Below are 138,710 nucleotides of genomic sequence, written 5' to 3' on the forward strand. Positions count from 1 at the left end.
ATCATGGTGTAGGTGCCAGACAGCCCTTTTCCGTGGGTCTTTCACGGTTCAGCAGGAAGATTTGTGGTCCGGAAAGTTCAACTGTTTTCATTTAGATTGGGTTGTGTCCTCGGGACCACCCGTAATATGTGATTGGGACCACACCCTGTCAGTAGACGTCGAATTACGAAGTATAAGTGTAGCGAACAGAGACTTTAAGGTTGATTTGGAAAAACTCAAGGCGGACAACAAATAATGGGATATGTTTTGCGTCATCTGAAATGTGCCTTTTTCACGAGAGATTTGAGAAAAAATATAAAAAGTTAACGAAGTGAACAATGAGGAGGACTGGGGCGAGAATAGTACGGATTGGAGAGCGGAAGAGCCAATCCTCGAATTGACAACTGATGATGAGCAATTATCACTGATTTAATCTTGTTGGAGCATCACACTTTGGTACCTCTTGAGCGATTTTTTTTCTTTTTTCATCTGCCTCCATTCCTTGAGAATGGAGAGAATAAGTTGGGCAGAGTAGAAAAAACGCTGAAGTTTTAAGCGTGGTGGGCGAAGAAAGGAAGTCGTAAAATCCGAATAAGCCAGAAAAAGTTGGGTGGAAAACCCAGCCAGGAAAGTTGGGTTCGAGATAGTGCGGCGTCTAATGCACCGACTTCCGACCCCGGGGGTCCGAATATCAGAAATGAGCTCCGGGTCCGAATCTTGGCGGTGGTAAACTTAATCAATGGTATCCCGATGCCTACTTGGGGTGCAACGAGGAGAGATAATTTCAAGAGGAGTACGCCGTCCGTCAGATTGGCCGTCAGATTAAGTGACCCCTTGGCGCCTACCTTTTAGAGTAAGCTATTGACGACGTCGGGTCTCTCTTTTCACTCATCCTTCCCCATTCCCTGATCATCTCACCTTCTCCAAAATTACACACCTATCACTAATGACGCAAATGAACTAAGCAAGCGGTCGCCTCCCCTAACACCTACAAAACTACTGCCTACTGTAAAAGAGGGGAAGATATATTGAAAGGTAGAGGGCGTATCACGGCCTTAAATAGGTGCTTATGCCCCATATTTAAGGGCCGAGATAGAAGGGAGGACGTTGGATAAGCGGGGCAGAGGAAGGATGAGAGAGGGATTTTTATACAGCATGAAGGCAGGCAGAAGTTACGAAGAAATGAAAAAGGAAATGATGTAGGGTCAACGAGAGTAAGTTCTATCAACACAGTACGATATATTTCTAGGAACAGTCCAAAAAGTACCCTTAAATAGGTGGAGTACACTGGACGGACATACAATGCCAAAGTATCCCTTGATTTAGGCAGTCTAACTTGAGCACCCTAATTGTAAGGGACTACTGGATGTGACCACCTCTCGGATTCAGGTAATCCTGGAGAAATTTGCGATGCACTTACGTATGTGAGAGGCGATTGCAGACTAGGGCCGCGAAAAGGTTTGTTTCAACTTGTTTAAAGTTTGCTAGAAAGAAAACATGAATTATGTATTTTATATATCTCAAGTTCGAATAAACCTCCATGATTACTTCTATGGATTACATATTGTAATTTTGAGTGAATTTCTTCCACTTTAAATATCAAAAAGTGTTAAAATAATGTCGAAGTGTAGCAATCAGAAAGCAAAATAATATTTTGTATACGTAATATATACAAGTGGTATATTTCGGATGCTGATTGGCATTTTATAATACTAATGTGGCCATCTGCGCAGAACTAACAGCTGAGAGAAAAAATAATGACGTCATTTATTGGGTGATATTGAACCTAAAAGAGTCCCATCTTCAACCTGAACCCTAATAAACACACGTTATATTCCCCGATTATAAATACATTGAATCGAAAGTAGCATGTAATGCATATTGACCCGGTGAACATAAATGGATGTTTATATCATGTGTTATATGACCATGAATTCATTTTTGTGGCTGTTTTTTTCCTATATCTCACGTGTTGTTAGCGCGTTCAATTCTCCAAAAAGTATAAAATACACACAAGCCCATTAAAATATTTGGTAGTCGGGAGAAGATTATGTGAGCAGATTGGAAGCTTTTGATATGTTAGGAGGATAGAAAAAGTAAAATGGACGGAAAGGCTTGAAAAAGAAGTACTAGACATTGTATGGGAGTAAGGAAGATTATTGAGAGTGTTCCAAAGGAGGCAGGAGAGTTGGGCGCAGAGCATATTAATAGGGGATGGAATGTTAAAGACAAAAATGTTGACTAATTATTTCTTTTAAAGAACCACTGCCAAAAAAGGGGTCTATCTCATGCATCCATCCGTCTATGTCATCAGCCGTGGGAAAAGAGAATTTCTCATCCTTTGTGGTAAGATTCGTCAAGCATCCAAGAATGCAGCAAGATCAATTTAATTCCTAATAACGCTATAAATCTTATGGTAAAATTCGGTATGAAATACAAGTACGTTGGACTTTTGATGAAGTTTATGCTCAAAATAAGTCGAAAACCGAAAAATCTCTGAAAAACTAGAAGAATTTTTTCTCTTTGCAGTTTCAAAATTGGGAAATTTTGTTACATAGCTGTGACACAAGCGATCATAGTGTGAATCATATCTACTGGTAAGATCGAATTTCGATGAAATAACTATCACGTTCTGGGCGCAGAGCTTAAATTATTTCAAATACAAACAATTAAAATTTTTTTTTATTTTTACCTTTTGAAATTCACGTTAAAAATTCTACTTCATGAAGAGGGGAAGAACATTCAACACAAATTCATTAGATAATTTAGGAAAATTTAATAATGCATATTTACGTGTTGAAGGGCTTGTACATTTTGATTACCTCCAGAGCCGTACTGGCGGGAACAATAATAATAGCTTCCAGTGGGGCTACCCATGCCAGATAGGTCGAGAGTTCGGAGCCAGACGAAAGGGGGTCCGCGCAGCGTCCGTTCCTCTGCGAGGCGGCTGCAAAGGCATCTGATCCCAGCGGGGCGGCCATTGAGTGATGGTGTCACATTACGAATACTATTGAGGAAGGTAAGGGGGAACCACCTCAATTATTTATCCAAATAAATATGATGGACACAATTTAGTACCATCCAAAATCTACCTTGAATGGTAGACAACCAATAATAATAATCATGCATACTCTATATATTGCTGAGAAGTTAAAACTTCGTTCATTTCTAAGATACATTCAATTCCTAGTCACATTGATAGGAAAATTTTCTATCATATATTAATGTTTCTGTGGAGTATAAATTGAGAGATTGCCTTAAATTGTAAATGTTTCATTAGTATAGAGTAGATGCAGTAGTTAAAGTCTACTTTCTAATACTAAACGTCTATTGTCATTCAGGGGTGTTGACTTGGGGTTCCAAGAGGCTAAGTGCTTTGGAGCGTTCAACGGTTTTGGCTGTGTTATTTACATATCGCATCATATTATTTGAACAATGTTTCTTTACGATTATAATGACTTTTTATTTCCCGTCTTCATCTTCCCTAATAGAGTAGAGCATTATTTGGAACAGTAGATTTTGGAGAGAGAATGGAGAATGAACGTCCAGATGGGAGCCGACCATTTTATTGGACGTGATTTAAGCCTTGGATGTGAGAAAATTACTGCGTGGCCTGTTTGCCGAGGGCGCAGTGGAATCTGTGCGTGGGAGGTGGCGGAATGAAAGAGATTTCGTCGAATAACCCCCCCGCCCCCAAGGAACGGACACAGCGCTGTACCATAACAAATAGATAACTTAGATTTTCACTTTTCTGCTATACTTATGATGGTTCATATTATTTGATTATTATTCGACTCGATTGATTATGATAGTGAAAACCTAAGTTGTTTATTTTAAGTGAATTCCCACAGATTAGAAGTCTTGATTCATTCGAGTAATAACAAGATCGGAGACACGTTTTCGTGCTATGAGGAGGGGGTCACTCTCAAACACTGTGGACTTACGTGTTTAGCTATGGGCTCATACAAGCTTGATTGCTCATGAGCTTATGCATACGTAATTCGACTATTCGCATTTAGTTCATCGAGGACTCGGCTGGAATTTAAAATTTTGTTTGTGCGTTTTTTTCCAAATGGGGATTATTTTAGTCGACCGTTTAAGGCAAGTTATGGATGGGCACACCGGCTAATTATTGTCATATTTCTATATTTCGTTTCCCAAGACAGCCTGAAACCTCAAATTGCAATCAACCGTTACTCAAACCACATATATTTATTCCCTTCAACATGCCTGTTCTCTTTCCCTCACCCTATCTCGCCTGCCTAAAGTTCTTTCCTCCATCTTACTCTCCAATATTCCATCGCCAATCAAAATACTCTGGATCCAACTTTCTTTCATTCTTTGGATTTCTCCCCTCACCCCTCTATTGCGCCTAAAGCTACTTCTTTTATTTTTCTTACCACCCATTTAATTTTCTCTCTCCTCCCCTACACCCACATCTCACAAACCTCCAATATAAGTCTACTATATTGTGCCAACGACCAAGTTTCTCTGCCAAGCGAAAAAAAGTTGCCGAAGGAGGTGAAAAAAATTGGTAGGAAAGAATCTGTCGCTTTTAGGTAAAACGGATACTGGGGGTTGATGATATTTGCACAAAAAGAGTAATGGGAACCGACTCTTCTCCTACTCAAGTAAAGCAACCTTAACAAATCCATATTCAGATTTAACTAATCCCATTCCTTCGTAATTCTAAACAAACCTAAGGACATATTCTTATTGTACCTTAAATGTACGTCTCGATAGCTTCACTTCACTGGCTAGAGCACTCGACCGGACATTGAGGGATCAGGGTCCGAATCCCAGTCAAGGCAAATGATTTTTATACTCTGAATTTGATGCTTTGAAATGATACTAATTTGCTAGCGAGGAAGTCCGACGTTTCAAGGTTTTCAGGATAAGAATGAAAGAAGACATTTTGCTTTACCACATATAATTTTTTTATTACGACCTAGGTTTCGTTCAGGTCTTCAGGTCCTATCGAGAAAATGCAAAGTGTATTCTTTCATCATGAAGGATTTCCACCATGTTACGTCTGATACTGCGTCATTTTTCGTTTTCAACATTCTTAGGTATTAATAAGAAATATTTCGCGTAGTTCCATCTTCTGGATAAAATCAGAGCTCTCAAGTTTCATCTTGGTGACTACTTAATAATTTATTCGACAATTGGGATTTAATAAGTAAAGGCCGCCATTCCAAATCCTTAACATTTTTCACAAAAGTTTACCACCTTTATCTGCCCTTGGGAAATCTTATATTAACATTAAATAAATGCCCAATGGACTAGATTACGAATATCCTTCCCAACCTGAAAGTATGCATCCATTAAAATATATAAGTTTATTTCCACAGTTTAAATGCCGGATCCATAACTCTATTGCCACTAATTAACTACAGATAATCGTTTAATATTCACTTGTTAACCACGAATAATTATTTCTGCTTCAAGTTAGACACCAAAATGATAATATATTTTATACTTTTTGCATGAATTAATTTTAGGCAAACAAATTTAGTACCAGTTTCTAGAGTTAAGGCGATCGAAAGGGATATGGGCTACACTTTCATAACCAATTACATCAACCACTGAAGTTTCGAAAGTACTAGTTGTCAAGATTTGCTATCATTTCTATGGTAATATCTATTTAAACGAATGAAATATATTATATTTTTAAACTAGCCTTCCCAAATGTGAGATAAGGATTTTGTGAGACTATCCCCATGGGAACAAAATACACCCGTGGTACAGTTGATTATTAAAAATTGGTTATTCAATGCATTATTTACATCGGTGCAATGTACATGTGATGTAAGACTTCTTATAATAAAATGCTGAAATTGAAAACTACTTTTTATGATTTTGATCATTCTTCTAGGCATCTTTGGAAAAAACTATATGTGGATGTGCAATGTGATTCGTTGTTAATCAGTACACATACAGTAAGTTATAAAAAAACAGGTTTCTATGCCACAATTTCAGTCTGTAAAAATCATTCGCTCTGCCCAATCCCGGACAGAGGGATTCATTTTTACACTTTGAAATTATTGCATTGTAATGCACATTTAATGAATGATTCTATTAAAAAGTTACTATCGCGGTATCTCCCGCAGTTTCTTGGCACTTCTTGAAAAACACGTTCCGTTTTATTTAAATGGGTGAATCCATCTACATTTGGGTGCTGAAAATTAATTACATAAATCTTTAACCGATTATTAATGACTGATTATACAGCTGACACGGACGACTCGCACACTCCGTGGTTTCAGGCTTCCCTTCGTGGAAGTTGCATATTTCTTAAAAATCGGCGGAAAGAGGAATTTCTTTGGAAAAGTAAAATTTTACTGTTATGGAAAATACCGTTTCCTTCCCTTCGTTACGCGATGAGTCCATGAATATGATAAAAGTAAGTTTAAAAATTCTAATTATATTGCGCAGGCTAATGGCTGTGGTTATTTTTAAGAGAATATGACGTTTATGATGGACGTGAGTCTTTCTAAAATAATATCCGAGTTCATTTTGGGATTTATTCGAACTCATGTTATTCCTATACTTATACGATACATCCTGATGCACAGGCGTAATTTGTCACTTGTATTTCTGACTTATCATTCACGAAGAGAGCAAGTAAAATAAACGAGATAGAAAAGAAATTTTATCGTTCCCAGCCAAGCCAAATATAGGTCTCCGTGAATCGTATTTGGTACCGATTTTCAGCGAAGCTAATAAACGTTTGTAGGATTTTGATATTTCAGAGGACAGGGTTACAGTATCAGTCGTTACCCTTAGAGTTTATATATCTAACCGTTCATTGACATCGGTCGACCTACGTTATCAGCTTGCATGATCCGTGCGACATCGAAAGTTATCGGATGCATTTAACAGAACACAGCTTAGCACTCGAGACTCAACGAGCTGAGGCGACGGAGTAAGGGAGGCAGGTTTTCTAAACGCGAGCCGTCCACTTAGTCAGGAACCCATTGCGACCCACGCAAACCAGACTTAATTTTCGTAACAACATTTACAGTATCTTTAATACAATTAATTCAGAGTAACAGTTCAATCTGACATGCCATCGCTGGAATTTATTTTCTTAAAAACGATAATTATTTTTAAAGCCTTGCTTGATAAAAAGTAAAATTCACCGCGAAGAAACACCGGAATGAACCTGGGCGCCCTCGCAGCAGTTGTTTAGTTCGGCCATACTTGCCATCGCAGAGTTTAAAATAGGAACTTAAAAAAATTATTCCCCAGGTTTAAACGCTCCTGACATTACAATAACAAGGAAATAAGTTTCAAATGCACACGAATATTTTGAAATTTGGGGTTTTGACCGGTTGAAACGATTATTTCGTACCACTCCCGCGTCGTGCCCTTTCGAGAGCTTGAGAATCTTCTCAAGTCAAGCGATCGGGGAGCATAAATACAGGGCTTTCCGATTGTATGGATTTACGACCGCCGTCTGGATATACATGACACACTCACATTGCTCATAATCGGCCGCTTCCTCCACTCCACCCGGCTCGAAGGAGGCGGAGTTTTTAAATTGGCAGTCAGTTCAGCCGAAAGAAATAGCGGCTTAAGCGAGTCGGGACGGCGGTCGGGGGTTGCTGGGTGGAGGGAGGGGGAGGGAGGGTGTGGGCTGGGGGTGTGGAGGGAGTCCCTCGAAAACACCGGACTTGCTCCCAACTCATTTGAGGGCACGGTGGTGCCTCTGCATATCTGCGGGGGAGGGCGAAGAGGGGAGTCGGAGCTGGTTCACACTTGACTTCACGTAGACAACACTTGCCCGTGTGTGTGTTGGTGTGCGTGCTCCGGTCGGACATGCCACAAGGTCACCCTCGGAATGCGAGAGCCGACGTGAAATTGGAAGAGAATGAAAAGAAAAAACACATACACACAATCGCCCGACCTTGCCCGAGAAGCAACTGACGCGCTTCGATTCCCATTTCCGCCGGTATAACTGGAACGGCCTGCACCGATTTTCCGGCGGGAGAACGCCGTGATTCAGAACCTCTTTTGCGCTCTTTCGGACTGAGATTGGTTCCCCCGGCGAAAAATCCCGAAGTTGCTTTTGCACGCGTGGTGTTATAGTAGGTGATGGATAAGTCGAATGTACCAACCAGTGAGTTCTTTCCGCCGATTTCGTTCGGGGTTACCTCCACTGTTCTCTAAACTGTTTTAATTCTTCCGTACATCAATTCTCAGGCTTACTGAGGCTCCGGTAAACGTCGGAATTGCAGTAATGACCGGTTGGATTGTATATCCATCATTAATTAATTACCTCAAAGGGGTAAATTTATTATGTATCAAGAGCAACTACTGCAATCTTTCGTGGTTATCATAGACATTTAGCAATCCTTGAGCAGCGTAAATCATTTCACTGGATATCTACGTTAAGTTATTTCAATGAATCATTATTAATACAAACAAATAAGACCGTGGTGGTAGACAAAATTCCTGCGGAACTACAGAAAGGTTAAGGGAAATGTGGGAGGAAGAGTCTATATGGACTGATTTGTAGTTTCTATGAGGAAGGAATCTGGCTGGAAGACTGTGAGATCAGTGTTAGTTCCTATTCTGAAAAAGGTAAAGACTACATCATGTGAGGACTACAAAACAATAAGTTTTATATCCCACGCAGCTAAAGTTGTTCTCAGGATCATCAACAAAAGGATACAGAGTAAGGCAAATGATTACATAGGTGATGATCAGTGTGGGTTTAGAAAGGGAAGAGGGACGAAAAGTGAAGAGTCAGGCGTGATGTTGTGGAATCGAGACATAATAAAAACTTCGTTGCAATTTTCCACAGTTAAAACTTTATTGCCGACCATGGTTTCGATACACTGTATCATCGTCAGCTGATGATGATACAGTCATCACCTGATGATGATACAGTGTATCGAAACCATGGTCGGCAATAAAGTTTTAACTGTGGAAAATTGCAACGAAGTTTTTATTATTAGGGAAGAGGGAATTGGGATTGGTGCGGTGGCTATCGTACTGGCTTCCCACCCAGGTCCGGGTTCAAATCCCGGCAGTGTTGAATATTTTTCAGAGGTATCTCGATCCCTACTTGAGGTGCTTTGTTGAGGGCACTTTGAGCGAGTACGCCGTCCGTCGGATGGGACAAGCTGCGGACCCCTTGGTGCTTTTCGTAAAAAGTAGGCTAATGACGACGCCCGGTTTCTCTCCACCCTTCATCCTTTCCTATCCATCCCCTATGGCGCAAATTACCTCAGCAGTCGGTCGCCTCCCCTAAATACTACTACTATTACTAGGAAGGGAAAAGTTACGCGTGATGCCATTGCAGTTATGAGATCACTAATCGAGAGGAATGTAGAATACAATCAGGACGTATTTGCCTGTTTCGTAGATTTCGAAAAAGCATTTGATAGAGTTAATTGGGAAAAACTAATGAGTACATGGAAGCAGATTGGAGGGACAGGAGGCTAATTCGCCACCTGTACATGTCTCAGACTGCTCAATTGCGGGTGGGGAACGGGGAGCCTGGATGGGCAGTTTTAGGAAGAGGTGTAAGGTATGGCTGTCCATTGTCACCGGTTCTGTTCAACGCATATGTGGAGGAAATAATTAAGAAAGCATAGGATGAACTGGAGGTAGAGATGAAAGTTATAGGGGAATTCGTAAAATTAATTAGGTTTGATGATGACCAAGCTCTAGTCAAGTCAGCCAAGGGGTTGCAAGCATTGACGAGTGAATTGGACGTTCAGCGCGTCAGGTACGGGATGAAAATTAATATTAATAAAATAAAGGTTATGCGATTTTCCGGAAACAAAAAGGCTAAGCTAAACATTAAAATAGGAGGGCAAAAACTAGAGCAGGTAGAACAGTTTACCTATCTCGGTAGTGTTTTGGACCAACACGGTCGAAGTTGTAGGGACGTAAGGAGAAGAAGTGCGCTAGGCAAAGAGGCTTTCACAAGTAGGAGGGAGTTGATGACAGGGACGTTGAGTAAGGATATTAAGAAAAGACTCGTAAAAACTTTGATATGGAGCGTAGCTATGTACGGTGCGGAAACGTGGTCATTGAAGCAGGAGGATAGACGTAGACTGGAGGCTTTTGAAATGTGGGTGTGGAGAAGAATGGAGAAGGTGAAATGGACAGAGAAGAAAACAAATGAGGAAGTACTTGGTATGGTGGGCGAAGAGAGGGGTTTGTTGGGAGAAATTCTATGGAGGTAGGAAAAATGGATGAAGGGCGTATTGATCGGTAGTGGGATGTTGAAGACTATAATAGAGGGGAGAATGTTAGGCAAACGAGGAAAGGGCAGGAACAGGATAGGGATGTTGGACGGGATGAATGGAGGGAGGAAGTACTCAGAGATGAAGAGGGACCTGATGTAAAGTAAGTTTCTTGATTGTGTTTTGTATTGCTAGGATCCACAAAATATTTATTTGGTAGTTGTATCCATTCATAAACCTACCTTAACAGGAAGATTGCCTAATAATAATATTAATAATTATATATAATAGACTTACGTAAGAGGTCTTACTTGAAGAAGGCCTCTGAGAAGGCCGAAAGCTCGAACAATTTACCGTGTGAGTGTCCTTTTAAATGTTGCTATTCCATTTGTGTCCTATTGTGCCGTCCCATTATTGTACTTGTGTAAGTGTTTCCGTATAACCGCTATATATATATATATATATATATATATATATATATATATATTATATATATATATAATGTATATATATATATATATATATATATATATATATATATATATATATATTATATATATATAATGTATATATATATATATATATATATATATATATATATATATATATATATATATATATATATATATATATATATATATATGTATATATAATGCACACTAGCATTTAATTATAGTAAAAAATTAACAGATTAACAAACACTGGGTCACTAGAGTGATTCATTTCGATATTTCGGTGGTCGGAGCCACCTTCATCAGGGTACAAGGAGTCACTATATATAAAAATGAATGGAATTTTTCCGACGATATTTTTGGCCAAAGTCAATAGGAGAATACTTGCGTTACCAAGAGAAGCATTTACAAGAAGAGAATTGAATACATGTACATTGAGTACAGAGGTGAAGAAAAGATCAGTTATAACTTTAAGTATGGTGTTTGGATCTGAAGCCTGGTGTTTGATGAAAGAGGATTAGCTTAAAAATGGGTTAGACTGGTTTGGAGATGTGAGTTTGGCGAGGAGAGGAGAAATTAAGTTGGGCAGAGAGGAGTACAAACGCTGAGGTTTTGAATTTGGTGGGCGAAGAGAGGAAGTTACTGGGGGAAATCCAAAAACGATAGAGAAAGTAATGGATTGAGGAAATATCGAAAAGCAATGGTATGTTGAAGGTCGTGATAGAAAGAAGAACGTTGGGCAATCTGGGTAGGGGAAGAAAGAGTAAGTTTTCCAGACAACAGAAAGACAGGCAGAAGTTTCTAAAATATGAATAAGGGAATAATAAACGACATACAAAAGGAATTCTCGTGATTAGAATAAGATAATAGTCCTTGGGGACCGTCCAGAAAACTACCTTTAGTATGTCAAATACCTTTATTGATTGATATGTATATATTGGTCACACCCTGAGATGGAATTGATTTTCTTGCGACACACTAAAAAATTAAAATAGAATGGAAGCCCCAGGGACAACTGAGTGAACCAAATAAAAAGTGATTTGGGTTAGATGAGACAGTTTGACGTCAGGGAACTATATTTGGAATGAGCAGAGTGGAGAATGTAGTGATTACAAAGGTGAAATCTGTGTTTAACGAGACATCAACCTAAAGGTTGGTTTGATAAGTGAGGGTAGAGTTCGTCTCGAACTAAGTTCAACGCCTGGTGGATTTTGCACATCTCCCCCGATATCTCTCCTCCAGGCATATTGACCGCAAGGGCTAAACGCCACCCTCCTGACGCCCCCAACGAAACCTTCCCCTTTCCTGAATTTATTTTTGGTTGTGAGATCTTTGGATCTGAATTTTACCTTGATAATGACACCATTGCTGGAAAATTAGGTGTGAAAATTGATTTGTTTTATCATTTAGCTTCTATAAATCGAAGAGAGCTCTTGACACGGACTTAGGTTAAGGATGCAAATAAAATATTATTTAAAAAACTATGCGTAGTTTTGTTCAGCTCGGCAACTTGTTCCCTGAGGAAAGAGGATAAGGGCAGGTTGGAGGGCATTGAGATGTGGGAGCAAAGAAGAATAAATCAGGGTATTTAACCAGGAAGTCGGTGTGAAAAGTTAGCATTGAGCTTGCCCAAGACGTGTACGAAGCGCAACGGTATGCGAAAATTACACACCAGGGTAGAGGGACCTCTTTCATTCTCTTTGCAACCAATGGTTTTTCAGGAAGTTCAGGTACCCGAGAAATCGTGCGGCATGGGTGAAACTGAGGGTGCCCAGAGGCGTCACCCAGGGTGGAACCCGAGCCCTCTAGTTAGCAGCGATCTTACCAGTTGACTACCACGTCGCCTTCGGAGAAGAGTAGAAAAGGTAAAATGGACGGTAGGCAAAACAAAAGCAGTAGTTTTAATTCATTTTTGTGGAGGAGAGAGGGTTGTTGGAAGAAATTCGAAGGAAGCAGTGCTGGTGGGTGTAGGATGTTTGGCGTGGGGATGGAGTGCCGAAGACTGTGTAAGAAAAGGCAGGGGAGGAAGAGAGAGGAAGTGAATAGGCATATTGGAGAAGAAGGAATGCGGATTTGAATAAGGGTTAATTTAAGTGTGGGGTGTCGCGTCGTGTCGTGCTAGGTGAGGCCTACTAGAAATGTAACGGTAATTAGTATGTGTGTTCATCCAAAACTCACCTCAAGTAGTAGACTATCCTTGATAATTTTCATTTTATTACAATTGGACATAGAAAAGTTACTTAAACCAGTATCGGCTCAGTAATCCGAGTGCCCGAGGTCGGTCACCCTACTCCATCCCTCTCGTCACAATTAATCACCAATTGGTAGAAAAAAACTGATTATTATATCTGAAGGGTATTACACCAAGCAAGATTATGAGTACTCCACCAGGTAGAACGTTAAACAGAGCAGTTTAGTTTAAATCTTTCATTAATAATTGGCTAAGAAAGGATTTTCTTCTCCATCCTTATATCCTATCCTATTCCTGTCCTTTCTCGTTTGCCTGACATTCTTCCCTCTATCTCTGTCTTCAACATCCCACTGACAATTAATATGCTTTGCATCTACTTTTTCTGTCTCCTTGTTATTATCTCAACAATCCCCTCTCCTCCCCCACCATACTAGCACTACCTCATACCTTGTTTTCCTTTCTGTCTAATTCACCTTCTCTATGCATCGCCACATCCACTTTTCAAAAGCCTCCTATCTACGCCTATCAGCCAGCTTCAATGACCATGTTTCCGTGCCATACATAACTGCGCTGCATATCAAAGTTTTAATGAGCCTTTTTCTCAATATCCTTACTCAACCTCAATCCCTCACCTCATCATCGTCTCTTCCTTCGCCTACCGTCGTATTCCAACTCCCCATCACCATCAAATGTTTCCCTGCAGGTGGATAACCTATTATTACGTATATATAAATACAGTGATCAACCCGAAGGTCGGTTTGGTAGGTGCTGATGGAGTTCACCCAATACTAAGCCCAATGGCATGTAAAATTTACTCATCAGAGTACGGTGCCAAATCATTTCCCTATGCCGCCTATGGTTTCCCAGGAAGAACTGGTACCCAAAAAATCAACCATCTCGGGTGAAGCTGAGGGTGCCCGGAGAGGCTTGCTCGAAAATCGAATCCGAGCCCTCCGTTCAGTAGTCCAACGTTCTATGCCTCGACTACTGTGACGGAACCACGCGAATGACTGGGGAGAACTGCAGAGCTGCCACAAATCAATTCTCAGCCATGAAAACCAATGATGAATAAATTGTTCATAAATTTAAAAAAAAATGTTATCGGTATGAAACGGTGATTTTAATAATGTTCAAAAACATTTCTGTTGTAAAGTACTTTCACGGTGCACACTTTTGGAATTGCTTCCGTGCCCACCCAACGCCTCTTGTGTAACCTTTCTTCCAGATCTGAGAAACTTACGTGCATTAGTATCGAACCGATTTGATTTATATCGCCTAATCCAGAAAGACAAAAAAGACTAACTAGAGCTTCGGAGAAAGGGATAGTATGCGGGATGGTCAATGAAGGGTGAAGGTCCTCACCGCTCATATGCCCAATTCGTCTAGTCATCGCCGAGTTGCGCAGTGGTCCTGCTAAAGAGCCGTGGAGGAACTCCCTTTTCGAAGTTTTAAACATAAGGCTTAGCAGAGGAATACGGATATAATTTTGCAGGGTCGGCTCCACCAACACTTTTATGACATTCGGGTACTTAATCGGCAATCATTCCTCGCCATTAATTAATTATATAATGAAAAATTATAGTTTTTTTAATTCGACAATATTTTATTTAGACACGACCCGGGTGAAGAAGTTCAACGTTACCATAAGGTAGAAATTAAGTTATAGTTTTTCATTTTAATATAAATTTATTCCATGCGTTATGCCTCAAACAATCAATTAATTAATTAGTACCTGGGAGGACGAACTTTTCTCGTTAGGTACCGTTTTATGTACTCGCTATTTTTAATACTGCTTAAAAGGTCCTATTAATTCAAGATCCGCTAGATTAAAGACGTTTCGGACATAAATTGATAATCAAGGTCTAAAAAAAAAAAAATAATCACTTTTCCTTTCCTTACTTCAGAGTCAGAGCATCGGAACCAAATTTAATCATAATTATTTTATCATCAAAATTCTTAGGGACCAAAAGTAATGATCGGAATCATTCCGCTTTAGTCGTTTTTATTTTCACTTTCGTCATACTTCTTAGCGCAGTATTGCGATAATGCCTTTCCTCCATTCATTTATTAAAAATACGTAAAGATTCTCGCAGTGATTTTATAAAATCCATAGAATTAGAAAAACTCCATGCTAATATCATTCTTTGATTATTGTTCTCCAAAAGTAGAAATCTAGCTTTAATCGTTCTTTCGTGCCAGCAAACGGTGAACTTATTCTTCATAGTGAATTTATTCTTCATCAAACTATTAGCAATTTTTTAGAAAGTTCTACGGAAACGATTCTAAAATTTAATATCACAGTAACTCATAAATTGTTCACTGCAATTTTTTAAAACGAAAAGACAACAAAACTCGAAAAGGGAGATTTCTCGAGAAGCATGCGCATAACGCGTAGGATCCGATTTCGTATGCATGTTTGAAATTTTCAGCTATTTTGGTGAATGATTACGATGGAATTTATAATAGATGAAACCTGACACGATGAATTTTTCACCCCCCCAAAAACGATCAAATTTCACGCAAACAAGTAGAGCGGTTTTTGAGAAAAGATTTATATTAGCATATATGTAAAATTATTGTCTGTGTCATATACATGAGAATATAACCAATATTAGTTATCAAGGGCATCTACATAAATCTATTGAGTTTATGCAAATCAGGTCAGGTCGAAAAAGTGGAATTTCGCTGGAAAAGATTCGATGTTTTCACTCCAACCAATGAACATGTTGCTTTCCGTAAACATGACGATTTGATCACGGATTTTCGCTGAATATAATGGTGTAACTCAGGCTACGGTTAATATTTAAGATCAATGATCGTTTATGTTGGTGATACTGACCCCAGTACCATCAGATAACTAAAGATCGTGATTCGCACATACGTTGCGGAATTTGCAGAATGAAGCAGAATTCACTTGAGTAGTAAGTGTTATCGGACCTCTTTTATTTTTCCTTTATGTTAACGACAGTAAATTCGTGGTTCATCGTAGAATACGTTACGACGAATTATTTTCCAGTAACACAAAGACAAATCAACTTAAATTTGTCAGTTTCATCTTAATTTCTATGCATAAATACATCGGTGAACACATTTTTAAGCGATCAAAGTCACAAACTATCTGACCAATGTAAAAATTTCTCAACCAAGAAAATTTGCACAATCTACCCATCAGTAATCAACACGAAAGTTTGTTCATGGCAGGCGAAAGTAGAGCTCACTGCAAGCGAAGAACAAAACGCGGGTGGAATCCACACATTTCCATTGTTCCAAGAGGGACGGTTCAGTAGCCGAATGCTCTTCCCACTACGCTACCACATCGATCATTGCAATGCAAGAATTAATTCGACACATCAACCGCTTCTCAATTCCGCGGCGTTCTCTTCATGCTAACGGAAGGGACTCGATGCAAGAGGGAGGAAATTGAGAGGGGGAGTGAGGCGATGGTGGGAGGGAGAGCAGAGGAGACCACTTGTTAAACGCTTGTAAGGGGGGGGGGTGAGTCAGTTGGGGGATGGAATGCAGTCCATCGTTCGCCGCGTGTGATATGAAACGTAATTCGATCCCTCATCGCTCAATGGACCGTACAGTGAACATCCGTGTGAAATGTCAATCGACAATTCGTGTCGAATGTCTCCCAAGGGGCGGGGATGACTTGAGCGTGAATGACCTCGGTGGAGGTCCGTCGAGTCCCCTGACCCCGGAGAATTGAGGACGCGCGGCTTGAGAAAGTGCCGACTCGAGTGAACTAACAACACCTTAATGGTTGCCGCAGCCCACTTCACGATTGAACCATAGTCTCATTTCTCTCATGAGCCCTCATGAATATAGATACACCTAATGCATTAAATAAGATGCACTTCGCCAGTATGTTTTATACGAGCTCTGGACAAAACCGATTAGCCTTTAATCGAAGGAATCATGCAATGTAAACACTGAACTAAAACGAAGTGATTCTAACCCCTCCCTAGAATGTCAGAATTTGCTATTAGGTTACGTCCGTGGGGTATGTTTTGTTTATTGACAGGGTTATTAAATAATCCACAAAGATCAAAATATTGGTTGAAAATTAAGAGTCATTGGCATCGTTGTACGCATGAATTCAAATACATACTTCATTATTATAATTCTTACAGACTTTGCCACTTTGTTTCGAAACACCCACTGGGAAAAAATATCGGTGCACCAATTGATCTTAAGTAATGAAACAAAATGAAATATCAATATATTACGGAAAGACTCGGACCTTTCCATAATATGACACAATGGGATATCAAAGTAAGACATTTGCTTATTGACTGAGTCATTAAATATTTCATCAAAATGAAAATATGTTTGAAATTTGAGAGTCAATGGTATGTGTGTTTTCCTAAATTCATTCTGTCATAATATAAATGTATTTTTACACTTCTAGGTAATGTAACCGGTGGTATTTTAAAACCGTACATAACCTCTTTTTATATTTGCTTAAAATTTCAGTTTAAAATATGTACGCATATTTTCAGGGACATTTATGTCTGACAAAAACAAATATTTATATCAGTTTATACTTTATATTATTATTAAAAATAGCGTGACGGCCTAGGTGTTTGATGAACTTGGGGACTCAGAACTGCCAAATTCTAAAATTTGTCTGATACGACACGAAATACCATGACACCACATATTAAAATGAACTATTTTTTTTAACTCTGGATAGTTTTTACTGCCCTTCATTCCGGCCAGCATGCCTAATCTTTTCCGGCCTCTAACCTGCTTACTCAACACTCTCTCCTCTATTGCAGTCTATAACATTCCATTCCTAATCAATATGTCCTGGATCCACTTTTCTTGCCTTCGAATTTCTCCCAACAACCATCTCACTTCCCATACGATGACTGAAACTCCTTCGTTTGTTTTTATTTCGGTCCAGTCTAGGTGGGCAACTCTGAACGTAATTTTGCAATATGCCTCAATATGGAACTTACATTTGCTTAGAAATGCCCAGTGTTGAGCTTGTATAATCAATAATAGCAAGTCTTATTAATGTTAATTATAGGATATTTCCCATGCTAGAAAATATTAGTGAGGCATTTGATATGCAGTGTGGTTTTGTACGGCTTGGAAACATGGTCATTGAAGCAAGATGATAGGCGTAGATTTAGAGGCTTTTGAAATGCGGGTGTGGAAAGATGGTAGTCGTAGTAATATTTTTATTTTTGGGGTTAGTCGACGGCAATGTAATTTTGCGCCACTGTCAAAAGGCTTATGACCTCAATACCCTATTAAAAAATTGATTCATAAATAAGTACAAAAATATTTAAAACCAAAAGCTTAAAAAAGGATATCGCCACTATAGTTTTCCTATTAGGCCAGTTTACCTTAAAAAGATTAAAACTCTATTTAAGGACAGGGTCATTTCCTAAAATATTACTTATATCACCCCTTATTTTAAAAGTGCCTCTTTTCCTCTGGTGTTTGTCACGTTGTGTCAGGATATGGTTCATCGTAAGGGGCAGGTCACGCTCTTCGCTGCGAGGTTGTTGTTTTTCCTCCATGAAGAGGCACGAGTGTGGGAGGGCGCAATGGCCTATCCTCAGGCGTGCGATCGCTACCATTTCCCTCCGGTTTTCCCTAACGGAAGAGGACCACGCCGATGTCATTAACTTTATCCCCCGGACCGAGTTGCGAAGTGCCGCCTTGAGATCGTCCAGTGGCACCGACACAGAATCAGTCTCGTAGCATCCCTAAGGCTCCTTTCGCCGCTGCGTCGGCTTTTTCATTTCCTGCGTGAGTTCCAAGATCCAAGAGATCCAGGCGTTTCGTGCGTGGCCAGGAATCCATAGAAAGGAAACTTTGTTACCCCTCTCATGAAAGGATACGAGTCTAGAGTTTATCTCCTGGACTATAGGGTGGGTAGGGGTTTAGCAGTATGTGGATTTTAGTGTACTCGAAGAGTCGGAGCAGATTATGAATGAGTAGTCATTGTCTTTTATTTCTCGCTGGGCTATATTGATGGCAAAGAGATCCGCTGTGTAAACACCGCAGAGGCTATTGAAATTAAGAATACAAAGTAACTTTCCACTTTGTATTCTTAATTTCATTAACATGAATTTCCACAAGGTTGAGCCAGAAACAATTGAATACCGCAGAGGCTATTTGTCTTTTTCCTCAGGACTCCGTGGTGAGGTTTGAAAACTGCAAAATCACACGCCACGCTGAGTCTGACTTCGATCCATCCGTGAACACAGGGGGGAAGGATGGAAAATCTTCACTGTGCTGGTTTGATGAAGTAAAAACCACGCATTTATTGGGATAGTTTTTCCTTCGTGGCACGAAACTTGTTCAGCGCCCTCGGCTTTAGTAATGGACCTTGGCGCTAGTTATCACGGACTTGTAGGGGGGGATCTTTCGGTTTCCGCCTTGATACTCCAATGTTAGTCGCAGGCGCCTGTACTCGAGGCACGTATATTTACAACGTAGATATTTCTATCATGAAATGGCTGAATCGATAAAATAATAAAAAAGTAGAGAACGTGATACAGATGCGGTATAATAAGTGTTCCATTTACATGTGTCAACAGTAAGAAAATTTTAATAAAATCTTGCAAAAAACGACTATTAAACTAGAACCAGTTACCCAGTTTAACTGACCTTCCGGATCGAAGATGTAAAATTGAAGAAACTAATGTCACGACGAACGGATTTATACAATTTTTTCGCCGATACATGTCATATCACCTACTTAGAGTTCCAATGCTCTTAACCATGACCTAATCCCTTTCCCATTCCTCAAAGTCAACTGGTCAGTTGCTATATCCCATTGTGCACAGCTCAGTGATTTGTGGGACAAAAAATGTCAATGAAAATGCTTCTAAAAGTGCATACTCCGCATCAAGTTTTCTCGCACTGGTATTTACTTCCTCAAAACACTTGTTTTTATTTAAAAAACCTATTTTTGCCGTTAATTTGTCAATTTATGTCCTCCGCTCATTGGAAGGGAACATGTAAGCAAGGCGGAATGAGTGGGCATTGCAATATGTCTACCTCACATCCTTCCAACCACCAAGGTGGGCGCGTAGCGGGGGTTGTCAAGAGACCATCCTTCAGTATGTAAATTAACGTGAATTATGTAATGGCCGTGATAAGGATTACTGATTACAATCAGGTTTTTTGAGCAGTGCGTTTGGAGTTAATATCTCACAATACCTCTACATGTACTGCCATACTACTACATACCTCTCCATCCATCACCAACTAAATACTAAGGTGAATGCAAGTACCTTTGCCCTATTTTAAATAACTGAAGAATGTCCGAGTTAATTCAGGGAATTTCATATTCCTGAAAAATGGCGCTGTGACGTGGAGACCATTGGTGGGAAATATTAAATTAGAATGGGCAACTTCCAAAGTTTTTTCAATTAGATAAAAAGTAACGCATTTCACAGAGCAACCACCGAAGTTATAGAATGAAGAGTATTTGAACCTGGTAAGGCCGTTCCGATAGTGGTGTCTCGATGTCAACTTCGGGTACCATATGTGGAGTATGTTGTCCGTCGGATGGGACGTTAAATTGTTTGACCCCTTGGCGTCATTGGTTAAGATTAGGCCAATGCCGACGCCTGGGTTTCTCTCTACCCTTCCTCCATTCCCTGAAAATTCTAACCCAACCGAATAATCCACCCACTCCTTATGGAGCAAATGAACTCAGCTTTCGGTCGCCTATACTTACCACCACTGCTTTACCGGCGTTTATTACGCATGCTCCGATCGAGTGACCTCGCGATGATCTGTAGGGACCTGATAATTCCATCGGGGTAAAAAGTAAACTCAACAGTTCGGCAACTTTCTAAAAGATCCTTGGTCTTGCCTGCCTCTTCTTCCTCTTTGATGGACTCCCATCACTGATTTTCAAGTAGCCCTGCCAAACATACAGGTACTCCTACGAGTACTATTACTGTATACTATTTTTTTGGTACAGATGGTTGTTGAATCCATCTGATTTTCTTCGGAATTACTCTATACCCTTTTCTATATCCTTGACCAAAATATTCTTTGACTGAACTCTAATACACGCCGAATATTACAAATTTCACCTTGCCAATACAAAATGAAACCTCACAAGTATTTTCTCTAAACGATTTTCCCACAAACCGTCCAATGAAACTAAGTTGCTTTAAAGCGGATCCAAGTTCTCTTCCAATGTGTACGTGAATATGATAATCTGGATCCAGAGCACAATTCGTATTCTAAACTGTATACATATATCTATCGAAAATAATTTCCAGCAGCTAAAAATATACAAGTATCTAGATTGCTTCTGATTTTAAGATCCAATAGCCAATATTCCTTGGAGTAGCTCCCCCTGTCAAAATATGCAGAATGGTCTTCGGTGAGCAATTACAGAGCAATTTTAAATGACTTTTCAGCCAAAGCAGCGAATGAAAAAGACGATGAAGGTTATGGTGTTGAATTTGGTGGTGTTTTAACCGAGTATTACTTAGCATTAGAAGGTTTTGTTTTTTCCAAACTCCTGCGTTTTCTCTCTATGGTCATTTCTTGTTCCCTCAGCATCTCGCTCTCACCTCTCATCCAATGCCCACGCGAGGGTCTCAATTAGCGCTGTGTGACAACGGCTTTTTGATGTCACGACGAGACATCTAGGAGCAGTCAAAAATGCACTGCTTTCGATGTCGACAACATCAGAGATCATATCAATGTCAGCGCGGCAAATGTTGAGGTCGAGATCAATGCCGATATCCATATCGCGTCGACATCCAATGTCGACTCGACAAAGTTAGACATCTCTGTCTGTCGCTACGTCTGTAAATTCTGCCTTTTGAATCCAGCACAGAAAAAAATTTTACCTTCGAAAGATTTCGCATAGCGCATGTGCCGGGACTCATCCCGAATGAACTCCTAGAGGGACGGTTAAGAGTATCCTTAAAAATCTATTTCGTATATTTTTGTAAGACTTCCTTTATCATAGTTGGAAAATATAAGGATTCATTACTGACGAACGAGGAACCCCTCGATCCTTAAACACCATGCATAATTATGTGGGTAATATGCATCCAAAACATTCGGAACGGTTTGTTTCTTTTTAGCATTTATGAATTGCTTCGTAACATAAGTCTGTGTTCACGTGAATGACCATATCAATTTATACTTCAACATCAACGTCGCCCTCGACATTAATATCGAAGTCGACCTCACTGTCGAAGCCGACATCAATATCGTCGTCGACATCAATATCGCCCCCTATATTTCGACAGCACCTTAAGTTGGTTTCGAAAGGTCGACATCAAAGTTAATATCGACACACACTTGATATAACTGATTGTCGGAAGCCAAAGACACAATCCCCGTCTTCGCTATTGGCTATTTTCTTCCAAGTGGCTTCCCAATTAATCCATTAGGTTAATCACGAGTCCATTTCTTTTTTTCGGTCGGACCCCTGGATTACAGCGGAATTTGCTGGGTTGGAGCCGGGGCATGCCTTACAGCGGGTTTCCCCGATTCCCTTGAAAATCCCCTCTGAAGAGAAGGGGGAGGGGTTAGGACTTTGAGGACCGGTTGGCTTATCCGTGAAATCTCTCTAAGAAAAAGAATGATCCAGTTCTGTGATGGCTCGGAAAGAAACCAGTCGTTCTTCATTCATCAACCCTTCTCTCGCGACCAGCCCTACACTTATAATAACATTCTATCACCCACCTGCTCCATATTTATTCTCGTTCCTAACTTCTTATTCAAACCTGTCGTTCCGCAACAATGAGTCTCCATTCTTCCGCTACCAATGACTCAGTGAATACTAATTCAATCGTCCGCAACCCTTTCCATTTCACTGGACAGGGATCTATAATTCCTTCCACTAATAGCTTACGTTTGATGATTTATGGCTTCTCTGTCCTCATGAGCATCCAGAAATTCAATGTCTCCATTCGAACGTTTTGTTATCGACTTGTGTTTCTTCTTTCCTCTGGCTGCTGAGGAGGCTGTGCAAGGATTTCGTTTTTAAGACGTTCGTTGAGGGGCTGCACTTTCAGGGTGGTCAGGTCGCTGATGCGAGCTTGCACCTCAATTGTTTTGAGGCGAGTTCCGAGTCGTACATCAAGACCTTTGAAGCGGTTCACAGATCAGTTCGTTCCGAATCGCGTCAACGCTTAGACATGCTTGATCCGTGCGCACGAATCAGAACGACTTGATACGATACTGACGCCATATTTTTCATATTCGAGAGACCGTTTTATTTATTTGATTAATGTCCACTTGGGTCGCGGCAGTCCAGGGGTATATCGTTGGACTACTGACCGGAGGGTCCCGGGTTCGATTCCCGAGCAATCCTCTCAGGGGACCTACAGCTCCACCCAGACTTAAGTGATTTTTGGGTACCAGGTCTTCCTGGGAAACCATAACCGCCACAGGGAAGGAACTGGCCCCCTTATCTTGATGCGTGAATTTCACACGCCGCCGGGCTAAGTACTGGGTCGACTCTAACATCACCCACCAAACCGACCTTCGTGTTGATTACTGTGTTAATGGTTAATGTCCAATTGAGTCATCGTCTCTCGAAATAGGTAACGGAATTATGACTGTTGGATCAAAGGTGGAAAGCAATTAACTCTCTGCCTCCAAAATAAGGAAGTAATAAAAAGTAACATAAACTGCAAAAATTCAATATCGTACAATCGCCGATATTTCACCAAACATAATTCTTTTAGTTAAAAAATAGATGAAACACGAAATTCTAGATAAAATTTTCATCATTTATTTGGGCTGGGGAATACTCTAGAGAGAGGAAAGTCCGCTTTTAACTCATTCGCGGTTGCCTAGGATAAGTATCCTCATATTTATGTCAGTACGAATTGAATCTTCAATTTTGTGCATGCAACCCAGCCATCACCTTCTCATTTCATATTTCATGTTATTCCTATATTTCTTCTAATATTTATTTCGTAGTGTTTTAAGTTGTTTTTAGAAGAACAGAATTTTTTGGCATTTGAAACTTTTTTATGTGAGGCGAAGAATTTCGCGCAAATATTTCAACCTTGAACATTTTTATTGCTCTGGTGCACATGTCCCATCACATAAAATGTGACGAGGAGTGTGTTTTCCATAGTGATATATCTGCTGGCGCAATGTAATTGTTTATTGAAGATGTACAGCTGATTAAATGCACTTAGATGCCAATTTGGGCTATAAATTATGGAAGAAGTTCGACTTAAATCAAGCGAAGAATACCTCAAAGCCTAGAAGAAGTAAATACTGTAATAAAAGAACCTAAGGCTGATAAAAATGAAGAAATTCGTCGAAACGTTCTTATGCAGTAGGATACTCTACTGATTAGAGACATGGGTCAATGGGACATGGGATATGGCACCAGCGAAGAATAGAAGCCTTTAAAACATGGTGCTGGAAGAGAATGTTGAAGATAAGACGGACAGATAAAATGAGGAACGAGAAGGTATTGATTGTCTTCTCTCTCTGTAAACATTAAAAGCTATCTTCTGGTTGTAATACAGGGTAGAAAATTTCCTTTAAGTTTGCTGTAGCATTGCATATACCTCGGCTGACTATTTTATCAGGCGGAAGAAAAATTTCAGTGCAGCGGATTGCTCGTCTCATTTTATCTCCATCGTTACCATTGGCGAACTGAACATGTTTCAAATTTCATCGACTGCCATTGACGCAAAATTGGGGTTAATAAATGAAACTTGAACCCCATATATATTATACATTAAACCAAAAGTACAGGATAAAATTAAATGTTTGCGCCATATTTATAGGAATAAAACAAAAATGATCAACTCTTAGTGAATATAGCTCGTAAAAATTCTAAAATTAAAATTCGAAATAAGACTACATGACTTGAAAGAAATACTTATGGCACAGCTGTAAATCACTCAGAGTGGCTGATCGAATTACTGATATCTCGAGAAATGTAGAACAGGGAACAGCAACCAAGCAGTCTAATTTGAATTAGTAAAAAAAAGATAGTGAAGAGTACAATGAGGTGATTAATGAAGCCATAAAGCTGTTTTAGACGATATTTACTTCAATGAAATCAGAGTTATAATCAGGATACTTATTATCGCATTGCTTAAAATGGGAAATGGCATCCGATGATTGAATTGATTTAGATTTCCCTTTACTGAAAACAGAATTAAATACGATACTTAATTTCCATTCGATTCTCACATACAAACTATTAATCACTATTTAGCAGGACCGTTCCTATAGACTGCCGATTATTACGATGGAATCGACTTTATTCGAGCAGAATTCCATTTTTTATTTATTTCAGCATAAAAGCCCATTTCTTTGAGCAAATTCCTGCTCTTCGTATCTTCGGAATTGAATTCATTTGGCAATTAACATTGCTCCTGATACGATAGCTGTTTCCTTGTTCGAACTATGGATGGAATCTGACATGACAACTAAAAGCTTGTCACAATTCAAACGTGAAAACCGCCGTTGACGAAATCAAAAGAATGCGTTCACGCATGCGCAAAAATCGGAATTCAAAAGAGCTGATGCGTGTGAAAGGATTCATTCGATACTTAGCACCGAGTTTGCATTCAATATTGAACATCCTGATTTCAGTCATCGTGCAAAACGGCCTTCCATTAATTATTTACTATGGTATTCGAATCAATAATCATTATAAATGTCCTGTGTGTCTAGTTAACATGGTTAGCACCTTGTATACGAGGGTAGTGTAAAATCGTCGTTTGAATGAGGCATGAGAAATCGATTTTTTTTAAGTCTGCCGGAAGAACATTCCACAGTTGCTAGGGCGTCACGGCAAATGGTTTCCGAAAGCTTGACATGCTATGCGCAGGATATTAGAGATTATCCGCGGGGGTCCTTGTATCCATTGTCAAATGGGTAACCATTGACGGAAGACATTCTAACAGGCATGAGAGCACTTTTGATGCAAAATGGAGTGAAAAAAACGTGCTAAGAATATATTGTCACCTCTTATAGTTCATCCGATATAATTCACGATACCACAATAAATGCTATGGGTCTTTAATTTATGCTAGTTAAATGCAATGGCCCAATGAACAAGGAAATAAATAGCATAACATAATAAAACATGGAATTATATTAATCAAAACGTGGGAAAATACAGTCCGTTTCGCATAGTTTCAAAAATTGGTGCCTCGGAACTAGTCTAATAGGAGCAAAAACCTCTCAGAGTGGTTGAAAACTGCATACATGTATTCACATCATATCTAAAAATTGAGTAGCTTCAAGCGTGTTGTGGTGGAAGTCGAAGATAATGAACAACTAATCGTAGCACTTTTCCACTTCATAAAATTTATTTTTACGACCGAGTTTCGATGTATCACCTGATGATGATGTAATACATTGAAATCCGGTTGTGAAAATAAATGTTATCGAGCTACGATCAGTTATTCATCACATCATATCTGTTTATGAAATACGCGGGAATGGGTGTTATATTGATTTAATAACTCTTCATTAATACATGAACTATGGTGACATTGACTCGCGCAGTCATGATCAAATCTCATTAAGATGGCATCAATCAGTATCGTCTCTCTTATCTGATTCTTCTCACCAAATCCTCGTTCCTTACCCTGTCCGACCACGTGGTCTTTAATATCTTTCTCCAAGTTCACATTTCGATAGTACCTAATCTTTTCCCATATTCCACAATATCTATTCCTCCAATTGGTATAGCATTACGCTCTACATATAACATACACCCCAACCTCTCCCTAAATTCCTAATCCTCCCTGTTACTTAATGATATGCTTTTCTTCACGCATGCCATTTTGGACACCACTACCCATAATTTTATTTCCATTTTACTTTTTCAGTCTTCTGTTACTTCTTTTCGTAAGCATATCATATTGTATCACATTTATCAGTCCGCTTCTTTAATATACAGCATTCAAGTTTTTCGGCTCCCCCAATTCCATCATCTTGATTCTCATTTCATTTGGTCACATACCGAAATTCCAGATGCTTCAAGCATTTCATCCTACTTTATTTCGCTTTCCAGCATCAGAATCAAGTCATCTATAAAACCTCGAGCATGCTATTCTCCAGTCTCCTATGTTTATACCCTTCGCCTTTTGCAAGCGTTCCATCAGCATATAACGTATTCTTCGCAAATATTGGACTGTTTTTGGGACAGACAAGAAAGCAACCCTGCATCACACTCTACCTACTTAGACTAAACCAGTTATTTCTATAACTATCCACTCATTCTCGATGATGCCGCATGCTGCATATACGTACATGACTTTCATTAGGAGTCTGTCCTTCTGTCATCATGAAACCCACACGAATATTCAGTCGAAGTTCAGCCACCTCATCTAGGCAAGGATTTTCCATAAAATTATTAATAGGCGGGACCGATATGGCAGAATCGTAGTGGCATTTTTAGAAGGGGCTGTTCTGGAGAGGCGAGAGGGAGAGAATTTGGATGAGAGGCTATAAGCAGACCAACGAAGTAATGTGAAAGGCGTCCGAATAAATGTTAGATACTACCAGTGTACACTTATTTCCATGATATCTTCGAACTTCTTCAAACATGGTGCACTATTTTCATGATATCGTTTAACTCCTTCAAATATGGGTGTTACGAGCATCCGGGGGAGACTTTTATTCCATGAAACGAAAGGAAGCGATATTGGCTCGGGTGGTAGGTAGAAGGAAAGTATTTAAACATTATTTGATCATGTGAAAGTGGCTCTTTACGATGAGCTGGATGGAAATCCTCGAGGAAGAAAAACACTATGCACACACAATTTAATTGATAGTTCCTGATATCGGCGTTTATTTCTAAGCAATGGAATGAATTTTCCAGCGTAAAACCTCCAAGAGGTAAAATGTTTATCAATCAAAATTTACTTGCCCTACATTTTATTAAGATTTGAAATTTGGCATGTGAAATTAGGCCTAGTCTGCCTTCTGTATCTATTAAAAGCTTTTGAGTAAGCTGGCGACGGTTGAAGCCTAGGCTGTAGGTGGGGAAGAAAATTTCCATTAAGGGAAATTTATTACTCACAGAGCGAAGGTTCAATTACTCTTTAAATGTTTAGCATTCATGGGAAGCATGTCTCTGTAGCAATGATCTTGAAAATGTATTAATAGCCCCATCGTGCTACGGAAGGCGAGATCGTGCCAATAAAATGAAAGAGATTAAATGTAGAACAGGTAATGCCATTTTTTCCACGGACGATACGATATCGGGATAACGTTGTCCGAACGCGCTAGGAGGGAAAAGTATTTTGGGTCAAAAGTAGTCTGGTGTGTAACCATCCCCAGCCACACACTCTAGCGGTGCCTTGCAGGGAAATGTAAATAAAAATAAATGAATAGATTCATTTATGAATATTTCCGTCATTGCAAATCCATGCATATCAGAATTTCTTTCCTGATGCTAATAAAATTAGAGAGATTAAGTGTGGAACAGATAGATTTAAGATGTCATTTCTTCTATCAGAATAACATTGTCCGATCGCGGTACGGTCATATTCGTGTTAAAATTAGTCTTATCTGTATTCATCCCCTGCCACACACCCCAGCGGTGGCTTGCAGGGCACTAAAAAAATATTTTACCGTAAATGCGATGATTATAATTTCTAAGACAAACTCAACTGTTTTCAGCCGGTTTCACCCACAACCATCGATTCTAAATTGTCCATCATTTTCTGAGCTGATTATTTGGCATTCACAAACGCGTATTGAGAATAGTAGTAGGGAAATCGTTATTTAACGATTATAAACATCCAGCAAGTCAAAAATTAATGGTTATTGATTGATATTGCTGATTTTAATGAATAATTATAAAATAAAATGGCGTAACAAAGGGTTGCTACTCAAATGATTGAGAATCAACACAAGGTAGGTGAATCTGGGTCTACTGACTAAAGGGCGTCCCTCAGGTTGACGATGACAATCGCTGCATTCCAAAACCTACCATCAGCCATTGTGAATTCCCCCACCCAACTCATAGGCTCTTGGTATTGCTTACGTAAACAGTCGGGACACGGTGCCGATCAAGTAGCAACGGAAGTTTTTCAAGGGCATTTTTTTTTGTTGGCGACGACAAATTTTGTGTCGAATCATGCTTACTTCCTTTGGGGTTTCTTGAAGTTGGCGTCCACGAAGAGGGTTTCTACAGAAAGAGTCGTTGTCCGTTTGGGTCACAGAATGATTTCGGTGCTATTGTGCAACTCGTGTGAACATAAGCCGCAAGGGAACACGAACAAAATGGCGAAGGAGATTAATGCTCTTATTCCCACCCATTTCAAGGGATTTACCAATTCACACTCTGGAAACTTCAGCGAAAAATGTAAGAAGAATGGCACGGAATTATTGTCATAACCCAGAACGGGAATTTTTTACAAGGGCACCAGAGAAATTCAGACTGGGAAGAGAATTTATTCAATCCCACATATCAGAGAGAGATATTTGCAAATAAGAAAAATTCAAATTTTAATTCAAGGGGTTTTTTTAAAAATGAAAACCAAACACTGACTCAAATTAACTAGATCTGATCAACTAAATCTAATTTAATCTGCATCCACCCAAGACACGGTGGCACTGATATCAGTGAAATTAAAAACCCTTAAACATTCATGTCCTCACGAATTAAATAAAACACCAAAAAGGAAAGAATCTCCAATTAGTTGATCAAACAAAACAATTTAATCGTTGTTGTTTTTGGAAGAGAAAAAGGAAAGTCACTCTTCGTAATAAAATCTTGGTTAATAAAAATGTTTATTGATTCAAGTTAAAATAACTATTTGGGAAAGTAACTTTTAACGGAGTCACACGCTAATATTTATTAAAATGCAGAATTTTCAAAGGGTTAAAAAGCATTCATCTTGACCGGGATTCGAATCTGGATCACTAAATGCCCGGCCGAGTGCTTTCGTCATAACTTCGGTACGCTATTTCGTTGTAACATCTTGTTCCTCTTTAAAGCCCCCAACATTTAAAAATTTGACAGGTCGCCTTGGTAGCTTAACTAGCCAAAGTACTTTACCTGACATTGGGGGATAAGGGTTCGAATCCCGGTCAAGGCGAATGATTTTTTTTACGCTTTGAAAATTGTGCATGGAAAATAATTCGTAAATGAAACAAAACACGGCAAGTAAAGTTCTTCTCTTGAAAAATTTCTATGAAAGGAAAAAACGCGTCACAAGACTGTGAAGACGATTCGAAGTATTTTGGTTTTAAGACCATTCCTGCGTGGTCGATGGTAAATTACATTGGAAGATTGTACATGAAGCAGCTATGGCGAGTGAATTGAAGAGTCAACTGATACAGTTAATCTTTTTTCCCAATTCTGAATTCGCATTCAAAGACACAACTTATGTATCTAAATTAGTCCCAATTAATCTGTTACAATTAGCCGTAAATATTGCATGCCATGGAATCGAAGGCAGGTCTTAGATGCGTCCGAAAGTCCTCATTACAATACGAATGATTTATTAATACCGTTCATATTTAATAAATGCTAACTCCTGCAATACATTTGATCTTATTCAGTTAGTTACGAGAAAATATATTCTTTTAGATTTTTCAATTGAAATGAATTCTTTGGGTTATAATATTTCTGTCACGACGTGCCCAAAACGTTAAAATTAAAACCGCGCCTTCTGATCGATTTTTACGCGTATTTATTTAATCTGGTTTACTACAAGGAAGTGTGATTTGACCTGTATCTGTGGAACTGCACCCCATGATTTAGCAATAATGCATAAATCAGCTACCAGGACTTACATTGAAACCGTTACAAAAAAACTCAGAAAAAATACTAGGATTCTATAAAAATCTCACGTTTTAATATAAAGAGTTCAATTTTTTCTGAGATTATGTTTGTGTGCATCATACGTAGCTACCAAATTCCATAAGAAATTCTATCCCCTACTATGACAAATTAAAGCGTTTATCTATAACAGTTTAAGGGATCGGAATAGCGTTCTGAAATATGGCTTTCCCATTCGTGATATTTAATTGTTGAAAAGGACGCGCTGTAGCGAAAATATTCTTTTGATCCGTTAGTAAATAAATATGAAAGGATTGCGATTCGTACGACAGTGCAAGGAGAGATAGAGAGAGTTTTACAAGCTGTTAAAAGGTGGTTGTGTTGTTTGAAAGTTTTTAGGCCCGTCATGATGCACGCCAGACCTAACGCCGCAGAGACGCCACCGAGAAGCTCTTTGGCCCAATTGCATTCGAGTTTTTGCGCCACGCCACTCATAATCATGCGATTTAAACCAATTGAAGGAGTGATTAGTGAACTGGGAACAAAGAATGCCCGCCCGACTCAATCCCGCTTGTTTCCCAGAGCAGCAGTCGTTTCATGGGGGAACAGAAAGGAGCCGCGGCTCACAATGAGAGGAGGGGCTGGACCCTTGGCCATGAAGGGCCAGATGCAACTGCCATTCGGAGGAAGCGTCTGGTGGAACGTGCGAGGTCTCCGGTACCTTTCGTTTCATTTTAAAGAAACCCAGAGCGTTTTTGGCCCAACGTCGACTACTTTAATTCGTGAATTAAACAAGAAAAAGGTAAGGAGGTCAAGCTATATTCATAAAAATATATCGAGAAATAAAGATGTGAATGAATCAATATGCCGCAAGGAAAGACATTCAATTGCCAAAAAAATCGTGATTATAATAAATTAATCCATTTCTGAGTAAAACCAAACATGGAAAGCTGCTCTATTCGTAAAATATTCGTAAAAAAACTAACTGATTTGTGAATTGGGCCTTTATAGCTCTTTAACATCGGATTTGCAACATTTCAGCAAAAACACATCTAAACACTACGTGGAGAAAACAACCATGAGGGCAGGATTTGAACCCACGACATCACACATCATACCCACACATACAGGTGCAGAAGAGAATGTTACCACCCCGTCATCAAAGTTAAAATTTTACTAATTTAATCGTAAATTTCTATCATTGATTGGTACTACTTTACCTTCTGCCATCTGCTGGACTTGGAGGAATATGTGTGCATGTTGGTCATGTGTAAAATTTGAAAATGTTTGAAGAAAGGAGAAATATTTTTGGTAATTTACCATTTAAAGTAATATTTGGATGAAAGGCATCCTAGCAACGACACATTTATTTGCCTCTCCTCACAAAACACAACCTGACACTAAAATAAACCCGTCTTCAATTCCGTTTCCTTCATTCCATCCAACTTGGCTATTCTCTTTCTTTCACCTCCTCGCTTTCTTAACGTTATCCCAACATTATCACAGTTTTCACTATTCCATCGCCGGTCAATATACTCTCAATCCATCTTTCCTATATCTCCCAACAATTACCTCTCCTACCCCACCATACTCTAGGACTTACTCATTTGTTTTCCATTCTCTCCACTTCACCTTTCCATCCTTCTCCTCACCAAAATTTCAAAAGCCTTCCGTCTACGACTATCATCCTGCTATTGTTGACCATACTTCCGAACCGTAAAATACCTCGCTCCATACCAGTTTTCACGATCCTCTTCTTAGCATCTCTACTCAACGTCCCCGTCATCAATTCCTTCCTGCTCGTTAAAGGTTTTTAGCCTAACCCAATCCTAGTTCTTACCTCCATACTACATAGACCATTTTGGTCCAAGAAATTTTCGAGATAGATAAACTATTCCACCTGCTCAAGCTTATGAACTTATATTTTAATATTTAAATTAGATTCTCTCTTTCTCGAAAACCTTATAAATATTGTTTTGTTTACAGATGCTCATCCTTTATCGCATTGATATTTTATGCGCCCAGCAATGACTTTAACGCCAATGTTGGCAGGTTGACTAAACCTTGATGATCCGCAAACCTGCTGATTTTTTTAATTCCTCGCTGACTTTCATTCCTCTCTCTTTTAACCCTTCTCATGTCTCTTTCAGTTTTTCCCATGCTGAAATTATAGGGTTTTCAATTTAAAAATATTTAGGAAGATTTACATTGCATATAGATGAAACATACCCTTCAGATTTAGAAGTAGTTGTATTCACGTCATCAACAACAATTTTAACAGTATTTCATATAAAAAAGGTGTGTGAAAGAACGGCATTTTCTCTGATGACCAAAAAAGAAAATTATTTTTATTCTATCCAATTTTTTTCTCAACAATGCAATGTTTTCTTTTATTTGGATGGTTTTGCAGCTTATTCTCAAATGATAAATCTTTATTGATCTAAATCGATTACAGTTTCTCCCGGTTGTGTCCACGGCAACAGCAGAAACTGTTATATTATTCAGGATAAACGATATGGCGTGTTTCAGGATAGTCATTTTCAATACGGATGCACGAAGTGTCATGGTATCAGTGAAGGTTTCGAGTACAGCCATCCCTGATTTGCAATAATATCAAGTGCGAATGCTCCCGGCGTAGGCGGTGTTTACATTTCTTCATAGGTTTCACAGCAAACGGAAAGCTTTTCCGCCCTAGAACTTGTAGAGTGTGCCCTGACTGTCCCATTATAAACATCTCTGTCGTCGCTAAGTGTAGAGGTACTCGTATTTATGAGGGAAGGCGACCAATTGCGGAGATAATTGGCGCCATTAGGGATAGGTGGGTAATTTAGTAGCGGTAGGATGCTTAGGAAATGGGGGAAGGATATAGAGGAACCCAGCGTCGGCATTAGCCCACTCTTCTACATCTACATAATACCCCGAAAGCAACTGTAAGGGCGTGTAGCGGGGGTTGTTAGATGACCACTCGTAAAAAAAAGGATAACCGATGCAAAACCAACAAATTCATGAAAACCCACACCCACAGAGGCGTACATAATCATGCGAAAACCTTCTAAACCCACACGCATTCGCATTATGTATACCAACATACACAAGCACGTACAAATTTAGGGTGGTGCGGTGGCTATCGTACTGGCTTCCCACCCAGAGGGTCCGGGCTCAAATCCCGGCGGTGTTGAATATTTTTCAGTGGTATCTCGATCCCTACTTGAGGTGCTTTGTGGAGGGCACTTTGAGTGAGTACGCCGTCCGTCGGATGGGACGTTAAGCTGCGGACCCCTTGGCGCCTTTCGTTAAGAGTAGGCTAATGCCGACGCCGGGTTTCTCTCCACCCTTCATCCTTTCCTGTCCATCCCCTAAGGCGCAAATGACCTCAGCTGTCGGTCGCCTCCCCTAAATACCACTACTACGAACAAAGTTAGTAAAACTCTATCCCATAACGTGTAAATTAGAATTGAAAAGCAAGAAGGGGAAAGTTTACTATCACATAGACATACAACTTATAGCCTCCGCCCCCAAAGACACGAGTAGGGGGTGTGACCAAGGCAAGCAGCGGAGGATTGCTCCCCACAGAGAGAGACGAAACTCTAAACGAAAGGCGTCGAATGGGTCCATAGTTGGACGTCCCCTCCGTCGCGACGGAGGATTCAAAGTGATTAAGCTCCTCCTTCAAACTGTGCTCGAGCATTTCGAGTACTCCGTCCGACGCTTCGGACGGAGTACTCAAAGTGTTCTCCACACTTATCCCACAAGTGGGGATTGGGATACTACTAAAAAACCCTGCCCCCTCCGGTATTCAAACTCGGGACATGGGAGCGGGAAGCCAGTACATTAGCCAACCCACCATTCAGATCCCATCCAATGCTCAATGTCTCTAATTCGTGGAGTGCCATGCTCCGTATGAACGTTTTGACGGAACAGTTTCATTGCTTGCAACTGTGGGTCCTTTGAACATAGTAGTTGTCATCTTCATAAACGCCTTCTAAGATTGAGATATTTTCTCTTGATTTCGGTGAACTTCTTCAATCCCAGGTTATATTTCTGCCCAGGTAAATGAAGGATTCCACTTGACCCAGTTTTACTCCTCGAATCGCGATATCTGCCTTCAGATTCTCTCTTCCACGCACATGGATTTTTAGTTCCCTTCTTGTTGATGCTCATATTATATCCATGAAGTAATTGGTCCATAGAATTAAGAGATGTTTGCAGGTCCTCTCGCGTTTCTTCTTCTACTTTTATTCTTTGATTGACTCTTCTAGGCATACTTTTAATAATTCTGGCGAGAGATTGTACCCTTCTCTAACCTCTTAGATTATTTTTTTGCCTAATTTTAGATTGCTTTTCATTTGCATGGTTGTTACCTGATTCTCGTCGAAGTTATGAATTATTTTCCTGCCGTTGTGTTCCATTTCAAGCGCTTCTAATGATACGGATAAATTATTTATTAACACTAATTAAATTGAGATATATCCTTATTAAAAACATAAAAACAGTAATGAACCCGAAGGTCGGTTTGGTAGGTGATTGTAGAGTTCACCCAGTACTAATCCCAACGGGTAGGGGGGCCTGTTCCTTTCCCTGTGCCGGTAATGGTTTCCCAGGGAGATCTGGTACCAGAAAAATCATAGCTTGGGTGTAGCTGAGGATATTCAGAGAGGCTTGTCCAGGAATCGAACCCACGTCCTCCGTCCGGCTAGCAGTCCAACGCTCTGCCCCTGGACTACCGTGTACATCTTATATTACCTTGTATACAATTAAAAATATAATTAAAAGTCAAATATAAAATATTTTAAATAGATATTTACTACCTTGAAACTAAAATTAAGGAACTCAACCCATTGAAGTTTGTTACCGTCCACGTTTGAATGAGTTAGGAAGTTCGATGGCAAGGAATGCTTCAACCATGATGCATTTGAGTGCTCCGTTGATTTGGAGGAAGCGTTGAACGGCTAACTTGATGCAAGTACTGGGGAATATTGAAATAGGCTTAAGTGTAGAAAGACTTATCTTCATTTGAGCCGGAGGGGCGTGATAGAGCAGTGGGTAACTGGGTAGTTGGGCTACTGATCGGAGGGCCTGAGTTCGATTCCCGGTGACGCCCCTGGGTGGCCTTAGCTTCACCCAAAGTGTGTGATTTTTCGGGTACCGGATCTTCCTGGGAACTCACAGGTGGAACAGGGAAAGGAACTGCCCCCCCCCTTCTATTCTGAAGTGCGAATTTCACACGCCGTTGAGATTAGAACTAAGTGAACTCTACCGTTACCTATCGTATCAACCTTCGCGCTGATCACTGTGGTTTTATGTGAGTCAGACGACGCCATTAAGGGTAGCGGAGTGATAATCGGGATGGCCAAGGGAGTGAGACGGGCTTGTCCGTTATTACCACTGATGCAATGAGGGGTTGTGGCATGGGAAAGGCTTTAGCTCGGAATGAAAGTCGTTAAGCGATCAATTCGGTTATTATTTTACAGGTGATGAAGTCACATGCAAAACAACCAAGGGGTACAGATACTACTGCTGAGTGCTCTCTAGTTTCAATGCGAGAAATATTGAATAAATATTTAATTAATTAAGCCAAGCAACCAAAAAATGAGATTCTCAAGAAGTTGAAGGGGCCAATTTAACATTGCACAAACAATAAGGGAACAACCTAGAAGGAATGAACTGGTGAAGTCATTAGGATATAAAACTCTATTAAGTGACTATATAGCCTCATCAAATCAAAACTGGTCAATCAATAATAAAAGTTAAGGTAGTGCCTAAGCTTAAAACTCTACTGCTTAGCCGTACCACTAATAATGTTGAGAGATTATTTATATATGAGCAAATTGATGGTGTATTGTGAAAATAGACTTACCATTACTAAGGAAGTTTTTCAACTCACGGAAATGACATTACTTGCTTTTAAAAATAAATTTACAAAAAAATATGCTATTAATATATGTCCAAAGTTGGTCACAATACCTGTAACTTTTCCTTTTTTTAATAAAAAATGTACAGTAGCTTGTCACCTTATAATCACTTTTTTATTAACTAAGAAACTAACCAACAACTGGCAAACGCAGTTAAGTCGAGGGATCACTTTCTCATTCAAGAGGATCCGAAAGAATTAGAATTTTCAGCTAATATCTCCGTAATTACCTTCCTGTCGTGGACGCATGTAGATTTTTCCACAAAACAAAAATATTACATTAACTCTGTAACTATCCATTTCTCTGACTGGCTTATTCCATCAAATTTAATGCTTTTTATGTTGAAGATACATGTCAGCATCATCTAAAAGAGTCCATATAAAGGATTTTTTTCAAGGAAGATTTATGGGAAAACTAATGCGGAAAGGGTGGTTATTTTAGTGTTACATTAAAGGCCTCATTTGAGAAAATTTCCCCTTTTACTTTGAGGAAATTCTAAAGAGTATCTGGAGTTATTCGATTTTAGAGAATGTTCACATTTAGACCTTTATATACGTTAAATGTGCTAGGCATACTCTTGTTTACGATTAGCACATGGCGAAAGAACACCTTCCGACCTGCTTATTCGAGCAACAGCGTCATTAATCTTCATCACACAGACTAAGCGAAACGATAAATGTAAGATTTATTCGTGTTGTATTTTTTTAAGTACCCTTACTCCGAATCTCAATAATTTCCTTGGTTTCGAAAGAAGAGACACCTCCGTAAGAGTATTTTGGTAAATCAACATAGTACTGAAATATAACGAAATTTTAAACTTAATCAACACAAGACATATATGACAGCATTAATATCGAATTTTTTTAAGAGTCATAAATGCAGAAATGGCAGAGAAATTTAAAATAATCTAAAAAAAACATTTAAAAATTGACCTAATTATTCTCGGTTAAGTTATTTTTCACTCCACATACCCAGGAAAATGTAGATGTACTAACTCAAAACTCAATATTTTAGGGTATAGTAGTATAGAGCTTACCTTTCCTTTCAAATGTTAAATTTCATCAAATTAAAGTCACAAATCGGATTCTCAATTCAAATTTAGAGAAAATAGATATCTTCGATTAATTGCTCCATCGAATTTGGATTTTAATTCGATAAAAATGAAAATAAATCTGTTCTTCATTACTCTTCTCAGGCCAATAAACGAGCATATTTTGATTGGACAGTCTTTTAAAATGGAATTCAATCGCGTTTTTTCCGTTCCCAATTTCTAATACTTCAACTCATTATTTTCAATGCTTTACTACCTTACCCATTTCATTATTACTTATGATTTGTATTGAACACTCAAGGATGAGAAAACTCCAGCATTAACCGCAAAAATGATCATTTTCGATCGATAGTGTCACCAAAACAGCATGACCATTTCACTTTCAACGAAAACTGTCAAGTGCGGGGCAATTGGCTTGGTTATAACCGTATCTCTGGAGTAGTCGCGCAATTAAATTCTATACAGTCGAACTCCGATTGTTCTCCGGGATTCTTAGCGATGCGAATCAGCATGGCAGTCACTAAGGGAGGCCGATGGACTATCTACACCAGTCAGACATATAGTTGCCATCACCATGAGAAGGTCTGGAAATCTTCAGAGTTATTAATCCCCAAGATACTACAATTATATACATTTAAATTGCAAATGAACTATGAAAATGCAAGCAAAAGGTGCTGTAAAAGGGGAAATAAATGGACTAATTTATCATGATCAGAATTTCTTAAACGCTGACAAAACTCAAAATATTATTGGTACCATAAATGTATTGTACGATTTACCCCTTGATATGAATGGGCATGAAAAATCGTTAGGCTTTGGACTATACGTCTTAAGCAATATAAATAATAATGAGGAGGATTAAGTCGCTGATAACAAATACATATTGGGTCGTAGTAGTCCAGAGATAGATCTTTGGACTACTAACCGGAATGCCCGAGTTCGATTCCTGGGCATACCTATCTGGTCACCCCCAGGTTCAGTAGAGGTATTTTTTCGAGTGCCAACTACTTTATTTATCTTCTTCTTAATCCTAAGGGGTACAGGGGGAGGATCTGGCTCCCTTACCATGGCGTGTGAATTTCACACGCCGTTGGGCTGTGTACAGAGTGAACTCTAGCCTCGCTTCAAACTGACCTTTGGGTTAATAACCATGTTCATGTTTGTACCAAACATTTTTCATGTTGCTTCCATTTTCATGTTCATACCTGTTGTGGGGTCTTGAATTATGGAAAAATTCAAATAATATTAAAAGAATGTTTGTGCTATAAAAATAAAACAAATGCTGCATCCAGAATTGTAAATCACATTTTGTTATAAGTGGCATCATGATAATATTCAGCAAATACCGGTCTCGTGCTGATCCATGAGAAAAAGAAAAATGCTTTACTAATTGGACCAAATGTGCCACGCTATGGTTCTTGCAATAGAGTAAAAAATGATATAAGCTTTCATATATTCTCAAAGTATTTCTCGTACTAGGAATAAAAGCTCTAAAAATGTTATTTGGGACGGCTAGAAATTTGGTCATGCTAATATTTAAAAATATTATGCGTAATCAGCCTACTGATCAAGTAGTTTATTACACACAGAAATACTTTGATTCAAAAGAAGAAAATATTTTTATCCTAACACAACAACTGTTTAATGCGTCTTTTTCTTCTTTTCCCTTTAATTAATATTTCTGCTCAACCTTAATATTTATTGCGGATGACTTCATATTATTATTTCACCGCTCGGAATTGCAAAACATTTTGATATCTGCAGAATCACCGCGTAATTTTAACCGTAGCAATTCGAGGCATTTGTTGATAAAGATATGGGAATTCGTAATTATGCTCAATTATTTTTTCTTTCGAGCAGCTCATGATAAGGAGCAAAAAATAGCATTCTCCACCCGATGGTATTGAACAATAATGGAAATCAAGCAACCCAAAGACCTGTGAACGCTTCTTGCTAATTGATTTTAGCCTTCTTTGAGATGTGATTAACCTAGACAGAATAAATTGTAAAATGAGGATTTAATGAAGTTACTAAAAGTGACAGTAATGCCATATAAATGTGATAAAAACGATAAAATCACGTTAGGATACAAAGTGTGCACCAGGAACATAATATGATGGGGAAAGACAGGGAATGTAATCCCTTTCCCAGGATTCTAATAAGGCCTTTTCGATGTATTATGTTTTGCGGAGTGGCATCCATTTTGTCATAGTGAACGGATTATGGTTCCAGATGTTGATAATTGTTCAGGCACCATTGCAACACGATTTCACTGGACAGCTATAGAATAAAATGGGCTATAACAAACGTCTCCATAGTATTCCTTCAGGGAAATCCTTGAGGGTTGGCAACCCTAGTCGCAGAATGGATCGGGCTTTCGGTTTTTGATGGTAGGAATCCGTCAGCACCGGGCGGGACACGGCTGGTTGGTCTCGAAGGACTTTGCGCGACCGCCCCCGGACGACGCCGACTGAGTGTCCAGGGGGAAAGAGTTGAGCAACGACTTCCGTCGTCGGGGAGGAATTCCCCTTGGCGGGACAGCCACCGGGGGACACGCGGGAGAGGCAGGAGAGCTCGCGGGGTCAAAGTCGCCCGTGCCAAACACCGCCAGCGGCGAGGGGGAAGGGTGTCGATGCGGTTTCGACACACTCGATTGAACGACGGACACCCTTTATCCCTTCCAACCCTCCCTCCAAACCCCGCCAACCTTCCTCTTACCTCTGGCTCCACCCTCCAGGCCTTCACACACAACCTCCCCCACCTCCCCAATCCGACCGCGAACGTCTTTTGTCACCTCGGAGGGAGGGCTGCGGTTTTTCCAGCATTATTCAGAACATCAGAAAGAACACCATCCCACTCCTCCCTCCCCTTACCAACCAAGGAGCAAAAGTTTTCGTCTTGCCGTAATGATATAAAAGGAGCCCTCGCCAACCGTTTCAATCACACTCTTCCAACTATCGGCGATTGATAGAAAGACGCGAAAGAAACATGGCCACTACAATGGCGACGACGCTTGTCGCACTCCTCGTGGCGACCACGTGCTCGGCCCTGCCTTCTCCCGCCGTCCCCCAGAGGGAGGCCCGCTCGACCGAGGAGGATGTAGCCGATCAGAGTCCTGCGGCCAGCGGGATATATTACGGAGGCGCTGGCGCCCCTGTGGCCGCCGTGGAGTACGTCGGCGAGCCTGGCTTCGTCGATGGTGAAGGCTACATCCTTCCCGGCAAGATCGCATACAGCCCAGTGGGGGCCGCGTATCCTGGAAAGGTGTTCTACGGCGCGCCCCTGGTGGGTGGCGGGGGTGCCTACGAGGTGGTCCACGGGGGACACGATGGCTATCTTGGTGACGGAGGTGGACACAAGAACTACTACGGCGGCGCCAAGGAAGGCGGATTCTACGGTGGCGACGAGATCTACTCGGCCAAGGGTGCGACCGGCAAGGCAGGGTACTACGGCGGCGGGGGCGGTGGAAAAGGCCAGTCGGGATACCAGCACTACGGGGGATATGGGGACGGACAACAAGCACAGCACAAGGACAAGGCGGACGTCGGGTACTACGGGGGAAACAGCGGGCTGAAAAAGGGGTAAGAGCGCTCTACCCTCTCCCATGGGTCCTTTCCTCATCATGCGGGAGGCTACCTTCAGCCTGTCCATTTGTTTTCCGAGTGACTCATTATGATATAATTTATTTACAATAAATTCGTGAAACAATTGATTATTGGTGTAATCGAGCCTACAACCAATGTCAATTCTTGATCACCAGTCTAATCTTAATTGAACAGTTCCTTATTTGACCATTGCTTTCCAGTGTTTATTTAATTGGATAAATAGTAATCAGAAATGAACATTGTCGGTAAACGGCTGTAAAAATATCCATAAAGCCAACAATCAATAAAAATATTTTGAAACAATATCTAATTAGTGAAGTAAGCAATGGCGAGGAACGAGTGCCGAATGGGGAGGGTTGGTGAAACCAGACCTAATATTTTATTCATTATATTTATCATAATATATTATGAATAATACTGCATAATGAAAGTTCCTTCAGACTGCTAAGCTATTTGATAATTCTTTTGTAACTGGGGATTTTTAAATTCTAAAACTAATAAGAATAAATACTATTTCCTATGAAGACTATTCTGTCATCTTGGGTCTAACACAACTTGACGATCTGTGCTCTTAGAGGGAAAAGGCGGCCATTATCGTTGAATTTCTTAAGTAGTGACATTCAGTTTTTTATATATACCCTGCAAGCCACCGTTAGGGTGTGTGGCAGGGGGTGAATACACACCATAATTATTTTACCCGAACATGACCCTACCGCAATTTAAAAGAAATTTGATCCCTTTCAAGAAGAACTTTCGTAATACACACCTAGGTTATCATCATAAGGAAGACCTAAGAAGACCTCTATTCATACGTAGTGTGCTCTCCTCTCTTTCCGAGGTATATTATTAGTTGAACGCAAATGTCGCCTGAACCGTATTTGACGAAATTCTAGACTGATGAAATTAATAATTCCTTACGCTCAGTGCAATTGAATATTTTCGATCGTAATAATCTCACAATGCAATGAATTATGTCCTCCCGTTCGTTTTCAGCAAATTGTAAAATTTCATTTTTCGGTCTACTGGTCTTGGCTTTTATCTTTTGGTGAGACAGAAACCCTGATGAGGCCGGTTTAACGTGACACGACATATTTTTAAATGTGTATACATTCGATCAAATTTAGCAAAAATATTCCCAAAGGTTGTCCATTCGTCTACCTTCATGGGAAAAAAATAAAAGTATATGGCCGTATAATTTTTTAAAGCAACTCTAGACTTACTTACTGCACCAATGTTTTACTCACACCGCATTTTTTCTATTTCTAAAAAAAATTCATGGCTCTTTTTAACTCCTGTGGTTCCACGCGTGAGTTCATCCCTCCCCATTCCAATTCCACACTCATGCCCTTCGCTCGCCTCCCGCAGTCTTCAATGTCGTCATCGCTGAAAGACTAGAACGATTTGGATGATGTGACCTTTTTCTCAATTTCAGCATTCCTTCGCTGTCAAACATTTCAGCACCCTACATCCGCGATCTCGCTCCACTACGTGAGTCGGTTACCCGTGAATATAGTACTATCATATTCGATTCATAACGATGCAGTTTTATATAAATGTTCCTTCGTTCCACTGCGAGTAACAGATATTTAACTGCATTTCCTTCCATCGATTTCGATATTAACTTTCAAAACCGCTCAGGAAGTGTCGATACACTATTAAGTTCATTCGGGTCAAGTAGTTACTATTATTAACAAAAAACCACTGATTTCAAAGACTACTTCTAACTTTGAAATTCAAACGCCAGTTATATAAAATGGATTATTCCAAAAACTGATTATGAAGAATGAATTTTAATTATCCTTGGGGACAAAAAAAGACATTCTGCAAATGCTCATTAATTATATTTGTTTCAGAATTATTTGAGCACATACCAACCCATTAAAACAGTTCCGAAATGATTTGTTTCCCTTCACCGCAGGTAACAATTTGCCTTTGTCAAGGAAGTTGACCCTTCCTGTGCAAACATCTGCTGATCAGTAATTGAAGCGAAAAACGCTTTTGCCCAACCTAAATGGGCTTTTTTCTCTTTTTGGAGAATATGTTTCTGCTTGATATTCTAATGATATTGATGATTTTCTTAAGGGGGGGGGGGGTTAATATTTCACGAATCATTAAAGAAGGTGAAGAAGGACCAAAAAAGACGAAAATTACCTTCCGTATTTAAAGATAACCTCCTTACCAAACCCATGACCACAGGTTATGTGAAATCACTGCTCTGGTAAAACCTCCGATATTCATCATCCAACCACGAACATCGATACAAAAAACTTAAAGTGGCGATAATCAATAGCTATATCTGGCAATAACGTTTGCATCGAATATTATTAACCACTTGCAGGGTCGATACTATGTGGGAGATTATGCTCGTATATGGAAAAATATCGATCAAGACTGTTTAAATATTTGTGAATGTCTTTATTCAATCTTTATGACACTTCACAAAACTGAGCCCGAAATAGCAGAATACATCAGCGACGATCTTAGACCATCTATGACTCGATTCCTTAAATGATTCAATGGCGACCTTGTCCATATTTATGTATAGATCGTCATTAACCGTTCAATCGAGGTGTCCTGGACTCAGTCGCCGGCTGGGCGTTATGAAGCGTCATTTCGAGGAAAATCGGGACGCTGCGACGTTCCTTCTCGTGTGGACGTCCCAGGGCGACAGGAATCTTTGAACCGGGAGGAGGGCGCGTGTGCGGGGACCCCGGGTCTTCCCCTCGGGAGTGAGGGCGGGCTATTTCCGGGGTATACTCGGGAGGGCTTAATTTCCATATCGACGCTCCGCAGGCCGCGTTACCAACAGACCGTAGGATGCTCAAATTTAGACTCTGGGCGGCGGCTCCTCCCGCCTTTTGCCAGCGCTCCTCCTCCCCCCACCTCCTAACCTTTTGTCTCCGGGAGGGTCCTCTCCATCCCCCTTACGGTTCGGTGGGGAGTGTGAGAGAGATGCTCGCGAAGGAACTCCCCCTTTCCATCGCGAGGGTAGCTCCAGAGGGAAAGGAGAAGTTTGGGGGAAAATGCTTTCAAGCTTCTCCCCCTTCGACGTGAATGTTTGCTTAAAGCCGATCTGATCCACTTCGCCTGAAAAAAGGACGACGAAAGATTCGTTGTTTATCTCCCGAATGCTAGTCCTACAAACTTTACACGTGTGCACCCACGCATGTGTTTTTATTTGAAAAAGTCTGTAGGCAATGTACGGCTAGAATTTGGGAAATTTGAAAAGGTTTGTTCTATTGAAATCCATTTACCGACAGGGACTACCATCTCTCGGAGCGATGCTTAGTAATCGTTTACCAGACTTTGAATGCCAAAGTAACAAAGCCTTTCAACTTTCCCCATCTCTCGGCGCGCCGGTGACTCTGCAGACTTGTGATAATGACAATTAATACCCTTCACTCCGTTCCGTTTCGAAATAGGATCAAAAAAAGACAGATATGTACTCGTATGTTATGAGAGGTCTAGATTTGTAAGTTATGGCTTTAGTTTTCATTTACTCATAAATACCCTTTACGTTGTTCCCTTTCGGGGTATGTACTGTGAAGGTAAATCTGGATTTGGCGAGAGCCACTTGTTTTACTTGATAGAAATCCTTCATGGTAAAGTTAAAAAAAACATACTGAAATTCTGCAAAATGCGTTTCAATATCGTGTGTTTTTGGGGTGTGACAATAAATTATTTTGTGGAATTGCAGTGTTTTTTCCCCCCCTTGACTTAGTTAGTTAAAAAAGGATAGCTACTCCTCCTAACTAATGTCATCCTCATTTACCCATTTTTCGGTAATTATGTTTGTCCCTTCTGTTCCTGAAAATTTCACTCCTTTAATTTTCCGTCTTGAGAGTCGAAGAGATGATTTTCTCGGTCGGCGACTTCTGCGATGTCATCTGCAAACCGATGCATGTAAATTTCTTCACCTCTCATCTTTACTCCTTTGATACCCTATTCTTGCACTTATTTTTCCCCTCTTTTAGAAAGACGTTGAATATTGCTGACGAGTAGTTGGATCCTTGTCTAACTGAAAGTAGAGCCATAAGGGTTACACACAACAATCAACCTCACAATCATGCTTTCCAAAATTTTAGAGAACGGATCAGACCTTTTATCTGATATACTCGGCTCTTTGCTGGATTCTCAAACCTCCAAATAGCTTTCAAGTCTTCATATTATTTTTTTTCAACGTCACAACGTAAACGGTTTCCTTTCGATGATCTAATCTCATGTTCGCTGGGTTGCTCATTTCCGCTTCTGTAGAAAGCATAGCAGTGGCTTGCGCTATTTCAAGTTCCTATGAAATTGATTAAGAAAATCTTATATGGAATTGATAATCTAGTCAATCTGCCTTGGATAATGTACTCAAGCTATTTGATACCTTAAACTAAAAAATTCGCGGTTAAAGTATAAAGAAGCCTACTAAATAAACTAGAGAGATATAAAAATGTTTGCTACTTACAGTATAAGAATTTACAGTTTCTAATTAAAGATGTCACCTCCGAAGATTTAGATGGTCTCTAAGGTTATTTCCGAGTAGAGAATGCCTTACTTTTTGATAAATCCACACCTTATAAATAAAAAATCCATCTGGCATGTCATGCCAATTAGAAAAAAAGTATTTTCAAAAATCAATACACATGACAATCAGGAATTTTAAATAATCATGCACGGGTTGAGCCTAGCAATCAATGGCATGAAGCATGCGCTAATATACAATAATTTTCACCGCCAATTCAAGTTTGGAGTTTTTGCTATTTCGTGAAACAATTTCTTTTTGGTAATTTTTCACTAATTTTGGAAAAGACACCCCATTTAACCTTCAACCTTAGCCAGTATAGACTAAGTACTGCAAGGACTAAAGCAATGTCTCATGTTGTTTTTAAAACCAATAGATTTTTTTAGTTCTTCACTGTTATTATATTGAGTAACAACCTACAAAACACTAAAAAATGATACTCGGCCAAAATATCTCAGGGTAAGAGAAAATGATATTACAGCACACACAAAAATGGGAAGAAAATATTTTTACAAATTTAAGTGAAGTTGTACATTTTTCTACAAACATTCAATTTTCAACGGGTGGAAAACTAATGTACCAAGCGACAATAGATTAACAAGTTACTTTTATTCCAAAGAGAAAACAGCTTCGCCCACTCAAATCTAGATTAAATATTTGCCATAATAAACCGAAATCAGTCGATTGACAAGTAAAATAAAACTCAGTCATAAAACATCATTATCCCCACATGAACTTATGGTTCATTTGAACCCGTTTTGCTACTCGCTATTACATCTATTACCTGACCTCTTTACGTCTCCTGACGTTGATAACTATTTCTCTCAAGTACCCAGTCAAGGATTTTCCTCTATAATTTTCCCTTTCACTTTTTCCTGGGCTATAATCCCAATCAGGTTATCGTCTCACTATGTGTCTATCCCTTACTCTTTTCATAGCTATCGTTAGCTTATTCTACATCCAATACTGGCATTAATTACAGCTAACTCAACTCTTACCGTCTCCGGGGAGAGCTTCAATGGATGCCGACGGCTGAAAATTAATCTCCCCATCTTGTCAGACGCAATCGGGGCATTTATCTTCCACAAGAAACGATCTGATCTCTTTAGGTATTTGATAGTAGGGAGCGTCGATGGTTCACAGTGAAATGAGGCGTACGCCTCCCGAAGTAAAGTTTAATTGAGCAGTTTAGATTGATACATTAGTAATTTCAAGCTTCAGAAAAGATTTTAATTTACATGCGCTCTGATTTCGGGACGTTCTCCGGTCTCGAGGAACACTGCATTTCATTCACATCTCTGCATGCTAAGCTTCGCATGGATAGTTCCGGAATGGACCGTACTAGAACGCTACATCTAGAGGAATCGGCAGTCCTGAATGGTGGGGATTAACGTTAAAGAAGCTGACTTCATCGCAGCGGCGATCGCATGCCGTTGTTTCATGCGCTCTTCAGCGAGTGGACAAGTTAGTTTTTTGATTTTTTTTTAAATTACTTGTCAGCCTCCACCGTATACTTTAAATGGCCCGTCAAGTTGAATTTCCAATGCAAAGACATTTCAAACGAAGGCCCATCTAAATTGATGGCGATCCACATTGCTCGAAACCTCACACAAACAGCGGGGTTAGTCTGTTTCGACAACGTGCAGAGGAACTACGTAGGAGCATATCAATAAGCAAGCTATCATATTCTTCAATGCTGGCGCTGCTTTACGTTGCAATGTACGAGTAAATAACCTAAATATGGGTTCGTTGTTGTGGAAATTAAATCACCAAGGAAGAGTATTGTTGAAAGAGTAGCCACCTTTCTTGGTGGAAATAAACAGTATTAGATTATTTGCACCCGATATTACCAGTGTTTTCCATTCTCGACCAATCAGTGCGCCAATAAAGTAACTTAATTTGGGCATGTTGATGTTTCCGTGCGCAAAAATTGATTTCAATAAATTTTTTCTCGTGTACTTGTCGTCGGCAATAGATACGACAACGAGGGCTCTTTCCACGGTGGTCAGCAGTTCGGCACGAACGGAGTGGCCTTGCAATCGGCCGGCAGCAAGGGTGGCCACAAGAAGGGCCATCACGTGTCCGGCTTCCACAACACATACCACAAGGACGAGTCGGGCAAGAACTCACGCTATTACGATGACTCCGACGACCAGGGACAGCACGTGGACTACAACGCCGAGGATAAAGGCTTCGGATACAACGGCGGCGAACAGTATAAGGTACGTATGGGTGGATGACACAGGGAAGACATCCACACGTGTCGCCGATTGATATCACATTCGCTGGGATGGTGTTACTATGACCTTAATTAAAATTTTCAAAGCTAGAACGGAGATCTCGGTATCTATCGGAGGAAATATCTTTTAAAACCAACTAATATGGAGTCAGTTATTATACCTTGGTGACGCAAATTGGTCTTTACTGCGGTATAATTATCAATACACCTATTCGTGATAATAGTGTGGTGTTTTTCGGCTCGACATTTTTTCAGGGCATAGAATTATCCTTGCCCGATTCATAGATAGGAAGCACTTTTGTTTGGGGTGCGGCAACAGCTGGGGTCATTTTATGTTTCAGCTTAAGTTTACTTAATATATTTGATAAATGGAATGTAATTTTTATTAAATTGCCTCTGTATTGTTGATCGTAGGATTGGTTTTTTGTAGAGAACATCTTTGTGGTTATACAGAATCGGTTTCACTTTGACGTACATGAACTAAGCAAGGTCACCTAATAGTCTTTAAGCATTATTACGAACTTTGACAAGGGCTTAAAGCGGAGGCCACTGATAATAACGTGAACATTACACGACATGTGAATCGTTACAATATCTATCGTGTAATACGAGTCTCGTATGTTTATACATCCATTATCTTAGTATTGAGGTAGACTTATTCAATTGTTGGAATCCATGTCACCCAAGGGTCATCAGGTCATATTGTTTTTAGTGCCTACACACTCATCATATAATTTGCGCCCATCTTAAAGGATTATATATTTTATATGGTTTTAAAGCAAACCATTATACACAATAACACTCCAATGATACCAACATTAAGTTAGTCAAATTATTAAGCTATCTTACCTGCGGGTATAAATAAATATCTGAACTTCCCCCCCGAGTTTTGGCGTGTCCGTAGGATGGCGCCATAAATTTCATATGGTTAAAAGCTGTCGAAAGCAGATTAAAAATTATTTTTTGTTCGAATACCAATTTTTATTATTACTATGTATTCGGGTTGTTCTTTTTTGCTATCTTAATGATTGTAAGTGCTATAGGAAAATCACTAAATGAAGAATAGCTCAAGATTTTGTTTGAGCCTAGCTACTGCACGGCTCTAAAAATCGTTCAGGGTTATGATTTGCCAATCCAACCAAGAGTCGACTGAATATAGAGAAGATCCGTGCAAAAATTTCAAGGTGCGTCTGTAGCTTTTCTCACTTTGCATTCTCATATGCGATACCAATATTGAGCAATCGCTAGTAGATTTAAACGTCTGAAATTACATAATTATCATAATACAATGATGTCCTCAGTAGTAATAGTACAACGGTATTAATTTGGATGCACCGGCCATATAGCACGTCTCACAAATCAGTACTTTGGTAAGAGTGATTCGAAAGTAGAAGCGAGACTTTTTTTTTCAATGAGGATAGTACCAGAGGTCTGCACGAATCGACCAAAAGAGGAATCGGAAAGCGTGAAACACGGTAAGAGCCTGATGGTTAGACCGATAGATACGCGCGAATGAAAATAGAATCCACGACTTACTATATAAAACCAGAAATCCGTGGAAAAGCGAAATAAGCAAATTGGAACTTTCCTGTTTTTATGACAACCGACCACAACGAGATTCTGTCATTAAACTGAAGAGAACAAGAAACATTTCTCATAAACGAGAGAGAAACTTCAGGGGAAAGATTTACCTCAACTAATATTTATTGCTCTAAACGCTTATTTATCCACAACAAGCGCTTCTATCCAAATACACTTAATTTGCGATGCTGATTCGATTGCAAGCATTCGTATCAGCGTGGGGCATTCCCGATGATCCGCATGAATCTGGACATCTAAGGGGTCTCCTACGAGTCATTATTACCCTGCGTAACGTCTAAGCGGCTGGGAGTTCTTGATTACCCAATGTCGGCAATCACATGTTAGATTGTGATATGGTGGACTCCTTAGGGGTATTCATACTTTATACCAGACCGTGGTCACTAATCGAACACAGAGACTACTGAGCTCTTGGCATTTGAGACCCCGATTCCCAGCACGTACTCCCATTTCAGGGTGGCCACGTGAATTCGGCTTACGACGAAGGCGGCCGAGGGACGGCGGGCCGCACTGGTGGAGGCTTCGCCGTGGAGGAGAAGGGAGGCCACGGGGGCGGCTACGGTGGTCAGACGTTCCACGGACAAAAGGCGGGTTTCGGACAGAGCAGGGGCGGACGGGAGTACTACGATGTTGGCGACAAGTTCTCGAAGGGAGGCGAGCAGTTCTACAAGGGCGGCGGAGGAGGATACGGTGGAACCGCCGGGTTCTACGGAGGCGGCCACCGCACAGGCGTCGATAGCGGCGCTGGATACTACTACTAGTGAACGTTGGGAGAGGAGAAACTTGGTGTACCACTAAATTAATGTGACTGACTGACAATACTCCAGCGTGAGAGCACGTATCGTGCCGCTGCAATAAATAAACATTATTTGCGCAACTAATGAGTTTTTCTGTCTATTCATCTTAATCCCTGGGGCAATTCCGCCTTACACTCTTAAGCGAAATTTCAATGACGATCCCGGTAGATTATTCTTAACGATGGTACTATGCTTAAACCCAGTTTTGGATGAACTCACAACCGCTACCTTCCTAAGCCACGGAGTAGAAATTTAGTTTTTTAGGTGCCACACCAAATGACGTCATCTGCAAACGTACTCGCATGTAATAAGTAAAATCATATGTTTGCATTTTGATGAAAATCAGCAGATAACTCTCTTAGAGAAACTATCGCTGCATCTCCCGCAGCTCTTCGAATTTGTCCAAGGTTATTACATTTGTAATTAAACATTGGGTCAAACCAAGTGGACTGTGCCGAAACGTAAACAACTGCATGGTATTTTGTCAAATCATCTTGTTCCTTCAAAGCCCCTAGATTTTCCGAATGTAGCTTAATTGGCTATTTCACTCGACCGGATATCGAGGGATCCATCCGGTCATCGGTGATGATTGCTGAGCAACCAAAATAACCACTCTTAGACCACACAGTGAATCTAGTCTCCAGTTTTTGGATTTATTATCAGGATTTTCTCCCAGTCCCATAAGTCGCCTGTAACGACAATCATAGATGCTGTGGTGGTATTATATATCCCTCTACCAGCAGGGGTTATTTGCTAAACTAATGCTTGTTTTTTAAAATAAAATATACACACAGATTTTACAAGAAAAAGATGTAAACTTACATTAATAGTTAAAAGGCTATCCAGTTGTTTCATAGGATAGTTAAAAAAAACTAAGCAAAAAAGCCGAGAAGATAAAATGCTGCACAACTGTGGAGTTCAAAGAATAATGCAAATTATAATTTATTAATGAGATCATAATATTCTGATTAATACGTGCCTATGTTTTCCACAAATGGAGTGTGAACATTTTCTCGTCAACAAACTCTAACTACCTTATTTTTAACATCCCTGTTCCACTCCACATCTAACCTAATTTTGACAAAGATCTGAATCTTCTTCCTGTACACACACTATGCATGCTAGTGATAAGCAGAATGCTGGGAGGAAAGTAGAGGTGGAAAAGTGGATTAAGCCTGAATGGAATATGGGTGGGTAAGTGGAAAGCAGTGCAGCAAATAAATGAAAAAGCAGCTTAGAGAAATGGTGTTGACAGAGGTGGCAGCCAGGTTTCAAAATACTGGTAAACCCATGTTCATGGAATCCACATGCATACCTTAGAACTCATACTTCCAGGTTTTAACGGAAGTCGTGCTAATGTAATTGCAGGTATTTTACTGATTACGTAAGGTTTTGAATGGACAAAACCTAAAGGCAAACAAATTTTTAATCCTATCATAATTAAACACTACACTAACATACACATTACATTTCTGCATACTTTCTGACTCCCTTTATTCTGTCTAATATTCAAAACATTTTCTTTCCCTACCTTGCTTCTCTAACATTCTGCCGTCAATAATGGTCTCCAATATTCCACAGCCACTCAAAATGCAATCTATCTACTTTCTTACCCCTTCGGATTTCTCTCGGCAACCCCTCTCCGCCAGCAATAAACCTGGAACTTCTTTGTTTGTTTTCTTATCCATCCATTTTACTTGTTCAATTCCTTTTCTCACTCATATCTCCACAAGTCTCCAAAATGGCTGGTGAAACTAAAGCTTGATTATCCACAAATTTAAGGTAACTTGTGAATTCCCCACCAACTTTCATTCCTCCCTGCAAGTCCTTACATACTTCCTCTATCATTTCCTCCACATGTAAGTTCAAAAAAATGGCTAGATTTTTATACATGGCTAGGGAATACGAGAATACAAAGAGGGAACACATTAATGAAATTTCCAACAATTTAAAAAAATTGAGATAACCAATATAGACAAGCCAGTTTCTTTTAGAAAATAATACCACCATATAAAAATAACTGCATTCACAATTATTAACATTTTTAATTTTGCAAGGCATTTTAATTACACAAAATGGTAACTCCTTGGCATTCCTCCTTGCTCAGGCTATTTGAAGTTTGACACAATGTGGTTTCCACGTGGATTACAATTTAACTGAAAACTTCTCAAGTCAAATCTTTCAGATTAATTCGAGATGTTTACAGTCAAGGAGGAAGACAACAGACAACTTATTTTGCCAATGGTGGTAACATAATTGGGTTTAGAAAATTTCCTCATGATTCCATAATTTTTAAAATTAATTAGCATACAATTAAAGGCAACCAGATAGCTGAGAATCAGGACCTTTGAAAATTTGTGGGGAAATTGAACGATCAATGAAAAATTTTGCAAACTGAAACAAAGGCACTTAAATCTCAAGCCTATCATTGGAACAAACGTCATCAAAAAAAATTCAACAATGCTCAAATTAAGATTGCTACTGAAGAAACTTGCCAAAAAAATTTTGGAATCACACTTAAATATCAATATTTGCACTTCCGTTCCAAAGTAAAATTCATACCAATTTTTATAGGAATGAAAAACCCATGAATATGATAGCATCTCTTAAGAAAATCACACAGCAATAAATTAACCATTTGAAATTGCCTTCCAAACTATCGGTCCATTACATATGGTAACAACTTAAGTATTTTCCAGTATTCCACATTTCAACACACTATCCAGAGGAGGTGGGCTTAAATAAAATCAAAGCCTGTTAAATCAATTAATTTTTCATCAATAACCTCCACTTCCCTGTGTATTTTTAACACCTACCCTCATGATTGAATACCACGTGCTATCGTGCCCATCAATATTTTTGTGCAAATTTAATTCCGGTGCAAAAAGATCCATTAAAAAGTTAAATTTGACACCATACAACCGGTTTGGTTTAAAATAATCACCCTGAAAGTATTGCACTAAAAGAAATGTAGTCTTTTCACTGGGGCTTCTGAGTTCAGCATAAAATTACATGGTCATCAAATCATAGATGTTACCTGCTTATCCTCATGTACAGATCAAAGGACAAAGTTAATACTCATACATTTTCATTCTTTCATCATAGGTCACACATTCTTCACACTCACTGTAGCACGCCATTTATTTTCACAGCTGTCTGCTATTTTTAGCAAACTCCCCAATATATGCAATATTTACAAGTTATATAAATTAAAAGCGAGTGCAATCACCAATTATTCAAAGCACTCATTGAAATCACCATTCCACGCTTAAGCCGTGGACAATTGCTAGATCAAGAGAGCATATGAATCATCTAATTTCTCCTCTCCTTGAGGTCTAAAAAAAGCATTGAAGGATGTTGTCCAAGAGTCCCATGTGAGGATGTCTTATGAGCATTGCGGTAACCTTTTGCGAATTTCAGTTGCTACACTATCTCGCGGTATGTCCTCTTCCTTGCGTGATGTCACTTCCCGCACTTTGACAATACCCTTCTCCACCTCAGATTCGCCGATCACAAGTGCAAGAGGAATGCCACGCTCCTCACAGTACTGCAGCTGTGCCAGCAGTTTTGGGTTTTGCTTGTACGACATCTCGACCTTGAAGAGGCAGAAGAAATAATATATGAATCAACAAGGAATGAAAAAAGGTTAGGGATTACATGTGGTCCATTCGATAATTCCCTATAAAATCCAAGAGATGGCATTCGTAGGATTGAGAAAGGATTGCTTTAGGTAAACATTATGTCTCACTAGACTGCGGTTGTGGTTGACTTCATCTATATCCATCATGTGGTTTCATTTTCACAGTTGATTGAAGAAAAAACTTTAGCTTAAATGGAAAAATAACACTATGAAAACAGTTTTCTGAGCAAGAAATTCATTGAAATGACCAGTTTTGTGGAACAGCAACATCATTATGTAACTTTCATTATTTAGAAAAATGAAAAAAAAAGTTTTGTAAAGTGATTAAACAATTTAATAAGTTTAAGATCAAAAGAAATCAAAGCCGAAATGGATGAAGTTCATGGAACATCTGCTCCTGTGTTTGAGACCATTTTCAAATGGGAAATGAATTTAAAGTCGCCATACACCTACAAATGATGAACATCATTCTGGATGTCCAATGGAAGTGACTTCCTCTGAAATGATTGATAAAATCCTTGATATGTTTTTAAATGATCAACAATCAAAGTCCACAAAATAGTTGAGGCCACAGGAATATCATAAGGTACAGTCCTTCTAATCTTGCACCAAAAATTGGGCGTGAAAAAGATCTTGGCAAGATGAATGCCACGTTTGCTCTCAGTAGAGAATATATGCAATTGTGTGGTCAATTAGGAGGTGGATTTCGTGCCCTTCCGTCATAATCCTGATGAGTTTCTGCATCGATGCATTATTATGGATGACATATGGATACACTAATACACTCCAGAGACAAAGGACCAGTGGAATCATTGGGTTTCTTAAGTTGATGAAGCTCTTGAAGAAGACAAAGATGGTAAAATGGCGGACAAGGTGACATCCATAGATTTTTGGGATGCACACTGAATCATCTACATTAATTATTTTCAAAAAGGACAAATAATAAAAGCAGAGTATCATGCATCATTATTGTGCAAGTCGATGAAAGAAATCAAAAATAAACATCCTCAGTTGACAAGGAATTAAAATTCTTTCCTCAAGACAATGCACTTGATCACACTTATGTAGTTCACTGTATGAACTATTGAATTAAAGAACAAATTATGACAACATCCACTGTATTCACAAGATTTGGCCCCATATGACTCTTTTATTTCCTAACTTGATAAAAAAAATGGCTCAGTGGAAAACATTTCCTGTTGTATGCTGAGGCCATCACCAACACAGATGTCTGTTTTGAAGACCTTCTGAAATGCTGCCTCTTGGATGCCTTAAAAAAATTTGGAGAAATGCTTAGAAGAGTGTATTGAGCTAATTGGTAATTAGCTAATTAAAAGGATTTTGAACGAATGACATGCACTTGCCAGGGTAGGGCCGAACTGCTGCCTAAGATCACCCTTCATGGAGCCAAGGAATGTAAGAGATTTACGCATAAGGGACATTGGAGTCTTTAGAAAAGCCATACAACTCTGGGAGCAAAGACACTAAGGGAATAGCACAATGGACTGATAGGTTCAGTATCGTAGGGCTGCCTTGCAGGGGTCCTCTACGAACTTTATACCAATCTATCTAATGATTGCAGCACTTTTAATTTCTTGTATTACCATCATTCTGAATTGTTGGAGAGACTTAAGGCTGGTGTTAACATAATATTAATGGCCAAAAAATGATTGACATTTATTAAGATAAAAAATGACCAAGTGAAATTTTCATCAAAAAATAAAACAAATATTTGGGGATAATTCAAAGTGTACATGGATGGATACGAATAATGTGAATTCCTTCAGCACAATTAGGAATAAAATGCACAGGAAACTATTATGAACAATCCTGTGAAAGAACTTTCTATTTAAGGTCTGTAAAATTCTTCCTACACTCAACTGAAATTGGCCTATCACCACTGACCTACCAAAAGTATTTGAGCACTGCTACACGAGAGGGAGATACTCAAGTGAAATAAAATGCCAGAGAATGGTGTCTTCTTGAAGAGTTTACCATCTATTTGTGCCACTTGTTTTGGATCAGGGTATGCCGACTGCTGTTGATAGCAAGATATTCAAATTTCTTAATTTGTAACTCTCTACTTTGGCTTCCATTTTGCATACATTTGCTTCCACATAACAGCCCTGCTAATCTGGATTATAAAGAACCAGGGGGTGCCTGGATTTTCCTGGGTTTTTGCACATGTAAGCTTGTGGAACATTTCCCCTTCTCTAATCTTGCACATCATTGATTGCTGGCGACTTCTAACAACTAAATACAACACATAAGAGCCCCAGAGGGTAAGTATATCCTATTTAAATATGCACATTCCACCAGTGGATGACCTCATGCTATCTTTCAACATCTGATAAAATAATTTCCTGAACCTGCCTCTTGATCAAGAAACTCTTACTATCAATGCATTATATTAAGGAGACAGGTGGTTATCTTACCTTGATTCCAGCATCCCATAAGTCCCGACAGAGTTCCATCCGATGCGTGAGCATATTCTTTTGAGCTGATGCCACAAATGCCTCCACCTCAGTGGTGCGCAGTACCTCGCCTGAGGCGGCTTTCTGTCGAGCCACGTTCGCTTCTAGGATTGAGAAGATGCGCTCCACCCCTATGCTGATCCCTACGCAAGGCACTGCCCGTCCTTTGCTATCAAACATACCAACGAGATTGTCATAGCGACCACCACCGGCCACACTTCCCACGCCCACTTCCCGAGCAGAATTCTCCTTGCTTTTGTTGGCGACAGAATCCTCTGCTGTCTCTCCTGAAAGCACAAAGTGACCATTGGCAACAAAGTTTACACAAGTTCCCCAATAAAATTTTCCCTCACCTGTTGCACAGGAGAAAACTCATAAATCTTAGCCCTACTCATTTCAGGAGAAAATAAAATTGTCTTTACACTGGCTGACAAATTGATAACACAGGGTTTACTAATGAGCATTCTTAGGAAATCAGGTAGGTACTTATTAATGATTTTGAATTGAAATACGTTAAACTCAGCATTTATTATTGGCCTCCCTGGTTTCTCTCAAGTTAAATGAGTTAAGAATCACACCTTGAATTAGAGGCCTTTTGGGATTTTCCTTGCCTGGAATTCCGGCCTATGAAAATGATTTTTACTCTCTGAAATTTTTGCATTGTTATGCATATTAGCAGATGAATCAGTCAAAAGTTACCGCTGCAGCATCCCCTAGAGTTTCTTGGAATCAGCCTTTTGGGATTTTGGGGTTGTTATAACATTTCTATTGCATTATGCAATTAATAATTAGCCATAATTAGGCAAATTTATGCATGGATATCTTGAGCCAGATAAGCAAATTGAAGAATGAAATATTTAATCTGAGTGGGGAGTTCTGCGAATATATTTTCATGCATTTAATCCAATGGAATACATTATAAATATAAAAGCCTACATTAAAGATGGGTAATGATGGTAATTTAGACACAATTATAAAGCTGACATGCAAAAAGAGACAAGAAGCTGTTGTAGAAAGTAAATACCACAAGTTTCATAATACTATCAGACAAACAGTATTTAAATGAACATTGTATAAAAAATAATACTGCAACCAAAGGATATACTTGCTAGAGGTCATGCTGGCATCAAAGATAGAGGAGAGAGAGTGAGAGAAAAAAGACTTGCCATTAAACTGACCTAGCAAGACAGCCTCAAAGATTATTCCAGTGTAATAATCGAGTCCACGGGCCAAGCTCAGATCAAATGAGATTTCGCTAGATAATCCAAAGAGCTTACAGTACTTGAGGAATAACTTGATTCCCTGGAGACCTTCCTTAGCAGCAGCTGTCCCTCCAATCTACAAATTAGATTTAAGAGGAAGATGAATACAAAATGAAATTATACCAAGTAAAACATTAAACCAATGATATTCTTAAATATTGTATAGCCATGCACAACCATAAAAGACATGCAACCCATACTTCAGGACAAAAATACAGGTTTCCCTGGTCAACCATGGGTTTGTCTGTTGTGAACCCTGCCTACAGCAAACTGCAAGTATGTGGGAATTTTATACTTCAATTGCTAAAAAATATTACTTACGAAGCATCATTTAATTAATTAATGAAACTAATCTGTTTTTAACATTCATTGTGCTGGAACGAAGTAGGATGTTGTAAAATAAATAAAACTTTTGGGATGGTTTAATAAGAATATAGTAACGACATATTAAGAATAAAATTAGAATGATAAAATAAGAATCAATGTCTCTTATCGGTTGTTGTAGTACTGAAATGATGTTAGAAGCCTAAGCGAAGAAGAGGGTGGCTACTCATTTTATGGATTACCAATCCCAACAATTTATCGATTTTCTCAATGGACATATCATCCTTTTTCCTGTTTTATCTCAGGAGGGATTGGAATCTAATTAGGTATTTTTATGGAACATTCCAACCCCTAGCGAGCCACTGGCAAAATTCAAATCAGTGTGAATATTGTTTTTACTTTTGCCAATTTCCACATGGCCTGTGAAAAACATAATATGATCTAACAAATAAAAGGAATGCCATACACATCATTAAATCCCTATTCCCAATCATATTTCCAATGCAAACAACACATTCAAGACTTAATCAGCAAATTTTGCCCACTTATTTATTTTCCAAAAAGAAACCCAAAGAGCAATTTCAAAATTTTTCCTCATCTTCCCATTTTTGTAACTTAAGTGACTAGCCTGTGTAACATAATTTCCAACAATAATTAAAGAATCAGCTAAAGTATTACTCTCTAACATAAGGCTGAAACTGAATAAGTTATTCTGAAATAAGATAGTCATGAATTTAGTGCATTTCACATCTTTCAATCTCCTGCCTCATAAACCTACCTTGGGATCAGCCAGAAGGGTATCCGCCAGTTCCTCACCCCCATTCATCCTGACGTACTCCCCTAAACGGTCCACTGCATCAGGATCCAACTTTTTCTCGCCTACCATCTCAGCTCGAACCTCTTCCCATGGTGTCTTGTCCAGTTTGTCCACTGATGAGCATGCTGCACGAAAGGAGCTTGCTGGAATGCCGCAAGCCTCGAACAGGCCATCTAGAAGACGCCGATGGTTCACCTGGAAATGCAGCTTGTGCATGAGTCATGGAGGTTACCACAGCTTCAAGATTTTTCATTTACTTATATACCAGTATGACTTTCACTTTCTTGCAGACAAACAATTAAGCTTTAACAATAAACCACATATTTCCATGCTTTCAAATTACAAGGGTAGTTCATTAAAGAGGGAACTTGAAATTTAATTTTATGCCACATTGTTACCTTAGGGTTTAATGCATTTGAGGTGCAGGTTTCACTGATTCGATTTCAGTATTGCGTCATTACGAGCCACTGAAAACAGAGTTGCCTATGGCAGCAATGGAGGTAATACCTGATGCTGCATTGTAAATATTTATAGATGAGCGATAATCAAATTGTCATGATGCTCTTACAGAAACAAACATTGAACACCCCGGCTACTTTTTTAAGAAGAGGTGACATATCTTTAACAATGCCATTAGAAGTATTGGAAATCTTATTGGCTGCCACCCACATATTGATAATAGAAAAATTCCACATTGCTACGTGGAACCCAAGTGAAATCACAATTATATCTCATGAAAATCAATGCTAAGTGTGCTCCTCATACTCTATAACCCAGACCTTGCCCGATGTGATGTTTTTCTGTTACTCTAAGTAAAGGAAAATCTTCATGGAAAGTTTATTTCATCATCAGAAGAAGGCAGAATGGAGATTTTTCAACTTGAAACAGCTTCCACTGATGACAGAAGAAATTCAAACAGTTGAAAATAACAAATATTTTGCTAAATAATGATGCTAATCATTAGAGTGTGTCAATGGTTTCTAATAACAAATTGGAATGAAATGACACTGCCATCCTCATGCTTCCTGAAGTTTAAAATATCTTCTTTCCGGGGATTGAGATGGTGTGGGGGTTAACGTACTGGATTCCCACCCAGAGGACCCAGGTTCAAATCCCGGCAGTGTTGAATATTTTTCAGAGGTATCTCAATCCCTACTTGAGGTGCTTTGTGGAGGGCACTTTGAGTGAGTACGCTGTCTGTCACAGGTGAAGTTAAGCTGCGGACCCCTTGGTGCCTTTCGTAAAGAGTAGGCTAATGCCAACGCTGGGTTTCTCTCCACCCTTTATCCTTTCCTATCCATCCCCTATGGCGCAAATGACCTCAGCTGTCGGTCACCTCCCCTAAATACTACTACTACTCTTCTTTCAGTATTCGGACCTTGATAAATTATATTATCTATCTGTAGGGTCCACCAATGACCATATGTTAAACACAACTCAACCACTTGTTGCTCCTTAGCGAGGTTTTAGGGAACTCCAGGGAGGAACAACTAGTAACATATCCTGTGGCTGTACATGGGAAACTATTCCTCACTAGAATAAACCCAGGGTTTAAACGCACAAACATGAAATCTTTTTTGTGTCTTCAGGGGAGCCCATAAAGAAGCACACCATTCACAAGGAATTGAAAACGTTTGTTGAGGACTCAACAAACTGCATTAGGAATAAATTCATGTTCACACACACATGCACACACAATCATCCACGAAGTGTAACTTAGGAGGAAAACCCACTAATAATTGGAAATATATACTGATAAACTTAGGCGCAGTTACCAATGGTAATTTTTTCACACCACATACCTTAATTATGAAGTCACCAAGTTCCAGTGATGAGAGAATTTCTGTCGCCACCTTAACACACTCAGCATCTGGGATCATGGGATCATACTGCCCAGCTATATCAAAGTCCTGTGGATTTCAGAGAATTATTTTATTTATTTAGTCCAAAAAGAGCAGCATGCCAATTAAATTGGATAAACAACAAAGACAAATGAATGATATCAATACAAACTTAACAGATAGCAATTAATGGCCCTATATTAATAAAGAAGTTCAGTTGACTTAAATGAGTAAAGAGTAATATAGGAGAGATGGTCCGAAGAAAATTAAGGGGGAGAGAGAGCATAGTAGGAATGGCGAGTATGATCAGTTTTGTACAGGTCAGCAAGGTGTATCATCACTGCATTAGAAGTTGATGAAAGTTGAAAAATTAATGAGAGTTTTGTGATTGAGAGATAAGGGATGACACAATTAAAGAGGTTATTCAATCATAGTATGTAAATGTACCCAAAGAGAAAAGGAAAATTTAACTTCTAGTGATTTAGTTTAAGTTCAATTAGAAGGAAAATAATGTAAGATTAATACATCAAATGGAACTATAGTTGGAAATGACAATATGAACAAATTCGCAAGATCTGACAGTATATTTTACAAGAATAGCGACTAGAACGCATGCAGAATGATTCACGGAAATTATACAACAATGTGGATGGGTGCCACCAAAATTTAAGAAAAAGAACACCATTTTCAGTTACAAGCACATTATCTTAACTCTCAAAGTCTTAGCACATGTGCGTTTGGCAGAAAGATCGACATGTAATGAGACATACACATTGATAGAATTCCCGGTAGCGTCCTCTTGTCATAGCCGGGTTGTCTCGTCGGTATACTTTGGCAATCTGATATCTTTTAATGTTGCTGATTTTGTTCATGGCTAGAAACCTGGCGAAAGGCACAGTAAGATCATATCGCAGCGACAAAATTTCACCTCCTTGATCAGCTAGATCATAAATTAATTTTGAATCCTCTCCATACTTTCCTGTGAGCACCTCCTGTTAAGAAAATAACTGCAAAATTAAAAAGAACAGCTTTGAAACTATGCAAACATCGGTAAATAAAATGCAAACGGACCTTAAGTTCGAATATGGGTGTATCAATTGTTTCAGCACCGTGCCTCTTGAATACAGTGATAATTTTATCTAACACACGATTACGAATAACCATTTGCTGAGGAGAGTAGTCTCTAGTTCCTTTCGGGGTTTTCAATGTAAACTTCTGCGGTGGGCCATCGTCACCTAGTTGAGCTTTTAAATCCAAAAGCTTACTAACTTCTTCTGATATCTGCAAAAAAACAAAGTAAATTGCAGCTTTTAAACTGCTAGTGTAACAGAAAAAAATGCAAATTTTGTTAAGGATCAGACCTGAGAAACGACTGTAACGTTGCGCCGAAAGTTACTTGAATGCACAACTTTTCCTCGGCGAATGAGAAACAAAGTTCTTGTAAACAATAAAGGCATAACGAATATTCAAATGGAATGAATAATAGAGGAGACACGTGAGAAAGTGCTACCTCCGGTCATACAAGTACGTGAAAAACAAACAAATATCAGAAAGCAACCCAACACAGTGGACTACACGTGAACTTTGATTTACCATTCTCAACCACGATCATCCTCAACAGAGAATAAACTTTAAAAAAGAAAAAAAATTTAAGCGGCAATCCGAATTATGTTGCATTTACCTTATCTGCATCGGCCTTTTCAGCCTTTAATCTCCGAACGGTCTCTCCTTGAAGTTTGATTTTCTCCTGAATCTGAGCTTTATGGTCTGCCATATTTTCACCACATATAACTGATAAAACGGATCACGGATTTTTCTGTCACTGCTGGACCGCAACTACCGTATGGTATTTGTCTTAGAACTGCTCAATATTGCAAGGTTGGCAAGATCCAATAGAAGTACGGAACGGTACAGATATGAAATATCCGTCTAAATACAAATTGTTATTAGGAATGCCGAACAGTTAAACGTAAAAATTCTGGTCTGCCAACTGTACAATCTGTGACTCAATAGCACCCGAAAGACGTCAAACCTTCAAACCCTTTCACCCATGACATTGCAAGTGAAAGCTCAACATTTACCGCTGGTACCTATGGTTTGCAGTAGATGGCGTGCAATTCGTTGTCGTGGTTTCCCTAAAATTTTTGCTCTTGATTCCTTCTTCTCTTCTTCAAACTTCCACAAATTTTGGAATGGACGGAATAGGTTCCTTCACCGGAGGGAATTGAAACTGGTACTAACAACACGGACCGCTGGAATCACTGGAACGGTAGCCAAAGGAATTCAATGGAATCGACGAAAGTTGAAAGCGAAAGGAATTGTGTATTGCTCGTTAACTTGTATGGCTGAACACCTGTCGGCAGCCTGGTGTTTGCATATCTGAAGGTCTAGTGTATGGCTTTTGGCGAAATGTCGATCTCATTGAATAGACCTACTATGCTTGAACAGTTACTGGAAGAAATTAATTTCCAGAGAACTAAGGAAATGAGACAGTTAATGAAAGATGGTGTGTTTATTGTTTAAAACATACCTAAGCTTTATACTTATAGAATATTATTTCTTGTGAATTTGATACGCTTTCAGTTATATATGTGCATTTAATGTCATCTTATCCCGATATTTTCTCATCCTCTATCGAGAGCAATGAATAATCATAGAAACAATTTTTATATTTGGAAGTGTAGGAATTTCACACCGGTTGTATGCTAGTTTCGAAATTTCATTATTAATCCCCATTTTTATCTGTGAAGAGTAAAATGCCTAATACTATCTTTCATATTCTCCACAATCTAAACTTATTTTCCAAGTAATTCTCAATATATTTTTTCTGTGTATTTAGCGCTACTTTTATACCTGTTGCAGATTCAGGTTTTGTGGTGTTGCAGGGAACCACATACTGGACAGATTTGTTTGTGAGGCATTTCCTGTTCCAAGCTGAAAATTGCATCGACTGTGATGACCTTCTATTCTTCGTTAGAAAGAGGCATATCAAAGGGAGTTCGCGTTACCTGCCTAAGTATGAGGTATTCGAACGTGTTCTTTTTATCCACCAATAGTGGATTACAAGTATTGCTTGTCTGCGTAGTCAGCGGTATGGTCGCCAACTCTACAAGATCAAGGAAAAAATGTTTTAATGAACGGATTGCCCAAATGACTGCGGTGTTGTTATATACTTAGGGTTTTTCTTACACAACTTACGGTTTGGCGGCTTAAATTATTTTTTCAATATTGCAAGTATATCCCCACTTCTGGTCACCAATTCTTTGTTGCTTGATGTTAATTCCTACTTCAAATCTTACAATGTATGTTATATCTCCTGTTAGCCCATTTTTTATGGACTTTGAATCGAAAGTAGTAGTCATCTTGCAATTGATAGTAGTTGTGAAATTTATGAAATATACTTGCTTCTCGTGCATATACCACTCACCCATGGAGATTAAGATTTCTGGTCAAAATTATGAATTAAGGAGAGTATTGGATCCAGAACAGAATCATTGAGGAACGAGTAATTATTCTGCCGAGTTCACATATAGTTGTTAATTTGTACATTTTAGTATCTCTGTTAAATATATTAAAACCTAAGTGAAATGCATCTTTCAAATTTTTCCATCTGTACCAGTAGAGCATGAATGTTGATCTGCTTTTCTCAAATCTAACTCTGGCTCGCTGGTTTCATACTCAGGTGAAGTGAAGTCAAAATTTGAAATAGCATATATTAAAGCATTTTTAGCATTTGAATTTTATCCAAAACCATGCTGCCTCATTAAAGGTGAAGTAGCGTTTTATTAAATTGCAAGGATATTAGTTTTTCTAATATTTTGCAAATGGACGTCATGGAAATAGATCTTTACTTGATTAGATCTTTGCTATCTACTTCTAAACTCAGCAATCATTTTTGCCACTTTGCCCCAGGTAAGAATATTTCCACGAGTTACAAGTTCATAATGTCAGCATTGGTTAGTCTGATGGTACTCTCATTTTTTTTGGATGATTATTAGAAAGCACTGTTAAAAGAGAATGTTAAAGAATTAAAAGAAAATGTTAGTTACACTCTGCTTATAATTCAGTGGTTACACACATTTACATGTTCCTGAACGAGCAAATTTTGTTTGAAGCTTAATTGATCAGTAGGGCCCTTTCATGTTTGTTTTATAAATATAAGGAACATTTGGGATTGTAGATTTTCATGGCATTCAGATGAAAGACTCTCCATTCTCGGGATGTCACCGCGTAGGTTGTTTTTCTGGCAACAGTTTCGTCCGTGTTTCAACGAGCGTCTTCGACCTGAAGACGCTTGTTGAAACACGGGCGAAACTTGTCAGAAAAACAACCTACGCAGTGACATCCTGAGAATGGAGAGTGTTTCATAAGGAACATTTGTTAAAATTATTATTGCTCTCCACAAATCAAGATAATTTCTGGTTTTGCCTAATTGAGTTGATTAATTTGGTTGCTATTAATTATAGTCCATGTGAATTTTTGTTGAATTATAATGTTATATTCAGTTAGAATCAAAGAAGCTATTGTATTAGACCAATAGCAGTGATGAGTGTGTTCACCTTTACCTTACTACTTTGAGTGCACATTAGTCACTTAATACATACAAATGAAAATGAAGAAGACAAAATATAATTTCACATGGAGAAAGATACCTCATTCTTAATTTTTATGAATTTGAGTAAGAATTGGGGATTGGTATGGTGTAGTAGCTAATATACTAACTACCCACCCAGAGTAGTGGTAGTAGTAGTATTTAGGGGAGGCGACCGACAGCTGAGGTAATTTGTGCCATAGGGGATGGACAGGAAAGGATGAAGGGTGGAAAGAAACCCGGCGTCAGCATTAGCCTACTCTTTACGAAAGGCACCAAGGGGTCTGCAGCTTAACATCCCATCTTACGGATGGTGTACTCACTCAGTGCCCTCCACAAAGCACCTCAAGTAGGGATCAAGATACCTCTGAAAAATTTTCAACACCACCGGGATTTGAACCCGGGCCCTCAGGGTGGGAAGCCAGTACGTTAGCCCCCAAACCATCTCGATCCCCCTCCCACCCAGAAGGCCCAGGTTTGAATCCCAGAGTTGGCAGATATTTTCATTGGTATCCCAATCCCTACTTGAGGTGCTTTGTGGAGAGCACTTTGAGTATGCAGTCCGTCAGATGGGCCGTTAAGCTGCAGACCCCTTGGCACCTTTCATTGAGAGTAGGCTGATGCCTATGCCAGGTTTATCTCCACCCTTTCCTGTCTGACCCTAATGGCGCAAATGACCTCGGCTTTAAGTTGTCTCCCACAAAAACTACTACTACTTGAGTAAGAATTATTGAATTGTTGTTCCATTTTTAATTGTAATCCTAAACTTCTTAAACTGGTGGGACAGAATCGAAGTGAAATACCTACAGAGTGAGATTGATGCAGTTTTTATGAAAAGTGTCCTGATGATGTAATCAATTCCAATTGAGGTCACTAATAGAGAGGATTACCTGTATGATACAATCAGGATAATTTTGTTTGAATATTTAGAAAGTGTTTCGTAGAATTGAATTGGTTAAAATTAATGACTGTATTGCAGAAAATAGTAGATTGGAGGGCTAGGAGATTTAGCTACAACCTGCTCATGTCTCCGACTGCTCAGGTGCAAGTGGTGGATGGATAATTCACATGGGCAGTGTTAGGGAGATGAGTATTATCGGTGTCAGTTATCATCTGTGCTGTTCAACATATTTATGGAGGAAATTATAAAAGAGGCATGTGAGGATGAAAGTTGGCGGGGAATTTATAATAAACTTTAGCAGGTGGAACAGTGTACTCGTCTTGGAAATAATTTCGTCCAAAATGGTCAGTGTAAGAGGGATATAAGAAGAATAATTGCATTATTCAAAGAAGCTTTCACAAGGAAGAGGGAATTGATGGTAGGGATATTAAGGATTATAGAAAATGGATTGTCTAAACTTTAATATTGGGCGTGGTTTTCAATGGTGGGGGAAAATGCTCATTGAAGAAAGATGATAAGCATAATAAGAAAGACAAAGATTACTACAATTTTCCACAAAATATTTCTTGGAAAATTGTAGTAGTCTTTGTCTCTGTTATTATGGAACAGTTCCACCAAATCGCATCTGAATCTGTAATTTATATTATGATAGGCATAGATTGGAGGCTTTGAAATGTGGGTGTGCAGGAAAATGAACCGAAATGAAAGCAAACCAAGTACTAGTCTTGGTTTGGGAGAATAGATGTTGGTTGAGAGAAATCCAGAAGAGGCTGGAAAGTTAGATGCAGAGAATATAGATTGCCGGTGGAATGTTGAAGACTTTGATAAAGGGTAGTATGTTAGGCAAGGCAGGAAAAAGGGTTAACATACTGGATGGAATGAATGAATGTAGAAAATAATGCTGAATTGAAGAATAGTTTAATGTAGATTGTGGTGTCAGGTTTTGTCTTGTTAGATGAAGTAAAGTAATGTAGAGATGTTAGGTCTGTGCCATCCAAAAACTGCCTAAAATGGTTGGTCACCAATTAATAACTAATACCTTCTATATTTTGTCTGCAAAGTAGTGTAATTTTATCTGGAAGCTGATGTTTTCTTCATAGTGTGATTAAAAATTCTGTCCCAATCTTATGTTATTCATGCTTCTTTAAATTTGAAATAAATTTGGATTAAAATGAGGAATTTCTGTTTGGAATAAAAATTGGCATTAACTTGAAATTGCCAATTTTGAAAGATATATTTTAAATTGCTGAATTAAATGGCATATTTTAAGTGAATAAAAAATTAATATATTTTACTCAATTTGTACCCCATAAATGAATGTTGTAAGTTTTTCTCTCATTTTTAAATTGCTTATTCAACTGACATTCTGGTCCCACCAGAGTCTACTGTAGTGATTAATGTGCCAATTTAAGAGAATTTGAGTGATAAGTTTTTGCTTGGATAAGTTGCCTTCTCTTTAGAGAAACAGGGATGTTAGCTGAAAAAGGTCATGGGTTCAAATGGTCAGAATAAAGGGAGAAGGACTAATGAAAAATATTTCTTTTACAGACAGAGGTTGAAGTATTTCGCAAAGACAGTCGAAAATTACCCATAGGTGATCCAGACATTGACTGGGAAGAAACCGTGTACCTGAACCTCATTGTCCACCAATTTGATTACACTCTCACTTTGGCCATTTGCACTCGCACAAGTCCAAAAGAGCTGCAAGTCCTGAAGAGACATTCACAGGTAACTTGACTATCATTTGTAGATTTGAGCACTGTTGAAATCAGCATTAAAAACTCCGAAGGATCCAAGAAAGTTGATCCTCACCAAGGTAGGAGGTGCCATATATATGTTAGAACTCAGATCTGAGTAGTTAATTGTTTTGCATATAGTCTTCATGGCAAAAATGTCTAATGGGATGCAAGTCCTAAGAGAGAAACTTTTTTGTTTGCCTAAAATCACTATTAGGACCGCAGTGTTCAGTTTGCCAATTTTGCTCCAGGTCTCTTTTAAGAATGAAATTGCTAAACTTGTGCTTTATATACGTTTTGGGGTAAAATGTTCCAAGAAAACTTAATAGATGCATTGGACATGATTTGCTTTAAATGACTGATCCCCAGGAAACATTATCACTAGTTCCTTTTCCTAATTGTTAACCATAGTTTTCTCTCTTATGGGTGGTTTACAGCTGGAAGAAGTTAATGACCGCAAGTAGGCTGAGGGATGAGAGGTGTGCCATATGGAGATATGACAACTTTTTAAGCCTCATGTGGAGTGTTTAATTAATGGGAATAGTATTATTCCCATCCATTCCTTGTTGAAACTTTTGTGCATGTTTTTTAATTTAACTCATGTGCGAAGGCATGTTTTTTGGTACCTTTGACATTAATAGGAGGGTGTTCTTTTGAAGCTAAAATGAGTGGTAAATTATTAGGTGTATCATTATTCAAGCTTGACTATGCATTTCACATCCATCTTTTATTAAATTTAATCTTATAGAGTAACTTAAAGAGCATTCTCATTGCAAATAAAGTCAGTTGAAGTCATTTTTGGTGTATCTACCAGATTTCCTGGTAGCATAATATTTGTGTGTCTTCAAATTTAACTTCTCCCTTGTATGTTATAACCTGTCATGTCCGAAGTGGGGTCCTAACTATTCAGCGTACCAAACCAGCAATTGCCTTCCTAAATCTATTAAATGCGTTGTCTTTCTTACTAGATTAAAAATTAAATTTTGTAGAAGGTCACTTAGCATAATTTATTATAGTTAAATGAGTTCTTTATTGAAAAATTGTAATCTTTTGCTATCTTCTTTGTGTTTCTTGTGTATTCTGTGCTTTTTTTAACGTATCTCTTTTTTTGTATCAATGCATATGAGTAGTCCTACATTGATGCGTTCTGTTTAGCAATGCAATCCATCATTATTCGCAACCTATTTTACTACCACATTTCCTCTTGCAGAAAGTGTATGCTTCACCCAGTCGTCGGAGGATGGATACCAAAGGAGAGGTAGAGGAGATGACATACCCTCACATCTGCTTCATGGTGGACAACTTTGATGAGGTTAGGAGATGACTGTGTGTGAGACTGAGCAGAATTTCTGTTTTCTTGTCACTAGTCATTCACCAGGATTATTTTAGAAATATATATATCTTGGTCCTCCTTTCCTTCCTTGTGTACTGGATCACCACCGTTGCTGTTCTTGACTTATTTGTTATCTTACAATGGAAAAATTTGATCAATTTGATCTGTAGGTCTTCTGCTGTGCTTTTATGCAAAAATTCACTGCTGGAATTTGGGCTTTGATGAAGCTATTGTTTGCAGTAGTCAATTGATTTAAAGCCCTACTACTGTACTTCTATGTCATAACTAACATGGAACAAGAAATGACAGTAATATTTTATTGTTCACTGATCATACATAACATGAAGATACAGGAGTCGTTAAATACAAAGAAAAGTACAAAATACAGGTACATTTGGATACTATGAATCTATTCAAAAAAGAGCATATGCATTAAAGTATGTAATTAAGACCCAATGCATTATAACTGCTTGTCATTTAAATATACATTCAATGAATAATAAAACTTCATCGAAGGATTTTACGGAGTTTCAGTTTGAAATTGCATAATTTATCATTCATTTTCAATGAGATTTGTCATAAATTCTAGCCTCCATTGCCATTGGGCTTTTAAGTGAAATTGCTGATTTATGTTAACTTGTGTGGATGTTGTGATGATTTCTAATTGAATTGAGAGTGAATATTGCTATTTGCGTTGGAGAGATGGATATAATTTTTAATGAAGACAGACATGGCAAATATATTCTTAGATAAAATATTAAGAACATTTAATTTTTTGAATATATATTTTGAATCCTTAAATCCCATGCGACATACTGTGAGAACTCATTCTTTAGTTTTACACACTTCATACCTCCCTTTATTCCATTCAAAATGCATATCATATCCTTCCCTCTATTAAAGTTTTCAGCATTCTATTGCATATTTCTCTCCTGTGTTCACTTCTTTAAATTCCTCTGAACAACCATCTTTCTTCCCCTATTGTGCCTAGAAAGTTATTATTAGTTTTTTCCATCCATTTTTTTCCATTCAACTCTGTAACATCATGTTGAAAGCCTAAATTCAATTCACCTACATCCTATTGCCTCTTTAATTTTCCAAAATTTACAATACTGCACTTTATAAAAGGACGCTTGTATTAAAGGTTTCCATAGTATTTTATTTAACTGTTTACTAAAATTGAATTCCCTTAACTTCCGCTGCTTCGTAAAAGCCTCCTTATCTAAAGCCATTCTTCTTCAAATGTCCCTAATACTCTACCCACCCTAATGCTGAACACTTCCTGAATGACTGAATTGGAATAACTCTTTTGGTCGATGTCCCTCAACTTTAATGTTTTTATTAGTATTCCTACTTCTTTAGAATATGATTACTTTCATCATTTTCTTATGGCTAATTTTTATCCTATGCATATCACACTAATTATTCAATGTGCAAAGTAATAATTATTGACTCATGAAATGAGACCTTCAATACAGGGTTCGTCCGGAAAATAAGTGTACTGAGCTCAGGAAAAAAAATGTATTACACTTTTACATATCTTAAGCTAATATTCCTCAAAATAGGACCCTTGTGAGTCGATACACTTGTTCCAGCGGCGTTCCCATTCCTGGAACGCTCCCGCGAAGGCATCATCGGGAACCTCTCGAAGACTCGTCGTCGACCTCTTCTCTGCCCTCCACGAACACCTTGTGCCACCGAAAGATCATGTTTCTGGACATGGCTGACTCCCCGTAAGCCTGGTTAATCATACCGACAGTTTCGGTAGACGATTTCCCAAGCTTTACCGCAAATTTGATGGAATAACGCTGCTCCAAAAACTTCGGCATCGCGTTCCGTGACGTGGGTCGAGCGTGGAGGTTTGCGTTAACAGAGCTCCTCACTACACCACAGCTCAGAGCCGACTGCCTTTTTCAGCGTCGCTTGCCAACATACCCCCCTCCAATCGCAGCCCGTCAGAGCGGTGCTGGGCGCACCTGGAGCGGCGTGCCCAGCCCAGGAGTCAGTACACTTATTTTCCGGATGAACCCCTTTTTGTTTTCTCGAGAGACATGCCTCACATTATTTTGAAATCCAGACCTATCTTTGCCTTATTAAATTTAATTTAGTGGTTTTGTAGTTCTAACTAACAACCCACTTAAAAAGTAATTACAGTTCATTTTTCCATGTGTTACTCCTCAAGGTTGTTTGAAAAGTTTCTTAGATTAATTCCTACTTCAATGTAGGTGTTAGTTTTCTTATAGAAAAAGTTTTGTAAAATAAATTTATCATTTACATGGTGTTTGAGTGATAAATTTATGCCGGGTGGCTATCCTGATCCTAATTACAAGATTTTTTAAATTTGCCTAGAAAAATGTGTTATGAAACCTTAATCAAGCAAGTGGCAGTGTTTAGCCAGTTTTATAAAAAGGTGTACACTAGGCAAGATAAATCACCTTGGAAGTTTAAGCTAGCTGTCTTATTTCAGTATTTATTGATCAAGTAAGACTCAAAAGCTAAATATTAGTGAAAATTTTAAGAATTTGATAAGAGTGATTCAAATAGAGAGCTGTATGGATCATGAAAAAATAATGTCATATAAAGATTCTGTGCAGTTAGGATATTTACCATATTTTCCATGCGATAATACCCTTTTTTACTCTAAATCAATCTGCATCTAATGGGCCTGTAGTACACGGGTATAAATTTGGCCTCTATGCACAAGCCTATTCACCAGAAAAATAATTACTGTTATGTATTTTTTCCCATATCAGGCATAGAATACAGTTGCTGTAATTCCAAATGTCAATAATATCACTGTTTTGAGTCAGTAGTAAGCTATAGTTTTTAATTTAAAGTACTTCTTAAAAAAATTCCCTGATAAATCGTCAATGTATGTTCTTAAGCACGTTTAGCTATATCTCACATTTGATTCTGTTGTGAAACTTGTGTGCGTTGGGCTAATTCTGACGTTACCTCTGCTGGTGCATGCATGCATTGTATCTCTCCCCATAAAGTTGAAGTCTACTGGCAGTCAACCTTAAGTTGTAAAAAATGTTGTAAGGGCATAGAAAATGGTTGTTAATACAAATTTTGATAATATAAAAATAATGAAAGAAGTCAATTGTTGAATAAAAGTTAAAATGATTATAATGTCATGGCGTCTTAAGAAAGAAGGTTGTTGTACAGATTTACCTTTAGACTCTGATTTGTGAATTACGCTTCAGAACATGGAAACAAGGCAGCTGCTTTCTCATAATTATGAACTTCCACTGCATCTTGCCTGAATCTGTTGAATGTATAGCCGAAAGGAGTTTTGGTCCAGTGGTGATAAATTTCTGGGATTCTACAGTGAATAAATGTTGATATATGTGTAGCTGCTATTTTTCAGTGTAACAATTCAATTTTCCTCGTAATAAGTGTTAACATAAAAATACTTTCATCTTTTCTCTCTGATCCCAGTATTTTTCATAAATTATATCCTGAAAAATCAGGGTGTCCCTCATGGCCTGGGAAATACAGTAACTACTCCAAGGTTTGATTCTATCTGTGTAATATTTTGTCGCCACCCTCTGTGAAAACTATTTTGATTCTTTTCAGTTAAGTAGGTTTGCTTAAGAAGTTATATTTTGGCATTCAAGGATCTGGATGTGCAACGTAGACATTTTTTATCTTTACAGATATTCTGTGATATTTTGGTGCGGGATGGGGAGATGGTTTGTGTGGAGCTGGTTGCTTCAGACAGAGAGGGAGCAGTGCAGGGTGTGATCTTTCTGGGATCCATACGATATGATGCTCTCAAGAAAGTGTACGACGCGAGGGTGAGTCGTGTAGGTTTCCATTTCACTACATATTCCTCTTTTTTACTCTCATTTTTATTATTCCACTATCATGCATGAATGTGGACATAAATGACTATTTATAATTCATGTCCATATAGAAGAGGAATTTTGTAGTTGTAAGATAAAAAATGTGGGTAGTCTGCCTCAGTCCCATCATTCTCTTGTAAAAAAATCGAGAGCACACTAATATATGAATTCCTAGATATTACGAGGGGGAGTCAAATGGAAATCATTAAAACATAATAAGCATTCGACTTCTCATGCCATTGGTGTGTAAGTCAAAAGTACTGTTACCAATGCTTTAAAGAATGCCCAGCAGGTGATAGCATACTGCAGGCAAGCAAAGCGCTGCTACAATACCAGTTTACAATGGCTACTCCGCTTGCGACATGGGCCAACGAAGAACAACTTTCTGTCATGTTTCCTGAGCAATGAAGATACGAAAGTTATTGAAATCCATTGGTGAATGAAAGTCCAGTGTGGTGAGGCATGTTGATCACTACAGCAAGAGTACAAGTGGAGTTGGAAGTTCAGAAATAGTGTGACTTCCATGGTAGATGCTCCCCTCCTAGGTCAGGCATACAGCATTGTGAGCATCAGTCTATTGTAGCAAATGAAGCCATTGTGATGGATAATGGCTGTATGACTGTGGATGAAATAACTTCAAATGTGATCATTAGTCTTGGCTCAGCACATAACTTCATTCATGACATGCTCAAGTTTTACGAAGTGTCTGTAAGGTTGGTGATGTAGAAGGTAATGGCTACCCTACGAGAATCATTACAGGAGATAAAACCTGGTTCCTCTACCACCAGCCTGAAACCAAGAGAGAAAGCAAGTCATGGTGCCATTTCTCATAATCAAAACCTAAAAAGTCTAGGTGTAGCTAGGGAAGGTTATGCTGACTCTCTTTTGGGATAAATGAGACATTATCTTGGAGCACTATACACCTAGGGGAACCACCATCACCAGTGTGTCATATTCTGATATGTCGAAAAATCATTTTTGGCCTGCAATCAGATCAAAGCAACATGGATGTCTAACTGCAAGTGTCATTTTGCAACATGACAATGTTCGACCTCATACTTGGAGTGGAACAGTTGCAACTATCACTGATATTCACTTTGATACTTTGATGGCAGTGTAAGAGTGGCTGCACTTATGATCTCAAGAATTTTTGTCCAAAGGAATCCGTGAACTTCACATTTCGCTGGAGAAAGTGTGTTGAGTATCAAGGGAGACTGTTGAAAAATGACACCCTCGTGTTCCACTTTTGTTTAAATATCGCATGTAAAAAAATGTTTATTTTTTTCATTTGACTTGCCTACGTAATAATGTTTGTGGAAAAAAATAAAGACGTGTACAGTCAATATCTTTGTTCAGAAACTCCTGAAGATTTCATTTCAGGCCGCAAAAGGCAATATCTTAATTTAAAATGTGTAATGCATGTTGCTGTAATGCTCTGATTATTACTCAGTTGAAGTTGTTTCAAGAATACCAGTGTAACTAAACATTCTAAACTCCCTTTTGAAGTATATCCTTTTAATTGTGTTCTGTCATGCATCAGATCCATTCCCAGCATTTTTCTGCCAATGAACTGGAAAATAAAAGTTCTCTAATTTTATTTTTAAAAAGATTAAGTTTATCCTATTTAACTTTGTGGAAAAATTTTGATGTTTGAAAGAAAAAGCATAGCTTAGTTTTCCATGTAAAATTTATAAAGCACATGGCTTCTGGTTAAAGAATGTGCCCAGTGTTGTATAGTGTCAGAGGAAGTGGGGGAGGGAAGAGTCAAGGGTGGGTAGGGAACCCTTGCTTGGTGCTGGTAGGAACCTATTTGTTTTCAAATGTCAAGGGCTTTTTTAATGTGCAAGGTTTTTAAAAATACATATTTTTCTAAACATCAAGCTTGGTCCCCTTATTTTCTCTGTTTGTGTATATTTTAACCCAACCTTCACCAGCAATGAATTGGAAGGATATGCTTTAAAAGAACAAGTTCATTTAGTTTGAATGGCTGAATGTTAGAACTGCATGTGTTTTATTATTATAAATTCAATATAATTACTATTAGTTTCTCTGTCTATGTTATGCTTCTCTTATAAGATTACAAAGTTAACGTTGATTTTTGTTTTGATCACTTTCAGTTATTTCCATATCTCATTCTGATGCACTATTAATTCTAATGCATCTGAATATTTCCAGGGACATGTTTCAAAGCATTCAAATCTTCTATTTTGCTGCCAAAGAGAATGAAGAGTGTGTAAATTTGGAATAATTTGAATCAAATTGGATTTTTTTTTACTTTAAGCTGGCTTATATGGCTGCGTAGGTTTTCGCGGCGGTGGTTTGAAGAATTCTGCATTCTCGGGTTTCACTGGGTCGTCGTTTGATGCTGACAACAGTTTTGCCGAGTTTGCATTTGGCGTCTTCAGGTCGAAGATGAGGGACTCAGAATTTTGCCACCCTTATATAGGTGGTCCTGTCTAGTGGCTGCTCGCTGATTGGTCTGTTTCCAGAGAACTCTCTTCCACACGTTGTGGAGATGGCAGCCTTCATCTCTGTTAATGTTCTCCTGGTTTTTTGCGATCTCAATTGCTTCTCTAATTAATCGTGGGTAATATCTACTCTACTCCTGAAAGCATTACAGCAAAACGGCTAACGGAACGATATGGTCCTTAAAAGGACCGCCAGGGAAGAAAGGCGAAGACAGGATTGGGACAAGTCCATCAAGCAGATGGAACCGGACCCAAGCGCATACGCTACTATCCCCTATGTATCCGGAACATCCGAGAAGATAGCCAGAGTCCTGAAAAAACATGATGTGGTGACAAGATTTAACTGCACCAAGAAAATAGCAGACACACTCCCTGGACCGAAGGACAAAATTCCGAAAGACCTATACGAAGGGGTCTACCAAGTACCCTGTTCATGTGGGAAAGCCTACATCAGGGAAACATGCTGCTCAATGAAAGTTCGGATGAAGGAATACCTCCGGGCAACAACAAATAAGCAGTTTCACCCGTCGACCATTTCAGAACACACATGGAGTGAACCCGGTCACGAGATCATATTCCAAAAAGCAAACGTAATAGCAAAGGAGAGTAGATATTACCCACGATTAATTAGAGAAGCAATTGAGATCACAAAAAAACCCGGAGAACATTCACAGAGTTGAAGGCTACCATCTCCGCAATGCGTGGAAGAGAGTTCTCCAGAAACAGACCAGTCAGTGAGCAGCCACTAGACGGGACCACCTATATAAGGGTGGCAAAATTCCGAGTCCCTCTTCTTCGACCTGAAGATGCCAAATGCAACTTTGGCGAAACTGTTGTCAGCATCAAACAACGATGTGGTGGAACCCGAGAATGCAGAATTCTTTAAGCTGGCTTTTTTAATTAACTTCTAAAAGCTGTTTGACAATATTCAAGTATTGTAGTGAAATGAATAAATATTAAAACTTTTTTAAAATGAAGCAATCATCATTCAGGTTCTATGCCTGCGCAAGTTGCTAGATGTAACAATAGTAGAAAATATTGGATGATATTCTGTATTGATCTGCATATTTATGGACTAATTTCATCTTGGACTGTCAAGTTGAAAATAATATTGTGGATATGAAGTTTAATCATGAAAATGTTAATATATACATTCTAAAAAAAAAGTTTTGAATTCCTGCTTGAACATATGTTTTACACTTTGAACTGACTACCTCTAGGCCAGCCTATCCCTAGAAGAAATATCTATGTTTATGAGAAATATCTATCTAATGAAATGTGTCTTAGATGCCAGTAATATTAATGACCACCAGATTTTGAACCCAAAAGACTGAACTGCATTTGATGGGAATGGTTAGATTTTCTGTTGATTGACAACACCTTTTGCTGATTACAACTTCTTAGTCAATCTTGGTGGTGTAATCGGTTTTTTATTCCTTGATCCTTTTAATTATCACTGGGATTGAGAATTGAGACAATCGGAATTGGCTGATCCTGAAAATGATTTTGTGAGAATAGAATTTACTTTTCATGCCTCATTCTTTTTGCAGTCTAGCCTAGGTGGTAAGGTGGCCCAAAGGATGACTTTTGGTCTCTTCTCTGGCATTTCATCCAACAGGAGGGTGGAATTTGTGAAAATGAAAGGCCCAAGAGGCAAAGGCCATGCTGAAATGGCTGTCACCAAACCACAAGGTAGAGACCAGAGTGAATTTATTGCATGCCTAAATTTGTGGAATCAGTAATTAAACTTTTTTCATGAACAGTGTAAGAGTTTTCACGTATATGTATTGCCTTGGTTTAGGAAGAAATAATTCATGCCAAAATGACTTGAAGTGGTAGTGGTATGAATTACATATGGAAATGATGATGTGTGAAGAGTACATGTTTTAAAATCATTTGATAATAGTGTTTTTATAAAGTCTCTTTTAGTATAAACCTTAGCTCTTGAGACTATTTGCAGCATTATCTCATAGTTAGATGCAAAATGGTGTGTTAAATAGAGGCCTGAAGGGTTTGTCATCATTTTTTAAGGAAAGGAGAAACGGTAATAAATATGGAATGCATTGCCTAACCACAAGGCAATGAAAGGCCAATTCATGCTGTTATTTTGCACAAATACAAGTGGTAATTTGAAAAACAAACCCCTACTTGTTTACCGTTCAGAAACTCCTTGAACTTTCAAGCAGTATTAAATCCAAAACAGCAGGCTAAATGAGATGTGGAGGTCATGGGAAACTTTTGAATTGTACAATGCATCTCCTTTGCCCTAATGAGACGGTGGAGATACATGCCTTCAATTTATTTAATGATCATTCTGAGACACGTTTTCACCAAATTTTGAAGCATCAGCTAACAGGAATATCTCTAGACTGCTTCCTAGTAAAACGTAATGAGGTATGCATCATAAATAATTAACAATTTATTTCGAATCTTATTTGCTTTGAAAAATCGAGTTTGCATTCCCGGTTGCTTCATTCAGAAGAAAATGTGAACATGATCCATGATCATAAACAATGCATTCGTAATTTTCTTTGAATAAACCTTTTAAATAATTTTTGTTGGAAAGAAATGCATTTTCATATTTTACATTGATTTATTTGCCAAAAGTTGTTTCTCTAAGCAAGTGTTTTGCTTTGCCAGAAAGATTGTGGAGCAGAGTACGCTCGTATTATGAGGTTCCACTGTATACCAGTCCTATTCAGTGGAGTTGTATTTTCCTATTACTATAACTATAAAGTTTGTCTAATGCACATGATAACATCATGTTAAGTGAGACATAAAAATTAAGCTGTGGTTAATTATTTTTTTCCTTCCAAAACCTACCTTGACCCTTTTGCATCCATTAGCATACGGGTAGGTTTTGCTTAGGCTAACCATAAGCACTCCAAGTGTCCTGGCCGCCAGATTACAATCTATCACTGGCCAGTTGATTCTGTCATCTTCTATTATTGTTTTCCTTAATTATTTAGTCATAATGTGCTCTTGTTCAGAACATACCTTGTTTTCTACATTAGGAATGAAATATTTAAAAAGTAAGCTGTGTTTAGGGTTAATTGAAATGACCAGATGAAGGATGAAAATGGGGAAAATGGTAGACTGCCTTTACTGTCATAATTTTCAAAGTTTTCTAAAATATTTGCATTTGCATTTCTGAAGGTTGTGGAGCTGAGACACCAACATCAGAACCAGGTTTATGTGCAATTGATGCGTGGGACTCGGATTGGGAGGAAGACCCAGAAGATTTCTATCTTTATCGGCACCAGGTAACTTTCCTCCCTTTTATTTTGCATGTGGAAGTTTTTTTTTTCTAAGTGATTGCACATCATAAAATATGTTATTGTTTAAGCATCTCACTTATTCAAGTAATGGTACCATGCTTCATGTTTCTCTTCATAGGAGTCATACTAGTTTCACTACTCATCCATAATATTTCCACTGTTTTACCATACATTAATTTTAGGAAATAGGATTTACATAAATGTAGGATGTAAATAAAATCATATATCAATCAGTTTGTTAAAAAATTAGAGGTAAATGACTAAAGGTGTATTTGAAATACTAGTCCCTGAATACCTATTGCTTTTATTATGGCATGAAAACATCTCTGCTTTTTATGACCGATTGAGAGATATGAGGTCTCCAAATTTCCATTTTGGTAGCAAACTACCCATTCATCAAAGTATGATAGAACTTATCTCAAAATTTTGCTATCATTATCTCTACTATTAGGCCCTGGTGACTTATAGCATGACCTTTTTAGCCGCCATATTTTTTCTCAATTAACCTGAATATTCTCTGACTGTAAACGATAAAGTTATTGAAAGGAATTTACCACAGTGATCAGTGTTTTCACTAAATTATTTTTGAAAGATATTCTTCCATATGTTTGGTATATTGACATAACTTGGCATGATTTCTTTTTATTGGGAAATGTTGTCTGTAGACAACAGAAGAGTTCATTAAATTTTCACCCTTATGCATAGATTGTGGGGTGTGGTAGTCCAGTGAGTGGGGCGCTGGACTCCTAATTAAAGGACCTAGGATCAAGAAAATAATTGTATTAAATTCAAAAGCGTTGAACATTTAATTTTTATGATAATTGCCATAATTATTTTCATCTTTGACAGCACTATCTACGTAAATAATCTCATTCTGTGGTAAATACTCTCTTTCATAAACTTTAAATTCCCTCTCACGAATTATTTCCCATTTTCAATCATAGTGATCTTAGTGTTGATACACCTAACATAGTGAAATAATACTTGCTAACTATATAAATTTCTGAAACTGACTGTAACTGGCATTGATTGGATCAGAGCATTCATTACACTTTCTTTCCATTAAGTTAAAGACTTGACAAAAATTAGCCTCTGTAAGAGTTGTATCACTCAATCGCTTCGATTTAATCCCTAAAACAAATTTCCATGATATATATGCCTAGTGCTGTAGGTGAACTTGAGTTTTTTCACAGAAGTAACTGTGGTCAATAGTTACTATTATTAATAATTACTATTTTTTTCTTGTCCAAAATGATGGTTTGAACCTGTGGCTTGACTTTGTGAAATTAAATCTATGGGTGTTGCCCCTGTTTGAAGCACTCTTCATTTTTTAGTTTATCCTCAAGATTTATGCGTATGAGTTCCCAGAGACTTGAAAGTTTTGCAAACTCTGTTTGTCTTCCTTTTTTCACTCATTTTACTCCTTTTTTCCAATAATTTTTACTCAACCTTTCTGACCCCTGTTCTTCTGGGTCTTGGACCAAGAATGAAAATTGTAGTTGGAAATGCATTCTAGTTTATGGCCATCAAGCTCTTACTCTCCCTCTATAGAACCTCATTCTCTTAGTATGGTGCTGCTTTGCTTTTGTTCTTGACCCATTGTCTTTTTAGAAAATGTTTTTCTCACCGACCCTGTAGTTAATGTCAGACAAGGATATGATTATCATATTTTCACAATGTTTAATTGTTTATGCCCACCACCAGTACTGGTTGCAGAAATAGCAAGTGCTGAGGGTGCAATACTTTGTGCCAATTGCTAATTCAACCAAAGAGAGTGATAATGCATGTGACTAATGTTAAATATGAGTGAAGGATAGCTTCATTTTTTATTCATGGTGCATTTTGCTCCATTAAACTTAATTTGTTTGATTTCTGAATTGCACAAGAATTCTACCAGACTAATTTATAAATGGACAGGAATGTGACTATGATCTGTATTAGTCATTAATTTTTAATGCTACAATACTATTGATAATTTATGGCATCACTGAAAATTTCATGTAAGCTGTTTATGCCAAAATTGTGTAATTTCATAAAAGCTTGTTTTCTGTCAGTACTGAAGTATTTTTGAGTTTTTCTTTATTTTGATGCTCAAAAATAGTGTTTGTTTTTTATATAGGGTGTGTGGTATATGATTGTATAAAATATAAATATTGTATACAATGTGGTGTCAGTTATTTACCAATGGTAAAAAAATACTGAAGTCAGAGCAATGAATGTTTAATTGTAAATTGGACTGAAATGTGTAAAAGCCACAAATCATGGAGGATAATAAATTTAAAATGGGTCTACACAGTTGAAATATGAGTTTTCAATCCATAAGTTAAGGTTTTTTCCAAATTCATCATAAAGTCAACCCATTCTAAAGCAAGGATCTAATGCATTGGGCCAAGTTGAGGAAATTAAAAATAAGTTTTCTTAATCTTTGTAGGTATGTTTATGGATATAAATTAAATTCCAGGTGGTACACTTAGAACCATTTAAACCTCAGAAGTTGTGGTGTATATCATATTTCAGTACAGATTATGTACACTGAATGCATACTTTGATCTCATCACAAGTCCTGTTATTTTTGCGGATTGAAACTGAGGGGAAGTTACATAATGGACTATCAATTTGAGGATTGGTTTATACCAGCTTTCCAAACTATTCATTGTCGGCTATTCTTTTCATATCTTTATTTTCCAATGCACTTGCATCTTAAATTACCTGTTTCCTGCTTTCATCTCTATGCTCCCTCTGTAATTGTTGGTGTTTCCCTCAGTTGTGTTTTTTTTTGGAAATTGTACAAGTTGTGCTTCAGAATATTTTCATTTAGTGTTAAACTTCTTTTGGCATTCTCTTTCAGTTTCTTTCTTCTAAGTACTTCTTCATTTGTTGCTTCAATTTCATTTCATAACTCATCTTTAGTCCATGTTTCCAGTGCATTAAACATCTTTTCAAGTGTTTAATCCATTTCTAATAGCCATGGTAAAAAAAACTTTATTCCCTGACTGGTACTCTATGACATTATTTCTTTCAATCGAAAACCTTTGTGCTAGTTCTCTTCTTCAAATTGTTTCCCTCTTTCCTGTTTGGTTGTTGATGATCTTGTGGCCAAAGTGGCTCAACTCTTTCACTAAGTGGAGTAAACCTTTTCTTGATATTAATTAAAGATGTCATTTTCACTTAGACTGGTGACCTTGAGTTTTTATCATTTTTTTCATATGTGCTGTTTCATGTCACACCAGTAGAGACTGGTGCCCTTGCAGCTATACCATCTGCAATTGTCAGTATTAATATCCTTTCTCCATACATATATACACTATTATATTTTCCTTGATTTGATTTTGTTGATTACTTTCTCAACACACTCTGAATGGGATTAATCGCACCCAATCAAACAGGAGCTAAGGTGATTCATAATTTTATGAAATATTTGAAGCAATTAATACATTGATTTATACATTTTAAGAAAGTTAAGCTCTACTGCACTAGGCTCTATATCAGTGGTGAATCCAAGGGGGGGGAGCTCCCTTTGTGTGAGTTCTCCTCCCATATGGTGAATTTTTCTGACTTGATTCCAATTCTAATTTAGTTTTACTTATATGCCTGAGACTACTTTTGAAGAGCTGTTGTATTGCAGGCATAAAAGTATCTTCTACCGCTGCATGTGTTTTTGTCTGAAATGGTGCGATTATTTTCACATTTAATGTGAATTTAAATTTTTTTGTTGGAAAAAATTTATTAATGCTAACTGATATATTAAGATGCCCCATCCCCCGCACTTGGGGGTTTATAGATCAACTACTGTATGACGTATTATTTTCAGAAACAAAAACCGTAGATATCTTTCCAAAGGTTGGTTTGAATTTGAGGTTGAAGCTCAGCCCCTATGGCATGCCCTGGATACTAGTTACTTTTATGCAATACCACCTGAAGTTTATCAAAAATATTTGGTTTCCTTTTAAATATTAATCTCTCTCTGGGGAATCTCTTGGGTAAATTCCTTCTGCCAATCACTTAGCAGGATATGTGCAATTCACATGCGGTGGGATTTGTCCAGATGGGTACTACACTCACCAATGACATTGACCTTTGGTTAAACAAAAATAAAATAATGCCTAGCTCCAGGATATTTTATTATGATGAAATTAGTTGCAGAATATTGAATAAAGCTGTTGATGGGTGTGACACTACTTACTTTTATTGATGAACTCCATGTGTGATATTATTCCAGCATTATGAAATATTTGTTTGGGCATATATTTGGTGTATGATGCATTTAATTTTTAATGTATTCTATCCTTAAATTTTTTACATTTGGTTCTTGAGTGAAATTATTTTTGCTGCTCACAGTTTCATTAAAAGGGCTTTTTCCTTTCCTATTAATGTGTTATTAATATGCTAGTGGCTATTGATAAATCTTTTTCATCCTTGACATGAATTCCCTCAGAGACGTCTCAGTGATCCAAGCTCTAATCTGAACAACTTTGTGAGAGGAGGGTGGCGAACCAAGTCATATGCAGATTCCGGCCAGAAATCTCGCTCAGAAAATGAAGGGCTCGACTGTTTAGCTGGTGGATTGGCTGAGATCGAGGCTGGTGATGTCCGAGATGGTCAGTTGTTTTACTGGAGGGAGGGTAATCTCTTACCTCACATATCCTATCTAATATGTTTACTCTTTTTGATTGCTTCTTTACTCAGGAATATGAAGCACACTGAGTAGAATTCTGGCACTGGGGTGCCTTTTGAAAGAATAAATGAAATGCGACAGGTTTTGTTCTTGACTGTATTTTTGTGCTTTCAGAAAATCAATTGCACCAGCATATTAGAGGAGAAGTGAAGAAGATGAGAAATGTTTTTGTGGGGGACATTTCGAATTGACCGAAACTGAATTACATTTGATTTGATGGCTAGTCAGGAATAGTTACTTGAAGACCTTTAGTGGTTAATATTTTGGGTATACACTGCTCACTTTCAGATATAGTTGTAAATTCTTATACTGTTGAGTCGCATACATTGACCTAATGTGACATGACTGTAAAGAACAATAACCTGCTAATTTCTCCAGGTCTTGATCCCAGCTCCAGAAAAAATCATGGTTTTAAAATACTTTATCTCTTTTGTGTATTCAGGAAAAGTAAAAACTTAATTGTCTATGTGTTAATAAATAATTCATTGGCAAATTCTAAGATAGACTTATATGAAAAGATACTTTCTAGCGCAACAAGTTTTAAAGTCACTTCACGTATTATTTGATTAAATGAGAGAGTTGTAAAAAATTAAATTAGTATGTAGTTGCATATAATAAACATGAACATATGTCCTATTTTAGTTTTTTTTGTCTCTCCTCAACATGCATTTATAATAATGCTTGGAACATTTGATGGGTGTGTCATCAAAATAGCATGAGAGGAAGTATTTAATGATTAAATGAAACTCAAGGGCGGAAGTGTCAGTTGTGGAGAAAAATTGTTAAAAGTGAATTTTTACTGAAGAAGAGCATAAACTTGTCCAAGATATGGATGAAAATCCTTAGAATGATATTTTAAAAGTTTGTTAGATGTTATTTTTGAGGGCTGACTGAAAAGTCCTCAGCCTCACCTATAGATGGCATCACTACCTGCATAATATTTTTCTCTCATATTGGCACAACTGTGAGTAGATGCCGTGTGAAATTTCTAGCCATTCCATCATGCAGTTCACTGTAGGCAGTCTTTTGAATCAGTTGTGCGTGTTGTAAGAAATGGTAAAAAAATTGAGTATTGTGTAATGTTTAAATTCTTCGTGAAAGGGTTAATGTCAACCAAAATTCATTCAAGGATTGTGAATGTGTGTGGGGGCTATTCTTCTTCTCTTTCCACGATGAAGAAATCGGCGGCAGAGTGGCTGTGAATGCCTCCAAGGTGATTCATGTGTAGGATGTCTGAGAAATATAACCACCCTGGAAATCATTGAAAAAGTGCGCGATATGATTTTGGAAGATCGGTGCAACAAGATGCATGAAATTGCTAATTTTGTGGAATTCATCAATTACATTTTGCATGAGGAATTGCTTACGGCAAGCTTCACTCAAGATGAGTGCCACACATGCCCTCTGCGGTTCAAAAACCCATTTGGTTGACACTTTCCCAAACAGTGCTTGGTACACTTCACAAAAAACAAGAGTAATTTCCTGTGTTGATGAGTCACAATGGATGAAACATAGATTTGATATTGCATACATAAATGGAAACAACAATCCATGCGGTGGATAGAGGCCAGTTCTTCAGCTCCAAAGAAGGCAAACATGGTACCATCGGTGGGAAAGGTCATGGTGTCGTTTTAGGATGCGAAAGGAGTTCTGTTGATCCACTTTCCTTAAAAAATAAAACAATAACTGGGGAGTACTATTCCAACCTTCATATAAAATTGGATTCAAGAATTCGTGAAAGCATACCCTGCCACCTTGCTGAAGAAAAAACCATTTTCCATTAGGATAGTGCACCTGTCCACAAACATGTCTTGGCGATGGAAAAATTGAGGGATTTGCCCTATGAAGTGCTGGAAAATCCACCCTATTCACCAAATTGGCTCCCTTGAACTTTCATTGCTTCCAAAAACTCAAAAGTTTCCTTGCCGCTCAACGTTTTTCGATCATTCAAGAAACAATTGTGGCTATAGACAAGCACTTCTTAGCATTTCAGGTAGAACACTACAGAGCCAGGATTGACACTGGAACACCCCTGGATGAAATGTGTTGGAGGGGAAGTTCAGTTACTGCAAAGATGTTCCAGTCCAGGCCAAAAATGCACTGTAATTTACACTTCAGTGTATTTAATTGCATTCAGTGACGTTTTTTGTGCATCAATCAATGCTGCAATTGGTCCTTTATTATTATGAACAATAAGTAATGAAGAAGTATCTTTCTATTCAATAATTATTGTATGCTGCCGAGAAGTTTCATTTTCACATAGGTAGATAGTTTCACGTAAATATTCTTAGAATTTTTACAGGATTTCAAAGTAATGAGTTGGTAGTATGACATGCATATTGTAGACTCGTTTAGGGTTAATTGCTAGAGTAGTTAAATGTGTGAATTGAACCACTGTGTGAGAGATTAATTATAATGCAAAACTTAATAGAAAATGGCATTCATGTTAATATGGAACATACTGCAACATTATTATTATAAATGATGGAATGAAAAGTTATGCCATATATTAAGACAAGTAGCTACAGAAGGGAATGAAGAATGAAGCAGAAGGTGTCTGCTCAAATCTCTTCAAGATCTCCTATGACTGGAAGTGGCTGTTAAGAACTAATTGAGCAGCATTCTTTTGAATAGGGTGGGGCAGATATTTTCTCTTGTTTGATGAAACATAAGGAGGGATATATAATCCATGATGCTGCAACATTAAATGGCTGCCGTGAGAGCTCTTTGGAAGTAAGCATAAATAATGAGTCCTCTTGAATCCACAAAATGTGGGATACTACCAGGATTTTTAAGTGTCCCAACTGAGAAACTTTTATGGCTGTTATCAGAAAACATGTGCAGTGAAGACTGCCCATGTTTTCTGATATGTGGATGCGAAAATTTGTGCAGTTATGCCTAGGAGAGGAAATATTTCTAGCCATTTTCATATATTTAACTTATTTAATCTGAGAAATGAATAGAAAACAATTCTTAAGTACAGGGAAACTTTCCATCACAGCTTAAGGAACAGAGGAAGGTACTTAGTTGCATGCATGACAGCCAATTGGTAAATGCTGTTAATAAAATTAATGTGCTGTTTAATTTATTATTAAAAGATACTTTTCCACAATCACGTTTTTAACATAAAACAGGACTGGTTTTCACAGTTTTCTTCATCATACGCGCATCAACATTTTAGAATGAGAATGGAATGCCAAGTGTGTTGATAGTTGGATCGATCCAGGTAGTGAAAAGTGTATAGATTATTTACTTTAATGATTAAAATTATATTGCATATGGAAAATGTGATTCATTGTTGTAAAGTGAGCGGTTACTACAGTGATTAGTTGTATCAATCTCACCATTTCCCTCCCTAATCCCCCACGTTATGTTTTTTTATTAATTTTACTGTCTCGTATGTTTTCATGCTCTTTCTGTCTTATACTCAGTTTGGTTATTTACAGTCTAGATGTGCACATTTAATTGTACTTCCATTTGTTAATGCATGTGTTTCTCAGTGTGTGTAGTAGCCCATGGGATGTTATGGATTGCTCATTGTAGTGTGTAGTACCGATGCAGTTGGCAGTGAAGTGGTATTTCTTCTTCTCCCATGACAAAGCAGCATTTAGGAGGATAAAAGGATAACAATGGGGTGTTTGCACAATTTTCACTTCCAGGGGTTATTTACATTTTCAAAGGGTTCAGAAAAACAATAAAGAAATGTGTTGTTCATTTATAGCATTAAAAACATGTTTTAAAGTAATAATTTCATTTATCGAAAACTTGGCTTGCTTTGTTATGTGGAAATTGCTGTGATAAATAAATTATCTGGATGGTTAAGCCTGACATTGTGTCTAGCTAGATCTTTGATTAAATGTGTTTTTTTTTCATTTAAAAAATTTGAATGGGCCAGTTGACCAATACATGATGCTCGAACCAATGCATATTTATAATAATTATTCGTATGAAGAATATTATTTTGCGCAGTAATCTTTAATTCTAAGATTTGAATGTGTTTATTTCAGACTCTTTAGTTCATATAGTTGTTGATGCAGATTTTTTTAGCAACGTGATCTGTGTCTTTGTTTATCATATTATGTTCTTTTCATTTTCAATAATCAAGTCACAAGTTTTATTTTCTTGAGATATCTGTAAGGAGTCAATCTTTGGTTGACCAGTTAACCTAAGGGTTGCAATCATTGCTGAGTGCATAAGAATATCGTTGTGGGATGAGAATCTATGTAAACAAAACAAAAAATATGAAGTTTACAAGAATGACGAAGGCTTCAGTTAAATTAGAAAACTGGAGGGAATAAATGGGAGTAGGTGGAATAGTTAACGTACCTTGGCAATGGTTTAGACCGAGATGGCCAGAGAAGGTGTGGAAGCTTGGTCATTGAATCAAGGTAATATTTAGGTATTTATTTGAAGGCTTTTAAGATGTGGGTATGAGAAAGGATGGAAAAAATAAAATGGAGAGAAAGGAAAACGAAGGAAGTACTGGGCTAGGTAGAGAAGGAGAGGGAATTTTTGGGAGAAATCCAAATGAGGCAGGAAAGGTGGATGTAGAGCATTATGATTGGCAATGGGATGTTGAAGTCAGGTGGAGGGGAGAACGTTAGGCAAGTGAGGAAAGGATAGGAATAGATGGAGCATATTGGCTTGAATGGAGGCAGGGAGGAAGTGATTAGGCATTGAAGAGGTGCTTCTTATTGTGGTGGTGTTGGAAATCAGGTTGTGCCTTGCTTGGCGAGGCTGGAAAATGTAGCAGTGTTCAGTTTGCCCATCCAAAATCCACCTTAAATGGTAGACTATCAAATTAATAATTAATCCTTCAGGAATATTGAGTGAAATATGTTGTTGCATAGCAGTACAATTTGTAAAGCTCTTGTGCCATAAATTAGTGAAGGCTATAAAGGAGATTCCCCTCTCCTCACTTACAACTCCTCTCATGAGAGGAGTTAAGCGGGAGACATTGATGATGTGATAGTATCCTTGTTACTTACTGGGATCTGAACTTGTACATATTGATTTTCAAACATCTTGTTGTTAGAAATGGTGGTTATAGTGTACTTATCTCCCAGCATTATAGCCTACTGCACTCCCTGTAGTTATGAACCATTAAATTGTTTATTGTAAATATTTCACCTTGGAGTCTCCCGCTACCATTGGTTTGAGACCCAGGCGTTAGCACTGACCACAAACCGTGACACTGACCACCAACTGTGACACTGACCACGTCCACCATCACCAAATAACTAGTTATCCTGTCCTATGATCATGAACTTAGATGAGAAGCGGAGGTATCTTAGAGAGTATGAGCTGCTTGCCTGCAATGCGATAATTCAGTTTTACCCTGCAGGCTGCTATACTCTTGATGTTTTTTGTATGAGCAGGCTTTTATTTCCACTATGATGAATATGATCCTAATCATATGCATTTATTGTGAATATGATAAGCTTTGTAGGGGATCCCTGTCACTTTATCCACTCCCCCCCATCTAATAAAAAAATATAATTATTATTATTTTGATTTTGCTTTCATCAGATTTTTCTTTCTGGTTTATTTATTTTTGTTTTTATTTACCCCTTGTCCCAGCAGCCCAACCTTCTCGTCTCCAAACCATTGCACGTCACCACTCTGAACCCTGCCTTGCCCCCTGCTCCCAACACCCATCCTCCAGATGTCGGCACAAGGCCACCAAGGCCCATGTGCACATACGTGACACCACCTTCCCGCTCAAGACAATGAGTGATGGGTCACGTATTGTCTATGTTTGTGATGCGAAGGTGGTCAGGGGCATCCCAGATGTAGCCAAAGGAGTGGAGGCTGGGACTGACGGGGAGGACAGCAAGGGCACCAGTGGCAAAGGTGATGGTATGTCTTTGTCCATCAGTGTGTATGTCAATATGGCCTTTTTATTCTCTCCTAACAAGAAGGCAATTTGCCAAGAATGGAGTGCCCTTAGGAAGGATGAATCATGGAAGGGTTATATTTTTTAAAGCAATTTTTTTGCATCTACTAAATGGAAGGTAAACCATTCTGAAAGTGTTGAAATGATGATGTAAGGTGTTAACTGTTGAAAAAATCAGGATTGGATTATTTTTTCTTTGTATTGAACATCTAATGGCAATCACCTTTCCCGCATTCCCTTCCAAAACATTTGGTGACCTTGTGGTGACTAGTATGCTGGCTTCCTATCCCAAGGGCTTGGATTCAAGTCCTGATGCTAGTGGTATTATTTCTTCTGGTATTATCTATGCTGAAGTAGGGTAGTGCTTATTTTTGAAATTTGAAGGGCTTTGGAATTTGCATGCTATAAATGATCAATTGGGTGAGAAAACATGTTTCAGTCTGTTACAAAAAGTAAGGGCCATTTGGTATTAAAAAAATATATTCACAAGAAAAAGTTTTTATCGGCAGTTTAAGTTTCATGCAAACCTACTTCTCTTTTCCACATAATTGCCTTTCACTTCTAAGAGCTTTTCCTATGGCTGCAGCAACTTCTTTCATCCCTCAGCATAGAAGTTTACTGTCTTGGAATTGAACCAGTTGACAATGATAGTCTTGACTTCCTGGTCATCTTCAAACTGTTGTCCACCATTCCACCATTTCAAGTGCAAATAGAGGAAATAGTCACTAGATGCAAGATTGGGCTGGGATTAGTGGTCAAAAAACCCTAGTTCACTCAGCATTCTCTGCTCTTTGTGTTGGTTAATTAGCATTTTTGGTATCCACCTTGTGGAGTTTGTGTAGTCGGAGCTTTTCTGTAAAAGTCATGTAAACAGTCATGCTTCCAAGAAGAGGAAATTTATAAGCTAAAGCACTAGGCATTAATTGTCAGTCAGGTTGCAGTTCTTGGTGCACTAGTTAAATGACTTCATTTGTCTGGATACTGAGCCTGTCATTCTGCTCTTCATCCTTTGTTTATCCGTTTTTGAAGACTCAGCACCATTGTGTAACCTTTCATTCTATTGATTCTGTAGGTACATAAACTAGGCATAACACCCAATTAATCTTGGTAGCTGATGAGTATTTTGCACACAAAAATCCACAGCATGTCCTTTGCAACAGGTAGGAGCAATGTTTTGTGGACATTGTTATCTGCCTTTACGGGCTGGCAAACAGCTTCTGAATCAAAACAATAACTTCAGAGGCATTGGAAGCAATCAGTAGATGGTGCTGCTGGTCTATAACGTTGTCCTGACCCATCAATATAAGAAAGCAGCTCTTACTTTTTGAATAATGCTTCATAATTGGAAGATAAAAAGTCTTGGCCAGGAGAGAGGCACCTTTTTTGCCAAACATGGACTCATGGCTCCTATACTGTTGATAATGTTAATGTGAATATGAAGAGGAAGTTATTAAAAAACTGTGAAAGGGAGAAAGAAAAGTGTGATAAGGATAATGAAAGAAATGTTGAAAAAGGATATACTGGGTGGAATAGAAGAGCAGAAGTTTAGTTCTTGCTGTGTTTTTGGATATATTTTCTTGCTTCATTTTGCTTTGCCTCTCCTGACGACATGAGAGGGAAAGAGCTGGCTGTATTTAAATGACTAATATGCAAAGCTGATGGAAAATAGGAAGTTAACTCAACAGGAGGAATTGCTCCCAAGTCTCATAGTGACTATACATGGTGAAAGAAAATCTTTGCTAGATAACGAAATGGCACATTAGTTTCAAAGTATGGCATACAAAACCTTGAATTCATAGGAGTATGTTTGATATTAAGCTAGGCAGGCTATTCAGTTTTTAATTAATGGATCCTATAATAATCTAAATAAAGTAATTTCTCCAGAGATAGAGTAAAAAGCTGTACGTTTTCACTGTGTAATTCAAACTGGACCGACCTTGGTTGAAACAGATTGTGTTATTCTCAAGTAATTTGGTTGGACTTGTGAAAGTACTCTCTGCTTGCACTCCTCAATGAAATTACCCAGAGAATATCACAATTTGGCATTCTTAGTTGGTGTGAAACTTGATATTATGCATGGAGATTGTTACAGTCAATGGCTGTTCTTTCTTTGTGAGTAGGAAGTGAAATTTGTAATACCACCTGAGGATTTATTCACTTTCCCACTAAGTTTGCAGACTTCCTTCAATCCTGTGATTTTTTCAAAATACTTCCAAACTGGAGGTGTGGAACCTATACTGCAAGTGAAGTTATCATCCCCAAAGGAACCTCACATACATTAATGCAGAGCACAATATTAACACATCACTCAACAGTGAAATTGGAGTCTGGCAGAACATTTATACACAAGGTATCAGTTATCAAACTATATTGTACAAAATAGGGTAACATGAATAAATAGTGTAGACATTTTACTTAATTCTGCAATTGTGTGACAAATATTGTCACTGCATGAAAATTCTTTTCGCCCTAGTTCTAGGGTGAAATTTATTGACCCTTTCCTGTGGCTCCATACAGCAGTGTGGTGTTGAGAAAGTGAGAGAAAGTTGGTGGAAATCCATGAGTCAAATACCTTGCTAGAAATTGAAATAAACTCTTAGTTTTGCTAATACTCAATGATAAAATTATGTTTGACTTGAAAGAAATTAATTAAAAGATTTAGTTAATGAAGTGTTCTACTGATAATACTGGAGAATATATCTTCATATATGGTATATTGGAGGAGTTGAAAAGACCGATAGTTTTTCATGTATTGTAGAAAAAATTACCCATACATTTGTTTATTTTGGCTATCCATTATACATTACGATTTTCATGTATTTAAGGGCTTAGTGCCTAAGGTTGGTACTCTTTATCTGTTATAGTGGTTGTCAGGTTGAGCACTGTTTGTATAAACCCATGGGGACTGCAAAAAAATAATGCATATTAGCTGATAGGTTCCCACTGCAAAATAATAGACAGGCATAAATTTTAGTATATTGTAACTCCCAGCTTCATGACAATATTACTTCTTTATCATATTAATTTTATTGTAACCAGTCTATATGCTTCTCCATTGAGTAATAACATTTATTATAATATGGTGTGTATTTGTCTAGCAGACACAGTGTATTGATAATACATGACAGGTGTGTAGGACTTGTCAATGGGGTATAAATCACATGATATCCAAATGGAAATAAAATACAGTTATGACATGAAACTAATATACTAGTATAAGTTTTACATAGATGTTCATTTACTCCACAACAACACTCCTCTCCCAGATATGTGAATAGATTCTTCTTGAATAGTGAAATTAGTCTCATTTCTTAAATGGTTATGTTTATTGTTAAACAATTTTGTGCACATCAATGGTGGACTTGTAGCTGCCATAAACAGGTTTGATATTAATCATTATGTTATTTTTCTTCAGTTTCAATGTGACTTTATTTAGTGCAAAGCTATATTAAGCTCTTTTATATAATTTGGTACCCTTCTCAAATATGGTATTTGATGAATTGTAGATTTTCTTCTAAGAAACTCCCTTATCTAATGTAGTCTTATTTATTTTTACTTTTTCTTTGATTGCTCAGTTTTTTTCGGCCTTTAAGTTACATCAACCTATTCAAGGTATCTGCATGTATTTCATTAAAAAAGTAGTATTCCAATTTGTGGAATTATGGTAATGTAAACAATTTCTTGTGCTTCGTAGTATTTTTAGCCCTTTTAAAGTTCTTGGTTTTGTGTATTATTGTATTCACCCTCACAAATAGGATTAATGCACGTAGTGTTAAATTCATTTTTTCTCACTGTACATGGTATTATATAATTGTGTATACATTTTAGAATTTGAAGTTTGTGGAAAATAATATTATAGCTAGTATGACCATTCATTTCAGGATATGAAAGCAAGCCGCTGTTTCACTCACAATATAAATACCCAGGTTAAGTTTTAGTTACGCTGGATTAGTAGACTTGCTTAACCACAACTAAGGGTATGCATCAGACTAAATCAGCAGCAAAGGCATCAGGTTAATAAATAATTTTGATGCCAAATTTGAAGGCTACTGTGTTAGTGTATAGAGGCTTCATTATAAAAATGAAAAAGCAAGGAAATAACCGTGAGAAATTTATTAGTGAAAAGAAGTTTGATTTAACCTGGATTTGAGCAAATTAATATCCTTAATTTATGGCTCCTCTTCTTCCGAGAATTTATAATGGCTAACCCAATGGTCTGTAATCACATTAGTCAACAGAGCCAAATATCCAGAGTACAGTGATAGAAATTTCTTTTGAGAGCCAAATTTTTTAAGCTTAAAATATAGAGGTAGGTACATTGTAATCAACTTCATTAGGGCACTCCTTAAGATGGTCTTTGCTAATAAGTCCTCAATCTGATCAAGGTGGAAGTCGCCGAGGTCAACCCCTTCCAAATCTCTCATCCTTATTCGTCTTTTATACTATAGTCATGTATATCCTTTCGTTCATCCTCTCTATATGTCCGAACCATTCCAAGCCCTGTTGGTGGTGGGGTAACGCCCTCTCCTGCCAACCCAGAGGTTGTTGGTTTGATTCCTGCATAGGTGGATATTCTTCCACCTAGCCTTGGGTGTATAAATCTATCTTCAATGTAATGCCTAAGGGTTAATTGGAAAAAGAGACTTGGTCTCAATCTTGCCCAAATAAGTCAATGAATAAATGAAATAAATAAAAAAACCATCTCAACATACCTTTCTCAATTCTTGACACTATATTTTCTTTCACCCTGCAACGCTCCCTAATTAACCTAATAAACTTTACGAAAAGTTTTTTCTTAGTTAAACTTAGCCAAGCCCATTGAATAAGACTTGATATCATACTTAATTATAATATTATTTATTGATAAAATTAAATTTCAAGGTATCCATAAAATTAAATCATGATAATGACTGAAAAAAACTAATGTGAACAATGACCTTGCATCTCCTTGGAAAGTTTTGTTGTATCAAGTTTGTAAGTTGTTTTTTTTTATTTTAGGCACGATTCCAGTTTTTCATCAATAAGACGACTTCCCAATTTACTCTTGATTAGGCTCATGCTTGAAAATGTTTTTTTGCATGAATATATAGACCTGAATAAGGAAAGAACAGCAAGCACTTCTTGTTCAGCTGACTTTATGAGTCGGGAATAATATTCCAGGCGTTAAAAATTGGCATATCTTCCTTTTCCAGGTCTTTCAAAGCAGACCATTTGTGCTGTGAACTAAGTTCTGACAAGAGTCACCCTCAAGGGGCTAAAGAGCTGCATATGGCTGGCAAACCACAGTTTGCCTGTCACTGGCTCACCGATCTCTGTTTAAATGAAAAAGAGCCCTAATATTACTCTTTGCCTTTTGAAAGTTGAGGAAACAATCCCATCTAGACCTTGGCATTACTTCAAATTCATTCCTTCTCTACAAAAATTCTGCTTTCGATTTCCTTGTTAAACTCTAGTCAGTTCCACTTAATAAATCACAAATAATAGCTTTTGAGAACCTGTGTATTTAATCTTACTATCTTTAACCTTATGGACTGAGGAACTGAATATACAACTAATTACCTTGTGTCTTATGCATGACAATTTATCAAAACTTCAATGTGAATTTATAAGGATTGATTTATAAAGGAACAAAATCTTATTCCTTCAAGTCCTTAGAAATTCTCGGTAGAATCCGCTGGCAACGGTAATTAATGGCAATTCGGTAGCTTAACTAAGTAAAATGCTGATCCCAAATGAGGGGTCCAAGTTTGAATACTCACTTTGGTGACTTATTGATCCACTGTGAAATTCCTTGCTTCTGGGTCCTCATCAGTGGGTGACTGCTAATGTGACTGCTATGGATATTCCTGAAATATCTTGAATGTGTGGAAATAAATGGAATGAAGAGGATGATAAATTAATAATGGTTAAAAATGTTAGGGAAGAGAGGATGATCATGCTATTACTCAAAAGTATTCATTTCAGTTCTCTGACTATAAGCAAAACGGTAGCATTCGTTCAAATCACTGGGGTGTGGCTAAGGCTTGTTTTTTATGCATCCCATCAAGGTTGGTCTTGAATGTGTGATCATCTTTCTGCATAGCACTCTCCACACGTATCTCTTCCCTTTTTTCAGAGCTGGATGATGGTGCTTACAATCCATTGTGGACAATGAGGGGCTTCACCCAGACCTTCCACTTTTGGAAGGAGACGAAGCGAGCTCAGTCAGTCCCCCTCAACGCACTCCTCACATACGTCACGCTGCCGTGGTGGAGCATTGCAAGGGGTGAGTTTCCTTATTTGTTTTTTCCAGTGTTGTCTTGTTGATTGGGGATCTTTCCCATTCTATGCGTGGCAAGGCGATTGTGGTCAAGCAACAGGTTGGCCAGTGACAAAACCAAGAAATCTGGTCATAGTTAAGGAAATACTATAAAATTCAACAGAAAGTCGGGGAGTTAGCCCCAGCTAGCTAAGAAAGTCTGGGGATGACCCTCATGAATATAAGAAAACAAAGTGTACATTTCAACTAAACCCTTTAAATATTACAATGCGATTCTGTTGAAGTCTTACATTCGGTTATAATTTTTATGCAGTTAAATTTACAACAAGTCCTTCACCCACAATTATTATTGGTAGTATACTATTGAAGGTAGGTTTTGGATGGGCATGGACTGATTATGTTTACACTCCTGAGCTCCGTCCATAAAGATGTAGTGTGACATCCCGCACTTCATTTAACTGTTCTTTGAATCCAAATACCTTCTCTCTTCCTTCACTTTGTCCAACTTGCCTATCCTTTTCCTCCCCTACCTTGCTTGCCTCCCTAATTTCCTTGCCTTCCAACTTTCACAGTCTTTGGTATTCCTTTGCCAATCAAAGTACTCTGCATCAACCTAATTCTCCACCTTTGAGCCTCCCCCAGTAAGCCTTTCATTTTTACCAAGAGACTAATTGATTTCTTCATTAAGGTATGGCATGTGTATTTTTATCAGCTTCTAGCTTTCTGAGTGCATTCAAAAAATTCTTATTCATCTTAATATATCTATTCTAAACCATCAGTTGTCATAATTAGTTCCATCAAAATTTGCCCTTGTCCATCCATGATTTTTGCTTTCATAAAAATAATAACAATAATATTTATTCATCCCATGTCAACATTTACATTAATACTATAAGTATAAAAACCTGAATTAGATACATTTTCAATTCACAAACTACACAGCAGTCACTGCATTATAGTATCATTAAGATCCTCACTAATGTAGTAATACCATTTTTTCAGTGATCAATTTCTCCAGTTATATTTCAGAAATATGCTACTGCCAACATCTTTTGCATGCTTAGGGTGTTTATTAAAAATTTTTATTTCTCTCCATTTCTGCCCAATGGCAGTTTTTTTTAGATTAGAGAGAGGTGCAAGTCATTTTTACTTTGTGCTGAGTGATTATGGATAGTATTCCTATTTAAACACTATTTCTTATTTATTTTAATATATTCCTTATTACTCCCATGTGTCAAATGGGTCCATTAACTTTTTGTTATTCTGGGATTAGCTTGTTATTAATTTTGTGATGTATCAAAATGAAAGGTGTTAAATTAGTACATTAGGCTGTTTTTAATGGTCATTGTAACAAAATGGCATTGATTGAATTTTAATTCTCTAAGGTATGCCAGTAGTTTTGACAGTTTGGATTTGGTGGGAGGTGACTTAGTATATGTAAATAATATCACAGGTGTGTAGCCAAATGGATTATAACTTTGAGCCAAAAATTATTCATTAAATATTTGGCAAGATAGACATTTTCCAGTCAACTGTATGATCCAGTAATTATGTAAGTTTTTGCTAGAATAAGGACTTATTGGCTGGATGGTTAGTTATTTTTTTAAGGAACATAGAAACATATTTTCCTATAAATGCTACTGATTTAAGAAAATCAGTTTCTTTTAACATAGTATAGATGTGGTGGTGCGTATTTGATATTTTTTGGCTTGCGGTTAGTTTGCAATCGTTGTTTTAAATGGAAACTTTTTCTCCCTGAACTAGGTTTATGTGAAATTTGTTGTGAATTGAAATAACTTCATATATTATTTTATTTTATTTCAGATATACTCAACCATAGGGAAGGCCCAATATTAACCTTTTAAAGGTTTTATATGGGACTGGATTCCATTCCGCTGAACTTGAAAAAAATAGTCGATATATATTTATCTTTGGGGAAGTTGATGCTGATACAGTTGCTCTACGACCCCAATGTGCCTTCAAGGCCTGTGTGCCCCAAAATGCAGCTGCGTTGAGTGATGGCAACAGGCTTGCTTGGCAGGCCATGTTGATGGCGGCCCGTTTGGCTTCCTAGTCTTGCTGCAAGGGGGCGATAGACCCTTATTATTAAGCAGCAGAAGTGTGTGGTGGGAACTTTGGTTGGGGTGGATTATTTGATATTGGTGGTTGCAGATATCCCAGCATGTGCCTGTCTTGATCTGCTTCTGGTTGAAGCACGTCTTGCATATTCATTCATTCCATTTTCAAGTGATTCATTCATCTTCTCAGCGTTCACGCTTCTTGAGAAAGTAAGTTACTCTATTTGAATTGAAGGTGATAGTTTTATACATTTGATTTTCTGTTGCCTGTCAGATTCTTGATTTTTATCCTGCCTCCTGGGTGCGATGGTCACATGTACAAACTTCTAGAATCTGATCAATGACAAGGAAATGTATGATTTTTGTGTGTGCATGAATTGAAGTTGTGGCTTTTTTGATGAAAATCTGAATTTCATCCATCCAAATGGTGAATTTGACATATTTTGAGAGTGGTTATATTCTACATTTTCTATCCGTGAAATGGATTGTATTTTAGGAAATAAGCCCAAGATTTGCGATATGGCCATGAGTTTCAAGTTCAGAAGGGTTTAGTGCTGAATGAATAACAGTTTTTGAAACTGAGGACTTCATGCCTTTTTTTTAAGTCTGGAATTTTTTGTGTGAAAGATGCTGATATCTTCTATTACAGTTGAAATGTTTCTAGGATTTGCAGAATTGGTTTGAACAAAAATGGTCTGCCTGCCAATGAGAATATTCTATGAGAGACAGTTCATTCTGTAGCCATTGATTTTTTTGGGCTAGTCTGTATAGCATGCATATGAACACTATTTTGCTTACTTTTTGAAATGTCCGGAATTCTCAATTTCAATTCATGGTATTTGTTAGCACTAAACTATGGGTGATTGAAGAAATTCTGCCAATTAGGGTGATTGAAGTATGCTAAGAAATGTGGAGTGCACCGCCTTTCTTACCATATACATGTTTTAATCACCATGTCAAATCTTAACTGGTCATAGAAAAGCCCCTCATTTAATACTCACTGCTTACACTCCCATCTAAACCTAAGGTGTTTAATTTTTTGGCCATTACAACTGGGGAATATACATAATAGAATGGCACTGAATTTTGTCTCCTGAATGTGTGAAATACATTGTCTTGTGTTCTAAATATTGTATTACAGTGCTGTTTGATTGATTGAGTAGTGTAATTCAGTAAATGTTGGCGTATGCACTGACAAGAAATGGAAATTCAGTAGGCTTTCTCGCAAATTTTTCTATCAACCAAAGAGTACATTTATGTAATGTCCGAACACCAAAGAACTGCATCTCTGAGTAAACAGTGTTGCTCCTTTTTATAGTTTTATATTGCTCTTGAAAGTAATTCTAGTGAGTGTGTTTGTGTGCTCCCAGGCGAGGGATAGATTCTAAGGAATGATATGTAAAGACTGGAAGTAGGGAAGAATTATTGATGATCCAGAACCAAGGGTATATTTTTATTAATTATCCAAGAGCTCAAAATATCCTTGGAATATGGCAAACTAACTTTTCACATTTGGATATTTACCAAAGCTTTGATTTTATATAATTTTTTTTACCAGGTTTCATTAGGGGTTTCAGATAAGGAGTGTACCAGAAATCACAAAGGTCAGGTTTAAAGAGCAGAATGTATATTGACCTCTTTTTGGGTTGAATTACAATTCTGGTAATGATAAAGGCAAGACACCATTGTCCTTATGGAAGCAATCAGGTCAGGATATGGGTCAACATTCATTCCAAATTAGAGATCTTTAAAGCATACTTATTTCATGAATACCATGCTCCACCTTGTGCTACATGGGAAAGTGAAGAGTTTGTATTCTCTGGAATACTGGAATACACCATGCGGCCAAAGGACATCTTCCATCAATGTACCTACCAATTACATTGCGCATAGAAAATTAATCTTGATGAAAGGGGTGTATAGAGTAGAAAGTGTTTTTTAAATGCTGTTGTTATTATTACTTGTTTTGAAACTGGAATCATTCCTATCGAAAAATTTAAAGGAATTTTCATGGTCATGGCAATTCCCCATGGATTAGTTAGAAAGAGAAAAAGAATCCCTTGTAGAAATTTCCAATTCTTTTAGAAAAAACCTTCTTTTGGGTTATTATGCAAATCTTATCCAAGGGTTTTCAATTTTTTGCTATACATTTTGTATATTACTTGCTGAAAATTTTTCTTATCTTTATGGTTAAGGTATTGAATCAGTTGCATGTAACAGAATGAGGGAACATTATGAGTGGAAACTACTAACTTACGAACAAAACTCATAATATTTGTGTTTATATTTTTGACGTTGAATTTGCCGGTCATCATTTGAGAAATATCTCCATTTGAGAGGAGATTCCCTCTGCATAACTATACTGCAAGAAAATATTATACAAAAGTGGGTGACCCTTCATATCTCTGTTGACTGCATTAGTGGCACCAACCATTCTTATTAGTTACACACCATGTTAGTGACTCAATACTTCTCTTTCATTTGCATTTAATTTAGAGTATTTTTACTTAGAGAAGTAATCCCACTATAATATGTTCTGCGTGGTACATTTCATTGCCTGTTTGTTTACTTTCTCCATTGTGCAAATATCTCTTTCCTCTGCATTTTTTAACTTTGGTATCAGTTAACACATTATTTTTTCGTTTGGAAGTAAATATGTGATAGCTCCATTAAATACTGTTCTCGAATGATAAAAAGTTATCAGTTATCATGCCAAATAAGGCATAATTATCACAGAACAAAAAATGATGAAAACTGGTGCATTTTTGAGTTTAATTGTGTGATCAGTTCCTGAAACTTGTAATGCCATCTTCACTACATTTATTGAAATCCCTTTTATTTTGGCACAGTGCATAAATATTTGTTATCTTTATATTTTTTTATCTTATGACTTAGAGTGGTAAGTGGTTTGGAAGCCAATACAAAAAGAGCTGTGGGGGTATTATAAAAGAATAATTTCTTAGAAGTGGGAGTAAAATTAATGGGTGACAGGGATGGAGATGACTTATGGCTTTTCTGGGAATGTGGGTTGATTGAATAGAAACCTGACCTTGACATTAGCCTTTTATTAGCCATTAGACGTTAGACTGCTGGCATTTGAACCAAAGACCTTGGAGGGAATTAGTACAATGACCACTATTCCAATCTGATCTCTAAAGAGAGAATAATGTCCATGTCAATACATGCAGGTTGTCCATTTTCCTATGTACATTGATAAGGGCAGAATGCAAATGGCTTTTCATTCCATATATCTCTCTCGTACTCCTGGGCTTGCTTTACTGCTTAAGAGTATAAATATTAGTTGGAAGACTTGAATTTCTTTCAAAACGCTTTTACTGCTTTGGATATGCTTGATAAGGTTGTGTTACTTTGGCCTCCATTTGTTTTGAAGGCTTACCTTCTTGACCTGGAAGGGTTTGGCCAGTTATTCCTCAACAGAAAGGTTTTACACTCATTTTATTTGGTGATAATTTTTAATTTCCCTGTGCATCATATTGACAACCCTTTGGGCAAAGTATGTGTGGGTGTCCTTTATTGTTTTGTGTATTGTTATATTTCTGGTCTTAGAAAATATAATTTTGGAAAGTTCAGGATTTATTTTATGAAATGTTTACAAGGCAAAATGATTAAGAAACAGTAATTATTTGCAGCATTTTTTAATGGTTTTAAAAATATATTTTTGTTGTGATCCCAGCTTAGGTGAGGCAAAAAAATAACTGCGGAAACATGCTAGTTGGGGAAACTGATTAGATTAGAAGCAGGTGGACACTTAAAAAAAATCATCTGGCCTGTTCAAGTAAATGATAGAAAGGATCTCAACCTAGTGTAGTAGTAGTAGCAGCTATTAGGGGAGTTGACTGACAGCAGAGGCTGTTTGTGCCAGAAGGGATAGGTGGGTTATTCGGAAGGGGTAGGATGTTCAGGAAGTGGAGGAAGGGTGGAGAGGAACTTGTCATTGGCATTAACAGATTTTAAATGGAAGATTCCAAGGGACCCACAATTTAATGTCCCATCTGATTAATGGCTTACTCACTTTAAGTGCTCTATACAAAGCACCTTAAATAAGGATCGGGATACTACTGAAAAATGAGGCCACCACCGGTATTGGAACCTGGGCCCTTAGAAGTTAGAAGCCAGTACATTAGCCACCACATCATCTTGATTCCCCCCTCAACCTAGTGACTCAGCCAGTTCTGTTGTCCTTGCTTTCTTATGATGAAAATAGGTGAAATAATCAACTGATCTCATTTGCAGTTTACCTGCTAATTAGCTTGCCCAGATATGCTGGAACCTCAGTTTAAATTTGACCAATGCAAAATATGATCAGCCAATTAAGCATATAGTCATATGGCTAAGGTACTTATGAAAGACTACTGACTTAATTTTTCATGAAAATTAATATGATTGAAATGTGTTCATTTCACATTGAAATTGAATTCTTTTACACTTTGGGGCTCTAATAAACCATATGGAGTCATTAGAAGCCAATCAACCATGGATCAGGTTAGGGTAAGAAAATGTTCATGGGTTTTGAACAGGTCAAAATACTGGATATTCTGGATATCGCATAATCCAGACTACTCCCAGCCCCATGTGATCAAAATTAGTGGGGATTTGCTACATACACTCGTACATTATTTCAACACTCCCTTATGGCATTGACATCAACATTAGGAAATGGTTATGAATAATCATAAATGAGACGTTAATAATCGTTCCACTACAATCCCACAGCAAAGAATACACCATAAATAATATTTCAATTATTCCATTTATAAATGCATCAAAACATCAAATTTAGATGCCCAAAATTTTAATAATCCTTGAATTTGGATAGATTTTATGGCCTTGATTGGTCTCCATTCAATGAAAAATTCAAATTTTAATATTATTTAAGCATATTGTACTCAGTTTTTTAAAATAATCTTTGCTTACGAAGTTTGCCAGTAAGTTAATCTGAGCTGAGTGAAACGCGGCTTTGGAAACACTAATAGATGGAGAAGTGTTTTTAAATGACAGAACAACCACAGCTGCTGACTGACCTCAGCATATTATTTGAGTTTGTTGATTATTTGCATTGAAAAGGCCTAAAGGGAATAAAACACATTGACAATCAAGCAAAAGCTGGGAATTCTGCATGAAATGGATGGATAATGAAATTTCTAAGAAGTTGAAGTGTCTCATTTCAGATCTGAGCTCTCTAAAATCAATAACTAGAATCACTGGTTTTCTCATTATGTTGCTATTTCTTCAAATTTAGAAAGTTTTTAGTCAATTACAAACATTGATAGTTACGTAAATCCTGAAATATGTGTAACAGCAAAAATGACAAAAAGTAAACATCTTTATTTTTTGCTTTGGAATCCTCAATGGCTAGAAAACTCGCAGTTTACTGTGTGTATGGGTGGAAGTAAAGATCAGTGAATGATCGACTAATAATGATTCATACGTTATCAAAATTTAATACACAGTGAAACCTTGCTGAACGAGCACCTTACATAATGAGTAAACAAATGTTGTGAAAGTAATACTTGCTTAGCAAGTGATGAGGACAGGGAAAGTCACAGATTGTGAGCTGCTGCATCAGTTTGTGTTAAGTCCACATTCCTGTAGCATCTTAGTGTCACTTGTGAACATCCATTTCTCCAAACTTGTGTTCAGACATATTATTTGAATTTTTTTTTGTGCTAAGAGTGATAACCCTTGCAAAAACTACCAAGAAGAAAAAGCTGTAAGAAGACAACTACAAGAGAATAAAAATGGCTGAAGAAATGTAAAGTAAAATCATTGAAAAGCAAGAATGAAGGATGTGCGTGGCTGATATAGCATGCACATACAATTGCAATGCTATTTAAGTGATTTGCGCTATTCTTGAAAACAAGGACAAGAATAAGGAGATAATTGCTTCAAAGGGGTGGAAAGAATATCTAAGCAACAAGTACATATTCTCAACATTATCAAAAGATCACTTGCTTCTCATCTAGATAAATAAAAAGCAATAGCAATGTGGTGCAATTAACGAGAATGGCATTTGTGAGAAGGCCAAAATGATTTTTGATGACCTTTTTTAGACAGTAGGATCATCAGTGGCAGAAGAAGAAATATTTGAAGGAAGCCATGGGTGATTTGGGGAGTGTAAGAGAAGAACCAGCATCCATAGCATTATGAGGTGTAGTCAAGTAGCAAGCTCTGGCATAATGGCAGCAGGGAATTCAATAGTGACTTCAAAAAGCTCGTAGAGTCTGAGGGTCCCCTGCTGCGACAGGTTTTTAATTGTGATAAAACTGATCTCTTCTAGAAAAAAATCCAAAGTAAACCAATATAACAATAGAGGAGAATGAACTGAACAGCTAAAAGCCAATGAAAGACAATCTTATGTTGCTATTTTGTGCCAATGCCAGCAGAGATTTGAAAATTAAACCACTGCTAATTTACCATTCAGAAACTTTATGGGCTTTCAATTGAGTGTAAAGTCCAGAAGAGCCGGCTAAATGTGAGCTGTTTTCTGCAAATTCAATTAGCATTCCAGGGTGGTTCATTCCATGATGGAAGAAATGATTAAGATGATTCATGATCCTAAACAATGCCTGTATAATTTTCTTTGAATAAACCTCATACATAATTTATTTTTTTACATGGAACACATCTTATTTTAAATTAATTTATATGGGAAAAATTATTTTACTTAATGAATGTTATGTGTAAGATTCTGGGACAAATTATACTCGTCAAGCAAGGTTTTGCTGTAGATATCTAATTTCCAAGTGGAGATAGGCCGTAATTCAAAAATTTCAGGGATATTTATTTGACTTACAATTCTTGGATCATTTTCCATAAACAAACTGACAGTGCTTATATAATGCTGGAAATATTTAATTGGTAAAATATCGATACACAGTTTTAAAATAATCCCCATCCTATCTCAATTTTTTATAAACCTTTGTTTTTCATATTTTTCACTCAACCTCAGAAAAACTGAAATTTGGAGTTCCACTGAATAGGCTGTGTGTTCATTATTTTTTAAATGAATTCCGTTCATTTTATAGAAAGCATGAAAAAAATAAAATAATCTTTTTTATGAAGAACTATTATGCATTGCTACTGCCTTGGTGAACTTATGCAATATTGATGGTACATGACTATAGGTTGTATGTGGGCACTTTGTGCCATATATAAATAAATTACTGCCAGACCTACTCTATAGCCCTTAATTTTAGTAATGTGATCATTCCTAGATTTTATTGTGCAAAATATTGATACTTAACTGTTGAATGATATGATGTGCATAAAGTTAATTATGTCTAACCGAGTGCGTTTTTATAGTGATATATGACTAATGATGGAAATTGCTCTTTAATTGCCCGGACTCAACCAGTAGGCTACTTGTAACAATGATGACTATAGAAATAACTATCATTTGGTGTATGTTCAGTAGCTTATCCATCTATTTCTATTATTTACCAGGTATGTTCATCATATTGGCTATGTTATTTTATGTACCACACTTCAATTTTCTTTCAAGAATGAATGATGGTCATATTATCAGCCATACAGTGAGTGACTTTGTGGGAGGAACTGAAAACAAATGGCATAAATGATACATGAGCTAAAAATAGCGGTGTTCAGGTCAAACGATAAATATGCTACATCTTGCAGCAGATAGGTATGTAATATTATGGAAAATGAAATCATGTATTCATTTAGAAAAAAATATTCTTAGATTCAAAGAAGTGACAAGCAGTGACAATTTTCCACACTATTTATTGAAAGAAATTGAACTAGTTCACCTTAATAAGACATCTTCTGATTAGCAGATGGCCGATATAAAGTTGAACCAGGTTGTTTTGGCCCAGGCTTTGGGTTAATTAATGCGGATGGGTGTGCCATTTATGGTGGTGACACATTTTGGGCCAAGCCAAACGGATTTGTCTTGAGTGGAATTCACAAAAAAAGCTGCATTAAGGGGGGCGGGGGCACTAAAAATTTCACTGGGATTGATTCAGAAAGGCCTGGTATAACTTCTGATCAGTTTAAAGCTCATATCACGTGGCCTGTTTTTTCACATACCAGTTCAGGGATCATTTCAATCGCAGTTCATGAAATCATTTATGACAATCACCATTCATCAGCTTCAGCTGTAATTTCTCCACTGACATAGTGATTTCACTTGTGTCACCAGTATGATTTCCAGTTGGAAACAGTGCCCTGCCTTAGTAATAAACAATATTGAATGGTGGGGTTACAGACTCAAGAGTTTGCCTTTAGATAGTGCAGGAGTAATAATTGGAAGTGGAGGCAATGTTATTGATGATTTTATACACATAAATTCTTGGATAACTTCTTTACCAGGCTTGAAAATGCATGTACGTGTTGCTATTGATTGGTCACACAAATTTATGTTGTGAAGTGGATAGACTGGAATCACTGCCTAATGCTATATATAATTCTGTGTGTGCTTTGAATACATGATATCAAAACAATGCTCCATTGTATAAATTTTGAAATAATATTCATAGCCAAATTTAGAAAGTAAGATACAGAGACAAATATTACAATAATGTCGAATTGGTTTTTGTGACAGCCACTCTCAGTACTACTTATTACTGTGTGCTATACACTTATGCAAAGTTACTAAGCAGGATATTGTCTGTAATGATTTCTGTATGCATTCTAGGATTGGAAATGATCTTCAAAGTAAGGCTAGAAATCCCTATCATTCTTACTATTACCTAAAATAATCATTTCTGCCTAACTTGAATTCTGTCTATTATTGTGGTTATCCCTGAACTAATATGTGAAAAATCACCTGATGATATGGGCATATTGTAAAGCCCTGTTGATGTACCTGCTTCTACCCTCTTTGAAATATTTTACTTAAGAATTATCTTGTGTGTGTTATTTTGACTGTAAACTGTCTCTAATATAAATTCCAAGAAACTGCGGGAGATGCCGCAACAGCACCTTTTTAACGGAGTCATCCACAAAGTGTGCATTACAATGCCACAATTTCAGAGTGTAAAAATCATGCATTGCATTGCAATGCACATTTAGCATATGACTATATTAAAAAAGCACTGTCGAGGCATCTCTCAGGCTTTATTCTTGTGGACTGTGGTACCTTGCGCATGACTACAAATGCCTGTGACATTGTATTCACAGTATTTCATCATACCTTATCGTGTCTTGTTCTTTCAAAGCCCCTGAAATTTTAGAGTGTAAGAGGATGCTTCGTTAGCTTAACTGGCTAAAGCACTCGGCTGGACATCAAGGGATCCGGGTTCGAATCCCAGTCAAAGTGAATGATTTTTACCCTCTGAAATTGTTGCATTGTCTCCTATATTTTATGCAACTGGATCTCTTAATTTATTTAAATCTCTAAAAGTATGAGCAGTATTGATAATTTTTCTAAGGATTACAACTTTAGAATTTAGTGAAGTTGATGCTTTTATTAATTATAAGCTTATAGATTGTTTTCTTTCTTTTAAATGCCATTGGAAGGTTATAATTTTACTGGGGTTTGATAAATGCACTTGGATTTAGTAATGTGTGGACAGAGAAGTTAATTTTCTGTTTCTGTCGTTGCAAATTAGCTGAGTGTATTTTATATTCTAATTATTTAAAAAAATGTGATATTTGTCAAGGTAAAAGTATTTATTAGTATGGAATATTGAGGGAGCATGTACTTGATTTTTTGGTGAGGAAAAACATACGCATTTATTGGGGTGATATGGCCTTGGCTATGAGGGACTCAGAGTATTATAAATTATCTAATCTACAAAATATTTGTTGTATCTTTTTCTATACCCTTGGATGTTTACTTTTATTTAAAATTATACCAAAGTAATAGTTAAGGATTTTTAAAATCTTAATTAAAATAACAGATGGATCAGTGGTGTTTGCCAGCATAAATCTTATTATTATCTCAAAAATGTTTGACATCCATTCAATCAATTCGGGCTTGATGTTATAGAAAGTGAACATGATATATTCAACAAATTCAGGCAAGACATAGTGGAAGTTCGTCATTATGAGAAAAACAAATTTGCACTTTTCCACAGATTTAAATCTGAGGAAAAGTGCAATTTTTTTTTCTGAGGTGAACATTATAGATTAATAGTTAGATGATTACACTTTCACCAGTAATAGTAAATTTAATTTAATCATGGTTTCGATATTACTTTGTCATTTTCAGGTCTGGTCATCCTGAAGATGACAAAATAACATTGTGGTGTAATCGTTTATTTACTAATCTAAAATGTTTTAAATTTTGTACTCGGTGCTGCCTCTAGTATTATTATTTTTTTATTATCAGAGTGACCCAGGAGACAAGCATATTTTTGGAATTGTACAAACAAACATCTTCACTGAAATAACAGCTGGCAACATTAGAAAGAGTATCTCACAAACTAGTTAGATAGCAAAAGTATTTTATTTAATGTAGCACCGTATATGTGTATATATAATGTGTATGTATGTTTTCTAGTGATACTTTTGAAAAATTAACTACCATAACTTAAATATCCTCTTAAATCCAAGAGTGTTGATGTTCATCAAGCATTCAAATTGGAAGTATTAAGTAAACATTTCCACTTAAAACACAGTGGATATTAATATTTGTTAGGAAATTTCTGTGGTGAAACTCATGGTGGTGCTGTGCATTCATCACGATTTCAATGCTTAGCCATGAATTGAATGTATATTCTTGTGTATTGTTTTTGCCATTCTAAGTGTCTTCAATTATATGAGTAATTTGATGCACTTCAAATATATTCTTCATGCTCAGGATGCCATGAACTGCACTTAAGAATTCACTGGTGACTACTTGTCTATGAATGTTTTATATTTACCAAGTGAGTGTGAACTTTTGCGTGATAAATTTTTATGAAGCACGTATGCTGGGATATCTGTAAATTTTCATTGCAAGAAAAAATTTACAATGATTATTTAATGATTTATTTTTTAATGGTGTATTGATTCACTGTGATGATTTTTGTTCCTATGTGTGCTGCATATGTTTATGTGTGTGTGCATGTGTGTGTGGATCTTGAAATTTATTTAGGAATGATTACTTTTACTTATAACCATGGATTGTCTCGCACATCCTAAAACTTTGAATTCTCTCCACACGATGCATTGCATTGCTTATCTTTCAGCATTCAAGTATGTGTGAACTGGACCCTTGCCACTACATATTGATGATATTAATCATATGAAAAATAAAACTTTTCATTCAGGCATTCTGTTGCCTCATATATTTCCTCTCTGAGATCGAATCTCTAATTGAGGAATCACAGTGCAACTAAATCAAAATAAAACTATGCACCCTTTCTATATGTTCCCCTTTTTGATAAAAAAATTGCCTGATGTGTATCTAGTTATGGAAATTCAATGTGCAATTTTACCTCAATGGCTACTGGATAGAGAATAATTTTATAATAATCAATTGTGGCTTGCCTATTCATTTAAAAGGCAGGTTTGTAGTTTCCTGTCGCAAAACACAAAGAAGGAGTGTACACCAAAGAGGCACCAAAGTAAATACTTATAAACAGACTTTGTTAAAGTCTGCACAACTTCTAGTGTCATGATTGAACTGTGTGTGCAAGAGTTAACAATGTGAAAGTAATTATAGATCTAGTTCAGATGAAAGACTGGAAGTATTTTCAATAATGTAAAAGTCGTAATTTTTCTAAGGACCTAATTGCTGTGCCCCTGAATATGGCATGTAAACAGTGAGAGTGGTCCCACCTGTTTTTTTACCTTATATGTGTGATATATGACATCTACTTGTGAATTTTGTCCTCAAGTCTCTAAAACAATATTAATTCATATGGAAAATATATGAGAATGTGTTTTATTTATATGTACTTGTATGAAAAAGAAAGATTATAGATATATCAGTATGTTCTACAAGTTTTTTAGATAATGTTATTTAAAGCCTTCCAATAAAAGTTTTTTTTCCAAAATCTTTGCTGCTTAGTGATGAAAACTTTTTCTAATCCATGTGTAGAGGGCGATCATTTATTTAAAAGATTAGAAAATTGTTTTTATTTATAATTTAATTATTTCCTTTGTAACTTTAATCTTCAATTACATCTTAGGAGTGTCAACCAATCTTTTTTTGTTGTTGTTTTATCTCGGTGATTAATATTATATGGCAGCACCTTCCACAATTTTCTCACTGATGGATATCATAAATAACCTTAAATCTTACTATGTATATCTCAAATTCTTTCATTATCTTTTTTAATTGGTGTATTAATCACTGATTGAAGAATTCTCCTGCGAGTAGGAAGATGAAGAATACTCCCGCAGCTACCCTGTTTGTCGTAAGAGGTGACTTAAAGGGCAGGGAGAAAACCCTGATAACAAACTTCTCCAGGCTGTTTCTGGCATTGGGAATATTTTGTGACAGACTTCTAGGGGTTAAGGGCAACTGTGGTGTGCCTCCCTCTCCATGAAAAGGATAGGTCGCAGCCTCTTCAGGCTCATTTGATTCTGCCTCCAACCTTTCAGCTGTTTACAGCACATTTCTGGGTTTTATGGTTTTGACGGTGCCAGTTGCATGCTCTTCAGTTTGGTTGGGATCTTATTGGGTACGGGGACATGTGAAGGGATATGTATGTATAGGGGCACTTTTGGGTGGCAGTTTTGGTTTTGGCAGTTTTATCATAAGAAGTTCCTTGAGTAGGTAATTTCCCAGCCTTGCAAGGTTGTCTTTCATCCTTTCTGTTAGATTCTGAAGGAATTTTAGGAGAGGTATCAAATGAAAGTCTTTTCCGTTGTCCACTTTTTTCATGTACCACAGGGGTCATGCTAAACAGCAGATTGTTATTTTCAACAGTTCTACTTTGTACTCAAGGCAGACATGTTGGTGCAGCATGAAGCCACACTGATTTGGCATAGCTGAGGACAGTTATTATTATGGTTTGATGGAGTAAATTTTTGTCCTTGGGGGATATTTTTGCCGAGGGATGCGATACATGCTCATTGCTGTTGTTGCTACCTTAGTTTCACTGGTGGCATGTTTCACTTGTTTTGCCCACTCAAATCCAGTGTCTAAAATACGATAACCCGAAAGAATTCAATTTCTTCTTTCCTTGGAATTAGTTCTGTGCAGAAATGGATGAGTGGTACTTAGCCGACTTATGGTCTCTGTGAAAAGTCGAGGTGTTCGCATTTTTTTGGGTTTGCCTCCAGTTTCCAATCTTCCGCCCAGTTGGAGTAGGTCCAGCTGGCTCTGTGCACCTTGGTGCAGTGCATGTGGGGTTTGCCATCTGGGTGCTGGCAGTTGTCTTGTCCACATACAATTATGATGTCACCAAATCTGTTATTGGCATGTTGTACAGTAGGCTGAAAACCACCCTCTAGTGGCCCAAACTCCAACATATCAATATTTTAAAATGAAAAATGTCTGGTAGGGATTTTTGAGCATGCTGAATCCAAAGGTGTCGACAAAATATTGCTAAAGAAAATGTATCCGGAATGGTAGAAGTTTACATTTAATTTTTGTCGATGAGAAATTTGTCGGTAGGGGTTTTTGGGGATGCTGGATACGAATATGTTGATCAATTTCTTTCAAACAAAAAAAATCATAAGACACGCAAGTTGTTGAAATGAGAAAATGTTGATAAAAAATGTGGTACAGTGCTACTTAACTGTAAAGGATGTTTTCATACTTTTATTTAACAAATGGAATTAAGATTTATAAGCAGATTTCAATATTTCAACAATTGCCCTTTTTAGTTTGCAACGTAAATATCATACCATATAATTTAAAAAATTCATGTCGGTCAGAAATGGATCAACTTATAAGATGTTTAATAAAAACTGCCGACGAGCTACATTGAACAGCATGCCTTTTTTCCGACTGGGTTTGTTTTTTTAATTAGATATTTCCTTCTATTGCACTATTTATTTACAAATTGTGTGCCTTGCAATAAACAAATGTTCGTAAATACATTGGTTACATAAAGAAGTATAATTTTGAATTACGACAACGAAGGAAATGCATGTTTAATTAGACTTATTTTATAAAAACTTGCTCATATTATTTGTAACAATTATTAAAACAACTGTTGCTACCTGCTCAGTTGTTTTCCACTTAACTACTTTACATCAAACTTTCATTTGAATCTTCTGAACTTAGTGGCATGATATTAGGAACCTTAAAACAAGCTAGTTTCTGGTACAAAAAAAATTTATTTCGCATTTAGTATCAGCATACCATAGTAACGGGTCTGTTTGCGACCAAAAGTTTAAGGTACCAAAAATTTGTTTTCTGCTCATCTTCCTTGTATGGTTACATCTGTTGGCCTTCAATAATTTGTTAGATGGCACCGGCGGCCTAAGATCCAAGAGAGATGGAAGGAATATATAGAAGAACTGTATAGTAAAGAACTTCAACCAACAAAGTTGGACATTGAAAAAGAATATGATGTAGAAGAAGATAGCTTAGGTCCAGGCATACTAGACGATGAGAGAGAAAGGGCATTAAGGGAGATGAAACCAAATAAGGCCGTGGGGGTGGATAACATTCCCGTGGAACTATTTAAATGTTTAGGCAAATGTGGGAGGAAGAGGCTATATGGGCTGATTGGTAGTATCTACGAGGAAGGAATCTGGCCGGAAGACTTAGTGAAATCAGTTTTAGTTCCTATTCCAAAAAAGGTAAAGGCTACATCATGTTCGGATTACAGGACAAGAAGTTTGATATCCCACGCAGCTAAAGTTGTTCTCAGGATCATAAACAAAAGGACAGAGAGTAGGGCAAATGATGACTTAGGGGATGATCAGTTTGGGTTTAGAAAGGGGAGTGGCACGCTTGATGCCATTGCGGTAATGAGATTATTAATCGAGAGGATTATAGAACACAACCAGGGGGTATTTGCCTGTTTTGTAGATTTCGAAAAAGCATTTGATAGAGTGAATTTGGAAAAACTAATGAGTATATTGCAGAAAATAGGAATAGATTGGAGGGAAAGGAGGCTAATCCGCAACCTGTACATGTCTCAGACTGCTTAGGTGCTGGTGGGGAACGGGAAGTCTGGATGGGCAGTGTTAGGAAGAGGTGTAAGGCAGGGTTGCCCATTATCACCGTTGCTGTTCAACCTGTATGCAGAGGAAATGATGAAAGAGGCATGGGAAGAACTGGAGGTAGGAATGAAAGTGGGTGGGGAATTCATAAAATCTGTTAGGTTTGCTGATGACCAAGCTTTAGTTTGTCAGTCAGCCAAGGGGTTGCAAGCATTGCTGAGTGAATTGGAAATTCAGTGCGACAGGTATGGGATGAGAATCAATGTTAATAAAACAAAGGTTATGCGATTTTCTAGAAAGAAAAAGGCTAAGCTAAACATTAAAATAGGAGGGCAAAAACTAGAGCAGGTAGAGCAGTTAACGTATCTCGGTAGTGTTTTGGACCAACATGGTCAAAGTAGTAGGGACGAGAAGAATTGCACTGGGCAAAGAGGCTTTCAGAAGGAGGAGGGAGTTGATGACGGGGACATTGAGTAAGGATATTAAGAAAAGACTCGTAAAAACTTTGATATGGAGCGTAGCTTTGTGTGGCGCGGAAACGTGGTCATTGAAGCAGGAGGATAGACGTAGATTGGAGGCTTTTGAAATGTGGGTGTGGAGGAGAATGGAGAAGGTGAAATGGACAGAGAAGAAAACAAATGAGGAAGTACTTGGTATGGTGGGCGAGGACGGGTTTGTTGGGAGAACCCTATTGAGGCAGGAAAAGTGGATGAAGGGGGTATTGACTGGCAGTGGGATGTTGAAGACTGTGATAGATGGGAGAATAATGTTGGGTAAACGAGGAAAGGGAAGGAACAGGATAGGAATGTTGGTCGGGATGAAGGGCGGAAGAAAGTACTCGGAGATGAAGAGGGACCTGATGTAGAGTAGGTTGCTGGATTTTGAGTTTTGTTAGGAGTCAAAATATTTATTTGGTAGTTTTGTCCATCCAAAAACCTACCTTAACCGGTAGATTACCTAATAATTATAACAAAATACCGGCGGCCTCTCCCGCAGAAGTTCTGGGAACTTTAGTGGTTCTACTAGAGGTTGGTCCGGCGCCGTAATGGGCCCGGACTCGGTGACGGGCGGAGGCAAGACGGAAGCTGTGGAGGCCGGCGGTATAGCCGGGAGGTGCTGGGAAAGCGGCAGTGGTTGCGACTGGGTTCAGGCCTGAACCTGCTACTGAAGGATCAGGACCTAGTGTGGAATCTTCGGTGATGCATGGCAAGACGACGTAGAAAGTTGTCGCGTCGGCGAGCTGCTCGGGATGAGCGTCGGTGAGGCGAAGCGAGAACCTGCCGGCCGGTTCTGGAGAAGGATCCGGCCGGTGCCGGATTCTTATGCCTTCGTTTGGGCATGATGCCGCCGAGAGACGCGATACGCCCCCACATCTACCAAAATTTTCTGCACTCTCAGACATCCGGTTCAATGGGTAACATTTCAGGAGTTATCTGATGGCTGTGCATAAGCAATTGATGCGCAGTTGGTGCCATGCAATACTAGGGGCAGATATCGTCAATCCTAGCTGTTTAAATGGAGTGGTTTTCCATTTCTTAAAGGATGTCATACCCATTGGTACCACCTGAAGGTCCGCATATACATATCTATTATCATTCCATACATCATCGTATACATCATATCATAACAGATCCACGTCCGACCACCTGTTGCGAACGGACTTTTTTCAGGATGCTTTCCTATTTCGCCAGCACGTGGTTGCCATTTTCTTCGACCTGAGGAAGGCTTACGACAGTGTTGAGAGACAAAACTTTAAATAGTTAGCACAAGTGGAGTTTTTGCGAAAACGCGGCAGAGTTCTTTGCCATTAAAATAGCCAAGCGAGAAATAAAAGGCAATGGATGTTCCTTAATTAGTTCTGACTAGTCTAGGGCATTTTAATTTATATCCGGCTTCTCCCCTTCCCACCATATAGTCCAGAAGATACACTCTAGGCTCTAATTCCTTCATCAGAGGGGATAACAAAGTTTTCTCTCTATGGATCCCTGTACCCACAGGAATCGCTTAAATTTATTGGATGTTGGACCTCACGCAGGAAATGAAAAAGCCAACGCAGCGGCGAAAGGAGTCCTAAACATGCAAAAGGCTGATTCTATGCTGGTGCCTGTTAACGATCTCAAGGCGGCTCACTGCGCAACTTAGTCCTAAAGCAATGGTGGAATGCGTGGCTGAACGTTACGGATTTAATTTCCGGGTGACTAAGTCAGTGGTATTAACGTGGCCCTCATCCGTTAGGGAAAACCGGAAGGAAGTGGTTGCGATCGCACTCCTGAGGATAGGGCATTGCGCCCTCACACTCTCGTACTTCTTCACGGAGGAAAAAACAACCTCGCAGCGAAGGGTCTGATCTGCCCCTAACGTTGAACTATATCCTAACATAGTGTGACGAATACCAGAGGGTAAGAGACACTTTTAAAATAAGGGGTGATCTAAGTAATATTTAAGGGGACGGCCCTAATGCCTCAAATAGTTTTAAAATTTTTAAGGGAAACGGCTTATTAGGAAAACAATAGATGTGTTTCTCGTTTTTAGGCTTTTGGTTGTACACATTTAGCTGTTCACTAGTAGGCTATTGAGGTAATAAACATTTTGACAGTGATGCAAAATGACCAGAGCCGTCGACGCACCCCTCCCCAAAAACTGGAACTACTACAAATATATTTTAATGTAAAAATTTATCTTTATTCAATTCTCAATGTTATGTTAAATGGTTCCACTCTAACATGAACATAGTCAAATTAGGAATTTTCTTCGGTCCAAGAAAAAACTGCCAAAAAAAGGGCAGCAATTTTCTGCGGTTTGAATTTTAATCAGAACTCGGTAGTTCAAATGTCATTGTGGTTCAAACTATTTTTTGGCTCATGCTGTTTCAAAGCACTTGCTCAACTCCGGTCCTCGAATGTTTTTTGCAGCGTTACAGTCTTCTTTACTGATACACTGTTGGCTTATCATCGGCTTTATCATTGACCGAACCACTTGTGTTCGTATACCAAAGGTAGGACTAGGAACCCGTGGCCTTCCGGTTTTCTGTCGGGTCTGTTACGCGTCCGACCAACCTTGTCGTTGTCACACCCTTGTGTCACCTTTAGTACTTCACGAGTTGGTTGCATTTTCCCTCATGCTTGGCACTTTCTCTCTTATTCGGCTGCCGGCCTCACCTTGTACGCATGCTTCCATACCTCATAGAGACACACCGTGGAGTGGAACCGGTAGCAGAGTACTAGGGGCATGCACAGCCTCGTGATGACTGTCCATGCCCACACTCCGTAGAACTCCATGAGGGCTGGCTGCAACTCAGCGCGGTTGTTCTTCAGCCGATTGAGGGCCCACAGGGCCACGTTGGCAACCAGTAGGAACGTGATGACTTGCCTCCCAGGCTTGTTCCTTAGCTGCGACGGCGTGACGCATCTCCGCCTCCAGGCGTCCAGGAGAGCCAGTGTGAGGCACGTGCTCTGTGCAGCCGCAGCAATCGGCGTTAGGGCCAGAAGAAGGGCGGCGGGCGTGTCAGGAACTAAGAGCCATGCTCCCAAGCCCTGTTGAAGAAAAGGAAATTGTTTGGTATCACATGGGCGATAGAGATATTCTCCCCTGTAATAAAGGGCCGACGCCTTGCATTCAGAAGTACGAAAATTAGTTTTACGTTCGCAAAGTCGAAATGAATACCTAGTAGTGGTTCAACCCAAGTAATTTCCGAGAGGACTTTAGGAGGAGGAGGAAACGGAATTAGTTCTAGTTTTGAGCTTTGGTAAACAGATTACACAGATATTCACAGGAACTTGAATTAATCAGATATTATTCAATTATTGTATTTAATCTTCTCCAATTTAAAATCTTCAATCCATAAAAATATCGTGTAAAAATTCCAGACAAAATGAGGCAATTAAAATTGGAAACTAAAAATTTTGTTCGGTGTCTGTTTCATATATATATATATATATATATATATATATATATATATATATATATATATATATATATATATATATATATAAGAGCATAAAACTTGAGACGAATATCTCTTTATTCACTGTTTCGTTCGGTTCATAATTGATTGCACTAGAGCGATTTCGTTCGACGAGAACAAATAAAAATCGATATGCCGATGTAATTCAAGCACGTGTTTCGCCGAATGTATATTTAAAAGTCAATTCCACTGTGGTGACAGCAATACGAGGTCTGTTCAAGAAGTATCGCGAATTTTGAATTTTCGCTGGTTACGTATGTTTGATTTTTTGTGGCGTAATGTTGGTACTTTTGTCTCTCACTAATGCCGAAAAGTTCAGCCATTTTGAATACTCAGTTAATTGTTGACTGCTGTTTTGCTTGGACGTGTTTTGGCTCGTCTTCGATTTTTGCCTGTTCCAAAAACTGGATCAAACAATCTGTATCAAATTTTGTGTGAAAAACGAAATTAAGTACGCGGACGCATTCCGAATGTTGACTGTGGCATATGGAGAAGCTACCTTGAAGCAACGTTTATCGATGGTACAAAATTTTCTCAGAGGGCCGAGAAGATGTGAAGGATGAAGAGCGTGCCGGACTCCCGAGCATGTCAACAACAGACGAAAACATTGATTAAGTGATGAAAATAGTATTGGCCAATCGTCAAATCACCGTTAGAGAAGTTGCTGAGGAACTAAACATATCGATTAGCGCGTGCCATTTGATTTTTACCATTGATTTGGACATGAAACAGGCCGCCACGAAATTCGTACAAAAATTGCTCAATTTAGACCAAAACCAGCAACGAATTAACATTGCTAATGAGGTGTTGGACTCTGTCCGCAAAGACCCAAATTTGCTCCAGAGGGTCATAACTGGTGACGAATCATGGATGTATGGTTATGACGTGGAAACTAAAGCTCAATCATCCCATTGGAAGCTGCAGCACGAGCCAAGACCGAAAAAAGCGCGCAAAGTTTGGTCGAATGTGAGAATTTTGCTTAGAGTTTTCTTCGATTGCAGGGGCGTGGTGCATCATGAGTTCTTGCCACAGGGTAGAACGGTAAATCAGGAATATGACCTGCAAGTTGCGCAATTTGCGCGAAGCAATCTGCTACAAACGCCCATATTTGTGGAAGAACAAAAATTGGCTTTTTCACCACGACAACGCCCCTGCTCACACATCATTGCTCGTGCGCGAGTTTTTGGCCAAAACAACGCACTAATGATGCCGCATCCACCGTATTCCCAAGATCTGGCCCCCTTTTACTTGTTCCCGAAACTGAAGAGGCCCATAAATGGACGACGCTACGCTACGATTGGCTATGATATTGATATTTTTTTGAATTGATATTTTAAGCGTTGTTTTACACAGTTTTGGAAATCAAATGAGGTAGGTGACGGCCCCCATGGTCCATATACTGAATAAGCCGATTTATGGCGTTTGTCATCAACCTTATCAGCATACTAGTAGACATGCTGGCAATTTCTGCCTGGATATTGTCCTTCAGGACTTGTAGGGCCCTTGGACCGTCGAAATAAACCCGGGATTAAAAAAAACCCACAAAAAATCGCAAGGGGCTAAATCGGGGGAGTGATCTGGCCTCTCTTAATCGGCCCTTCTTTAAAGGACGCGCTCCGGTAATCGTTCCCTCAATACAGTCATCGATGACCTTGCAGTGTGAGCTTTGCTCTCCCCTGTTGGAACCAAATGTTCCCTAAGTCCAGTTCATCAAGTCGTGGGAAAAAAATCCTCCAAAATGTTTTCTTACCGGTCTGAATTCAGTCATTTTGACCTAATTTTCTTCAAAAAACCAGGGCCCAACATTACCGACTGAGGAAATTGCACACCACACTGTACTTGTAATAAGTTGGAAAGATGCTTCATGTTTCTGAAGAATTTTAACTCTAACGGAGATTTTAATGCCTGCACCTTCCATTATATAGAAAACATATTGCCAATTAAATACGTTGACAACTAACGACTCTGATTCCAAGCTGTAAATTTGAAAATTTCAGGTTTTCATTGATGTAGCTTTGCACCATTAATTTCAAAATAAATAATGACATAACCGCTCTGTTCTGCGTAAAACGATCACTATATTGGAAAACTCAATATTCAAGTAGCGAATAATTTAAATTAACCTTTTGGAAGGTAGTATGGATTTTAACATTTACGAAAAAATGCCAGATTGGGTGCGATTACAGCATTTATTTAGTCGTATATTTTACTCTCCGCCTTAAATTATCGTGCGTGATGATTTAAACATATCTGATCGTTTTATCTTACCATTACACCATAATTTCAATTCGGAGTCAGAGCGTTAAACATACTCTATTTTCGTAGTAGTAGTAGTTTTGAGGGGAGGCGACCGACAACTGAGGGCATTTGCGCCATAGGGGATGGATAGGAAAGGATGAAGGGTGGAGAGAAACCCGGCGTCGGCATTAGCCTGCTCTTTACGAAAGGCGCCAAGGGGTCCTCAGTTTAACGTCCCATCCGACGGACGGCGCACTCACTCAAAGTGCCCTCCACAAAGCACCTCAAGTAGGGTTAGAGATACCTCTGAAAAATATTCAACACCGTCGGGATTTGAACCCGCGCCCTCTGTTTGGGAAGCCATCTATTTTCGTTTAGCATTATTAGACTTTTATGTGATTCCAAAATCTTTCGGTTGACTGAAAATTGCATGAAAAACTTTGAAATATACTGACTTTCCAATCCACTTGATGCGTCTTACCTGAAAGAGGCAATAGAGATATACTCCGGCCTGCGTGACCATCAAGAGTATATGCTCGAGCTGTAGCCGACGTTCGCTGTGAAAGTGTAGCTCTCTCACCCTTACGATGCAACCAATTGCCCCCAGGGCGGAGGCCGCGTAGAGGGCCAACTCCCAGGACCTCAGAGGCACTGCTGCGGATGGTATGAATGTTGGCTGCCGGGACAGGGTCAGTGCGGTCAGTACGGAGGTCAGCGTGAGAACAAGGATGAGAACTCCGAGGAACAAACCCCTTTAAAGAAGAGCATCACCTTCTATATCGTGACGAATTTCTCTGACCGTTTTTCCTTGTAAATGGAATACAAAATCGGGATCGATCCAAATTACTACCGCGATGTGGTAAATACCGCATCATTTACAGCAAACTTCTACTACGGTTATACATATTTCTAATGTTTCGTAATTTTAGAAATATTCTAGTGATGACTACAAAGTGGACCTTTGGAGATTTGTATTCAATTCATTTCACCACGATACTTATTTACTATTTTTGATATATATTTGGTAATGAACAATATTATGATGTGGTTCATTCTAGCTCTGTATTTGTTTCTTTAGATATTATGGAAATCCCTTTTGAAACATGACTTCAAACTGGAAATTTATCTTTAACCTACATCTCATAACGTTTTACCCCAGCTTTCGACGATATGATTGTATATAAAATTTTCTTTCTACGACGTTAAATGTGGCTGTCGCCCATTTACCGAAAAGATGTAAATTAATTGTAACTGCTTCGCCATAAATGAGAATTTCTATTTTGCCGCATGTTATCTTTGGAGTTAAAGAGAGATGCAGAGATTTACAGCTGAAATTAGTGAATAATGGAATACAGAATTCGAATGTATTTCCCAAGGTAAAGGAATCAGTTCCTTGAAGGTGTGAATGTGCTCTTCGATTGAGCATTACAAATGGCAGTCCGAATTTTCTGTAAACTTTGATAGAATCACGTCAATTCCGGAATTATTTGAGGAATTTGAGCACATGAAATTAACCTGTAGGAAGAGGCGCAGTCAACAGAGAAGCGGCTCCCTGCCCGCCCTGCCCTCCTGATGATAACGCTGACGCCGCTTTCTTCTCTGCGATCCGCTTCCGACGCGTGTGTGTCGCTGGAGGGTGCTTTGGCTCCTTTCCACATGACAGACAGCATAACGGAGCATAGAAGACTGTACTCGACGGTGAATGGGAAGAGAAAGGGCGAAGACTCTTCCAGGAGGGAAGCCATGATGTTTGTGTTGCGACAGCGCAGCTTGGAGAGGTGGGCGTCAGAGGGCACTTCATTATCACCGTCGACGCCATTATCATGTGTTGCCGATTGAAATAAATGTAAATTGCATTCGATATATCATTAAACTGTGAATAATAAGGTGACCTCGTCGTATTTTTTCCTTGGCGAAATAATTAAAATCACCACCCTCGAAAAACTTCTCTCTGAGCTTAATTAATTTAATATGCTAACATAGAAATTACTAGTCAACTGATATAAGTATTTTTTCAACCATCCTGCAGGTAAAATTGGTAAGTTTTCTTATATTCTCACTCCGTAATTTATTAGACGAAGAGAGAACATAGAATATTCTTGACCAAATCAGTTTCTACCATTACTTAAGGCCGAATGGCTGTTTACCTCATTTCCTCTGAAACTATAGCATACAAGTGTCAGACAAGGATGTGTAATCGAATTGATTTCATCGTAATCATTAATATTGATGGTGTTAAGGATTAGGATTGCGCTAAGCTAACCTCCCACGTGTTCCATTTGGCGGTCGTTCAGCAAATGCAGGATGTCGTGCTTGGTCTCCTGCACGAGTGCGTCGAGCCATTCACACATATTGGTGGCCAGCATGTGCATGAGGCCGAAGCGAACTACTATCTGGTACTTACAGAGGGCCATTATCTGTAATACAGAGTGAAAAGACATGGTTAATGTTGTACATAAGTCTCCTTAATTACTACTGATGCGAGAGAAGAGGAACGAGAATTATTTATTAATCAGTCGTCCAACTGGCGTTAGTACCATTCTCCCAACAATATGGTAAAATAATGGGTAGTTATAAATAACATTCTTGGTATTCTGTGTGCATAACTCAAAATATTACGGCCAGTTATTTTCAATATCTATAAAACAGTAATGTAACATGGAAGGGGGGTTTACGAATTGCATCTGGCACCAAACTTAATTTCTGTTAGAATTCAGGGAAAGTCGAAATCGTTCCATTAACTAGTGATCCATATCCCTAGCATGTTGGACGTTCCAGGTGGACGGGAAAAAGGAAATCCCGATACAGCCGTTCAAGATGCTGTTAAGGTACTCCATCGCCGCCTTTGGGAGTTGCCAGATGGCGATATTAGGAATGCCGTCGATCCCGGTCGCTTTCCTCGGGTGAAGGTGGCGCATTTCCGCTATGATGTCCCTTCTCTCGATGACAAGCGTAAGAACGCCATCATCGGTGTCTCCCAATGCGTCGAGTTCTTCTTCTGTTGCCGCTGAGTCACCATTCAGGGGATCGCGACGAAGGCGCTATCGAGAAATCCCGCGAGAATCTGCCTTTTCATCCGGAGACGCCGCCACGCCGTCACCGCAGACAATGAGAGGAGCAGAGTTTTCTGCATACATTCCACACTTAGTTGACCTTCTCCTCTCCAACGTAATGAAGGACTTCCACCTTTAGGTGTGACTCCCAGTTGTCGGATCAGACTTCCCCGAGGGAATATTTCTCCTTCCAGTTCAAGTCCGTAAGCTGCCGATGAAGATCCGGCGTCCGATACCGCGGCAAGCGCCGGCGGATGTTGTTCTGGAGCGTGATGAGTCTGTATAACGAACAGATGCTACGTATTTACGACGTTCCATGTTGTTTTGTGCGTACGACTCTTTGTGAGTATTAATGGTTGACTTTTTAGTACGTGTAATGTACGCATGCTCAGGTACATTTAATGTGCATTAATCTTAGTTAGAACCTGACAAAAAATGCTACAATTACGAGACAGCGGCATTGCCACAGCATTTGTGGTGACATCTCCATTATCTTTGCTGATGAAAAACGACAAATAGATGATGTGTTGATCTGGTAAGAAAAGAACTTTTTTGACAATTATTGACTTGGTATGTTTCGGAAACAGTATCCCATCAAACCGTTGATATTTTAAAGATGTCATTTTTGGATTGGAATATTTCTATCCCCGTGTGTAAATAATAAGCCCAAGTTATTACCGCATGATAATTTTGCTTTGAAGATCTTGAAGGATCTAATATATAGACACACCCAAATTTTACCAGTGAATACAATGTATGCATGGCGTGTTAATTACCGAGAATTTGTGGAGCTTACCTTATTATTGGCGAAGATGAAGACCATCTGGACGGAAGTGAAGACTATACGGGATAGTGGATTGATGGCTAAAAATATATTGCTACAGTCTGGACCTTTGCTCAATTCGAAATACTGACCAAACTCCAGACCCGAGTAGATGACGCTGCCCACTCCGAATGCTGCGGTTGAAATTGGGGAATGGAATTACAATCCATCGTTAAATGAAAAGCCGTTTTAATAGTAAATAGAACTTCATAAATTGTGTGAACATTGTTATGCCCCCAGCATCCGTGCTTCCACATTAAGTGACCCCATTTAAGAATTTAAACGAGAAAATATTAGCTTAATTTTAAATTTATTAATAGTGATGTGAAACGTGAGTACCCGAAAAAAACTATTGAATTATAACATCCTTAACGCTTCTACCAAATACACTCCTCTTCCCAGACCAAACCGCTCAAAATGGCCTAACCTAATTACCGCTTTCTTCCCTGGAACCAACAAAATTAAACAATTCGTGAGCTCTTTCCAATTATTCATGAGTCAGTCCACATCACCTTAATTCTCACATTGTTCTTCAGTTTCGGTCAGACGCCCGTCGGCCTTGCGAGACATCTTCGAGTCAACAAGACCACCCGCGCCCCCCCTGTCTCTTCTCCGCCCTTCTTCGCGCCATGTAACGGCCAACGCTGCAAATACTGTCATCTTCTTCGACCCGCCAACTAGCTGACTATCAAATTCCAAGCTAAGAGCTATTCCTTCGCCACCTGCACTTAAAAATACATTATATACCGCCAATATTGCAACTCATGTACTGCCTTCTACGTGGGTCTCTACACCACTACCGTTTCCCTCCGCATGAATAATCACCGCTACTCCATTAAATCTCCCATCTTCCTTAATTATTCCATCCATACCCACACTGCTTCCCACGACAAATCTTTTGATGCCTGCAAATTTCTATCCGTGACGATCCACTCATTTTTTAACATTATTTTTAAATCATGGTTTCTTGATATATTTAACAGGCGATGAAGGACCACTAGGCCCCTAGCCGTTCGTTTAAATGATTTTATCCATTAATTTAATTTTACCTTTCCCTAAGTATGCCCCATCTTTTAAGCATAACATGCACCTGGGTTAAACCAAAGCCTGATATTGAGATAAGGTCACACGCGCACCCTAAAGCGTTCACGACCGAGTAGGAATATCAGCGACTCTTATGTGCCTTCCTCAAATCGCTCTCCGACTTGGTCCCTGTCTATATCGATGGATCGAAGACGGAATCTGCATATGCCTGCGCGGTGGTCTCCCGCTACCATGGAGTCTTGAGGGAAAAACTGAACAATTGTTGCGGCATAGTCACAGCCGAACTGTCAGCTATCAGGATGGCCCTAAAAGAAATAAAAGAAAATTACGGCTCTTTCCTCATCTGTTTGGACTCGTTGAGCGCCTTAAATTCCATATCGATCTTCTCATCAGTGTACCCGATAGTTAAGGAGATCCATTATACCCTCTCATCCATCCAGAGAAAGGTGAACATGGTATACTGTATATGGACTCCTGGTCACGTTGGGGTACCTGGCAACGAAAAATCTGACAAAGCAGCGAAGGAAGCCCTAGGCAAACGCGAGACCGATTCCACGTTGGTACGTATGAAGGATTTAAAGGCCGCCTTGCGGATTTTGGTTTTCATCCAGTGGAAGGAAGCTTGTCGGTCCTTACTTAGCAATAAACTCAGGGCTATAAAATCAGTCTTTTCGGCATGACCCTCTTCCATCGGGCGCTGGTGGATGTAGGCACCTGGCGGTCTCCTCCGGAAGGCCTGATTTCTTGACCATTGCGATGGTCCTTCTGTTAGTGGCATCGGTGGGGTCACGGAGAAGCTTCCGGTAAGCTTGGTTCTGGAGGATGTCCTTTAATTTCTGATGATGTCTTCCGTGTTCATCAGAACGGTGGCATTCCCCTTGTCCGCAGGCAGCACCTTGTCTCTCCGAAACAACAAGGTGGCCCTTCTGTAGAGGTTTGCGGGAGTGTTAATTCCTCGTCAATGACCAGCTGCAGACGCGCAATCCATCCAACATGGAATCCTTCATCGTATGACATAGCCATAGATTCTCTTAAGAGTAAGTTGATTTCTTTAAATCTCGAGGACAAATTTAATGACGAATATGTCAGATTAACCAACTTAATCATGAACCGAAATTTCTTTATTGCTTAAGGCAAATTTTACAGACAAGTATTTGGCACTGCTTTGAGTAACTCTCTATCACCATTATTGGCCAATATTTTCATTACCCAGTTTGAAAATACCTTCAAGAGTAAATTCTCTTACTTCCCATTTGCTTAAGATACGTGGATGACAAATGGCATTTCCGATACCAAAAAATGGATGCAACACAATGTGTTTGTGATCCAACCAATTTTTCCCTTCCATTGCATTCACACACTAAATGGAAAATAATAACCAACTCCCGTTTCTTAATCTTCTTTTGGATAGGATTTATAACAAACTCTCCTATGACGTTTACCGTAAGCTTACACACACGAATAACTACATTCACCGTGATTCTTTTGTACACAACAGTAACAAACTCGCTTCTTTTCATGCTCTGGTCCACAGAATCGTTAATATCCCACTTGATAGAAGTAATGATATAATAAACTTAAAGAACGTGAAACGCATCGCTAAACAGAGCGGGTTTAAGGAGTTTTAAATGGAAAATATAATAAAAAACAACTTTAAAAGGCTCATAAAGAACTCTACTACCCACTCTCAAGATCAGCCTCCTGCTACATTAAACTTCCTTATCATCCTCATTTAACAAAAGGTGTAGGAAGCATATTCAAAACAGGTTAAGCCAAGATTTCTTTCAGTCATAATAATAAACTTAAACATTTATTGGGGAACACGAAAGACGAGATGGGCATATTTAATAAGTTGAGACTTTACCAAATATATTTCTCCTCATCCAATGTTTCTTGCGTGGGACAAACACGTAGAAACATTAAGACTAGATTCAAGGAAAACATGGCCCATTTTAAATATAACAAACCAGAAAAATTCAGCATCGCTAAACACTTTCTCAACACATGACTTGAAACCGCAGAAAACAACCTTTACCTCATCAAACAAACACTAATTACTTACTTGACACTTACGAAAGGCTCTTTATTAAAAAATTCAGAACGAAGATTATTAATAGCGACATAGAACCTATTCCTTTTCTCTAATTTAGAGAGTAAAGTGCTTCAAACTCCCCAACTGTCATTTTTTGTATGGTCCCGTCTTACCCCCTTACTCTCCCCCCCCCCGCGCTAACTCACTCTTTCCCTTCGCTCCCCCCCCCCCCCTACGATGAACCCTTCCATTTTAAACGTCATTGGTTCTTCCAATTCCCCCCACCCTCTTTTTCATCTTAGTATTTACATTGGACGTTTATTTGTTTCCTGACTCACTTAAAACCTTCTGTTGAAAGTGCTTATTTCCTTCAGTTCGCCGAGTAGGGCCAACTTTTGGCCGAAATACGCGCATTCGACGCACACCGTCTTTCCCTGTTTGTCGCTATCCCTTGAATTTGCTCTCTTTGAGTAATATTCTCCCATTATTTAGGCCTTCTCTGAATGTGTGGGTGTTTGTGAGTGTCTGCTTTGTGTTTGTCCCTGGCACGGAATTAATTTCCGTGAACAATCACGAATAGCGTGTGTGGTATCCAGGGTATGGCACCCAGGAATCCTTACCGGAGTATTTTCAACCCTGTGAATCATCGCATTTTGGGTGGCGTGTGTGTCTGTAGTTGGTCACTGGTGAGGAAATAACATTCCCGCAAACATGTACAGGAGGGTATTCTGGTTGAGAGGTCGTGGTTGGTCATTGTCGCGGAGTTACTTCTACCACAAACCGTCACAGCAATCCATATTTTTTGGATGAGCGGTGCTGCTTTGTTACGGCTATAGGAGATTTTCTTAAAATTTGAGAAATAGTGACTTAAATCCAACCAATACAGTAATTTATATTATAACCCTATGGATATAGTTATAGCTATATATAGAGTTATACATAGGTAAGAGATATATTAGAACTATATAGAGATATGAACAGAGACCTACGAGTATGCTTTAGAATTATAAAAAGTTGTATTATTTACATATAATGGAATTTAATAAGATATTGCACTGTGTAATTAGGAAGTAATATGTGTTATAAGTAGTTTAAAAAAATGTAGACGTGACTATAAAAATTGGTAAACATGTGGAAGTATTGCGCGACAATTTTTCATTGGCCACGTTAACTTGACCTTTTCACTTATTAATTTTTGTAACCTTCATCTCCACTTTAGGGCAATATTTTGTTGTACTGTTGTTAATGATTTGTTTCAAAAAACACGATTAATTATATTTTACAAGAGAAATATTTTTAAATGATTTTTGAGCAAAAAATGAGCTTTTTACCGAAATCGTTAAGCAGTTGACAAGACCCCTAATTGAGTTGTCTACCAGGAATCTCGTGCGACTAGATGGGTAAATCTCGACACCTTACATTTTTTCTTTTTTGAATCCTTAAGGATGAATTTTTTAATGAAACGAGTATTTTTGGTAATTGTAGCAATATAGTAGGCACAAGATACAGCATGAAATTGCTGATTCTTAGATTTTTTGATCAGAAATCACAGTAGTGACGCATTGAGAGACGCCTTTGAAATTTGTTATTTGAAAACTTCATTTTTTGGAAAATTATTATATTACAGTTTGCAGTAGTTGAGAATAAACAAATCACTCTGCAAGAGACTCACCCACAACTCCTACCCGGAGACAGAAACAGCCGTGCCGCACACTTCTGACGTCCTTTCGCTGGAAACGGATGTCGCCCCCTGCGTGAGATGTAACGAAAAATTAAAGTCGTTAGCCCAGAAAACGGAAAGCTCTTTGACTGGTTGCAAATATCACTCATCGCATGATGTGAAGGCAAGCCCACCTGCCCGCGCTGTGCAAAGGACAAACATGAATACGGACAGTACGCTTTCAAACCATCTTACTTTAATTTCTTGAGGGAAAGGGTTAAATACCCTATGTACTCTCGAAATTATCCAAAGATGGAACAATGGACGGTCATGGATATTAAAACGCTCGAAATTATCCTTTCTCTGGAAGCAAGTGAAAATTACAGGAATTAATAATCCTTCATTTTTCCAGGTCTTCTGCTTAAGTCACGTCTGTTCCCATATTAAAGTGAACCATCTCAACGCTGTCGGAATTTTAATGCCTAAATGAATGCCCAGAAACAACCACTGAAACAATGTGAACCGGATGAAAATTTTAGATCTAATGAAGTTTAAAAATGTTCGGCACATGTAAAGAGATGTAATAGTTTTAAGGTCCTAAATTGGGGATTCCCGGCGGAAGTTATAGTCACTCGGGTTAGCATACGCCAAAGCTCAGCGCATTGAGGTATTCTAAACATTACACACTGGAAGAGCCTCCATACTGTCGAGAGTTTCAATTCTATTATGGAGTTGTAATGCCGTAAAATTTCTGAATCTCCCCTGCAACAGGTAATAGTATGAATTGCTTGTCCGAGAGATCTCAACTTACCCGTATTGGGCTGCGAGTCTGAGACTTCCGGGTGTTCCCTCAGCAAGGTGGCGTAAGCGAAGAGCAGGAAGAAGAGGCTACCGTAGTACAAGTAGAGCTTGAAGGCCTATTGGTGATACAGAGTTATCAAGTGATATAATTCCTCCAGAGGTCCTGTAAACTGGAGTAATTCAGCTAAGTTATCACGAGATGGGCCATCATTATTACTATCGGTAATCTAAGAGATAGCATTGGATGGACAGGACAACCAAGCTACCCAACAGTACAACGACTATTTCGTAACCTCTACCAACAAAGCTCAACTCAACATCCAACGATATAACAAGCTCTACTTCAATTCTACTATCTACGGAATTGAAGAAGAGCTTGTTATATCTTGTTTTTAAATATATGTGTTTAATTATTTATGTTTATGTATTTATTAAAATTGGATTGAGGTTTTCAACATTTTTATAGTGGGGCGAAATGATCACAGATTTCGATGCACTTTTAACCACAACCAGTACTACTACTTCGATCGGTTAGTGTCAATAGTATTAACTTTGCCCAATAATATACACCCAATGCCCAAAAAGACGCTTTAACCTCTTCATTAGCCAGCAATTTGTGGTCTAGCAGGGAACAGTTTGCTTTCCCCTCAATTTTTTAAGTCAATGCTCTTGAAAACGATCAAAAAAAGGCTGTTGTACGACTTTATATTACAATACTCACATCGTGGAATCCAGATGGCGGTAACTCTACGGCAACGGCCTCAGTGACTGGCAGTGCAACCCCCAGGACGACTACAAGCTTCCCGTAGAAGGCGGAGAGTGTCGCTACCAAGGCGGCGCTGTAACACGGGAAGACAAGGTGCTAGGTGCTGGTTACATAAAAGATGAAGCCGTAACTATTGGTTTTTTATCAAGTCTCACACGAAATTGACTTAACTTGATACACCAATCCTATCTGCCTATTCAAAATTATTATATATCTAGGTGCAGTGTTATTATTTTTATCTTTAATCATGCATGTCAGATGAGTTGGTGTGTATTCTGTGATTTGGCATAATATGTTGATGAGAATGCAATGCTCGGAACAGGGTCCTGAAAATAGCTATTCAGAGTAAGGAACGGGACCACTAGGAATTGGGTTCATGATAATAATGTAGATATTAATGGTGAAATATCAAGTCATGTTAGTTACACTTCAAAACTCTGATATTTGAGATATGTAAGTACAGATTAAATAACAATAACTACCTACATAACCCCACTCTTTTTATTTACAGTGCTATCAATATATTTAGTTAGCATTTATCTCAACATTTTTGCTGAAAACTGAAAACCTAGCACTTATTGGCCTTTAAATTGGACTGCTAACAATCTGTAGAACGCCTTTGGGCCAAGAAAGAACTTAAATCCTTGCACAGCAGAAGAGTAGCTTGATTTCATTATCCCTTTATTCTACACTCTGAACTCACCTTCCATCTACATCATGTAGAATTCTTGGCACTGAACGACCGGGTGAGAACTCTAGTACAAGACATCGCCAAGAAGAAATTGGAAGTGATCCGTCGGAAATTGGTGACCCTAACCAAGGATCCTAAACCAACAATTAATAATCCCTACACTCTATCGCACACAAAATCGCCAGCTTCCACTCGATGCTACACAGACTCCTTAACATCCAACTTAAAAATTCCTACCACAAAAAAGAACCAGACACTATAAAAACTATAGCCATTAACTACAGATACAGTTTAAACCTAATAGACACCGTATTACACAATAAGAGGAAAACCAAAGCATTACAGAGCATAACTCCTTGAACCCCGGAAACATCATTCTCCACCTGAAACTCAAAACGTTGGTGCAGAATCCCCTGCATCGGCCACCTGTCAAATAAAATAGTAAATACATGTAGGCTCCACAAAGATAAATACAAAATTTCCTTTCACACCCCTTTAAACCTCTCCAAACTATTGAGTAATCCAAAAGACAAAGTGGACAGAAGTCGCAAAAGTGGAGTTTATGAATTACCTGTCGCAGCACCAATGGAAATATCTCCACACATGACGATGACTGTTATATTGAAGCCGAATTGTGATTAAAAGGTTATGGTGGAACGGTTACCAAGTCATTTTTATCCAATATCCATGGCTAGTATTTTGGCGCGTGTACTTACTGTACACGTGGCACGTGTTATTGTTTACCCATGGATCACAGGTGGAACTTACTTTCCTTCTCGCTTCCCCTTGTGGCTTCCCCATCTCACCAAACGGTGACCCTTGGCACTGCGGACAGAATCGCCCCTCGGCCGATCTGAAGACGTCAACTCCGGGAAGTAGAAGACGCTACTGGGAAAAATAGGGAAGAAATTATGGTGACTATGAAATACAGTTGATTTTACCTATGCTACCGGAGATTATTGAAAATTTCATCGATTAAGGAAGATGAGTCAGATAAGCTGCGCTACCTGATACGCCGCGTTAGTTCAGTTTTCCTCTCAATAATTTTTTTCAGCACATATCAAATTTCACAAATTAGGTAAATATCTGAGAAGGTATTTTTTGTGTCCAGAGGAGAATCCGCGGCGGAAGTGCGACCTTGTGGCATGATTACTTGACTGATTTTTTCAGAATATATGGTGGCAAATGAGCTATCATGAAAGTTGACCTTTCTTCACTTTCATATCTCATAATACAGTGATACGTATGTATCTCAGTACTGACGGTCGATTCAGGCGCTTGACTTGAAGGCGCCTCTTTGACTTTAGTTTTCAAAATAACTTACGCGATAGAAACTCCGGGAAGTAAAATGAAGACTTCGCTATTTAGGCGTCGCACAAAACCTTCGTGTTAATTTATATTTTTGGTTTTAATGCCTATGTGAGCCGTTGTTTATTTAAGTATTTCAATATCTATGTAACCAATTGTTTCAATATCAAGTCAATTTTACATTTATAAATGAAAATGTATTTTTGTGATTATGGCGGGAATTAAATGTCTCAGAAAAATGTCAAATGCTCGTACACCGTACTAGTTGGCCTTTTCATACACCTTGGTTGCAAAGCGGAACTTAAAATGTCGGTAATGGGGCACGCTTATTTAAAGTCCTTGATGAACTGACGGAATGGATTCACGAGAAATACAAGCACTTTAATTAGCCAGGGTAATAAAATCATTTTTTATGAGGGCATCTTCTGATTACTTTACAACTTGTTAGTTTTCATTGACTAGGGGCATCTTATTTACTAGAGAACTTTTTTCAAGTGTTTTAATTATTGAACCATTGATACTAAGCATGCCCGCATGTGTATAATTAGCAGCATGAAAGATTACCATATTAAAAAAAATAGATTGGATGCTGTCTTAAATTTCCATCCGTTCTACCAGGGTGACGTTTCGTAACGTAGCCGTTAGTTCATTAGTGGGTAAAATAAGATATTGGGGAAGGTAAATGAAGCACATATTTTATCGCTAAGCTACCCTTTTCATTTCCTCGCATTTGGACGGGAACGCAAATTGAACGAGGAATCAATTTGGGGAAATAACGATGGCAAAAATCTACCCCGACCAAAACCGGTGGCGACAGCGTCTCTCACTTCCGTCAGCATCTACCGTAGAGAGGAAGTCCGTCATTGTGTGCATAATAATGGCGCTCAGTGCTCGAGCGCATTCATTTATCTTTAGCGAAGATAGGAAGCCATCTCGTTGCCATGAATGTGGCTGTACGATTAGCATGAGACAAACGCTGACAAATACGGTGGCAAATACACTACCTCTGTAGGGTTCTTAGGAGTCCTAGGATACTTTCCCAGGATACGACCCGACCGATTTTCTAATGTAAAACACTTCCAGTAGGAGACGGGAATTTTTAATGAAATAAGATTAATTATATATTGTATCATCTAACTACCTCTTTATAAAATTATTTTGTTTAATTCTATAATTTTTGTTATTATTTAATAAACTCCTTTTAAAAAAAGTGCTGTGGTGTGAATGACCAATAGTAATCGATGTACTCAATTAAGTTTAAATCTGCCATGTGGATGATTAAACTTGTAACCATTTACTGATCATGTTTGTGGTCAGTAAAAAGTGAAACCCAGGTCATTGAAATATGTAAGTATTGGCAGAATGCATGGAGAAAAAGATGTAGACAACATGTAAAATCAAACGATAAAAGAATGGAATATGTATCCATTTTTACTCACCCCCGGATGGTAACCATTTATTCATTCTAAGTGGGTGTAGGTTATCGTTCAATACAACTTTTTACGGAATACACATTAACATAGTTGCTGCACTATACCTTACGCATTACGCATTACGATTTTCTCCATTGTAAAGCCTTTAATCTTAATGATATATGCACTTTTTTATTCGATAATTATATATGCGCTTGCAAGAATGGTAGCATCTTCTATTAGATACAATCATTCCCTTATCCCACATTGAACATCCACGATTCTCAATTTTTTACCTACCAATAGGAAAACGTAGTATTTAAAAAAAAATATACATTATGATCAGTGCTAAATCTTAGACTCAATAGTGATGTATTATTCCATTAAATCTAATAGCGATAAAAATATTTATTTTTTGCTACAACGTTTCACTAAGTGCGTTCCATATATCACGACGCCCTTAAATGTCGGGCGACTCTAAATCACGCTCGCCTTACACATTCATTCCTTTAATGATCAATGTGTTGAATTCGGGTAGAAATTATTAGACATTGAGTTTTTGGGAAGTCTTTTGATTAAAATTTATCCTTATTTATGAAGTTTCTAACAATGAAAGAGAACGAATTTCGATGCCCACGCATGGCTTACCTTTCGGCGGTGGAAGAATCCACGGCTTGAACCACCGACATATTTGCCTCTCCGTCCGTATCACTCGGTGATCGCCGATGAGCCTTCGGCGTATGTTCCCATTGTGAAGGCAATGCGACGGTTAAGTGACGAGACGCGCTCTGGGTTTAGCGGATTCCTGGTAGGTAAGACGCGGTGATAACTTCGAGGAGGTCACGAGGGAAAGAGCGGTCGCACGCTCAATTAGAGTTCAGTCTCACTCGCCACATTATTGGGATCAGCGTGTCCGACGTCTTATTGCAATTATCGCTACTTGCCATCGCACTGCAGCGAGGTGAAGGAAGATGCCTTCCCTATTATGAAACGGTGACAACAGATTAGTGTGGTGTTCAGAGCTCCGTCTACAAAACCGAGGACTTACCTTTGACTTAGACACATCATGGATTTCCCTCAGCTTTAGATTTTTTTGTCTCTATATTATCTTCTTCGATTATTCATTCTTGTCATGAGCTTCCATTACGTGAAATAAAGCTTATTCTCATTCTTACCCTCCTTTACGATTTCAGTATCCCCTTTCCAATATAACTTTGGTTGTCAAAGCAAAAAAATATTTTTATTCCGAATATTTAATACGATCCTCATCGTCTATAAAATTTGCAAAAGTAGAAGGGAATGAAATGCATATCCATTCTTAATTGAAAATTGAATATAACATGATATGCAGTTAAATAAGATAATCTGTGACAGAACTTATGGTGTTGGATCATCGTCTTATCATGGGTTGAATGAATGAAATATGTCTCTGTGCAGTAACCATGCATATTACGAGGGTGGTCCCAGAAGTACCCGACCCAACAAAGAAAAAACAAACACTGTGGAAACAAATGTATGTTTTTCAACGTAATCTCCTTTCAGCTCCATACAATTTTCCCAGCGATGTTCATTAAGTTCATTTAGTATCACTTTGTGGATTTTCTTCACCATCTGGAGGCGTCACCTCATTTGGTCGACCAATGCGATGCTCGTCTTGGCAGCTCGTGCGACTTCCTTTGAACTCTGCTAGCCAATATTTTACTGTTGTAAACGAAGGAGCAGACTCATCCAGAGTAGAATCCAGTTTAGCTTTTTGTATTGGTTGGGCTGAACCTTTCAAATAAAAGTATTGCATCACATAACGATGTCCGATTTTCTCCATTTTCACAAATTCACTGAAAACGTTCAGTATTGATGGCTGCCAAACAAATACTAAACAGCGTGGTTCTTCGAACTTGAAACATATGCTTTATAGATTGCATACTTTCTAATTAAGTGATAATTTCAAACATCGCCATCTCTAAGTCAGGCTGGGTACTTATGGGACCACCCTCGTAGTTAATGGCCAAACTGGCCCCTTCAATTGTTGGAGAATACGTGAACATATTTTAAATACCATAAAACACAACTTAAGCTATAGTATGGGGTTTTATATTCACGATATTCCTTAAATTTTAGAAGAAAACACATAATTTATAGATTACAAACTTTCTAGGACAGTGATTTTTTCAAACAACTACCGCCATCTCTGGGCCATGCCGGGTACTTATGGGACCATGCTCGTATTAGTTGAAAACACAGTAAAAATAATATTGCCAGCTGATTGATCGAAATCAAATATTTTTTATAAAAATTGATGCTACCATCAATAAGGGGTCAGGGTCCATTAGGTTTTTGAAGGACAAAATTAAAATTTCAAAAGTGAATTTAGAACTGGATACATTCCTCCAGTCACTGATTACGACCTCCAATGTCACATTCAATGGAATCTTCCAGTGGTGCAAAATGAACTTAGCTTTCGGCGCACCCTAATTTTACCCCTCGAATCTTTTACTTAGAGGTCAGTAAGCTTGTTATGTCAAAATGTTTATCCGGCTCCGAACACATTATCACATTGTCCGACAGACGTTTTTTTCATTCTCTTTATTTTCTAAAAGCATGAAGCTATCATGGACTGTACACCATTAATTCAAACTAATGCTAACTATAGTGTTAGTGGTCGAGGTAGGTGTTTGATAGGTGAAAGGACCTGAGTATTGAGGCTTTTAAATTCCACCTAAATTTAGCCAAAATTTGCATATTCCTTTAAAAGAAACCATGCATCGCAACCAAATATCTTCCATCTGCCTTCACTTTACCCACCTTAAATAATATTTTCGTCCCTCTACTTCACCCACCTAAAATCACCCTTCTGTCAAAAGTGAGGGAGGGGAAGAAAAAGTGGAGCATCTGGAATGGAATTATGGGAAGCATGCTTAAGGGAAAGTATATAGAGCTTAAGGTTGATTAATTGTAAACGGGGTCTAACAATGAGGATATTTTGTGTCATGTCACGTAGGATTTACAAATGCAGTAGTTTTCAATGCCGAAGTCCATCAGAAATCTAATATAAGGCTATAGACTAGTTACACTTCAGTTTGTAGTTCCTCCTTCTATTGATATTGACGGTGATATGCCTGCGAATACACATTGTCTGCCTCTCGAATGATTGATCAATTCCGAGATGGTAAAATAATTACCTAGGTAGGCAAAACAGTTCTCTGGAATAGAAATTTTTCGACGAAGAAACTTTTTTTCCATTCAGTCCAAAAGTGTGCTCATGTTCAGATAAATAAATGTTATTCAACGTACAGGGATACACCCTTGTACCCGCAAGATGCACCTAATTACATTATGTGAACATATACAAAACCAGATATATCTGATCTCGAAAACAACTTGGATTCCCACATCTTGGACTTTTTCCGCAAAACTTTCCGAAAGAGTTCCTGCTTTATTTCCCCTAAATGGAACCGCCTGGAGAATATTTGTGTTCCTTCACCTGTATCAAACATATTTTTAATTGGCTCCGTAGCTGATCTGATGTTATGGAGACGATCAATAGGGGTAATGAAATTATTCTGTGATTGAAGTATTTGACAAAACGTTTTTGAAACTTTGGATTAATACAATTTGGTTGAATAAAAAATTGCTGACATACGACCATACATTGGCTGTCCTTGCCTAGCGTCCTATCTATGATCATTAATTTTTACCATAAACTAATTTGTCTGAAAATGAAAATAAACGCTAACGCTAAAGTTCCATTTCAAAAAAAGTCCAAAAACTGGACACGCTTGATCTTTAATGTAAACTGCGTCATAAATACAATTATAACCCCTGTGAACGTCCTGATTATGATAATAAAGGTGAAATTGTCGTATTTCTTGCATTACGACTACGTGTCCCAGATCCACGCATATTCTTCTCTTTTGCCTCTCCCGGACGTCTTCCTTGATTTTTTGGAGCATGGTGTATATATTCAAGGCCTTATGGAGACCTGATTAGTTATTTAAATTGAAAAACTATATTTGATAACCATTTAGTGTCATATGCAACCAATTAATATCCATTTGAAAGTTGATTTTTTATTGGACTAGAAATTTTGCAGACTTGATAGCATATATAGAAAATATTACATATTATAAAATATTTTTATCGAAATAAATTGATTTATAGGGTAACTAGAGAAAAGAAGTGAATATTTACTTGCATGGAATATGGGATATTTTTTCAGAAAATTTTATGAATACAGTATATGATTCGTGGCAACAACCTTAATAAACTAATTTTGCTTGAGATTTGTTATAATGAATTATTTGTGGCTCGAACTTATTTCTTGCACTTTCACATAATTGAATAGAAAATATAAATAGCAATGAAACACTTTTGAAAATAAAAAATTACATAAGGTGCTTTAAAATTTTCAGTTATCAATATAATTTTTGTATGCACTGTGGAAATTTTATGGTCTCTATGTTACTCTACACTCATCAAAGAAAGAAGGAAAGATTTGCAAATATTAATTTGGAGCAATAGTTTAGTTCTGCAGTTATTGGTAGTGTAGATATTACGATTGTCCTGCGTTTATTTCAATGGCTTTTTTTATCAGATGTAGAATTAAATGAGGAGTCATACATATGGAGCGTAGTGCTTTATAAATTGTGATACCTGACATTTGCAGGAAGAGAATTGAGCGTGAAACTAGAGATTTTTAGATGTGGATGTGGCGGCGAGTGAAGAAAAGAAGTTGGATAGCAAGAAAGACAAACCCTGAGATTTTTAATTGGGTGGGTGAAGAGAGGATATTTCGCGCTGAATCCGGAAATCAAAAAAAGGTGGAGAAAGTGGGCGGAGGAAATACGTACGTATTGAAAGGTAGTGGAATGCTGATAAGGGCGCGATGTGGAAGGGAGAACGTTTAGAAAGTGGGCATAGAGGAGGAGATAGTGGACCGTTAAGGAAACCCGACGGCAGGCAGAAGTTACGATTAAATGGAGAAAAAGTTGGAAGTACCCGCGAAAACTACCTTTGAAATAGGTAGATACGTACCCTTGATAGATGAAATATTAATCTATGTGACAACACTATTGATATCTTTCGTAGCAGTACTGTAAGAGCAGATTACTTATGGAAAAAATGATTAAAGTGGTCGAAATGGTACGGTAGCTATTGTACTAGCTTCCCACTCATAGTGACCGGGTTTGACTCCTGGAGACGGCAGATCTTTTTCATTGGTATCCATATTTGAGGTGCTTCTTGGAGAACACTTCAGGTGCTCCCCAGGGAAGTGTTTTCGGGCCTCTTTTATCCCTACTTTCCGTTTATGACATTGACCCTTTAGTCACTAGGAAGATACGTCTATTTGACGATGATGGAATGGTTTACCGAGATATCCATGATATTGAGGACACAGCAGCTTAATCGGATGATCTAAATGCTATACAAAGCTGGTGCGACGCTTGGAAATTAGAATTAAACTTAAGAAGTGTGTCAGGATATCTTTTTGGAAAAAGAGAAATTCCCTCCCGAACGCCTACTGCATTGGAAACACCGAAATGGAATGTGGAGGCTCAATTAAATACCTAGGCGTTATCATCACTCACGCCCACTTATGGGTGAAACACATACGGGGATTATGTGGACAAGCTAACCAAAAATGGGGATTTAGTAGAAGAGCACTAGGTAAAATTGATGGAAAAGTCAAAGAGAAGTGTTATCTGCCGCTGGTTAGCCCTCATGTAGAATATGCTGCAAGTACATAGGATCCTAACGAAGATAATTTTATTTGCCGAATTGGATTGCGTGCAGCATAGAAGAGCTAGATTTGTAAAACGTTGTTATGATAAAATTAAAAATATTAGAGCAGCTAGACTGGGAATTACTTAATAGACGGAAGGACGTCTCTTTAGCTGTGATGTTGAAAATGTATTAATACACCTGGCATACTACGGTAGGAGAGATCATGTTAATAAGATTTGAGAGATTAAGTGTAGAACAGATGGAGTTAAGGTGTTATTTTTTCCATGAACGATTGGGGATAAAAATAACATGGTTGGACCGCGGTAGGGTCATGTTCGGGTAAACATTAGTCTGAGGCGTATTCACCCCTTGCAACACACCCTAGCGGTGGTTTGCAGGGTACATAACTAAATATATTGAATATGCCGTCCGTCGGATTGGACGTTAAACTGAGGACCCCTTGGCACTTTTC

General features: G+C 38.2%; 4 protein-coding genes across 7 annotated transcripts; 2 read left to right on the plus strand and 2 right to left on the minus strand.

Annotated features, from left to right (window-relative positions):
• Window positions 1–40,468: 40,468 nt before the first annotated feature.
• LOC139698051 (uncharacterized) lies at window positions 40,469–50,351 on the plus strand. The gene is made up of 3 exons (XM_071596913.1): window positions 40,469–41,102; window positions 47,612–47,858; window positions 49,930–50,351. Exons 1-3 carry the CDS (start codon window positions 40,510–40,512, stop codon window positions 50,233–50,235), a joined length of 1,146 nt encoding a protein of 381 aa, XP_071453014.1. The 5' UTR covers window positions 40,469–40,509; the 3' UTR covers window positions 50,236–50,351.
• A 3,036-nt stretch (window positions 50,352–53,387) lies between these two features.
• Window positions 53,388–62,796, minus strand: HisRS (histidine--tRNA ligase). Of its 4 annotated transcripts, none has more exons than XM_071596384.1 (8): window positions 62,311–62,796; window positions 61,701–61,910; window positions 61,400–61,621; window positions 60,591–60,698; window positions 58,750–58,983; window positions 57,564–57,723; window positions 56,347–56,672; window positions 53,388–53,866 (listed from the first exon to the last, which is right to left on the minus strand). In XM_071596384.1, the coding sequence occupies exons 1-8, from the start codon at window positions 62,401–62,403 to the stop codon at window positions 53,657–53,659; spliced, it is 1,563 nt and encodes a 520-aa protein (XP_071452485.1). In that variant the 5' UTR covers window positions 62,404–62,796; the 3' UTR covers window positions 53,388–53,656. The 4 variants fall into 4 exon arrangements, with proteins under 4 accessions (XP_071452485.1, XP_071452483.1, XP_071452484.1 ...); XM_071596382.1 differs by having other exon boundaries at window positions 57,552–57,723; XM_071596383.1 differs by lacking the exon at window positions 62,311–62,796 and adding an exon at window positions 61,991–62,138.
• A 1-nt stretch (window position 62,797) lies between these two features.
• Window positions 62,798–97,679, plus strand: LOC139697603 (uncharacterized protein KIAA0930 homolog). The gene is made up of 10 exons (XM_071596385.1): window positions 62,798–63,135; window positions 63,492–63,652; window positions 67,670–67,849; window positions 69,068–69,169; window positions 72,850–72,990; window positions 77,057–77,198; window positions 78,663–78,769; window positions 83,220–83,382; window positions 95,471–95,620; window positions 97,439–97,679. The coding sequence occupies exons 1-10, from the start codon at window positions 63,024–63,026 to the stop codon at window positions 97,477–97,479; spliced, it is 1,299 nt and encodes a 432-aa protein (XP_071452486.1). The 5' UTR covers window positions 62,798–63,023; the 3' UTR covers window positions 97,480–97,679.
• An 18,183-nt stretch (window positions 97,680–115,862) lies between these two features.
• LOC139698038 (proton channel OtopLc-like) lies at window positions 115,863–133,206 on the minus strand. Its single transcript, XM_071596897.1, has 10 exons — window positions 133,166–133,206; window positions 130,566–130,685; window positions 129,062–129,179; window positions 128,351–128,456; window positions 127,552–127,629; window positions 122,777–122,937; window positions 121,191–121,344; window positions 120,443–120,722; window positions 119,409–119,679; window positions 115,863–116,258 (listed from the first exon to the last, which is right to left on the minus strand). The coding sequence occupies exons 1-10, from the start codon at window positions 133,204–133,206 to the stop codon at window positions 115,863–115,865; spliced, it is 1,725 nt and encodes a 574-aa protein (XP_071452998.1).
• Window positions 133,207–138,710: the final 5,504 nt, after the last annotated feature.

This window comes from Hetaerina americana, unplaced genomic scaffold, assembly GCF_022747635.1.
Source record: "Hetaerina americana unplaced genomic scaffold, ioHetAmer1.1.p SCAF_8, whole genome shotgun sequence".
In the NCBI taxonomy this organism is placed as follows: Eukaryota; Metazoa; Arthropoda; class Insecta; order Odonata; family Calopterygidae; genus Hetaerina; species Hetaerina americana.

What these genes read in the sequence shown, in the direction of transcription:
- LOC139698051 (XM_071596913.1), top strand. Translation starts at nt 40,510, where the DNA reads ATGGCCACTACAATGGCGACGACGCTTGTCGCACTCCTCGTGGCGACC. An exon ending in AACAGCGGGCTGAAAAAGGG is followed by an intron (nt 41,103 to 47,611) that starts GTAAGAGCGCTC and finishes CGTCGGCAATAG; the next exon opens with ATACGACAACGAGGGCTCTT. An exon ending in ACGGCGGCGAACAGTATAAG is followed by an intron (nt 47,859 to 49,929) that starts GTACGTATGGGT and finishes CTCCCATTTCAG; the next exon opens with GGTGGCCACGTGAATTCGGC.
- HisRS (XM_071596381.1), bottom strand. Translation starts at nt 62,086, where the DNA reads ATGCCTTTATTGTTTACAAGAACTTTGTTTCTCATTCGCCGAGGAAAA. An exon ending in CACCCATATTCGAACTTAAG is followed by an intron (nt 61,622 to 61,700) that starts GTCCGTTTGCAT and finishes TTTTCTTAACAG; the next exon opens with GAGGTGCTCACAGGAAAGTA. An exon ending in TATGGGATGCTGGAATCAAG is followed by an intron (nt 53,867 to 56,346) that starts GTAAGATAACCA and finishes TGCCTCTTCAAG; the next exon opens with GTCGAGATGTCGTACAAGCA.
- LOC139697603 (XM_071596385.1), top strand. Translation starts at nt 63,024, where the DNA reads ATGGCTTTTGGCGAAATGTCGATCTCATTGAATAGACCTACTATGCTT. An exon ending in AGAAAGTGTACGACGCGAGG is followed by an intron (nt 72,991 to 77,056) that starts GTGAGTCGTGTA and finishes TTCTTTTTGCAG; the next exon opens with TCTAGCCTAGGTGGTAAGGT. An exon ending in GGCTGGTGATGTCCGAGATG is followed by an intron (nt 83,383 to 95,470) that starts GTCAGTTGTTTT and finishes CCCTTTTTTCAG; the next exon opens with AGCTGGATGATGGTGCTTAC.
- LOC139698038 (XM_071596897.1), bottom strand. Translation starts at nt 133,206, where the DNA reads ATGTCGGTGGTTCAAGCCGTGGATTCTTCCACCGCCGAAAG. An exon ending in CGCCATCTGGATTCCACGAT is followed by an intron (nt 128,457 to 129,061) that starts GTGAGTATTGTA and finishes TATCACCAATAG; the next exon opens with GCCTTCAAGCTCTACTTGTA. An exon ending in TCTCCGGGTAGGAGTTGTGG is followed by an intron (nt 122,938 to 127,551) that starts GTGAGTCTCTTG and finishes TTTCAACCGCAG; the next exon opens with CATTCGGAGTGGGCAGCGTC.